Source organism: Talpa europaea (genome assembly GCF_964194135.1).
Source record: "Talpa europaea genome assembly, chromosome: 6".
NCBI classification, from domain to species: Eukaryota; Metazoa; Chordata; class Mammalia; order Eulipotyphla; family Talpidae; genus Talpa; species Talpa europaea.
Genome location: NC_140072.1, coordinates 36,599,085 through 36,743,263, shown reverse-complemented (window position 1 = coordinate 36,743,263; position 144,179 = coordinate 36,599,085). Strand labels below are relative to the sequence as shown.

General features: G+C 39.5%; 2 protein-coding genes across 2 annotated transcripts; one reads left to right on the top strand and one right to left on the bottom strand.

Moving 5' to 3' along the window:
- Positions 1-53,161: 53,161 nt before the first annotated feature.
- Positions 53,162-132,503, top strand: SLC9A2 (solute carrier family 9 member A2; the record flags this gene model as incomplete). The annotated part of the gene is made up of 12 exons (XM_084234676.1): positions 53,162-53,459; positions 80,721-81,184; positions 87,953-88,203; positions 103,375-103,592; positions 104,076-104,278; positions 117,531-117,620; positions 118,137-118,207; positions 123,868-124,029; positions 126,033-126,129; positions 128,265-128,396; positions 130,714-130,804; positions 132,133-132,503. 12 exons carry the CDS (start codon positions 53,162-53,164, stop codon positions 132,501-132,503), a joined length of 2,448 nt encoding a protein of 815 aa, XP_084090802.1.
- A 4,374-nt stretch (positions 132,504-136,877) lies between these two features.
- Positions 136,878-140,252, bottom strand: LOC311171458 (chymotrypsinogen 2-like; the record flags this gene model as incomplete). The annotated part of the gene is made up of 7 exons (XM_084234318.1): positions 136,878-137,102; positions 137,725-137,858; positions 137,947-138,127; positions 138,453-138,531; positions 138,868-138,972; positions 139,081-139,171; positions 140,189-140,252. The coding sequence occupies 7 exons, from the start codon at positions 140,250-140,252 to the stop codon at positions 136,941-136,943; spliced, it is 816 nt and encodes a 271-aa protein (XP_084090444.1). The 3' UTR covers positions 136,878-136,940.
- Between the last annotated feature and the right edge of the window lie 3,927 nt (positions 140,253-144,179).

The following is a 144,179-nucleotide window of genomic DNA, read 5'->3' as shown; positions in this document are numbered from 1 at the left end:
CCCGGCTGCTCCCCGGCCACCAGAGGAGGGTCCCACATGGCGTGCAGACCTCTCCTGCCGCCTGCTGCTCTCCTCAGCAGTGTACTTCGGTCCTTCTGCCTGCTCTGCTCCCCGCTCTGGCTCTGGTGAATTCTCTCACCCTCCCGCACTTCTGACTGTACCCAGTGCATGTATAAACAAAACAAGCAAACAAATAAATAAAGCATCCCTCTATTTAAAAAAAAAAAAAATGGTTTGTTTAAAAAAAAAAAAAAAAACAAAATCAACAACAACAAAAACATTCCACAAACGAATAAGCCCCTCCCAAAGAGAAGAAAACTGTATCAGTGCAATTTCTGCTCTGGTAAGGGACGGCAGTTCTGCCCACTTGTGACTATGCAGGTGCTTCTTTTCACCAACTTTTTCTCTTTGTAGAGCAGGAGCAGCAGCCCTTTTGCCCACCTGTGACCTGTAACCAAGTAGGTGCTTCTCTTCACTGACCTTCCTTTGCTAAGCAGCAGAGGCAGCTCTCCTCCCAATGATGCAGGCCTCTCTGTTAGCAAATCTGTCTCTTTTGGGGCAGCCCTTTCTGCCCACCTGTGTCTCTGTAAGTGTCCTTTATCCTTCTCTCTTCTTTTCATAATAAACCTGCAGTTTTGGATAACTAAGTTCTCTGTCTTGTGGAGAAACTCTCCTGAGAAACTCGCCAATGCCACTGAAAACTCTGGTGAAACTTTTCCCAGAGTGAACCCAAGGACCCCGCTGTCCATACCCAACATCTCCAAAGTGACTTCATAAGAACTGGAGTGTCATGGTGAATTCATCAAGGTAATCAAAGCTAAATCTTTTAAAGAGCACAATATTTCAGTGTATAATAGTAGGTGGAATCAATATTCGAACAGTTGAGGATCTAATGTTTTTGGTGGTTTCTTTTTTTTTGTGTAGAAGAACTAGGGTATAGCCAGATGTGGGGCGGGTGTGTGTGTGTGTGTGTGTGTGTGTGTGTAAGAGAATTCACCAGATACAGAGAGGATTTTTGAAATATACTGCTGAGATGAATGGTGAGTGAGACCGGCGGGGTCTGCTGTGCCAAATGAGGGTGAGCTCCCTGGCTCGGGATTGAACTCAGGCAGTAATGATGATAGCACTGAGACTTAACCCCCTAGGCCCTAGGCCTCCAGGGAGGCCCCCGAGAATCTACTCTTGAAGCTTGGGTACATATCAAAAATTATTGACTTCTGACTCATTTTGGAATAGAAAAGCATGTTATTAAAATTTACCACTGATGAGGCCCAGGAATGCTGAGGGGCCCCGAGGTTCTTTACCTCTACACAGGAAAGAATTTATGAGTGAGTCAGGATAGGTGAGTTAGAAAAGAAACTTTATTGTAGGTGAAAGTACATACTCAAGAGTGAGTGCAGGCAGGTTCAGAGGAGAATCAGGCCTTGGGTCTTAGGGCTACTGATATAAATATGCTTCGATTTAGGGGACAGGGGCTCACATGGAATCCTGAATGGCTTTTGACAACTTCTGCTTAACAAAAGGGGCAGGAATTCACTACAATTATACAATCAAAAAAATGTAATAAGAATCACATGGGGGCCTCCCCGGTGGCTCAGTGGGTTGAGCGCAGCACTGTAAAGCTTTCCACAGCCTCTGCAGTGCAGGTTTGATCCCGGCCAGCCTGCGAGAATGCCACATGGCGCGGCAGACCTCTCCTGTGTCGCCCGCTGCTCCCTTCAGCAGTGTATTTCGGTCTGTCTGCCTGTTCTGCTCCCCACTCTGTCTCAGGTGAATCCCCTCACCCTCCCGTGCCTCTGGCCTGTACCCCAGCTCTTGTATAAAAATAAATCTTTAAAAAAAAAAGAATCACAAAGCTCAGACATTGGGTAACACATCCCAAGAAAACAAAGCGTCAATGAGTTTGCTTTGAGGATGTCGATATACATTAATGTTAAGAGTGTGACTTCTGGAGCCCAACATCCTGGGTTTTCACCAGTTTTTTATCTGATCAGTTTTATGATGTTGGGCAAAATAGTGTACTGTCATCTCAGAAATGGGGGTGATGTTCATGGGAGTTGTTGGGAAATTAAAAGATGTAGTTCTGGGAACAGAGCAAGATGATGGTGGAGTGAAGACACTAGGCCCACATCCTCTGTACACTCACAACTAGAATACAGAAAAAAGCCAAAAACCCTGAAGAAAAAATGAACAACCACAGCATACACTAGGAGCAATGGTGTGGCAAAAGGGGATGGAAAAACTTTAAGTGTCTCATGACACCATGAGACAAAGTTGCAGGACCACATACAACTGTTGACTCAGAGGCACAAGCCAAAATAAGGGACTCTGGAGACTTGGCATGGCCTTAATCAGGGGCTGGCAGACTTTGCAGCTAGCACATAGGATAGAGTTAGAGAGCTATAGTGAACAGCTGGAGCTGAAATGGGGGCATCACCTGTATCTCCTCAAAAGAGGCCACCACTAAGAAGCTGAAGCTGGGATATTCAAAATACCTTCAATTACCTCAGGGCTAAAACAAATACAGTACAACAATTGTATACTTCATAAACCAGAGTTTATGTATCCATAAATAACAGGAGAAAATGCCCCAGGATAAGCCTCTGTGCTGGAAAAGAAAAGAGAAAAATTCTCGCTATGACTCAGTATCAATTACAATTATTGCCCAGTGTTGCATTTAGTGCTCAAAATAGCCTGGAGATAGAAGCTGATATAAGACTATAAGAGACATTAGCAGAGTAGCTGAACTAGTGGAGGGTAACAACATGCATCCCCCCACAGAACTCTGATACCCACAGCACAGTAGGAAATTTGAGTCTCTGACACTGGAGAAAATCCATTGGCATCCTACTGCCTAGGCCCAATTTACCTAATACCCATTTGCCAGTGCCAGTGTAAGTAGAAAGGCAACAGTCTGAAAATCTATCCCTATTACAACACACAAAGCCTAAAAATGAAGAGACAGAAGAATATACTAAAAAGAAAAATGCTGAGAACTGTCTCAATCCCACAAAATGTCAAAACATTACTGAAGAGGAGTTCAAGGAAACAGCTACACCACCACAGAGCTTCTACTTCTGTGCTAAAGGAAATATTTATATTTAACCCCATGTTTACAATTCCCTGTACTCATCTTATTTTTTTTTTAATGTAGATCCAAGTTTCCATCTGGCATCAGTATCTTGCAGTCCAAAAAAGTTTATTTAGTATTTTTTATAGTTAGGATTCAAATTTTCTCATTTAATTTTACTAGGGAAAAACCCCCTATGCCTCTATTTCATGCAGACATTTTCACTTAACATAGAATTCTAGGTTGACAATGATTCTTCTCAGTACTTTAAATTCATAATACAGTTGTTTCCCAGACTCTCTTCTTTCTGATGAGAAGTAAGCCATCATTTTATTGCCTCTCCTCTCTTTTTTTCTATAGTTTTTTGTTAGAATTTCTCTTTATCTTGGATTCTAAAATTTTATTACAATATGTCTATTTTGTATGGTTTTTTTTTCAGTTTAGCTTTCATTGAGATTCTCAGATTTGTTTGCTATATTGTTTTTACCCAAATTTAAGAACTTTATCTACTATAAAGTTCTATTATCTATTATTCCTGCTGAAAATTTCCTGTACTTCCTCTTCTTTTTCTGGTCTCCAATTTCATGAATGTTAGCTTGTATGATAGTGTCCCACAGATCATTGAGAGTTTGTTCATAGTGATCATAAGAATCTTCCAATATTAAACAAACTTTTCATGTCTCTTACATTTCACCTTTTGAAACTATTTAAATGTTGATAGATTTTGATTGCTAACATTTTATTTAGGATTTCTGCATCTGTGTTCACTATATATTAGGGTATGTTTTATATATATATGTATACATTCATTTTATATATAGTAAGGAACATAAGATTGGGCTATATATGTTTATCACAATTATATTCTACTTCAGGGTCAATTTATAAATTTTCTTCTCCTGTCTCAAGAATTATGACCTAGAATTCTCTCACCCTCCCACACTTCTGACTGTACCCAGTGCTTGTATAAATAAAATAAACAAACAAACAAACAAATAAATAAATAAATCTTTAAAAAGAAAGAATTATGACCTAAATTCAATCTATATCTCAATATTCAATTAAAATATTTTCTCTTTCATGAATTTGGTCTCTAATTCGTCCTTTAAAAATAAATCATTCCGGGCCTCCCTGGTGGTGCAGCAGTTGAGCACTGGGCTGCGATGCTGCCTGAAGCCTCTGCAGCGCCAGTTCGATCCCTGGCTACCAGCGAGGGTCCAACCTGGCGCGCAGACCTCTCCTGCCGCCCGCTGCTCCCCTCAACAGTGTACTTCGTCAGTCAGTCTGCCTGTTCTGCTCCCCGCTCTGGCTCTGGTGAATTCTCTCACCCTCCCACGCTTCTGACTGTACCCAGTGCTTGGATAAATAAATAAATAAATCTTTAAAAAAAAACCATTCCATTTCAATAAACAAATTAATCTTGCTAATAAACAACTTAATCTATGCCTTTTCTTTATTATAACACTTCCTACATCTTATGTCCAAGACATTTGTATATTTCCTCCAAAAAGGGTATGGTCCCCTTGAAAGAGTAATCCTTAAACTTTGCATTTTTTTTATTATTTTGAAAAAACTTAGCATATTTTTATTATTATTTTGGAAAAACTCAGGTGGGCAATACATGTTTGTTGAACTGGTTTGTACTTTGTTCTGGGTCCTTTTCTTTCTTATGTGCTTGTTCTTCATTGCCTGAACTCACTTTCTTTGTTGGCTTAGATTCCATGATAACATTTTGCTTTTCTTTGTGTATTTAAAGTTAAATAATCATGTGGTGAGAATGATAATAATATTATCTGTACAAAGCCAAACTGACCTGCTTTAACTTCAAAATTTGTCCCATCATAGACTTGGAATCAGATGCAATAGTACATCATTAAACAAAGATTTGAAAGTTGTATTCTTTGCTTTTCTCTTGTGAAAAGGCCAAATATAAATAACATTTAAAGATGCCTTAAAACATTTTGTTATTTTTTAAGATTTAATTTAATTTATTTATTTGTGTAGAAGAACTGGGGTGTAGGCCAGAGGTGTGGGGAGTGAGAAGGTTCACCAGAGACAGTGGAAAGCAGAACAAGTGGATCTACTGAATACATTGCTAAGGGACACAATGAGCAAGACAGGAGGGGTCTGCTGCGCTGTTCATGGGTTAACTCCCACAAACTCAGGCCCTTGTGGTGATAGCACAGAGATTTAACCCCAGGCAAGAAGGGAGGTCAGCTCTAAACCACTTCAAAAACTAATTTTTCAAACACAATCACCATGCTTGGTCTAGATATTTTCCATGCTTTCTCTCTCCCTTTGTTTTCCTATATCTAGATTTCCTTTTTGGCAACAGGTCATCTTTTCCCCCTTTTAAGTCACCTCCTCCTTATTCTTCACATATTATGCACAGCATGCTTTAGGAATCATTTGGATTAGGTTGGTGTAGTATAAAATGGCCAAATGCCATAGTTAAGAACAAAATTTTCACCAGCTGGTAGAGGTGGACAGAATTGCTGTAAGGCACTTTTGTTCATTTTTAATTTTTGTGTGCCTCTCATGCTAAAAATTACTAGTCACCTATAAAATTTCCAAACTTTTGGGCCTCTCCTGGTGGCGCAGCGGTTGAGCACTGGGCTTCGAGGCTGCCCGCAGCCTCTGTAGCGCCGGTTCATTCCCCAGCCACCCGCAAGTTTCCCACAAAAATAAATAAATAAATAAATAAATAAAATTTCCAAACTTTTAGTGTTCATACAAATATAAATCTTTTAATAAATCTGGACCTAATCAGATAATTACTTTTAATGGCCGTAGGGGACAAAATATTGTAGTTAGAACAAGATTAATAATTAAGATATATTGATTGCAAAATATGTGTATGAAAAAAGCAGCAGAATTAAGATTTGTTTTCTTTTTTTAAAAAAATAAATTTTATTTTTATATTCCCCATACAATTGCAACCCCCTTATTTTGATCCCGATCCCTCCCTTCCCCGCCCCCAACCCCCCATAGAGTGTCTCTGGTTCATAGTTTTTTGTCGATTTTGATTTTCACTTTCTTATAGTTATTCATTTTCCTGGTCCCTTATTTAAGTTTTCTAGATTCCTGCTATGAGTGAGACCATCCGGTATTTTTCTTTTTCTTTCTGGCTTTTTTCTCTGAGCATGATCCCTTCTAGCTTCTAGCTCCATCCATGTTGTTGCAAATTGCATGTGTTAATCTTTTTTGAATGCTGAGTAATATTCCATGGTGTATATGTACCACATCTTCTTGATCCAGTCATCTATTTTTGGGCATTTGGGTTGTTTCCAAAGCTTAGCTATTATAAACAGTGCTGCTATAAACATAGGGGTGCAGGTGCTCTTTGAATTGATGTTTCTGTGTCCTTTGGGTAAATACCTAGGAGTGGAATTGCTGGATCATATGGACGCTCTATGTTTAGTAGGTCAAGAAATCTCCACATAGCTCTGCATAGTGGTTGGACCAGTTTGCACTCCCACCAACAGTGCAGGAGAGTTCCTTTTTCTCCACATCCTCACCAACATTTGTTGTTACTAGTTTTTTTAATATGTGCCATTCTCACTGGTGTAAGATGGTATCTCATGGTAGTTTTGATTTGCATTTCCCTGATTACAAGTGATGTTGAACATTTTTTCATATGCCTGTTGGCCATTTGCATTTCCTCTTCAGAGAAGTTTCTTTTTAGCTCTTCTGCCCATTTTTTGACTGGATTATTTTCTTTGTTGTTGAGTCTCATCAGCTCTTTGCAGATTTTTGTGATCAGTCCTTTATCATTAGTGTTGTGTGCAAAAATGTTCTCCCAGTTGGTGGGGTTTCTCTCTTTTTCTTTTATTGTTTCTTTTGCTGTGAAGAAGCTCTTTAATTTGATGTAGTCCCAGCTGTTTATCTTTGCCTTCACTATCACTGCTTTGGGTGATGTGTCTGTAAAGATGTCTTTGATGTGCATATCATGTAGTGTTTCACCTATATTTCCTTCTATGTATTTTATGGTTTCAGGTCTTATGTCTAGTTCTTTAATCCATTTTGAGTTGATTTTTGTGTATGGTGTGAGGTAGTGGTCAAGCTTCATTCTTTTGCATGTAGCGACCCAGTTTTCCCAGCACCATTTATTGAACAAACTTTCTTTGCTCCAATGCATAGTCTTTGCTCCTTTGTCAAAGATTAGTTGACCATAAATCTGTGGGTTTATTTCTGGATTTTCTATTCGATTCCATTGGTCTGTGTGTGTGTTCTTGTTTCAATACCATGCAGTTTTGATGATTATGGCTTTGTAGTATAATTTGAAGTCTGGGAGTGTGATGCCTCCATTCCCTTCTTTTTTTTTTTCAGGAGAGCTTTGGCTATTTGGGGTTTTTGGTGATTCCATATGAATTTCATCAATAGTTGTTATATTTCTTTGAAGAATGACATTGAAATTTTGATTGGAATAGCATTGAATCTGTATATTACTTTTGGTAGGGTGGCCATTTTAATAATGTTTATTCTTCCAATCCATGAGCAGGGGATGTCTTTCCATTTCTTTGTGCTTTCTTCTATTTCTTTTAACAGTGTTTTATAGTTTTCTTTGTATAGGTCCTTTACCTCTTTTGTTAGATTTATTCCCAAGTATTTGATTTTTTTTGTTTCAATAATAAAAAGGATGGCTTTTTTATTTCTTCTTCTTCAGATTTGTTGTTTGTGTATAGGAAGGCTACTGACTTTTGTGTGTTGATTTTGTATCCTGCCACTTTACTGAACTGATTGATGAGTTGAATTAGTTTTTCTGTGGAGTTTTTGGGGTTCTCTATGTATATTATTATATCATCTGCCAATAGTGATAGTTTGACTTCTTCTTTTCCTATTTGGATTCCTTGTATGTCTTTCTCTTCTCTTATTGCTCTGGCTAGGACTTCCAGTATTATATTGAAAGGCAGTTGTGAGAGTGGACATCCTTGGTTTGTTCCAGATCTTAATGGAAATACTTTCAGCTTTTCACCACTGAGAATGATACTGGCTGTTGGCTTGTCATATACGGCCTTTATGATGTTGAGGTATGTTCCTTGTATCCCAAGAATTTCAAGGGCTTTTATCATGAATGGGTGTTGCACTTTGTGGAAAGCTTTCTCAGCATCTATTGATATTATCATATGGTTTTTATATTTCTTTTTGTTGATGTGTTGGATAACGCTGATTGATTTTTGGATGTTGAACCATCCTTGTGTCGCTGGAATTCTGGTAACTAAAATTTTATTGAGGATTTTTGCATTAGTGTTCATTAGGGAGATTGGCCTGTAGTTTTCCTTTTTTGTGTTGTCCTTGTTCGGTTTTGGTATTAGTGTAATGTTGGCTTCATAGAATGTGTTTGGTATTGTCCCTTCCTTCTCAATTTTTTGGAAGAGTTTGTGAAGGATAGGCACTAATTCGTCTCTGAATGTTTGGTAGAATTCATTTGTAAATCCATCAGGTCCTGGGCTTTTGTTTTTGGGGAGGTTTTTGATTACCATTTCAATTTCACTGCTTGTAATTGGTCTGTTTAGGTGTTCTAGTTCTTCTTTATCTGGCTTTGGGTGATTGTAGAGTTGTAGGAATTTGTCCATCTCCTCTAGATTGTTGAACTTGTTTCCATATAACTGTTCATAGTAGTTTCTGATTATTCTTTTGATTTCTGCTGTGTCCGTTGTGATTTCTCCTCTTTCATTGATGATCCTGTTTATTTGTGCTTTCTCCCTTTTTTCCTTTGTGAGCCTGGCTAGGGGTTTGTCTATTTTATTGATTTTTTTCAAAGAACCAGCTCTTGGTTTCATTGATCTTTTGGATTGTTTTTTTAGTTTCAATTTCATTTATTTCTGCTTTGGTTTTTATTATTTCTTTTCTTCTACTGGTTTTCTTTTTTTTTTTTTTTTTGTTCTTTTTCTAGATCTCTAAGCTTCGAGATTAGGTTGTTTCTTTGAGTTCTTTTTTGTTTCTTGATGTGATCCTCTATTGCTATATATATTTTCCTCTTATTATTGCTTTTGCTGCATCCCATACATTTAGGAAATTGGTGTCCTCCTTGTCATTCAATTCAAAGAATTTTTTAATTTCTTCTTTCATCTCCTCATTAGTCCAGTGGTATTCCAGTAGTGTGGTTTTCAATCTCCATGAGTTAGGAGAGTTCCTTGCCTTCTTTTTATGGTTTATTTCTAGTTTGATGCCTTCATGGTCAGAAAAGATGGTTGGAATGATTTTGATCTTGGTGTATCTGTTGATGTTTGTCTTGTGTCCCAGTATGTGATCGATCCTGGAGAATGATCCATGTGCTTGAGAAAAATGTGTACTCCATTTTTTTTTTTTTTTGGTTTAGTGTGCTATAGATGTCTGTTAAGCCCAAGCGCTCTAGATCCTTATTTAGAGCTTTAGTGTCTTTACTTATTTTTTGTCTCGTTGATCTATCCATTGTTGATAGTGGTGTGTTGAAATCTCCTACTACGTATGTGTTTTCTCTGATGTCTGTTTTCAGAGATGACAATCGTTGTCTGATATATTTTGGTGCTCCTTCGTTTGGTGAATATGTGTTAATGAGTGTGATTTCTTCTTGAAGTATTGTCCCCTTGATCATAATGTAGTGACCGTTGGGGTCTCTTTTTATCTTTTTGAGTTTGAAATCTGTTTTATCTGATATAAGTATAGCTGTTCCTGCTTTCTTTTTTGGTACATTTGCTTCTAGGATTGTTTTCCATCCTTTAACTTTGAGTCTATTTTTATCTTTTGTAGCTTAATGTGTTTCCTGTAGACGATAAAAGGTTGGGTTTTGTTTCTTAATCCAGCCTGCGACTCTGTGTCTTTTTATTGAGGAGTTTAGTCCATTTACATTTAGAGTTAATATTGATATGTTAACATCTGTATTTGCCATTGTGTTTGTCTTTCCTTTGATTTTATTTATTTATTCTTTTAATAACTTTTTTTTGGCCTTCTTTTGTTGTTATTTGTCCCTCTGAGGTTCTGGCTTTAGGACTCCTTGTAGTATTTTTTGGAGTGGGGGTTTAGTCGTAATGAAATTCCAGAGTTTCTGTTTGTCTGGGAAGGTCCTTATTCTTTCTTCATAGAGGAAGGAGAGCTTTGCGGGATAGAGTATTCTTGGTTGGCATCTGTTTTCTTGGAGTCTGTTGACTATGTCCCTCCACTCTCTCCTTGCCCATAGTGTTTCTTCGGAGCAGTCTGTTGTCAGCCTGATTGGTTTTCCTTTGAATGTTATCTGTTTCTTCCCTCTTGTCAGCTTCATTATTTTTTCCTTGTCCTGGATTCTTGGGAGCTTTACTATTATGTGTCTTGCTGTATTTTTCCTTTAGTCGTGGAAGTTTGGGTTCTTCTTGCTTCTTGTATATCAATTTTCAGCTCCTTCTTCACTTTTGGGAAGTTCTCTTCAATTATCTCCTTGAATATTTTCTCTGTTCCTACATCTCTCTCCTCTCCTTCTGGGATTCCTATAACTCTTATATTTCCTTTCCTCATGGAGTCAGATAGTTCCCGAAGTCTTTCTTTGGTCTTTTTCCTTCTTACTTCTCTTTCCTTTTCTGTTTTGGTTCTTTTTATTTCTTTGTCTTCAAGAGTACTTATTCGTTCTTTCATTTCATCTATTCTGCTTCCATTGCTTTTCCCAGAGTTCTTTAGTGCCTCCATTAATTCTTTGATCTCCTGCATTTCTTTTACTTCCCTCTTTAGGGACTCAATTTCATTCTTCTGATCGTTGATTATTTTTCCCTTATCATTGTTTTCCTTTATGACTTCTGTCAGTTTTTTAATCCTGGCAATATTAAATTCTCTTTCTGGAAGGCTCAGAAGTTCTTCCAAGTTACTGTCATAGCAATCTGGGGGGTGGTTTTCTTTTTGTGGTGTGTTTTTTTCCTGATGAGTTGCTAGGTTGCATGTGGTTCTTCTACTCCCTACTGTCTGTTTCCTAATTTGCTGTATGCATTGGGACACTGTGTTGCTGGGAATGGCTGGCTTCTTGGGTGAACTTCTCCGCTCCCCTCTGGCTCCTCCGGGAGGCATCTGTTGGTTTCAAGCAGTCTTTACTGAAGAAAGTTCCCTATTTTAAAATGCTGATGCAGGTGCATGCTCCCCTGCACGCCTGGTCTGCCCTGGCGGTGGGTTCCCGCTCCCCCTCTGGGCTGGGACTGCAGGCCAGAAGGGGCCTGGTGTGGGCGAACTTCCCAGCTCTCCTCTAGCTCCTCCGGGAGCCTTCTGATGGTTTCAGGCAGTCTTTATTGAAGAAATGTCCCTGTTCTAAAATGGTGATGCAGGACGTACTCCCTGTGCGCCCGGTCTGCCCTGATGGTGGGTTCCCGCTCCCCCTCGGGGCTGGGACTGCAGGCCAGAAGGGGCCTGGCATGGGCGAACTTCCCAGCTCACCTCTGGCTCCTCTGGGCTGTAATTGTTTTAAGACACAAACAGGTACACAAAAAGGAAATATGGCTCTGGGGAAGATCCTTGTGAGTCTAAGATTTGTTTTCTTAATATAACATTGACCACTTTGCTTTTGAAGGCTCAAATATCACATTAACAAAACAAAACTTTATTTTTAATTACTCTTCTTTTTTCTTGTGTCCAAAGCATATGACACATCTCCTCATAAATCTCCCTGGAAGGTAGATTTTGTTTCCATTTCCTAAAGAAGAAGTTATAATTGCATAAAACATATAGTTAATAAATTGCAGAGTAAGGATTAGAGCTATGGTCATTCAGTCATTTGAGATTAAACACTGGTATACTGTGCACTGCTATAGTTTATTTTTTAATTTTTGCCAGTTTTGGCTTGGTTGGCTAGTTAGTGTTGTTCCCTTCTGTTTTATTCTTCAAGTACCTGAAACTTATCTAACCATTGTGTTCTTTGCTGTCTTCAGATATCTCCCAAAATGTACTTTTTTGATATTAAGATAATAAAATATATATATATATATATATATATATTGGTCTCTGTTCCTAATTCCTAGCACAGAGCTCCTCAAATCCTCATAATTTCCTGTAATCAGAGTAATAAGAGCAATAGGAAGTTTGTATTCCATAGTTTTTGGATGGAATATTGTATATTTATCTATTTAGTTTATTTTATCTAATGTGTCATTTAAGGCCAGTGTTTCCTTATTGACTTTCTCTCTGGAACATCTAGTTGCTGCAATTCAGATACTAAAGTCCCCTACTATTTTCTATTCTCCCTTTTAGGTCAGTCAATATTTGCTTTATACATTTGGGTGCTCTTATGTTGGTTGCATAAATACTTACAAGAACTGGGCCTCCCTGGTGGCGCAGTGGTTGAGTGCTGGACTACGAATCTGCCCACAGCCTCTGCAGTGCCGGCGAGGGTGCCACATGGCACGCAGACCTCTCCTGCCGCGAACGCTGCTCCTCCTCCCCACCCCACTTTCCCCTCCCCCTCCCGCATACAAGAACTGGGGTACAGGCCAGAGATGCAGGGGGTGAGAGGATTCACCAGACAGAGTGGCGAACAGAATAGGCGGATTGACTGAAATACACTGCTTAGGGGAGCAGCGGGCAAATCAGGAGAGGTCTGCATCACCATGTGTGTAGCTCCCTGGCCGGGGATCAAACTCGTACTGCATTGACTGCAGATTGCTTCATAGGTTGCATCTTAACCCCTTGCGCCACCGAAGAGGTCCTCTTTTTACTATTTTTATTCTTAACCATTATACTAGACTTATAAGTAACTGCTCCATTACCTGTACTATGTGTTTACTTTATCAGTAAGATTTATACTTTCATATGCTTTTTTTTGTTATACATTAGTGTCCTTTCTTTTCAGATTAAAGAAGTCACTTTAACATTTCTTGTTAGGCTGGTTTAATGATCATGAACCCTTTTCTCTTTTCTTGTTCAGAAAACTCTCCGGCAATTTTGATTTAAAATATTGCCAGATAGAGTATTCTTGGTATCAAGATTATTTTTAGCACTTTGAATATGTCATGTCTCTCTCCATTCTGACCTGCAAAGTTTCTGTTGAAAAATCTGCTGATAGTTTTATAGTGGTTTGCTATACAAAAGATTGCTTTTCTCTTGCTGCTTTTATGATTATTTTGCCTTTAATTTTTGTGATTAATTAAAACATGTCTTGTTTTTTGGGTTAATGGTTCTGTACATGATCGGTAGTTATGTAACCACATTGGTTGATATTTCAAACTGATATTAAATGCTGGTCTCAGTTTCCCTCAGCCAATAAAAGGAAACAGAGTTTGAGTACAAAGGAAGTATTTTCATTTGTCAACAAATTGAGGAGTGCAGAAAACTTGTGTCTGAAAGATCACCGTCCTGCTCTATGGCAGAGGATGGTGTTTATTCTTTTGGCAGAGGAGTGTTTATCCACAGTTACAGGGAAGTAGAAGGGGGGAGTGGGTAAGGGTCAGCATGTCCATCCTTGTGACACAAGTGTCTGGAGGTTTTGGCTGACTCCAGCATGCTTTCGCCATCACCTGGTGGTCAGCAATTCAGATGTTATCTTCCTAGTGATATTCTCCTCCTCAGAATGTAAGAAAACAAAGTTTGTTAAGCCTAAGGGTAAATAAAGCAAATGAGAGAGCTTATCTGGTGCAACAGAGAGAGGAGTCCTTCATTCTTGTTTCAAAACTGATAAAGGCAACTGATTACCATTATAATTCCAGTATAAATGAATACTTAATCAGTTGAAAGGCCCCATAATTTTAAGTGGGTATCCTAGTAAATTTACAAATAGCAATGGAATGATTTTTTTTTAATAATAAATTTTATTTTTATATTCCCCATACAATTGCAACCCCCCCATTCTGACCCCAATCCCTCCCCTCCTGCCACCCACCCCCCAAAAAGTGTCTCTGGTTCATAGTTTTTTGTTGATTTTGATTTTTACTTTCTTATAGTTATTCATTTTCCTGGTCCCTTATTTAAGTTTTCTAGATTCCTGCTATGAGTGAGACCATCCTGTATTTTTCTTTTTCTTTCTGGCTTATTTCGCTGAGCATGATCCCTTCCAGCGCCATCCGTGTTGCTGTAAATTGCATGTGTTTATCTTTTTTGAATGCTGAGTAATATTCCATGGTATATATGTACCACATCTTCTTGATCCAGTCATCTATTTTTGGGCATCTGGGCTGTATGGCCAACAGGCATATGAAAAAATGTTCAACATCACTTGTAATCAGGGAAATGCAAATCAAAACTACCATGAGATACCATCTTACACCAGTGAGAATGGCACATATTAAAAAAACTAGCAACAACAAATGTTGGCGAGGGTGTGGAGAAAAAGGAACTCTCCTGCACTGTTGGTGGGAGTGCAAACTGGTCCAACCACTATGGAGAGCTGTGTGGAGATTTCTGAACCTACTAAACATAGAGCTTCCATATGATCCAGCAATTCCACTCCTAGGTATTTACCCAAAGGACACTGAAACATCAATTCCAAAGAACACCTGCACCCCTATGTTTATAGCAGCACTGTTTACAATAGCTAAGCTTTGGAAACAGCAATGGAATGTTTTAAGAGAATTTAGTTTTTCAATAATTGTAAGTTTGATTCATCAAATGCGGACTGACTTTAAAAGTTTAGTGAGATCACCGAATGTTAAAATGTTATATTTGTAACTTTAACAAATTATCAATTGTTAAAAGCCAACATAAACTCTGAGTAGCTTTTGCCTGTATGGAATGCCCTTCAGGGCACCAAAATACACACATTTAATGTGAACTAATCTCTTGCTAAATTTTCTGCCTATTTGACTTTCCATTTGGCTCATCTTCAAATCCTTTTAGAAAATGCCTTCAGGCTTGGAGATGGATGTGTCTGAATCACTAGGTGATGGTCAAAGACCATGAAAGAGTTGCTGCATGATTTAGCATTGTTAGGCTGTAAGTGAAGAGAGAACCCAAAGAGTCTTTGGTGGGTCTGGTGGGTCATCAGAAAGTTTTCAAGAGACTTCAGATGACCCTTGACTGCAATTTGGAAACCATCAAGCTTTAAATCTAAGTACATGTTGTGCCCTTTACCTTAGTGATCTGGTTCCTTATGTTTGTTCTTGTTATCTTCAGTGATAAGAAATAAGTCTTTCAATGTTTCTGAGTTCTATTGTTTTCTGAGACTATCTTTTGTTAGTCATTAGGTGTTGAGGTTTTGTCTCTCCTTAAGAGTGAATTCCCTGGCACAATGGACCACTCCCTTTTCTATGTGGATGCTTTAGCTGGCAAAAGAACTGAGGTTGTAATTTGAGATTGGTTTTCTGGGTGAGGTTCCTGTTTGTTCAAAGCCACCTCCTACCTTTCCCCTCTGTGGCCACCAAAGAAAACTCTGAAAATCCTGGAGTGACCCTTAATTAAGTTGGCTTTGGGAGGAGTTACAGAATTAGCTAAAATAGAACAGCTTCCTTATTCTGTATAACAAAGATAGTCAGGTTGAAAGACTTTTAGGGACTAATCAGTTTTTCCTGGTTTGATTTATTAAATGGGTAAGGTGAACAGTCTTGCATTTGTTCCTTTTAAGCTACAGGTCAGACTTTGAGCAAGTAGTTTCTTTAGCTTTAGACTACCCCTGTTTCTGGGAGCACTGGCCATCATCTTTAAAGTCTGTTCCTTTCCTTCTTTACCAGAAATGGTAAGAAAGCAAGAATTTGCCCAGTGATGATGCAGGCAAAGTCACCTGCTGCAACCCACACACTTGTTGTACATGACCATCTCCCCCAGGCCTTACCCTACCCCCTTATTTTATCAAAGTACTTCTTAGGAAACTTCGGAATAAAAGCAACTTACTTTTGGTGTGTTAAATTTATCAGAGCCCTAGCATCTGATTCACATTTGAGAAAAATAAAATTCAGGAATCAAAGTGGTGGGAAAGGATTTTTGAGGGAAAGAGGCATTTCTCTCTTACTTGAAGGGCAGCCTTCCAAAAAAGAAATGTTATGTATTCAGAACTGCAAACAAATCCAAAGCAAAACAAAAATTAGTTTGAACCAGCAACTTGAACAAACCTGAAGCAACCACCCTAAGATCAATCTGTTTGACAAAAAAACTAAAATGCATGGGCCTCCCTGGTGGCACAGCCGGTTGAGCGCCATGCTGTGAAGCTGTCCACAGCCTCTGCAGCTCGGGTTTGATTCCTTGCCGGCCAGGGAGAAACCCACATGGCTTGGCAGACCTCTCCTGTCTCGCCTGCTGCTCCCCTCAGCAGTGTCTTTGGTCTGTCTGCCTGTTCTGCTCCCTGCTTTGTCCCTGGTGAATTCTCTCACCCTCCCACACCTTTGGTCTGTACCCCAGTTCTTGTATAAATAAATAAATCTTTAAAAAAAAATAAAAAGAATTTAGGAATAGAAAAAAAATTGAAAGAAGCTTACCTGAAAAGAATACACAGTTGAGCCATCTTGGTTTTGTCACACAATTTTGAATTGCTTTTTTGGAGGTCTTTCAATAGACGCAATTGGACAAGTTTAAAAAGTTATTTTCTGGATGTTTGGACACACTAGATGTTTTCTTAAGAGCAAGGGTAACCACATGTAAAATAGTACTTACTTATTATACCAACATTTCCTTTAATGCTTCTCAGCTTTATTGTGTATTAGAATCACCGGGAGGACATTTTCAAAACAGTTTGGTACACCCATCTTCTTTCCTCCCTCCATGGTAGGTCTGTTGGGATGCAAAACTCTGCATTTTGACTTTGCATCTCCACTTACATGGATATTATTGGTAAATAAGAAGAGAAAGAATAAAGCAAAAACAAAAGAGAGGCAAGGAAAATAAAAAAAAAAACCTCTGCATTTTGAGAAATACCTGATTTTTAGGTAAATCTGTGAGTTTAATTTAATGTGCAGGATGATTTAACTAATTCTTTTTTAAAAAAGATTTATTTATTTATGCATACAAGAACTGGGGTGTAGGCCAGAGGTGTGTGTGTGGGGGGCGGTGAGAGGATTTGCCAGAGACAGAGTGGGGAACTTAACAGGCAGACTGAATGAAATAAACTGCTGAGGGGAGCAGTGGGCAAGACAGGAGAGGTCTGCTGCACCATGTGGGTTGCTCCCTGGCTGGCTCCCTGGCTAGCTGGTTGCTCCCTGTGCTGTAGAGGCTGTGGACAGCTTCATAGGTTGTGTCTTAACCCCTTGCGCCACCTGGGAGGCCCTGATTTAACTAATTCTGATTTGAACACTCAGTTTCCTTTATGACCTTGCCTCTGTTGGACTCCCCTAGTGCTTTCTTCTTCTGTTCCTATTCTGCTGCTTCTTTTTTGGAAAGTTCTGGCATATCATGCACTGAGTCCCTGCTGATGACTTAGATCTCTTTTTTTGGTGGATATTGCTCATATGAGAAAGAAATTCACACTTGCTATAGTTTCATTTCTCCCAGAATAAGCTTTATTTCTCCAAGAATAAGTTTTTTATCCTTGAAATTACCCACCCAGAAAGAAGTTTGTCATGTGGATCTAGTTAACATGCTTTAAGAAAAACATAGCACATCTGTAAAAGAAACAGTATGGTTAAAATGGCACAGGAGCTTTCATATGAGACAGAATAAATAAGGTAGAGTCTGCACATCTAGACAGTTAAAAAGCCCCAGTGGTAAGACCATGCACTCAGATGATAGAACCAGTTGGTGCCATGAAGTGCTAGCCCCTCACTTTGGAATCACTAAAAAATATGTGAGTAAAGGAAACTTACTTGGCCTTAGCTCATAAATGAAAAACAAAACAAAACAAAACAAAACTATCACAGCTTGACCAAGTCAGTCTTAGGAAAAGAAAAGAAATATATTACCAAACATATTATGGATTAAATAGAGGCAACATATTACTAGCAAATAAATTATATAAAAGATTTAGATGTTTAAATACATTTATGTGTTGGACTTATGAAGAAATAAATAAGGAAAATTAAGTATGTTCAAATTAAGCTGTAATATTTAAGAGACCAATGTCAAGTTTCCTAAAGGGATTTTTTTCTTTGCTTGTTTTAAATCACTAATTTACTAAAACTAGACATTCCCTCAGTAGCCATCAGGTGAAAAGAAGCCTCAGTATATCTCTAAATAATGTGTATGCTTAATTAGAAGTATATATGCAGCTTTCTGGCATTTTCTATATTGTTGGAAGAATTAGTTATCAATGAGCAGATAATAACTGAGCATAGCACAGTCAATAGAATGTGCTGTAGCTGGGGAGAAAAGATGTCACATATATTGATATTGTAGAGAAAATGATCCTGACTAGTTAGGATGGGGACATATGAGATAGAGCAACTGTGAATTATCAGTTAAAAAGTAACCCTTTACTTACAAGACATGGATGGATATGTAGTCATACAAAAGGCAAGAATAGATAGAACTTGACTGTGCTAGAATTAACAGGTGATCCTCATACTATGCTTCTGAAAAGTGGTATAAATAGGCACCAAATTTAAGCCAATTTGTAATTTGTATGATCTTCATGCACATGGTCCTGAAGACTTCTTCAGGTTTTGGTGAGAGCCAGCGGGAACTTCTGCTCTGAGAAGTGGCCCTCCCATCCCTGCGGACCAACAGCTACAGGAACTCTCTGGGCATGGCCCTGTCTATCTTACATTGCCACTTTCCCCAGCTTGTCATGAAGTTCATAACTTCACCCTTTTTACTACTAATTAAACACTGTGCTTATATTATTGTAATGTGGATTCTCTCCCTCCCCAATAAATTGACACTGTGGTTATATAAATTTGACTTGGATTATAACCCAGTAAATAAGGAAATGTCTCAGGAAATGTCTGGTTTTAGCAAATTAATGATTTAAAACAAGCAAAGAAAAAGTCCCTTTAGGAGACTTGATATTGGTGTCTCAAATATTAGAGCTCTGGTAGAAGTTAAGCACTTTTGAGATCTAGACCTGATCCAACAAGGGCCCAATATCATGAGAGGGAGAATAATCAAGGGTCACTAGTGATAAAAATCAGGGTCTAGAACCACACCTCTTAATAGCTTTGTGCCCTGGTGTCTTCATTTATAACACATAGGTGATGGTCACAGTGGTAATATCTGTTTTCTAAGGTTATGTTAATTAAGATTTGATTAATGCATTTAGATGTGTGTCATGTGGTACAAGAGCCTAATAGACAATAAGATCTTAATGATATTTTTTTGAATGATTTTTACCATTCTGTACTTCTATTTTCACCCCTCAAAACCCTGTCCAAATGACAGTTCCCTCAGGATACCAAAAAGGCTTTGGAGTATTACTGTCAGCCTGGGTCACTCAGTACTTGGTCCTCTCCTCTGGACTGGTTCTTTGAGGACAGAGACCAAGAATTATTTGACTGTGTCCTCAAGACCTAACAATGTGCTCAACATATATTAGGTGTCAAGCAAGTATTTCTCAATGAAATGAAATGTGTTTCTTAAATAGGGAAAGTGGGATTTTTATGCTGAATCTCAAAGTCTAGGTAAGATCCTAAAAGTAATTCAGCTTTATACTCTGAGCTTTGAATCAGCTCATTCTAGAGCATATGTGTAGCATGAGCTTTTCTGTGTCATTTCACAGGTAATGTTTAAATTATAAAACTAACAGTTCTAATATGGTCCACATAGATTTATAATACCTTATTTGTGATATAATTACTTATGTAATGTATGTTGGACATTTAGATTCAATTCTTTTCCAAATATTTTTATTTGTGGATATTTATTAATACACACATTAATTCCCTTATTTTATTTTTCCAATCTCAATTTTAAGAAAAGTTATAATGCTTTGGAATTTCTTCTGTACTTACAAATGGTCCTGAAATTTTTAATACAATGTAGGTTACATATGTTGGTTTTTAAAGATGCATGCCTGAAACTAACATAATGTTATAAAGCAGTATTACTTTAATAAAAGATAAAGGGAAAAGTTTTTTTTTTCATGGTGTTTAACCATAATATTATAGACATTCTATATTATATCAACATCATTTAGTAGCTGTTACCTAAGATATAATTTTTTTGTAAATTCTTTAAGTATTGTCAAATTATAAAGTTGAACAATTTTTAATTTACTGACAAATTTTTATTTCCTCTTACTTTTCACATACTTTGTCCACAACATAGTGGAAAATATTTTAGCAATTTGTATGCATAAAAATAATCACAGGTTTTAATAAACTAAAATTTTAAAACAATAGTTTTACTGATACCCATTCTTATTGGCAGTTAGTGTTCACATAGCTTATAGTTCACATCCATGGAAAGAGTAGTCATAAAAAATCAACTAATATACCTGTGCCTGTGATGAGAATGAATGGATGTGTCTGAGTATTAAGGTCTTTTTAATAATCAGTATCTGCAATAAATTACAAACTAGGAGCAGGAGACTGTTTCTGTTCTAGACCCAGCCTAAGAGAAAGGGAGGCCAGTTATCTGGTGAACACAAAGCTAATCAAAGATTTGCTCTTTTCCTTTTCCACCTTTGTTTGCATATTTAACCAAGCAAAAGTACTTAACCACACAGAAAAAACAGCTTCTACTATGTTGACATAAAACTCATTTCACATGACCCACAGATAATGTTGGCAGCTTTCAAAAGGAACCAACTCACAACTGAAACCTAACTGCAGCAGCTCTCTCCATTCAGTTCCTGCCTCTTATGTAGAACCAAATGACTCTCTATTGCTTCAGCAGTTTCCATAAAATATATTTTAAGAAAAAACACAACATTTCATTTTCAACATTGGACAACAGCCCAATTTCATGACCACAGCTGAAGAGCAGTGACTTTCCATCTTGGCTGCACATTGTACCCCTCTGGGAGCTTTAAAAGATGGTTTTATCTCCCCAACCCAGGATTCCTACCCCAGGATTCCCTACCCCAAGATAAATGGCTTGGGATGAGGTATAGGCATAAGAATTTTTATTTATTTATTTATTTATTTTTGGATGTTAATAAAGTAGTTTTTTTTTTTTTCCCCTAGGAAAAAGTGTAAAGTAATACACTTAAAACCAAACTTCTCAACTGAAGGATGCCCTGGGGGTAAATGTCAGGGATGTTAAAGTTATGATAGGGCCAGAAGCCCAGCGGAAGGGTTTGCTTCTGCTGCTCAACCCTGTCACAAAGCCCACCTGCTGGTGCCTTGATTTCTCAGTCAGTCATGGGACCACAAGGGGCTGGATGGCTGTTGTGTTGGGTACTCGTGATGCCATCAGCTTTTCCAGACCACATTCAGAGTCCAAAATTGAGACTGAGCGAGTTAAAGGCTTTTCATAAACTGTCAATTCCACAGCAGATTTCATCGATACCATATTTACATGGGGGTTTCACGACATGCTCTTGAAAACAAAACCATAGGCAGCAGTCTGCAAGAAAGGGTTAGCTGAGCATCTGGCCAGCACTTCTTGTGACCTCGCCATGAGCTTAAAATTTTTTTTGATCAATTTGCATGAGGTGTTATTATAGGAAATAATGTTTGGCCTTAGGGCAAATACAACAGTCATGTTCAGCCCTTTGGCACATGGCTGTAACTCAAAAGGGCCTTTAGCTGTGCTGGAATCTAGGGAGGAATTGTTTCAAGACTGCAATGGCCTCTGCTTGTTCTCGGCGAGGCCTGCCATGGCAGCTTCTGAAAGCACTGGGTCCACTGGAGAGCAGTTACCTCAGGGCTGGGATTTTGTTGGTGGTCTGAGGGCTCTGAAACCCAATCCTACGACCTGGAAACCCAAAGTCACTCTCAGAGCTGGCCTGACCGCTGTGAGCTGGCGGAGAACCAAAATGGGGGACCAGGCATAAGAATTTTTAAAAGAACCTCAACTACGGCTGAGAATCCCTCAAGGCTCGAGGGGAGTATAATGGATAAGGTTTACACACTGTAGGGTCTTCCATTCATAAAAGATAGGTAATAACACATATTAGTTTATTTCTTAAAAACGAGGTGTGTGAAGTAATTGTGGAGGGTTTATTTACTCATTTTAAGAAATCCCTCAAGGTATTTTGAAATACACAAGGGCTGAAACAAGGCAAGTTAACAGAAAAATTGTAAATAGTTTTTCACATTTGAGACTTTGCATAAGTGCTGTCCAACAGTGCCTACCAACATAGGACATTGGTCTTTTTGCCAATGATCAGGCCCATATTAATTGTTTTAGAGTGATTAACCATATTCTCTTTTTCTTACTCCCCTACTTTCCAGTGCTATCTATACACCTCCTTTCTATACCTCTTTTTCTTTTGCCCGGCAGTAGAGTCTAATACTATACAATAAATGGTTGTTGACTGACGGCATTTTTTTATTGTTTTGCTGTTTAGACTGTTATTAGTAGCAGTGCCACAGTGACCTCTCTTGATGAAACCAGAAAGTGCAGTGAGAAAAACTCCCCAAAAACAGTTCCTTTAATAACAGCCAGGTTGAGGCTGAAATATAGGCTCATGCTTGTTACAGGTGGAAGTGAAGAGGAAGTGACATCAGTGGTGAATGAATTCAGCACACAATGAAAGAATAGAATAGTTGATCTCTCCTTGTATGTAGCCCAGCCCAGCATGTTTTAACAGCTTGTCAGCATCTTTCTTTCCATGGTCATATTCCAGAGGCACAAATTAAATTCATTATATTATTTTACTAATTATTCATCAGTCAAAGAATTAAAAATATACATACCATACACTGATTTTTCACAAGCTACCCCACATATTTTAATTAAGGCAGTTTAAGAAAAAGATACAATGCTTTAGAGAAGCTTTTAAAAACTTGTTCTTCTGGACCCTCCCTGGTGGCACAAGGGGTTAAGACCCAACCTATGAATCTTGCCGCAGCCACTGGAGCATGAGTTTGATCCCTGGCCAGGGAGCAACCCACATGGCGCAGCAGACCTCTCCTGACTTGCCCGCTGCTCGCCTCAGCAGTGTATTTCAGTTAGTTTGCCTGTTCTGTCCCCACTCTGTCTCTGGTGAATCCTCTCACCCCTTGCCCCTCTGGCCTGCACCCCTGTTCTTGCATGCATAAATAAATAAAATAAAAAAAACTTGTTCTTCTATTTTTTATTTGTTCTTATTGTTTGTGCACTGATGCATGGAATCATTGATCAAGCACCCACTTCTCCAATCAACCATACCACCCACAAACTCCTATAGATTGGTGTGAACTTAGAGGGAATAGAGAAGTGAAAGTGATCAACTTTGATGACATGGTCAAGGTAAAAATTATTGAAGAAATTAAATGCAAGAAAATGTAATCCTATGAAAGAAGTAAAAATAGCAGTATTGTCAACAAGTCATAAATGCATATTATTGGAGATCAGCCAGTTAAGAGTTAACTTGGAGACTCCATCTCTAAACTAAGTGTTCCAGTTTCAACCTTTGCACTGGCTAAATCAGTTAACTTTCTGCCTAATTAACTCGACTTTCACATGGGACTACACAGAAAGCATCCCATATGGACAGTGTCCTATTTCCCCATCAAACAAGGAGATATAGAATTGCTTATCTGTATACTGATAACTTAGAGGTTAAAGTAAAAAAAAAAAAAAAAAGCAAACAGGAGGTAGGATGTTTATTTGAATAGAAAAATGATGTTAATACAAATATTATTTGAACAAGTGATGCTTTTAGAGGAGGCAACAAAGCAAAGAATATACAAAAAGTCAAGTGAAGAATTAAAACATTAGCTTCCTTGAATGAAGAATGAAAACGCACTGGACTCCCACTCTGTTGCCATTTGAGGGACTTCAGGCCTGGGGGCCCTGTTTTAAGTGGGTTTATGTTGTAGAGGTCCTAATAGTGATCAATCAACCTTTAGTGAAAAAACCACTTTGGTGGAATTCAAAGCAAAGAACACCCTATCAAATTATCAAACTATTTTTGTAAGACTGCAAGTTCAGCCTGTTTATTTTCCTTTACACACCCTGTCCCTGAGTCTTGAAGAGTGCTAAAAATGATAAAAATCCCAAGAAGATAACAATAATAAAATAAAATAAAAGCTACAGCAGAACAGAAACTGAAGATAGATCCAAAATACAGAGCTAGAAGAGGCTAAAAATATACATAATCAGGCTCCTGTGTGTTTACGTGTATATGGGCCTCATATGGCTCTAAACCTTCTAGCAGTCAAGGAGAAAAGAGTAAGCTATAGAAGAAACAGGATCACATACAGACTATCTAAAAAAGAAAACAACCAAATCTTCAAGCTAATACTATTGGAAAAACCCCTTAAGGTTTGTCTCTTTGTGAAAAAGAAACTATGTGATAGAATAGACAACATCCTTGACAATATCTTAATGCAAAGTTTTATGACTTTTCTTTATATTAGTCCCCTGGGCAGACTGCCCAGTTGAATTTAAATTTCAAATAACAAGCAAGACATACTGCCATTAAACAATTATTCATTGTTTACTGTAATTCAAATTTAACTGGGCCCTGTGTGTGTGTGTGTGTGTGTGTGTGTGTGTGTGTGTGTGTGTGTGTGAGACTTACAACTATGGGTTAAGATCTCATATAGAAATGCATATCCTTATATCTGTGCATGTTTATAGGACTGATCAAAATCTAAGAGAGCGTGAAGGAGCCAGGCAAAAGCAGATCAGTACTATCTATAGTTTACTGATCTTGAGTGTAGAAGGGAAAAATATTTACTCAGACCTGAAAACTGAAACACTTGATGGGAAAGCACTTTTGGGGTATTAAAGGACTAGAAAAGGTTCTATTTTAAAATGCATTTAAATTTACTGCTCATCTACCATTTGTGGAATACCAGTGTTTTTCCTTGTTTATTTTTCTGTTTTGGATGTCTTATAAAATTTAGGACACTGACACTGACATAGTTTAATATCTTAAAATAGAACTTACAACTTCTAATCAATATGTGAAAACCTGGTAAGATATTCCAAATGCATTTAAAGCATTAATTATTAATAAAAAGGCACTTGACAAAAATGTCACTGTACAATATTTTAAGAGTTTTTACTTTGAATACTTTAGATCTGGCTACATAATAGTTAATATTTTAAAATAAAGTTCATAAATATTTCTAAGCACTATTAAACTATTTATTATCAGATTTTGAACTAAATTTAGATGCTTGAGAAGAAAATGTTGTTAGAGAAGCCGTTTGATTTCCCCCCCCTTTTTATCCTGTATGAATTGATCCTATCATGGTTATTGGTATCAGGAAGAATAAATATAACTAATCATTCAATAACTTATTCTATTTGTTTTGGTATGCAATAATTAAACATTGAATTTTTTTAAGATTTATTTATTTATTTATTTATACAAGAACGGGGTACAGGCCAGATGCACAGGAAGGGGAGAGAATTCACCAGAGACAGAGTGGGGAATAGAACAGGCAGACTGACGAAATACACTGCTGAGGGGAGCAGCGGGTGAGACTGGAGAGGTCTGCAGCGCCATGTGGGACCCTTGCAGGCCTGCATTGAACCGTTGCTGCAGAGGCTGCGGACAGCTTCACAGCGCTGCGCTCAACCACCTATACCACAGGGGGAGGCCCTAAACGTTGAATTTTATCGATGTAACTACTTAAGCTCCTAAGATGGGAGACTAATTTTCTCAATCAATTCAACTTAATATTCTCTAAGAGAGTTTTAAAATTTGGGGCTTCTAAAATTTTACATCTATAATAATAAAATTGGCTCCCAATATCTTCAAATTAAAAATTAAGCTCTGATTTGACATCCAAGATTTTTTATAGAATTCTTGACAAAAAAATGAAAACAAAGTTTCCTTGGTATTTATTGCTCTGCTAACCAAGTGGGCAATGGAAGGAATAGATCCTTTCAGGTAAAACATTGCCAAATTTCATTACAGAGCTAATTGAAAATCGATTCATCATAATTGAGGGAGAAAACACAATTTATTCTAATTAAGCTTCTGTTGGCTCTTAGGTAGAAAAAGAGTTGATGACCCAGATCATTAGTACTGATGACAAAAAGGGTGTGAGTCTGAGTAGCCATATGCAAAGCCCAAGACAAATTTTGACCTGCCCTGAATGGTTCCCATGTCTCAATCACTTAATTTTTCTGACTCCTTTCTAAAATGTAGTTTCCTCTTAGTAAATACCATGTGTGTATAAAATTGAGTTCAAATAGCTCTTATTGAGTTATATGATTAAATTGACTTTGCAATACTCTAAATTTGCTTAACATTTTTGATTATTTACCTACAGGTTATTGCAAGTATTTCCTTCAGTAAATGATAATGTATTGGGTATTCAGGTCAAAGAAAATGCAATGTAAAATTCCTTTATTTTATTTAATTGCAAAAGTAATATGCCTTCATGTGTTTAAAACAGCAAATAGAATTTACAGTGAAAGATCTCTTTCCTACTTCAAACCCTCAGTTCCAGCTCTAGGAAAAAAAACTGTCTTCTGAGTCATTTAAGAAAATGTCTATCTCTGCATATAAGTGTAAGTGTTATATATGTCTCCCTTTTATGCAATTGTTTTTTTTAAAGATTTATTTATTTGTGCATACAAGAGCTGGGGTACAGGCCAGAGGTGTGGGGGTGGGGTGGGGTTGTGAGAGGATTCACCAGAGACAGAGTGGGGAACAGAACTGGTGATTGACTAAGGTACACTGCTGAGGGGAGCAGCTGGCAAATCAGGAGAGGTCTGCTGTGCCATATGGGTTGCTCCCTGGCTGGCTGGGAATCAAACTCATGTGGCAGTGGCTGTGGATAGCTTCATAGGTTGTGTCTTAACCCTTGCGTCACCAGGGAGGCCCCTTTTATCCAATCTTTTATAACATTTTTACTTCAACAAATGTGTACAAGCTGTTTTACAACTTGTTTTTTAACACAAGAAATTCTTCTGGTATATTTTTACCTACAATTAAAAGCTATATTATTTCCTTGTTTGAAGGCACCATAATTTACTTGATGTTTCCATTGGTGAATACAGTTCAAACTGTTAACTCATGCCTTCAGCTTAGTAAACAGTATGGCAGAGATCACACTTCCAAGTCCATTTTAGGATTATCTGTGTAGGATAGCTATAGGCAGAATCCTAGAAAGTCAATTGTGGGTTCAAAGACTACAGTTTTAATTTTAATTGAAATTGCCAGATTATCCCTTAAATAAAACAAATTAAATTGTTTTATATGCCAATCCATAGGAGGCCACTGCTCTCCAGGACTGTGAGTGACAATACTCACTATGGAAGTTTTCATCTTTGCCAGTCTTACAGTTTTATCTTTCTACATTTGCAGCCCCTGGAAACCTCTGGAATCTTTCTCCTCTGTCTTTTCACGTCCCAACAAATTTATTGTTGTTTTTTAAGATTCTATGCAAACCCAGTACTAACCAACCCCTTTGAGTTATTCATCCCTGAGTCTCTCCCACAGGTATGCCCATTACATGTGTTAATCAACTTTGTTTTCCTCTGGTTACTCTCCCCTTTGTCAGTCTAATATTCAAATTCCAACTGGAGAACCTAAGAGGCAGGATAGAACAGTTATTTATTTCCTCATTTGCTCTAACTAGCAAATGAGCAAAGACTATACCAAATAAAATATCTGCAGCTGAGTGAAGAGATCAGCTGCCCTTGGTCTGATGTTCTACCAAGGCGGGAAGCCACACAATTCGAAGGAAGCTGAGTCCTCAGAGCTCTGTGCCTAGACTGTCTGGAGGAATCATCCCATGAGTCCCAAGGGTCAACCTACTGAACGCAACCTTGAGTAGTAAGGTCCTGGGCCCAAATTGTGATCTGTGGTCTTTGTGTGTGTCAGTGTTCTAAGTACATCATTTACTACACAGATCTCCTGTGGTAACTGAGGACTATTTACTTCATTCACTTCACATATACCATGTTTTCTCTCTAAAGTATTCTTTTTGTTATTAAATTTTGTGCAGGGAAGCACCTTCCCTTATAAGCATATGATTGCAAAACAGAACAATTACCCCCTTGAAATACAATTTTGAATCTCTCTCCCATCTTTTTATTTTTAAAGATTAATTTATTTATACATACAAGAGCTGGGGTACAGGCCAGAGGTGTGGGGGGGTGAGAAGATTCACCAGAGACAGAGTGGGGAACAGAATAGGCAGATTGACTGAAGTATACTGCTGAGGGGAGCAGTGGGCTAGTCAGGAGAGATCTGCTGCACCATGTGGGTTGCTCCCAGACTGGCTGAAGGGTTAAACTTGTGTTGCAGAGGCTGCGGACAGCTTCACAGGTTGCATCTTAACCCCTTGCGCCACCAGGGAGGTCCTCTCTTCCATCTTTTATAGCTTCTTCATTCCTTTTCAACAGAACAATCTTTTACTGATGTAGACATATGATTTACATAAAATGAAATCATGCTTTTTGAAGTTTTGTTCATTGAACTTCACATAAATTAAATCATAAAATGTGTGCTTTGTTTTGCTTGATGTAATTAAGTTAATCAAAATGCTTATATATGTCAGTAGTTCCTTTCTTTTTACTAAAAATTCCACTCTATGAGTATATCACAATTTATCCATTCTCCTATTGATGGACATTTAGGTTGTTTCCAGTTTGAGGCAATTATGAATAATGCCACTCTAAATATTCTTCTTTAAGTCTTTTTGTGGACACAGTTTTTACTTTTGTTGAGTGGTACTTAAGGGTGAAGTTTCTGGGTCATGTGGAAAGTTCGATTTTATGAAAGATTGCAATGGAATTCTCCAGGACAGTTGAACATTGTTATACTCCTACCAGCAATTGCTTCAGATACTAACATTTGTTTTTTCAGGTTTTTGGCTAATACTAATGAGTAAGATATGATATATCATTGTGGTTTTAATTTGAATTTCCTTGATGTTAATGAAATATTTTCCCAAAACTTTATTACTTTTTAAATAACCAATAGCAAATAAATATTATAACCATTTCTAGAACAGGTATGCCCAAACATTCAAATGATGGACATATACACCAGTCATTCATTGCCACAAAAATTTGGTCTAAAAAATTACCCCAGAACTCAATGGTTTAAAACATTAAGCATGTACTTAGCTAGTAGGAAATGAGTCATTTGGGATCAGCTGACCTTGACTGGGTTCAGCCAAAGTATCTTGGCAGGAGTAGTTTGGCACCCTGGGTCTTTCATTCCCCTCCTAGAATCTGTGAGTTAGCACAGCCATATCTGTCTCATGGTAATGGCTGAAGCACAAGAGGACCAAAAGAGGGAATTAAAACTATTTGATTCTTGGAATCAAGAATCAGAATAAGAGTGTTACTTCAACCAATATATTGGTCAAAGTATATCTCAAGGTGAAACCAGAATTAAGAAGAGTTAGAAAAACAAGTCCTGCCCACAGTTAGAGAACTTTACAAAATCAATTGACAAATGGAATAGATATAGAGAGGAGTGAGAAATGGAGGAATTAATGAAATCTATCACAGACAAAAAATTTTGTAAGTACAAGTATACATTTATAAATCTGTTTTAAAAATAATTATGATGGAAAACAGACATTATGAATAATTTATAGACTGTTTTACCCATATTTACTATCTTACTGTGTGCTTGATTTCCCTCCTTCAACCCAATTTCTGCTTTCTATTTAGTCTTTAACCAGTCCTAAAACAATTCTCTATTTAAAAATTTGTCAGCTCATTTAACAGCTTTTTAGAATATTTCTTACCTGCCAGGTACTATGCTAGATTCTAGAACCACACCAATTTCTAAAATTCAAAAATGGATGCTGACAAGTAGGAGAGAGATTTCAAGTCAATTGCAGGCTATAGGTGCCCACTGGAAAGGGAGTTTGCCAGGTTCATATTGTGAAGGAAGGTTTTACAAAGAAAATGGTCTCACTAAAAGTCTAACCAATAAGTATGAGTTAAGCAGGCAAAAGCAGAGAAATGGTGCATTAGCATGAGCAAAGAGATGAATGAAGGAGGGCATGATGTCTTAGAAATTAATATAGGGCCTCCCTGGTGGTGCAGCGGGTTGAGTGCAGCGCTGTGAAGCTATCCGCAGCCTCTGCAGTGCGGGTTTGATTCCCAGCTGGCCAGGGAGATACCCACATGGTGTGGCATACCTCTCCTGTCTCACCTGCTGCTCCCCTCAGCAGTATTTTCAGTCCATCTGCCTATTCTGTCTCTGGTTAATTCTCTCACCCTCCCGTGCTTCTGGCCTGTACCCCAGTTCTTGTATAAATAAAATGAATCTTTTTTTAAAAAAGAAGTTAATATAGTTACATGTAGCATAGAACTTTATGGAAAGACTACCAGGGCCGCAGAATAGACAATGGATTACAGAAGTGGATCTGTAAGAGGCAGCAAAAGTTATTGCAGATCTAGGATAGAAGTGATGGCAGAAAAAACATAGATAGATGCAGTAGAGATAGACAGATGTGAATTTATTCTACTGGTATTCTGTTGGGAGTAAGATGTTGTGGAGTTTGATTTTATGTAGGATTAAGGGAGCATGAGAAATCAAACAGAATGGCAGTGTCTTGAGCAATGAAATATATGCTCTTTCATTTAGTGAAATAAAGATTATAAAAATCACATTAAATTGATAAGAGGAATAGATATTAATTTTATTCTAAAAAATATTGAGACACTGTCTTGCAGTTGATAGTAAATAGGAATCTGAATTTTGGTAGAGATTTCAGTAGGGCTGGTGGTAGGTTAACACGTCGCAAATATTGTCAGATTTGAACACCAGGAGAGAAGGTAAAAATGCTCATGGAGAACACAAGAAGTGATGAGAAATATCAATTAATATCTCAATAATTAAAGAATGGACAGATTCCTGGGGGGAATCTTGCCAGGGAGTTGAAGAAAGTACAGACAAAGCCAAAGGAGAAAGGCTTGTATGATATGGGAGATTGAGAAACAAAGAGTAAAGGGAGTAATCAGTCCAGTGATGTTCTTAAGATCCAAGAGAATTAGATCAGATGGGCAAACAAAAATTAGCTAGGAATTGGAGCCCCTTTCAGTAGGGAGAGTGACAGAGATTAGTATGTAAGTAAATACATGGTTAATCTGGTGCATATGAGAGTTCCTATTGTTAGTTTCTCTTTTCTTTTTGTAAAAAAGGAGGATAGAGTAGTTTTAAGGGGAGAATATAAAGTATTACGCTTAAGGAAAGTAGAGAAGTCTTTAAAAAAATTAAGAAAATTTGGAGAGAAAATTAAAAAAACAAGGTGTTGTCCTGGCAGCACTAAGGAACTAGAGTTGTGGAATATTGTAACTTTATCATGCTCCAAATCTTCATAGTTGTGCTGTTTTCTAGTTCTTTGGTATATGTGCAGAGAAGGCAGGCAGTTGGTTTCATCCCAGTTTGTGTTTTGCAAAGTAAAATGCTGGCAGAAAGACAATGGAGCAAGATATTTGAGGCTACTGGATTTAATTTGCTCAAAACCAACTCTTTATTTTGTTAATTCCAAAATTTTCCCAGAACTGATTGAAAAATTCAGAATTTTACTTATGATTTATGATTCTCAAAAATAATCAACTCCTAGTCAATGCTAAAGAAACAAAAATGGGTTTTCCCTAACAATGCATGCTCAATCTCTTACTGATGTTCTAGCTTACTTTGAGGTATCTTCAGTGGATACAATGAATTTATTTTTTTTTCTGTTCTCTATATCCAAATAATTGGGGACAGATCCTATATAGTGATATGCTATTTGCCATGACACTTTTAAATTTTTTGAAAAAAAATTCCTGCAAATAATATTTTATATGTCAATACTAGTTTTACTAGAAAATACATCTTTAAACATCATACACATAGCCTTTTGTTTCAAGGTACAACCATGTGTGATTAGCAGTTTCCCAGAGGATAAACATATCTCTGGATGAATCATACCACAGTGTTGGTGGAAAACATGATGCCATTAAGTTCATAAATATAATGAAGCGTCTGTGACCAATCAGTCATGAGTTGTTTAAATGGGAGCAACTGAATTATAAATGGTAGAATCCAAGAATTAGTAGAAGAATGTAGATCTGCTTACAGACAATTACATAAGTTAATAAAAAAGGTTTATAGAAGTAGTCTCTTGTCTTCTTCCAGCCTAATAGAGGAACTGGTTTTACAGCTTTGTTTGATGTCTGTGAATTAAACAACAGGTCTGAAGAACAGGTTTATATGAAAAGGTTTTTAAATAGTAAGACTGGATTGCACTGTAGCATGTTTTTCAGGTAAACAGAGTCTTTCTTACCTAGAGTTGAATATACACAATTAGAGCGAGTCAAAACATTTCTGTATTTTTGTTGTCTTCAGACTCAATCTAATTATGACTTAGTCAGTGAGCCATATATCAGTTGTTAAAAATGATCCAAATTTAAGTTAAATCATTTGTTCTCATGAATACAGCTTAACTAACATTTTTAGATAAATAAATATATCCTTTTTCTCCTGTGGTCTCATTTTTTTTTTAAAGATTTATTTATTTATGAATAAAAGAGCTGGGGCACAGGCCAGAGATGCCGGGGGTGAGCTGATCCACCAGAGACAGAGTGGGGAACAGAACAGGCAGATTGACGGAAGTACACTGCTGAGGGGAGCAGCGGGCGAGACAGGAGAGGTCTGCTGCGCCATGTGGGTTGCTCCCTGGCCAGCCAGGGATCGAACTCGTGCTGCAGAGGCTGAGGATTGCTTCACAGTGTGGTGCTTAACCCCTTACGCCACCAGGGAGACCCTCCTGTGGTCTCATTTTCAGGTCTTCCTTGTCATTTTTAAAGCCTAAATGGTTTAATATCTCTTCTCTGGGTCCAGATCTGATAATGTCAATGATATTAGGAAGCTAAGAGTAATCTGAGAGTGCTCTTTGGCCAGCTGAAAACTCTGGAGCAGATTAGATTTGGATTAGATTATAAAGAAAAGGAAGTATATCTCCTTTTATATTAGATTATAAAGAAAAGGAAGTATATGTGTAGAAAAATGGGGTTGAAGATAAAATGGATAGGTGATAGATAGAATGATGATAGATAGACAGATGATTGGTAGAGCAAGCTAGTTATAGATCAGATGGAAGTATTTTATTCTCTATGTGTGGCTTCTAACTGGGGCATGTGTGTATGTATGTGGCTACGCACATGTGTATGTATGCCTGTGTGTGTGTGAAAGGGGGAAGAAAGACAGGGAAAGAGAAAGGAGGAAGGAGGAAAAGGAGTAGGAAATAGGAGGCATGGGGTACACACAGACCAGGACAAAAACTCAAGAGCACATGGTAAACTCTGCTTCTGTACCACCCTAAGAATAATTTTCATTTTCACATCCTCTTTTACTAAAATGGAAGGGGAAGACAAAATATAAACACGTAGAACTGATGAGGAGAGAAGTAAATTTAAGGTTGCATATTATGTAAGTAAATATAATTCATAAAATGGACCTTACATAGAACTAGAGAGTCATATAGGAATGGGAGAGTAGGCTTTAGGTTACACTGGAGGTCAGTCCTCTGTCGGGAAAGTGAGTTAGTTATACAGGTAATTTAGACAAAAGCATGCTAATTGACATGATTCTTTTCCTTTTATTTCATTCAAGTAATCTTAAATTGTACCACTTGTCAGTGAATAGGTGCATGTAGTCTGAAGAGTAAGGGCATTATTAACGAGTGATTATAGAACAGTGGGGAAATGTACTGAGATTTCTATCCTAATTTTGTTTCCTCCTTATCAACAACCATAGAGATTCTTATCACAGCTGACCTCTGTTCCTAAGCTGTGCCACATGGGGATTTTTATGCTTAGTCATTGAAGCCTCTTTTCTGCAGCTGTCTTCCTTCAGAGGGGTTGGCAAGATTGTGAGAGTTTAGAAAATAGGTGTTGGTGTCAGTATATCCCTGCATGACTTCCCTGCTGAGAATCCAGGCAAGACTGAACTAGGGTGTGTGTGTGTGTGTGTGTGTAAGCTAGGTTATGTATATTTATATGTGAATGTGGTGTCTATATATATGTATACTGTTTTTGTGTGGATGTAACAAGTAAAGTTTCTTGGGTTTAGTTAGGTTTGATTTCAGCTTCTGAAAAAGCCTCTGTTGCATACAAAATTAACAAGAACTTCTTTTTACATGTTTTTCAATCAGTAGGGTAGACCAGACTATTCCTGCATTATTTGGAATCAGAAAAAATATATGAATTTCTCTTATGCCCTTAAACTAACTCCTCCTAAATCTCACTTGCTTTGATAAAAATGTACTATTTCATGAGAGTCCTGTCATGTTGCATCTCAGGGCTCAACGACATCAGCAATTGTGTTTATTCAGGTAGTTAGTATCTTTAGTAAAGTCACTTATTTATGTGGAAAATTTCCCAGCCAATCCAAAATAGGTATCTGGAAATACCCAGCCCACTCAGTTTCACTGATTCCTTTGGCTCCAGTTTATAAATCTGGATTATCTGGTTCATTCCTGTGATGTAACTACTAAACATCAACATCTGTGAAAACATGTCTCAGGTCAGTGTAACTTCTAGGCTGCCCTTTTGATGGCTAGTGCATGTGTCCCTAATAAATTGTGGTTGGAAGTCCTTTCTGCTGACCTCTAACTTCAAGGACTGCCCAGGGGTCTTGACTAATTGAATCATTAGCTCCTTAGCTTAGTAACTGTGTCAAAGTTCTTCAGCAGTTAGAAGTAAATCTGAGTAGAGGTCTCGAAAAGGGGCGGAGCAACATGGCGGCGAGGAGACGCTGCGAGTAAGATCTCCCATTAAAAAAAGTTAATAGGGAGGAAAAGCGGCAGGTCCCAGTGAGAAATGGGACACGGAAGATAAACGGACGACTCCAGCAAACTGCCCGAAGAAGAAAGTTGCCATAAAAGAGGACGAGAAGGGAGGGAAGCGCAGAACCCTGCTCCCCTCCCCCGCCCACAGAGACGGCACTCTCCGACCGGCAGAGACAAGGGAAACAACAAACCAAAACGCCCAACAAGAAAAACGGATGCAGCAAGTGGGACTGTGAGTGGAAAGGAACTATTTCAGCCACCACACCCCGTGAACGGGAGCTGAGGCAAACCCTGCAGGATCCGCCGCGGAGGTGAGCTCCAGGCGCCATTAAAGAGAGCCCCGCCCACCAGGAGGAGACCAGCACCAGCACACAGCCCCGCCACCCGGTAAGCTTGCGCGAAAGCGGCGCTCGGATTGCAGCTGCCCAGGGCCCTGCGCCTGCGACCTAGGCTTGCGGGGAGACAGCTGAGGCCCTCCCTGAGTGAGCAGGAACAAGGCGCCCAGGCAGGGGAGCAGGATTCAAAAGGCGCCATTCCCGCGCCACTGATCTGGGCTACAGCCCGCGTCCTGGAACTGAGGGCTTTGGAACTGAGACCCGGGGCACGAAATTAGGGGCGTGGGTTCCCCACGACGGTGGGGCACAAGGCAGACACAGCACCCCAAAGCCGTTGAGGTGTACCCTACCATCCCCGCTCTGCTCCCTGGCCCACGGGGTGGAAAATCAGCTCCCCAAGGGCTCTAGGAGAGATCTCTGGTGCCACCTAGCGACTTGACCCCAGCACAGGCTACTGAAGGAGCTAGTGGCCAGCTGGGGAGTTAGCCCACACCGGGCCCCTTCTGAACAAGTAGTCTGAGCCCACAGGGAGAGCGAGCACCCACAGCCGGGGCAGACCAGGCGCGCAGAAGAGTGTGCCTGAGACCAGAAGCGCAGGGAGTGTGTCCCAAATCACCATTTTAGAACAGGGACATTTCTTCAGTAAAGACTACCTGCAGAAGGCTTCCCCAGGAGCCAGAGGTGAGCGGGGGAAGTTCGCCCACGCCAGACCCCCTCTGGCCTGCAGTCCAAGCCCAGAGGGGAGCAGGAACCCACCGCCGGGGCAGACCAGGCGCACAGGGGAGTGTGTCCCCACATCGGCATTTTAGAACAGGGACCTTTCTCCAGTAAAGGCTGCTTGAAACTGACAGATGACTCCTGGAAGAACCAGAGGGGAACAGAGAAGCCCACCCAAGATGCCGGCAAGTCCCAACAACACAGTGTCCCAACGCATACGGCAAATTAGAAAACAGACAGTAGGGAGGAGAAGAACCACACGCAACCTAGCAACTCTCCAGAGAAAAAGCACACCACAAAAAGAAAGCCAGCCCCCAGATTGCAACGACAATAACTTGGAAGAATTTCTGAGCCTTCCAGAAAGAGAATTTAAAATTGCCGTGATTAAAAAACTGACAGAAGTCATAAAGGAAAACAATGATAAGGCAAAAATAATCAACGATCAGAAGAATGCAATTGAGTCCCTAGAGAGGGAAAACAATGGTCAGAAGAAAGAAATTGAGTCCCTAAAGAGGGAAGTAAAAGAAATGCAGGAGATCAAAGAATTAATGGAAGAACTAAAGAATTCTGGGAAAAGCAATGAAAGCAGAATAGATGAAATGGAAGAACGAATAAGTAATCTTGAAGACACAGAAATAAAAAGAACCAAAACAGAAAAGGAAAGAGAAGTACGAAGGAAAAAGAACGAAGAAAGACTTCGGGAACTATCTGACTCCATGAGGAAAGGAAATATAAGAGTTATAGGAATACCAGAAGGAGAGGAGAGAGATGTAGGAACAGAGAAAATATTCAAAGAGATAATTGAAGAGAACTTCCCAAATGTGAAGAAGGAGCTGAAAATTGATATACAAGAAGCAAGAAGAACACCAAACTTCCACGACGAAAGGAAAAATACAGCAAGACACATAATAGTAAAGCTCCCAAGAATCCAGGACAAGGAAAAAATAATGAAGCTGGCAAGAGGGAAGAAACAGATAACATTCAAAGGAAAACCAATCAGGCTGACATCAGACTTCTCCGAAGAAACACTACGGGCAAGGAGAGAGTGGAGGGACATAGTCAACAGACTCCAAGAAAACAGATGCCAACCAAGAATACTCTATCCCGCAAAGCTCTCCTTCCTCTTTGAAGAAAGAATATGGACCTTCCCAGACAAACAGAAACTCCGGAATTTCATTGCAACTAAACCCCCACTCCAAAAAATACTACAAGGAGTCCTAAAGCCAGAACCTCAGAGCGACGAATAACAATGAAAGAAGGCCAAAAAAAAAAAAAAGTTATTAAAAGAATAAATAAATAAAATCAAAGGAAAGACAAACACAATGGCAAATACAGATGTTAACATATCAATATTAACTCTAAATGTAAATGGACTAAACTCTTCAATAAAAAGACACAGAGTTGCAGCCTGGATTAAGAAACAAAACCCAACCTTTTGCTGTCTCCAGGAAACACATTTAGCTACAAAAGATAAAAATAGGCTCAAAGTTAAAGGATGGAAAACAATCCTACAAGCAAATGGACCAAAAAAGAAAGCAGGAACAGCTATACTTATATCAGATAAAACAGATTTCAAACTCAAAAAGATAAAAAGAGACCCCAATGGTCACTACATTATGATCAAGGGGACAATACTTCAAGAAGAAATAACACTCATTAACATATACTCACCAAACGAAGGAGCACCAAAATATATCAGACAACTGTTGTCCTCTCTGAAAACAGACATCAGAGAAAACACATACGTAGTGGGAGACTTCAACACACCACTATCAACAATGGATAGATCAACAAGACAAAAAATAAGTAAAGAAACCAAAGCTCTAAATAAAGACCTAGAGCAATTGGGCTTAACAGACATCTATAGAACACTAAACCCCAAAAAAACGGAGTACACATTTTTCTCAAGTGCACACGGATCATTCTCCAGGATCGATCACATACTGGGGCACAAGACAAACATCAACAGATACACCAAGATTGAAATCATATCAACCATCTTTTCTGACCATGAAGGCATCAAACTAGAAATAAACCATAAAAAGAAGGCAAGGAACTTTCCTACCTCATGGAGATTAAAAACCACACTACTGGAAGACCATTGGACTAATGAGGAGATCAAAGAAGAAATTAAAAAATTTTTTGAATTGAACGACAAGGAGGACACCAATATCCTAAATGTATGGGATGCAGCAAAAGCAGTAATAAGAGGAAAATATATAGCAATAGAAGCTCACATCAAGAAACAAGAAAGAACGCAAAGAAACAACCTAATCTCGAAGCTCAAAGATCTAGAAAAAGAACAACAAAAAAACCCCAAAACCAGTAGAAGAAAAGAAATAATAAAAACCAAAGCAGAAATAAATGAAATTGAAACTAAAAAAACAATCCAAAAGATCAATGAAACCAAGAGCTGGTTCTTTGAAAAAATCAATAAAATAGACAAACCCCTAGCCAGGCTCACAAAGGAAAAAAGGGAGAAAGCACAAATAAACAGGATCATCAATGAAAGAGGAGAAATCACAACGGACACAGCAGAAATCAAAAGAATAATCAGTAACTACTATGAACAGTTATATGGAAACAAGTTTAACAATCTAGAGGAGATGGACAAATTCCTACAACTCTACAATCACCCAAAGCTAGATAAAGAAGAAATAGAACACCTAAACAGACCAATTACAATTAGCGAAATTGAAATGGTAATCAAAAACCTCCCCAAAAACAAAAGCCCAGGACCTGATGGATTTACAAATGAATTCTACCAAACATTCAGAGACGAATTAGTGCCTATCCTTCACAAACTCTTCCAAAAAATTGAGAAGGAAGGGACAATACCAAACACGTTCTATGAAGCCAACATTACACTAATACCAAAACCGAACAAGGACAACACAAAAAAGGAAAACTACAGGCCAATCTCCCTAATGAACACTGATGCAAAAATCCTCAATAAAATTTTAGCTATCAGAATCCAACAATGTATCCATAAGATAATTCTCCACGACCAAGTTGGATTCATTCCAGGGGCACAAGGATGGTTTAACATCCGAAAATCAATCAACGTTATCCAACACATCAACAAAAAGAAATATAAAAACCATATGATAATATCAATAGATGCTGAGAAAGCTTTCGACAAAGTGCAACACCCATTCATGATAAAAGCCCTTGAAATTCTTGGGATACAAGGAACATACCTCAACATCATAAAGGCCATCTATGACAAGCCAACAGCCAGTATCATTCTCAATGGTGAAAAGCTGAAAGCAATTCCATTAAGATCTGGAACAAGACAAGGATGTCCACTCTCACCATTGCTTTTCAATATAATACTGGAAGTCCTAGCCAGGGCAATAAGACAAGAGAAAGACATCCAAGGAATCCAAATAGGAAAAGAAGAAGTCAAACTATCACTATTTGCAGACGATATGATATTATACATAGAGAACCCCAAAAACTCCACAGAAAAGCTAATTCAACTCATCAATCAGTTCAGTAAAGTGGCAGGATACAAAATCAACACGCAAAAGTCAGTAGCCTTCCTATACACAAACAATAAATCTGAAGAAGAAGAAATCAAAAAGACCATCCCTTTTGTTATTGAAACAAAAAAAATCAAATATTTGGGAATAAATCTAACAAAAGAGGTAAAGGACCTATACAAAGAAAACTATAAAACACTGTTAAAAGAAATAGAAGAAGACACAAAGAAATGGAGAGACATCCCCTGCTCATGGATTGGAAGAATAAACATTATTAAAATGGCCATCCTTCCAAAAGCAATATACAGATTCAATGCTATTCCAATCAAAATTTCAATGTCATTCTTCAAAGAAATAGAACAATTATTGATGAAATTCATATGGAATCACAAAAAACCCCGAATAGCCAAAGCTCTCCTGAAAAAAAAAGAAGGGAATGGAGGCATCAGACTCCCAGACTTCAAACTATACTACAAAGCCATAATCATCAAAACTGCATGGTATTGGAACAAGAACAGACATACAGACCAATGGAATCGAATAGAAAATCCAGAAATAAACCCACAGATTTATGGTCAACTAATCTTTGACAAAGGAGCAAAGACTATGCATTGGAGCAAAGAAAGTTTGTTCAATAAATGGTGCTGGGAAAACTGGGTCGCTACATGCAAAAGAATGAAGCTTGACCACCACCTCACACCATACACAAAAATCAACTCAAAATGGATTAAAGAACTAGACATAAGACCTGAAACCATAAAATATATAGAAGGAAATATAGGCGAAACACTACGTGATTTGCACATCAAAGACATCTTTACAGACACATCACCCAAAGCAGTGATAGTGAAGGCAAAGATAAACAGCTGGGACTATATCAAATTAAAGAGCTTTTGCACAGCAAAAGAGACAATAACAAAAACAAAGAGAAACCCCACCAACTGGGAGAACATTTTTGCACCCAACACTAATGATAAAGGACTGATCACAAAAATCTGCAAAGAGCTGATGAGACTCAACAACAACAAAGAAAATAATCCAGTCAAAAAATGGGCAGAAGAGCTTAAAAGAAACTTCTCTGAAGAGGAAATGCAAATGGCCAACAGGCATATGAAAAAATGTTCAACATCACTTGTCATCAGGGAAATGCAAATCAAAACTACCATGAGATACCATCTTACACCAGTGAGAATGGCACATATTAAAAAACTAGCAACAACAAATGTTGGCGAGGGTGTGGAGAAAAAGGAACTCTTCTGCACTGTTGGTGGGAGTGCAAACTGGTCCAACCACTGTGGAAAGCTGTGTGGAGATTTCTGGACCTACTAAACATAGAGCTTCCATGTGACCCAGCAATTCCACTCCTAGGTATTTACCCAAAGGACACAGAAACATCAATTCCAAAGAACACCTGCACCCCTATGTTTATAGCAGCACTGTTTACAATAGCTAAGCTTTGGAAACAACCCAAATGCCCAAAAATAGATGACTGGATCAAGAAGATGTGGTACATATATACCATGGAATATTACTCAGCATTCAAAAAAGATAAACACATGCAATTTGCTGCAACATGGATGGCGCTGGAAGGGATCATGCTCAGCGAAATAAGCCAAAAAGAAAAAGAAAAATACCGGATGGTCTCACTCATAGCAGGAATCTAGAAAACTTAAATAAGGGACCAGGAAAATGAGTAACTATAAGAAAGTGAAAATCAAAATCAACAAAAAACTATGAACCAGAGACACTCTATGGGGGGTGGGGATCGGGAAGGGGAGGAATTGGGGTCAAAATAAGGTGGTCGCAATTGTATGGGGAATATAAAAATAAAATTTATAAAAAAAAAAAAAAAAAAGTAAATCTGAGTAGACATGAATTTAATTTAGAATTCAAATCTAAATTCAAACCTAAAAGACCTGAAATTGAGTCTAGTAGAACTGAAATTAGTTTCTTTTGTGCATACCTAGTATCATGTAGCCATTCTTGATATCACATATACCTACACTTTCTAAGGGAATTGGCGGCTTAGGTATTAGGTATAGACTGGTGCTTTGGCCAATCAAACATTCTCAATCCCATCCCCATTATTTTGGTATACTGCAAATTTTTGCAATGCAATAGAGGACATCATTGTTTTTATTACAATTATTTCTAATGTAAAAAGCTATAGCTGTTAGTTGACCTAAGTTATTTAGAGCTATTTTAGTACTTCTCATAAATTTAAATCTGTATTCTAAGTAGGAAGAACATTAAAAATATTAAATGCATATTACAAAATATACAACTAAAATTAGTTTTAAGGAGTAAAACTTTCCTGAAGTCAGAAACATAATTTGTTGGGAGTCATGTCAGGAATTTTTGCAAACAATGTGTTTGAATTATCTCAATTCTCTAAATCTGGAATGAGCAAAATGTTCTCTCCCTGAGATAGTGACATAAACAGGAACTATATACTGTTATTTAAAAATGTGAAATATTGAAAATGTAAATAGCAAATAGAAGTAATAGTGTGGTTCTGCATTAATTTCAATTTCTATTCTCAACGGTAACAAGTGAAGCACTTAGGTGAGGTGGGAGGAAATTTTGAGGTGGTGGTTTCCTGTGGTTCTACTTTTATGCCTATCCATTTGTATTTCCCATTGGAGAGAAGTGTAAAACAATTGAATTTTCCAGGTGCTAAATGAAAAAAAAACCGAGGTATGAACACTTTTCACAAATTAATCATAGTAGCCTTTCCCAGCAACCAAAGTATACATTAAACCAGCAAATTAGTGAATTGAATCTTCAAACTTTCTGTTCTCTATTTCCCCTTCTTATTTTTCCAGTTCACTCCCCTAAGACCCCAGCTACGTCAACCTTTGCCTCCATTGGCGTCTTCAATATATTGATCCTGCTGAATTAGATGCCCTAGTCCATCATTACACCACTCCCTGCACAAGCACCTGACCCGCTTGCTCCTTCCTTTATGCCTGGTGAGACCACAAGAAACTAAGTTAATCCAATCTCTGCCCACTGTGCCCCAGCACCTGTACCAGAAAGTGGTAGTGCAGAAAACTAACAATTGAGCTGACTGGTACCCTTTTACATACATTGTCATTAACCTCAAGTACACTGTAGTTCTTTATGGAATTCATAATTTATATGCCTACTCATTATCTTTTCCATTCTACTTGACAAATATTTCATGTTTTCATTTTTTTTCTCCTGAAATATTTGGTGCCCTATGCCCTATCCTGTCACTGAAAAATTGAAGCAATAACAACACAACTTTATTAAGCTGCTCTCATCACAGACACTCACAGAACCACATCGGTGCCCCTACTTCCTGTTGCTGTGGATAAACTGTTCTTGTTCTTAGCCAAGCAATCCCTCCACCAGCACATCTGATACCATCTCGCCTGTCTATCCAGAACAGCGTTTCAGCAAGATCTCTTTTTCTCTTTGAAGTTATTATCTTTTTCCTTTCCATTGGATACTTCCTGTCATTGTGCAATGTACTTATTTCTCCATTTTTTACATATTTTTCTTTTTTTCACCCCATGTTTCCCTGTGACACTGTCCTATTTATGCCTTTCCCAAACAGTAAAATCCCTTGAAATAGATGTTGATGCTCATTGTCCTATTTCTTGAATCCACTCTCATCACGATTTTTATTTCTACTTCTCTAAAAAGATGATTCTTTTCAACATGCCCAAACTTCCATGTTTCTAAATCAAGTCCCTACTCCTTCTTCATCTTATTTAACCCAATAGCAGCCTTCAATGCTATTGTTCACTCCCAGGTCCATGAAAAACTTTGTTTGGCTTCCAGATCACAGCACTCATCTGAGTTTCCTTCTTTGTTCTCAGTGTACATTCTCAATGTTTTAAAACTCTATTTTTTAAAATATTTATTTATTTACATAAGAACTAGGGTACAGCCAAGATGTGCGGGAGGGTGAGAAGATTCACCAGAGACAGAGTGGGAAACAGAACAGGCAGAATGACTGAAGTACACTGCTGAGGGGAGCAGCGGGCGAGACAGGAAAGGTCTGCCACGCCATGTGGGTATCTCCACGGCTGGTCAGGATTGAACCCTCACTGCAGAGGCTGCAGACAGCTTCACAGTGCTGTGCTCAACTGCCTGCACCACCAGGGAGGCCCAGTTTTTAAAAACTCTTCATCAGCTATCCAACCTCCCAGGTGTTAGCATGTCCAATGTCTCAGTCCTTGAACCTCTTCTTTTCTTCTTCTATGCTCCCTCTGTGGGTGATCTCAGTGCTCCCCAAGGAAGAGTTGTCTAGCTAAATGCCAAAGACTAATGTTTCTCCTCCTTAGTGTAGAGGTATTGTTTGGGGAAAACTGCCAGGCCAGAGATTACATTTCCAGTTCCTTCTCACATCTAATTGTGACTTAGTCTATTTCCTGCCAATGGAATCTGAGTAGAAATAATCTATACTCTTCAAAAATTTCCAGGGATATCATTTCTTTTTCTTCATACCAATGTGGTGATGAAACAAATTCCCAAGACTCTACTAGTCTAAGTTCCTGAATGGCTGTGGGAACACCTTATAGCGTATCCCCATTCCTCACTGTGGATTGGACTTTAAAGAAATGACAAATTTCTATTATTGTAAGAAAGTAGGGGCTTGGGGGCCTCCCTGGTGGTGCAAGGGGTTGAGTGCAGCACTCTGAAGCTGTCTGCAGCCTCCACAGCACGAGTTCAATCCCCAGGATGCCAGGGAGCAACCCACATGGCGCAGCAGACCTCTCCTGACTCTCCCACTGCTCCCCTCAGCAGTGTATTTCAGTCAGTTTGCATGTTCTGTTCCCTACTCTGTCTCTAGTGAATCCTCTCACCTCCCATACCTCTAGCCTGTACTCTAGTTCTTGTAATCATAAATAAATAAATCTTTCAAAAAAAAAAAAAGAAAGTAGGGGTTTGGGTTTGAATTTAAGCTCTGTCACTTAACAGCTGTCTTTGTCTGTAATAGCAGTCAGTATTACCTACCATAATTGGTACACCAATCTATTGGTTGATGACTCACAAATACATATATTCAATTGAGCCTCTCCCCTAAACTTCAAGTGTCTAACATTCCCACTTGGGAATTTACTATGCACCTTAAACTTGCCATCTGCAAAGTTCCTGATAAATATCTCAATAAAACTACTTCCCCTGTATCTTTCCCTATTTTTGTCAAAGAAACAGAACATTCTTAAGACAACTCCATTCTTCTAGTGGCTCAAAGGAAAAAAATCTTAGGTTAACCTAGATTCTTCTTTTCCTCCCACCTTCCAAAGCCAGTGTTTTAGGTAATAATGTTAGCTCTACCTTTAATATCTATCCAGAATTTTAATATCTTCAGAATCCAACTACTTTTTATCACCCTTGCTATTCCATATTCAGTTAAACTAATATCGTCTCTTGTCTGCATTGTTATAAATCTCCCTAACTTGCCACTTTGCTTTTGTCCTTGCTCTCCTAAAGTCCATTTTCAAGGCAAGAACTAGAGGAATCCGTCGAAGTGAAAGAAATACTACCTCGTTTGTTACTTCTCAAAACTTTCAAAGATTTTCCATCTTAGTGTAAATGCTAATGTCCTTGTCAGCACCTCCAGAATTCTCTCCCTCATTCCCATTTCTGAATTTCCACAAACTTTGATATTTATGTCTCTATAGCTTCTAGTATATTTCAGGCACCTTCATGCCTCTATATACACAGTCTGGAAGAGTAGAAAGAGTCTTTTGCTCTAGGTTCAGCTATGCAATAAGAGATTGAATAGCTTTAGATCAACTGTGTTCACTTTTCTGAGTCTCACATTTTTCCAAATCTAAACAGGGTAACACTATTCATCACACAATGTTGGTTACTTGTGAGTTAATAAAACATACTGAAAACTCTAAATTCAAGTTGACATAATAAATTTTCCTTATCCCTACCACCACCATTCATTTTCCTCATCACCATCATCATCCATCATGATTATCACCAGCATCAAAATCATTACCAATTATTTTCATTACCAATATCACTGTCATTATCACCATTGTTTTATAGGATAGTGTTTAATGCTGTGACTTTAGGTGTCAAATTACCTGTGTTCAAATCTTGACTAGCTGTTATACCTTGAGTGAGTCACATAACTTCTCCATTTAGCATCTTCATTTGTGATGTGGATCTATAACCTGAAATTATTATGAGTATTGAATGAGATACAGTGATAGGTTGTGGGTATGCAGGGAATATTTGCTATTGTTACTTTTTTTTGATATTTTCTGTTATGTTGTATAGTTCATAAGGACAAGATTCATAGGTTCTTTTCTGTATCTTATACTGGAATAAATGTTTACAACAAAAAAGATTCTTAAAAGAGGTAAATAAATACTTGATATTTGGTTGTATGATTAAACAAGTGAATGATTCCATGGGTGAAAACATAGACAGACGAGGTATAATGTAGCACACACTACATTTTAAACTGTCTCTAAAATGTTTTTAAGTTTTAAGACCAATAATAAGAACAGCAGTAGTTCAGGGACTAGGAAGCATGAGGATTCAGAGATACATAGATTTTGCTTCTCCCCATTCGGGACATAGTAGGAAACCATAGAAACAGTCCTTTGTGAACAATCTGGGTCAGATGTTTCTGGAAACATCTTTGTTATGATCCTAAAGATTAGCAGTATATGACCCCCCAAAACCTGCTGCTTTGCCATATTGATTGTTTTGAGTTATAGGTATTTGAGAAACATCAAATTCAGGGAGAGGCTTTCACTGAACTTCCTTTATCTTCATAAAGAAAGAGTCCCCAAAAGAAACAATTGTCATAGATCTCCCTGGGGTATGTAATCAACCAGGGAAGATTGACTCTTGTCACAGGAGAAGAGACAAGTGGACACCAGACAAATTTAAACCTACTATCTACTCTTCTAAGGACTCATCCGTCTTTTCATAAGGTGTCCATCCCACCTTCTTATTAAAAAGATGATATTAATTTTTTTATTCTCAAATCAAGTTGTTTTCCTTCTTATTTTCAAAGTTTTTTTTTCTTCATTATCTATTTTAAAATTCATTTAAAATTATTTATTTATGAATTGCCATTTTTTTACAGCCTTGTTAATATTTTGACAACATAGGGTTTGTCCTCTCAGGTGTGGTCACTGTAGCTCTCCCACCACCAAAGCACCCATAGTCCTCTGCAAAAGTCTGAGGTGCTCTCTCCCACACCATGTCCTTACCTGTCACCCTCTCCCAGGCCACCCCTGCCCCCTCAGATCTGTGGCCAGTTTTCAAGTGTTGGTTTTAAAATTTGTCTTTGTCTGACCCTTTGTTTGGTATCTCTGTATTCCTCATTTAAGTGACACAGTTCGGCATTTTATCTTTCTTCTTCTAATTTTGCTTAACATAATGCCTTCCAGCTCCATCCATGTTGCCTCAGCTAGTGTGAGTTTATGTTTTTTGATCACTGAGTAGTATTCCATTCTGTATATACACCACATTTTCTTGATCTACTTGCCTATATTTGGGCATTTAGGTTGTTTCCATATCCTGGTTACTGTAAATGGTACTGCAATAAACATCAAAGTTCAGGTTTCCTTTTGAATTAGTGTTACTGTATTCTTTGCGTAGGTACTTAGGAGTGGAATTATTGGATTGTATGGCAGATCTAATTTTAATCTTTTGAGAAAGTTTCATAGTGCTTTCCACAGAGGTTAGACCAATCTAATTTCCACCAGCAGTGTAAAGGTGTTCCTGTTTCTCCACACCCTCAACAGCACATGTCGTTTCTTGTTTTTTAAATATGGGTTATTCTCACTGGTGTACGGTGGTATTCACTGTGGGTTTTGGTTTTCATTTCCCTAATGGTGAGTGACAATAAATATTTTTTCATGTGCCTGTTGAGTTATATGAGCTCTTTGTAGATCTTCAATATCAGCCCCTTGTCAGATGTATGGTGTGAAAATATTTTCTCCCATTCATTCAGGTGTCTCTCTATTTTGTTACTATCACTTTGCTTACAATACAGAATCTTCTCAGTTTTATGTAATCTCAGTTGTTTATGTTCTCCTTTGTTTTCTTTGCTTCTGGAGATGAACCTGCAAAGATATTTCTAAAGCTCATGTCATGGAGTTTTTTGTCTATGTTTTCTTCCATGTATTTTATAGTTTTAGGTCTTATGTCTTTTATCCATTTTTATTTTATTTTCATGTATGGTATGAGATTGTGATCTAGTTTCATTCTTTGTATGTGGCAGTCCAGTTTTCCCAGTACCATATATTGAACAGATTTTCCTTGTTCCAGTGTATATTCTTTGCTTCTTTGTCATAGATTTGTTGTCCATATATGTGTGGTTTTATTTCTGGACTCTCAATTCTATCCCTTTTTGGTCTAGTTTTAATTATTATGGCCTTATAGTATTGTTTAAAATCCTGGAAGTTTAACACCTCCATTTTTTTCCTTTTTAGTCAGGAGAGCTTTGACTATTTGGGGTCTTCTGTGTTTCCATATGAATTTCAGTAATATTTGTTTGATTTCTTTGAAGAATGCCATTGGGATTTTTATTGGAGTTGCAATAAAATTCAATTTTATTGAATCTATAAATTGCTTTGGGTAAGATGGCCATTTTGACAATATTGATTCTTCCAATCTATGAGACAGCAATATTTTTCAACATCTTTGTGTATTTTATTTCTTTTAACAATGCCTTATAGTTTTCCTTGTATAGGTCCTTCACTTCCTTTGTTAGATTTATTCCCGAGTATTTTTTTTTTGTGTGAGATTGTAAATGGGTTGCTTTCTTTATTTCTTTTTTTTTAGCTTATTATTTGCATATAGGAAGGCAACTGATTTTTGTGACTTGAATGTATAACCTACTATTTTTGCTGAAGTGTTTATTTTAATTAGTTTTTCAATGGAGTCATTAGGGTTCCATATATATTTTCACATCATAAAAATGGTATTTAATCCTGAAATCTGAACCACCTTGGAGAGTTACTCATTTTCCCTGGGCACCTTCCATGCACACATGAGATATACATGTTAATAAATTCCTATTTTTTTCTCTTGTTAACCTAAGTTTTATTATAGGGATTTCTGCTAAAAACTTATAAGGGTAGAGGAAAAATTAGTTTTACTTCCTTACAATCCTTAGAAACACTGTCATTTATTGGGTTCCCAAAGGTGCAAAGATACTTTGAGAATCTGTAAGTATTGGTTGAATTGATGAATGAGTGTGCCTTATGTGAAATACTAGCATGCTAGTCAACAGTTCCTATGGGTTGTTTTGCTTTCTGATCTCACTGAACATCAGAACTCAGCCATAATGAGACAGTTTACAGGATAGGTAGTCTTCCTCCAACACATGTTATCACAGTGCCTGGAGGAAGGTTAGTAGGGTAGAAGTATATGTCCCTCTTATGTGGATCTATTTGTGTCAAATCCCAGATTTGTAAAGTCTTTTATAAATAAATATATACATTTCTTATTGTAATTCCTTTATTTTATGGGGGAAAACTGATGCTTTGAAAAACTATGTGGTTAGATATCTGAAGATAAATCTTATTTTAATGTATTAGAAGCATTCAGTGTTAAAATGCAATTCATTTATAACTCGGATCTTGCTGAATGCAACTTTTCAGAAAGCAAATACATTTCTCTGTTGAAATGTGCAAATGCCTCTGCAAAAAAGAAAGAGACAAAAACATTTCATCTTATGCTTGTCAATAAAACATTCATGCCACTGCCTAATTCTTAATAGGGCTGCCCTTTAAGAAGATATCTCCAGATTTTTACTGAGATCTGTCTTTTTTTCTTAAATGAATCCAGGTTGAACTTGAAGAACTTTCAAATATGTAAAAATAAAATCATAAAGTCAACAACACTATGAGTACTGACTTTTTGTAGGCAATTATTTTTAATTGAATTATCACAAAACTAAGGATTTGGGGTTGTAAAAGCAGAATTCAAAGGTGAACATAAAATACTAACAGTGTAAAAATATGTAAAAAAAAACCCCAAAAGGCATGTAATATCAGTTTTAATTATTATCTTACTAGTACTAGGTTCTCTTGTGGATATTTTACTGATACCCAATGATAGAGCCATTTGCGGGTCCCCACTGGTCATCAAGTGCTTCTAGTGAACTAGATAATAGGGTTTCTGCTGACCTTGAGAGAGTGCTGGCGCCCCATTGTGGTGCAGAGGAGACGCTGCATGAATGCATAGTCCCTCAGTCAATCTCCATTCTTCGCTTGAGAAATAGAAATACAGGTTCACATAACTTTAGAGATGTATGTTTTCACACCACAGCCACCACCAAAGCAACCATAATCCTCCACCATGGTCACTACACCATAGTCAATAAATCATATACTGCATTATAAACCATTGTTACATTAATAAAATGAAACAATTAAAATGAATAGAAATATAGATGGATAACACATGAAAACTTCTCTGTGCTAGCTTGTGGAGATCTCTGCCTGTTCCTTCACACAAAATTTCCTGGAAATTCAACTTTCAACAACTTCACTAAGGTCCAAGCTCTGTGTGACAAGAGACAGAAAGTTAAATCTCAAGTCCTCCAGAGCCTTCCACGGCAGGAAGGGGGATTTCAGACCAACTGTGTGCTAGGAGACAATCCTAATTTCCTCTGTAGAACTCAAATTTTTATTTTTTTAAGGTGTATTTCTCTTTAAACTACATTCTAAATCCTCAGTGATTTTTAGCTCAAGTCCTGCTTGATAACTGTTTGATTCAGGACAGTTCCTAGTAAACATTTATATGCTACATAAGGTCAATCTCAAATCATAGCATTTTTATATATGAAAATGAAATTATGTACAAAAATCTTAAAATCTTGTCATGATTGGATTTTATATATATTCTCGGTATGAGGGTACAAAAGAAATGTGAAATCCCAAAATATGAACCAGAGATTATTGAAAGAAAACATCTCATGCAGAACTGTTGATGCTGAGTCTGCAACAAATGCAAAAAGCCCTACAGCCTGGATCCCTAATGCAGAGAAGCTCTCAATTCCCAGCCAAATCACCCATTCTAGGAAGTAAGGACAAAAGAATGAATCAAACAACTTTCTGTCTAGCAGGAGAAAAGTAAAATGATTAGTGTTCAGAAAGAAAGCTATAGGGAAATATCAAAAGGAATAAAAGGAGGCTCTAGTCCCTTAGGCAAATGTCAGGTAGCTGGTTGCATTTGTGCTGAGACCCTAGGTGTATTACTCAAAATGAAGGGCAGAAAGGAAAAAGAACAGAACATACAAAGGCCCTGCATTGAGAGGGAGCCTGGTCAGGAGTTCAGAGCATTGGGGCAGAGAGGAAAGTAGTAGGAGGGAAAAGCAGGGGTCATATCAGGGAAGTCACTGTAGGATTCTAGTTTTTCCAATGGCACTGAGAGCCTCTAAAGGATTATAACTTGGTAGAGATATGATGTTACCTCTTGTCATTCCATGGATACAATAGTGGAATGGTGAGCCATAAAGGAAATGACTCAGACCAGTCTACGTCAGCATGCAGGTGTAATTAACTCTCACCTGTTTTAGGAGAAAGGTGAAAAACAATAGTTTTTAAAATTGAATACTATGTTTTCCAATACAAGAATAACTAAGAGCTTCCCCCGACCCCAAATATAGGAAAAATTTGATAACCTTTAACTACAATAGCATAGAGAAATAAAGTTCCAGCAATACTAGAATCAATTTTTTACAGTTTCTATAGGCTGTAAGATCCCAGAAACTTTATTTATATTCTTATTTATGATGCACCATCATTCTTAAAGGCCTTAGAAATTACTGTCTCATTGTGCTCTTGTCCTGATATTGTTTCACTAACCTTGTAGAACTGGGCCTGATTTGCTTACTGTAAATAAAACTTTATTTTGCTGTGTTTTTTTTTTTTGACAACTCCTAAAATATCCTACATTCTTATATTTAAAAGCATTTCAGAAATAACCTACTACTTATGGGCAAGCAGGCAGGTAGAGTGTGGAATAAAACCAGCATGACCAGACCTGGACTTGAATTCCTTCCAGATCCCTATTAATTTGTAAACTTAAGTTTGTTTGTTTGTTTTTAAACATTGATTCATCTATAATTCTTAAATGGGTACAAGAATAACTGTCTATTTTTCTGGAGGGAGGGGGCTATGGTGATTGGGAAAAAAAATCAAGTAAAATGCCTTGCGCAGAACTTCCCATGTACATATATATATATATATATATATATTTAAAGGAGACACTGCTGTTTTCTTAAAAGGGAATGTTATACACATGACTTTAATGAAAATTTCCAGTGACCATAGAAAGAAAATCTGACCATAGGCAGATTTTTTGGATGGCTCAATGATTTTTTATAAAATAAATTAAAAAGACACTTTATAAAACTCTAAGTGCTCTGTCATTAGAATCCTCCTGTTCTATGCTGGACTTATCCCTGCATTACGTTCAAGAACCCAAAATGATTGTTCCTTACATGCTTCTATTCAGGTGGAGGCTTTTTTCCTTGTACCTTCTGATATTTCATGGATTCCCTATGTTAGAACTTTGAACAACAACAAAAACAAAACTGATTTGAATGTTGAAGGGTGGGGGTGGGGGGTCGTTTAATAATAGTAGGAGTCACGTTTGGACACACGCACAAAATAATTGGGAAAAGAGGATTTTAATTCTTACATATCGACGGGAAAAATCGTTTCAGTTAATTGAATGCTAACTGCTCTGCTTCGTTTAGGTTTCTGGAGATAAAGATACTGGGACAGTAAGATTGCAACCAGGAAAGTATAAAACGCCTCTGTAAGAAGGCTGCGCACCAGGGAGAAACGAGGAGGACGCTTGGCGCAGGCAGATAAAGCTCTTTTAGATCCTTTCCTGACCACATTTTGTCCTGTAATTAGCTGAGCAAGGCTATCTGAGCTAGGCAAATCACTGGTTTTCCACGAAATAATTATATTTCTGTTGCTCTCGGACATGTACACCTCTAAGCCTGAAAACAGAGAAAGATGTTTTTCTTTTTCGCGAGCGGGGGCAGGGACAAGAGTGGAAACGACAGTGTTACAATGAGTGACAACAGCACTCGGTGCAGCAGAAAAGGTCCGTGGGAGCTTGGGAACACTGAGTTCTGCAGAGGGAGTTGCAGCCCGCAGAGGGAATGCAGTGTGATAACTCTCCGAACCGGAACCAAGATGAGCCTTTTCCAAACTTTCTGTGCCACCCAGAGGGCTCCGTAGCCCATGCCAGCTTGACGGCGCCTCCCCTGAGCCAGTGGATCCCCGACCCTACGGGGCTGGCTTTCCCTGCAGATCCCGATCCTATAGCGCCTCCCTGCGCGCCCAGAACCCCCGGGGTGTCCCCTGGTCGGAGCCTGCGGAGAACAGGGCGCGACGCGTGGGTCGCGCCGGCCCGTTCGCTGGATGGACGCCCGACGCGGCCTCCGGGGCGGGGACAGCTCCGGCCACCTTGCGCCCGGCGAGGCAATTCCACCCCGAGCTCGGTGGCGCCGGGGGAGGCGGGTCTCTGTGCGCGGTTGGCTAGAGGAGAGCGCAGCCGCGGCCCCGCGGGACGCCGGGGGACCCCGCGCCGCCCTCCGGCTTCGGCAGGTGCGCGGCGAGCCGCGGGGTACGGGTGCCCCTCCCCGCTCCCCCTGCTGCGAGCTGCTCCCGCCCCGCCCCGCCCCCGCCCCCTCGCCGCCCAGGGCAGGGCCTGTAGCTGCCGCCGGAAAACCGCGGACCCGGCATGGGCCGGCGGTCGGCGGCGGAGGGTGGCTGAGGGCAGCCAAGGGTCCGCTGGGTGCGCTCGCGCCGTAGGGCGCGCTCGCCGAGCCCACAGGCTGCAGAGCCGGTCCTGCGGCGGCGGTGGCCGGTGGCAGCTCCCCCTGCTCTGTCCTGTGCGGGGCCGACCGGGTGGCGCTCTCCCGGCGCGATGCTCTGAGCGCTTCGGGGGCCGATTACGGGACTCGTCCGGGCGCAGCGCACCGACCCCATGGAACCCGCGGGCACCTGGCGGAGCCTGCGGGCCCCGCCACAAGCGCTGTTGCTGTTGCTGCTGCTGCTGCTCCTGCAGGTGGCAGGGCCCTCGGGCGCTCTAGCCGAGACTCTGCTGGATGCGCCCAGAGCCTTGGGCAGCAGCTCCAGCCCGCCCAGCCCCGCGAGCGTGGTGGCTCCGGGAACCACGCCGTTCGAGGAGAGTCGGTTGCCAGTGTTCACCCTGGACTACCCCCACGTGCAGATCCCCTTCGAGATCACCCTCTGGATTCTGCTGGCCTCCTTGGCCAAAATTGGTAAGAGCTGGACCTGCGGGGTGGGGGGTGGAGCGGGGGCGGTCTGAAAGGGAAGCCCTGGAGGGGGTTGTCAGGGGTAAGCGAGTTGACCTCTGAGTTGCGTGGCCGCCTCCCAGTGAACCAGAGCAAACACGACAGAGCAGTTTCTTCTGCTAGAAGGAGGCTCGGGAGAAGGTGCGCGTTTTAGTTCTTAAGTGAACGCTGGCCTTGAAATAGCCCCAAAGTATTAGCCAATACGAACGTAGCCTAAGTGTTGCTGCTTGCTTCTGCCGCAGAAAGCCAAGTGTGACAGCTCTCTGCCAAAGTAGATACCTGTTTAATAAGGCGAGAGGCAAGTGGGCTGGACTTTCATGTGCCCCCCCCCCCTACTGAGAGTGAGGCTCAGAGGGGCACCAAGCCTAAAAAATGGCTAAGACCCTGGATGCTCCAGCAAAGCTCATTGGCAGCCAGCCAGACTGCCATGTGCCTGACTGATGAGATGCATGGAAGGGACACCTGAGTGCCTGCAGCCTTCACAGGACAGGAATGCCCAGACTCCTCCCTCCTGTAGCTAGAGACTGTCACACTCCAGGAAGCATTTCTTGAGTAACTGAAGCCAGCAAAGTGAAATGTACATTTAAAAATAATTAACCTACTTTTCAAACTGCCCTTAGTGCTTACAGGGAAAGCTGAAGCCTCAGAATGTGTTTTCTCATCTCCATCACCCCCAACTCCACATTAACTTTTCATGATTGTGCTTCAGTTATTTTCACTTTATATTTAATATCCTTTCTACGTCTTAAAATGTCATTACGATTGTGATGGTTCAAAACATGTTCGCTTGAAAGACTGTGCATTTGCCTTGTGAAAGGTCCTGTGCTCTAAGGTGAGGCAGGTTTCCATAAAAGCTGAGAAGACACATGGTCTGCCACCCCCAAGCAGCATGTTGGTGACACACACTCCAGTGAGCATAATACAGCACAAGTGCAAAGTGGAGGGAGAATTTCAGAAAATATTAGATGGTGGTAGGTAGAGGGAGCCAGGGATCACTTCTTCATGCCAGGGAAATGTTTCATTTGTGTTTTTAAAGATTACCAGTTGGAGAGGAGAGGAAACAACATTTCAGGGAAGAATAAACAAAGGCATAAATTGGGAGGAGACTGCAAAGCAGGTAGAACGGATGGTTCACAGGAGGGTGGAAGTTGTGGGAGGTGAGCCTGTAGGGCACCTTCCTTGTCAGATTAAACGACTTTGATTCTATTAGTGGTGACCGAAGGAGGCACATGCAATTTCATGACTTTGCAGTCTGTAATTGCATGCCATTGCTCTAGTAGTTAAGCATTTTCATTCCACCTGAGAAATGGGATAAGGGCAATGGACGTCCCCTTCTATCCAGTAGATGTGCACATTTACATACAATCATCGCCTGTAATAGTAAAGTCACATGCCCTCCTCTCTTAGGGTCCTTACACTCACCCTGCCACATAGGGAGGGCAGATGATCACCACTCACACTTGCCAGGGTTGGAAACTGAAACTCAGAGAGTTTACCTGAGCTGCCCACCAATACAACGTGGGGAGCCAGATGCAGGCTGTATTCTCTTTCCCTCTGAGGCCCCAGCTTCCAACTCTGGAAGGCTGCTTCTGTGCCGATTGCTATTCCAGTAGGACTATTTCTTCTGTTCTTCTCTCCTGATTATCCTAATATGATTAATTACACTAATAACAGCCGCTAGTAGGCACTTAAGTTCATTATCTCTAATTTTCACAACCACCATTCCAGGTAGTTTTGATTATCCTGTTTGTTATAGAAGGAAACTGAGAGATGGGGAAGTGAGCTTGCTGGTGGGAGGCTGTCCAGATATCACCCAGGTCTGTGTGATGTCTCATCTTTGTGTCTGTCCTGGGGGCTTGTTCTGTTGTAAGGATTATTCTTTTGTAAGGCTTAAGGCTTGACTACTGTAAGGTATAACGTTTTTGGAATGCTGGGCTTGTAGTGAGCACTAAGTAATTGCCATCACTGAGTAGAAGTGGCAGCAGTGACAGTGGTCACCACGTAACTTTCTGGCACTGTAGCTCCTTTTCCACTGTGCTGGGCTGCCTCCCAGGATTCTCCACTGCTGTTTCAGGCTAAGCCTTTTCTTATTCTACGGGCTGCCTTTTTGTCCTTGTTCTTTTTCTGTGTTGACCTGTTAAGATTATTTGACCTTATTGTAATTGTGAGGTTTTTTAAAAAGGCACTTAAGCTTGTATAAGAGTTCATAGGTGTATTGATTGCCCATTGGCACTTTTCTTATCTATATGTATTTATATTCCCTGGCACTTACTGTTTTCTCTATTTTTCTCCCCCCAAATCTGACCTTCTCTCCTACTCTTTCCTCTTTACTTCCTGCACCTGGAGTGGTGTAGAGATGAAAACACAGATGTTCATGTCTCTGGCCAGAAGGGGGCTTGGAGTGAAGACTGCCATGGGCGGGGTGAGTATAGTTGTCAGAGCAGAAAGTGTAGTTGTAGACTTTGGGTCTTTCTCTAGGTTCTTCGGGGCTTAATTCAGCCCTGTCCTTCTGCAGGTCTTTCCCTATAGGAGCTGAAGTACCCAGAGACCTCTCCCAGGCCCCTAAACTTTCTGCTTGGCTTTGGGAAGACAGTCTTCATATTGTTGGACACTTTTATAGCCCTTTGGGATTATTTATTCAAATTCTATTTTCACTTTTGCACTGAAAGAACTATTGCACAGGAGTGACTTATCTGACCTTATTTGCTCACCTTTGGGTAAGACGATGAATTGAACAGAGTAGGGCAATGTGGAACCATGAGGTCAATGGAGTGTTAATTTCTATAGAATTGCCACAGTTTCTGTTTCGGGTGTTTTTTTGTCATGTACCTAGTGGACCTGAATTTAGCTGCCTCAGAGAACCTGTAGAAGGGTAGCTAGTGATTAATTTAAATAAGGATAACAGGTTGCCTCAAGTGGAGGATCCTAATAACATTTGTAGGAATCTTAAGTAATGCCTGGTGATGAACTCAGAATAGTTTTCTAGATTGCAGCCCAGTATAATCTCAGACATATTACAGTCAGAAGTGAGAAAGTGATTTTTGGCAAATTGTTGAATGATTTAACTTAACTTCATTATTTTACCTGATTACCAGGGAAAATCAACTTCCTAACTAGCTAGTCAAAAGGAAAGGTCTTTAGTTATAGTTTTTTAAAGTGATGATGATGATGATGATAATTAGAATGATGTTGTACATATATAAAGTAAGTTAAATAAATACAATAACAGCAAGTTTATTACACCTTTGAAAGTTCAGCAATTTTGGCAACAAACAATTCCCCATTTGATTTTTCTTAGATTAGAAGCCACACATCTGTACAAGTACTGTCTTTTTTTTTTTTTGAATATTTATATTTTGAGTAAATGTTGTTTTTTTTTTTTACAGTTATAAAAACATACTCTGACTATTAAATTCACACAGGGATGGAGTTCTATAGCATGAAATAATAGGTAGCCAAGGAATTAAGAAGAGAAAAATTTCCTGGAGTGTTTTAAGATCGTCTCCTCTGATTTCCATGCCCATGAAGTGGGTCTGTGTTATTTCTCCTAAGCTGGGTAAAGCTGGGTATGTGTTCTACCTTTGTTCAAGGTTCAAGGACAGAGCACTGGTTTTAAGTTACAGAGTCCTTTCCTTTGTCCTGAGTGTCTCCCCAGTTCCCCCTTAACTTACCTTGCAGTTTTATGGAACTAACCCATGTGCCTCTCCTTCAGGTGTCCACCCATACCTTGCCCTTTGCATTTCCTTTGCCCGTAAACTTGGGGTTAGGATGCAGAATTTTCCATTATTTCCATCGCGTTGTCTTGAAATTAAATCACTTATATTACTATTTTAAGGGAAAGACAGAAATCAATTTGATCCATGAAAATTTCTCCTCTGGCTCCAGCCTGCCCTAAATTTGAAATGTGAGACCAAAGAGTTTTTTGGTTAATATTTGCCTGAATTAACAAGACTTGATTTCTGGAAAAAACATACTCTTTGACCTTGATCTGTGTCTTTTTGTCATTTCTTGGTTTTCCTGAAGCATATATTCATCTTCTGGTTGGCCATGAAACACACGATCTTCACGTATTATTTAAACCACATCTCAGTTTGAACACACTTGTAAATCCAGGTCTTCCCAATCACCTTTGTCCCTAACAAGGCTACAAGAGTCCCGTTTCTTTTCTGTCTCTTCCCATTGGGCTAACTATACATTTCCAGTTTGCTATCTGAAGGATGACTTCAACAGGTTTCCTAAGTTCTTTCTAAAGACCATCTTACATACATTCTAGAATTTTATGATTATACTCTACTGCTGAAATGTTTTTGTACCTTTTAAAATAATAGGTAATTTTCCACCAAAAATGTTAGTCTCTGTACTGACTTTAACCATCACTATACAATTTATTACTAGTGGTATGTTTAATTTTTTTTATAGAATTCATTCACATGTCTTGAAGTGTAAGAAATATGCGAAGACCTTTGTGTAGACTTGTTTGTTCCTTTGTAGGGCTGTAAAGATAAACCTGTAAAATCAAGCAAATTCAATGGTTTGCATATGGATAGATCTTTACCAATGATTCAGCTGTTTACGTTTTATAGTTCTATTTGACTTATCTATGTTTTGGGATCATTTTTGGTAATACTAGTTTTTTCTAGAAAATCATTGTTACTTGAGTTTTTAAATTGATGGGAAGAAAGTTATTTTTATGATTTAAAAAATTCCCTACTTTATCTATATTTATGTTCTATTTTTTAATTCCAAGTACTGTTATTTTCATCTTTCTTTACCTGGATCAAAATTCTCTGAAAGCTATTTTGTACTTGTTAAAATAATTAGATTTTGGTCACTTTCTAATTTATAAGTATGTCAATTATTTACTTATTCTTATTTTATTTGGATGAATTTCATTATTTTTTTAAATTCTTGAATTGAAAACTTACCTCATTAATTATTGAAATTACTTGTTTTCTAATATGTTACCTTCCACCCTGCAGGAGTAATTAATCCTGGGGGAGAGGGGAATCTTATAGTTGAGAAATAATGAGTATAACTTTCAATAACTTCAGTGGTAAATATTTGAATTCTTGAGCTCCAAAAATGGCATGCTTTATATTAAGATGATATTAATCTAATTAAAATGGACAAAATTATTTTAATAGTTTAGTTGTTATAGCTGCTAATAAGCCTTTACCCCTTCATCTGTTTCTCCAGAGTGTGGCTATTCTCATTAAATTCAAAGCTGTAATGCCCTGGTAATTAAAGCTGTCACAACCAATTCACATTCCTGATATTCTTAAGTTTATCTTTATTGCAAATTATAGTAATAGCAATTAAAAGAATGGTAAAAACAAAATAATTCAGAAAGATGATGCAAATGAAATTACACTTTCTCAATAAATTGCTTCAGATCATTACTACTTTTTTTTTTTAAGATTTATGTATTTATGCATACAAGAGCTGGGTATAAGCCAGAGGTGCAGGGTAGGGGAGTGAGAGATTCACCAGAAACAGAGTACAGAGCAGAACATGCAGAGCCACTGAAATACACTGCAGAGAGGAGCAGCGGGTAAGGCAGGAGAGGTCTGCTGTGCCATGTGGGTTATTTCCCTGTCCGGGGATTGAATTCGTGCTACAGTGGCTGGTGATAGCTTGACAGTGCTGTCTTTAAACCCTGTGCCACCAGGGAGGCCCCAATCATTACTACTGTTAACTAGAAAGCCATACATATCCTACGAGGAGAACTTAACATAAATATCTGTGATATTTCTGGGAAGATGAGATGGAAGAAGTAGCTGATCTCAGGAAGCTCAGCCATCAGTCTGCCAAGCTGGTCCTTATGAAGTCAAAATCCTTTGTGAGCTGAAATAGGATTATTAATTGAAATACTTCTCAGAAATGAATTCTCATGATGCAAATGAGTTTCTCAGAGGCATGGCAGTATTAAGGCTAGAAATTAAGGCTAGAAATATATTTTTTCCCCTGCTTCAATTGCATAGCATAGTTTTGACATGTAGAGTTTTCATTGTTCTTCAGTTCAATATTAAATTTCCTATTGATTTTTTAATTCTAGCACAATAATTATTTAGAATTGTGGTTTGTAGTTAATAAGTAAGTGGAGAGTTGTGGTTATTTTTTATTTTATTCCATTTTGGCCAGAAAAACCTAATATTGATATTCATTAAGATAGCCTCTATGAGAATACTTGATAGTTATTAAGATAGCTTGTGATTTAATATGTAGTCACTTAAACTATATACCAAGATGAAAATGCTTACATTGTACAGAAATGAAGAATGATGCAAAAATATATAAAATAAAAAATAAATAAATAAAATAAACTACATTTTCCATGCTTGCTAGTAAAAGATTGTGTATTCTGTATTTACCAGGTGCAAGATTTTATATAGGCATATATACATATACAAGATACACACACACTGACTAATTCGCTTTTCTAATTACACTTTTAGTCTTGTCAATTGTGGCAGTTGTGGGGGGCTACTTTTTCAGTTTCTGGAGTATATTAGAATTAACATCTAAGATTCCCATATTATTGCTATCAAATAAGCTGAATCTGAGAAACAAATGAGATGTAGCTCATAAAGCCACATCAAGCTGGATTTTGTATCTTTAAATTTTCAAATATATGTAGTTTAAAAAGAAGTAAAATTGCACTTATTATGAGTAATGACATTTAAATTTATTCTATTTTTTGCTTGCTGGGCTACAGCTTGGTGTTTTTAGGTTTATTTCTTGACATATTTGGGTTTAGTTAATTATTTCTTTTTATATATATTATTTTGCATTCTATTTCTCTTCCTTGTGTGGTTATTCTACAATTTTAATATGATTACCCGATTTAACAGGAGCCAGACCAGATTGCCTTGGCTCACATCCCAGACACATTTTTTTTTTAAACATATTTTATGGTTGTGTACATTTTGGTATGTAGCTTAGATTCTCTGGACAGTTGCCCTAGTAGTAAAATAGGGATAATAAGAGTGCCAATAACATAGGTTGTTGTGAAAATCAAATTACTTAATATACATTAAGTGTTAAAATAGTAAACATAGTTTTGCTATTTTTATTACTGTTATTATCTTCTTACTGACTAATGCTTAGACCTTAAAAATATTGAACAGCTATCTGCTGTTTCAGAATTCTACTTTTTGTCTAGTAATTTCGACCTAGTTTAAATGTAGTTTCCTCCAAATTAGTTCTTAATTTTTCCACGGAATATTAGTATAGATCCAACAACATGCTTAGGAATTTTTCCTCATTGTTACTTTGTCTCTTCTTTTGTGCTAATTTTTTTTCTTTTTACTGAAATGTGTTCTTTAATGGAGGGTCTTTGAATGATCAATTTTCTTGGCTTTGTCTGAAAAAGTCTTTATTTTGCTTATTCCCTTGAATAATAATATAATAGATAATAGAGTTTGGGTTATTATCACTTATCAGTTGGAAAGTATTATTTCATTTCTTTTTACCCTCTTTTGTTGCTAAGGAAAATAATGTTGTTACTCTCCTTGCCCCTTGGAATTACTCTGACTTTCTCTCTACTTACATTGAAGATATTTCCTTTGCTGTTTCTGATATTCTGCTGTTTCTTCAATGTGGCTAGATATGGATTTGCTTTATTTTTCTTCCTTGAAACTTGTGTTTCCAAGTTTCATGGTTTTCTTCTCTTTTCTACTTCTTAGTGACTTTATCAGATCCTTTCCCAACCTATTAAATTACTCTCAGTGTGTTTTTCCTCTGTGGTTAACCTACTCATTGGATTTTTCATGTTAATTATATTTTCATTTAAGCTTTCTTAGTTCTTTTTCAAGGTCATCCACATATTGTTCCTCTTGTTCTACTATTTCATTATAACTTTTCTTTCTCCTTTTATTCTTTCACTTACTTAATGTTATATTCATTATATATAGTTAGGAGTAGTTGTTGGGTTGCTAATTCTTAAGCTTATATCATAAACTACCTTTCTCTTTTTGATACTTCTTTTCTTACCTAATTTATAGTTTGTATTGTGAGCTTAGCTTCAGCAGAGGATACTTTGTCCAAGTCTGTTTTCCTACATTGTGAAAGGTTCTTATAAAATTATTTTCAGTGTCCTTCTTGCTGATACCGAGGCTTTAGTGATTGGTTTCTTAACTCTTAGTTTTTTAGCTTGATTTTCCTACATGATGCAGGTACTGTAAGTATGGACATTATGCCTAACCTATATATAGTGTGATCCTCGAGTTTTCTACATCACAAGTGAATTTTCTTCTGCCCATAGCTATAGAGTTGATATTTTTCCTTTGTTTTTTCCCCAGCCATAAGCATCTTTTCCTACTTAGGACAAAATAGCTCTTTGAAATTCAGAAACTTGCACATAAATCCTTTCCTTTCTGCTCTGAAGTTAGATTTCTTATTCATGTTGGTGTTCAAATGCCAAATGCTAGCACATAGGTAAGCATCTGTGTCTAGGATTCCCGTGGCTCACTGTGACTTGAAATCCTACTGACATCACTCACTTTTGAGTCTCTTCTTACTTCTGGCCTCCTGTACATTCTTGTGTATTTTGAAATTGGCTAGATATTGATATTATTATTTTTTAAAGATTTATTTATTTAGTAGAAGAACAGGGGTATAGGTCAGAGGTGCAGGGGTGAGGGGATTGTCAGAGACAGAGTGGGGAAGAGAACAGGCAGAATTACTGAAATACACTGCTAAGGGGAGCAGCAACTGAGACAGGAGAGGCCTGTTGAGCCATATGTGGGTCAGCTCCCTGGATGGAGATCGAACTAGGCCATAGCAGTGATAGCACTGAGACTTAACCTCTAGGTATTGATATTATATGTTCGTAATGAGAGAAGACCTTATCTATGTCCACACTGATGAGTTGCCATAGTGACAGTTGGGAATTTTAGAAGAAATGCTTTCAGCTTAATGTTTAAAAATTTGTGGATATGTTCTGCTCATAAGATATAATAATGGTTTCTCTTTAATGTAAAGTGAAAATGATATATATTTTTTCTAGTTTTTTTATCTTCAGAATGTGGGGTTGTGACTATCCATCCTGCCTTTGTTTTGTATTCTGTATTTATACACTTGGCTGCAAGAGCAATAGCTCAGCTGTTGAAGAGGTGTTGGGCCTCAATTTGGGAAAAGATATCCCCAGAGTAAAAGTAGGAAGACGGTGTTGCAAAACCAGTTCTACTATTAACTTGGTTTCATGAACCTGGCAAATCTTCACCTGCTTGGTTCTTCCATTGACTTAGTAGATGTAGGTATATATATCTGCTCCATCTGTTTATTATTGTCATCAGGATATTATCAGCAGCTCTGTAGGGGAAGGAAAGCTCTTACTTTTCTAGCAAAAGAAACAAGCCAAGAGAAGCATGTATTTATTATATTAAAGTGATGTGTAGACATGGGCGTATTGTGATTATAAATGATACATGCACAATTATAGGTTACTCTCTTGCAATTACATCTTTAAAATGTAATGAATCATAATTGAGTTACTTCCTGTAACAATCCTGCACATTGTTCATCACTGCACAAGGCCATTCTAATCTTGATTTTGAAAGTTCATCTCTTGTTTGAAGATATGTGTGTACCCCTCCCTCTTCAGTAATTCCAGGGAAGGGCATGGACATTCCTTTGTGAGATCTCCATGTGACTGTGACACAATCATATTTTAAAGGTGAATTTCATATTAGTACTGAATCTTGGCATCCAGAGGCTTACTTGTGAAAGACAGAAAAGAAAAATCAAATTCAAAAACATATTTATAAAGTCCAAATGAAAATGATTCAGATTACCCTAATCATCCTGAAGGTGAAATCCTTCTAAAGAGGTGAAAGGTTTTACTAGCCATAGAAATGTTCTCGTGGGGTGATGGGACAGAGGAATAGTTTTGTTGCTATATTTCTGTGACTCCAAAACAGGCAGTTTTGTGACTCCTTTTTCCTGAGTTTGTTTCCTAGGGATCCACATGCTGGGAAATCTGAGCTGTGTAATGTAGCCAAGCTTCGTATTTTTTTGTGGTATTGGAGGGTTAAGGGAGTGATACTGGGTAATCCCTGCATCAAGGTTTCTCCAGCAAAATATTAGCTAACAAGGATGAAGCATCATACATGCCAGACACTTGGGCCAAGTGCTTTATACCTATTATCTTATTTAATCCTCACAGTAACTCTGGGAGGTAGGAACCATTATTATACCCAGTTCTAAAAAATACATGAGGAAACAGATTTAGACAGCTTAGGTAACTCAGAACCTGTTGTCCAAGGTATCATAGCTCTTAAGCGATGGGGCCCATGACTGGTATGTTTCACCACTCCATTGTGTCTCGCCCTGCCACCTGCCTCTTATGGAGAAGAATGTTAAGTTCTAGACATCACTCTGTGATCCTGAGCACTTTGTTGTGTTTTATCTCACCCACTCTTTTTTTTTTTTTAAGATTTATTTATTTTTGCATGAAAGAGGTGGGGTGTAGGCCAGAGGTGTGGAGGTGACAGGATTCACCAGAGACAGAGTGGGGAGCAGAACAGGCTGATTGACTGAAATACGCTGCTGAGGGGAGCAGCGGGTGAGAAAGGAGATGTCTGCTGTGCCATGTGGGTCACCACCTGGCCTGGGATTGAAGTCATGCTGCAGTGGCTGGAGATAGCTTCATAGTGCTGAGACTTAACCCCTTGTGCTGCCAGGAGGCCCTTATCTCACCCATTCTTAACCTGAAGCAGAGGTCTGTACCTGAGTCTCATGTTTGACCATTACTACCTCTTTTAGACTGTCTCAGATTTTCATTGCAAACTCAGATGATAATGCAAATGCCAACATGCCAGCTCCATCTGAATTTTGTGTGGCACAACTGAAATAATATATGGAAGTAAACTGCAACTCTAACTTTTAGGATGTATGGCATCACAGTATTCTGTGATCTGGGTTGGACAGAGGAGCTCATGATGATGCAAAGTGGCATATCTTGCAAGTCATATCAGAGCTAGGAGTTAGGTCTAGAGTTTCTGAATTTTTTTTAAAGATTTTTTTAATTTATTTATACAAGAACTGGGGTACAGGCCAGAGATGTGGGGGGTGAGAGGATTCACCAGAGACAGAGTGGGGAGCAGAACAGGCAGACTGACTGAAATACACTGCTGAGGGGAGCAGCAGGTGAGGCAGGAGAGGTCTGCCGCACCATGTGGGTTTCTCCCCAGTCGGCCAGGATTGAACACGTGCCTGATGCAGAGGCTGCAGACAGCTTCACAGTGCGGCACTCAACCACCTGCACCACCAGGGAGTCCCGAGTTTCTGAATCTTGATCTCCCTTCTTCATCACCCATAATATAGAATTTTAATGCTTTTGAAATAACTAATATGTCAAAGATTCAACCATACAAATTTGCTACCATGCAAATTTTACTCATTCATAGTTCAATCGCAATGTATTTATGGGAGAGAACATACAAAAACTGTTCCATTGTTGCACACACATACACACAGAATTGTGCACACACATGCACATATAGACACATAAGTGACATCCATGAGGATACAAGCTCCACCAGGGTAGGGGTTCTGTCTGTTCGGGTCACTGTCTAGACTGCTTCGCACTTGTCTGGTGATCAAAAACCACTGAGTAGATTAATTAATACTACTTAGAGATCCTTTTTGTTTCACCTCAGTTTAATAGCGTGATAATTAAGACAACCTAATTTGTCCACTATTTCCACATTTTTCCTCAGTTGTCCTAGATTGTTCCCTCGCCTATATGCTAGTTTGGATGATAATTTATTGATCACTCTACTTGTAATATACCTGCTGATACTTTGAGTTGTAAATTTAGGTTCTGTTGTCCAAAGTCTCAACTCTGCTGTTTACTAGCTATGGGTCTGTAACCTCGCTTATTTCATCTATAAACTGGGGTAATAATAGACGCTTTCCCATTAGGTTGTTGTGAGAATAAAGTTAATCCAATTAGAAAACTTGGAAATTTGGTTTCCTTGAATGAGAACAGATATCTTCCCTTCTTTCTCCAAAGTATAATAGCATCATATCCTGAAAGTCTGTTTTGTTCAGTTATTCTCTTTAAATCATACATGTTTCAAGTACATATCTCAAGCAAGTTTACAATGTTATTTAACTTCTAAAAAATCATCTTTTTGCTTTTGTAAAGTTAGTTTGCAATGGAAAAGAAAGGCTGTGCACACCCTTTATTTTATACCAGGTTCTTGTTTTAGAAACTGAAGGGGAAGCAGCCACGCCTCATAGTTGGAGGCCAAAGAGAGGGTCAGTTCACAGGGGCCCCCAGTCAGGGCCAGGCTCTCTTCTAGGTGTTCCTGCTCACACCCTCTGAGCTGCTGGGTCAGCTCAGTGTCATCAGGGTTCCCAGACTTGTCACCTCACACAGGCAAGGGAAATGAATTTTTTAACAGATCATTTCCAAGGCACCTTGTACAAATAGAAAACTTTAAGGAACTTAAGTAGGAAACAGTTTTTTTTTTAAAGATTTATTTTTATTTATTTATACAAGCACTGGGTACAGTCAGAAGCACGGGAGGGTGAGAGAATGAGCTAGAGCCACAGCAGGGAGCAGAGCAGACAGACTGAAGTACACTGCTGAGGGGAGCAGCGGGCGGCAGGAGAGGTCTGCGTGCCATGTGGGACCCTCCTCCGGTGGTCGGAGAGCAGCTGGGGATTGAACCAATGCTGCAGAGGCTGCGGGCAGCTTCGCAACCCAGCGCTCAACCACTGAGCCACCGGGGAGGTCCAGTAGGAAACAGTTTTAAAGCAAAATGCTGCCAAAGCAATTATTGCTGTTTTAAAGCTGTCTATCAGAATTCATCACCAGAGTTGTAAGGCAGAATTACGCTTTGGATGAATGCACCTTTTTCTCTAGCAAAACAATAGAACGATGAAGAGAAATGATGATGAGAAATTGCAGACTCTTATGTTCCCATCTGATTGGACTTTCTGGTCTTGTGGGTTGATGAGGATATGGTGTTCCTGTCCATTTGTCTTCTGAGAGCATCTGGAAGGATGTGAAGATGCTGTCTCTAGTCAGAGGTGCTCACATTTCTGTATATAGAAAATACATATACCTTGTGGGCTACCTCCTGCCCCAGTCTCTCTGCTCCTGTTCCCCAGGCTTACTTTCTTCAGTGATTTTTATCACTGTACGTACGGCATGTAATCACTTATTAGTCTGCTGTGTACGCACTGTCCCTCTCTCCTCAAGTGGAGGCTCTGGGGGTGGAGGCCTTGTGTTATTTCTTTGGTCTAACTCTGTGGAGATTAGAATGCACATAGTTAAAACTAATAATATCTACATTCTCAATGAATTTTTTTTACTTTCAGTTGTTTCACATCTGCAATCTGTTTTGATTCTCACAAGGGCCTGTGTTTTGTTTTACTGCTGGCATTCATTTATGTGTTCACTTTCTAAACTCAGCTTATGAGTGCTAATGAATGGTTTTCCTAAAGGGATTTGGCCAATAAAATAGCTAATTTATGTATTTAATGATTTTACTCCCTCTGCAGTGATTTTATTTTCTTTTCATTTGGTCATGATGTTTTAATTCTGTGTTTTGAAATCACTGATACCAGGGGGGTTGCTACAGTTCCAAAATCTCTGAACAACATGTATAATCGGCAGGACTCCAGTCTTCTATTTTTCCATAAAATATGTTACTAAGCTGATAATTATTTTGATGAAACATCATGATTATGATGAAGGTGGAACCTTGTGAATTCTTAACATATACACATCCTGATACCCATTGAGGCCTCTTTGGTCTTCGGAACACTAGGCAAAGGGGAGGTATATGGGTGGGGGGAAGAAGAAATTGGTTATCAGAAGCCAGAGAGGAGGCCATGTGAATGAAAATATTGTGATTCTAGGGCCTCCCCTGGTGGCGCAGGCGGTTGAGCGCAGCGCTATGAAGCTGTCCGCAGCCTCTGCAGCGCCGTTCCATCCCGGCTGGCCAGCGAGGGTCCCACATGATGTGGCAGACCTCTCCTGTCATGCCCGCTGCTCCTCTCAGCGGTGTACTTCAGTCAATTTGCCTGTTCTGGTCCCTGTTCTGTCTCTGGTGAATCCTCTCACCCTCCCACTCATCTGGCCTGTACCCTGGTTCTTGTATAAATAAATAAATAAATCTTAAAAAAATAAAAAAGAGAGCAAGAGCCTCACCTTTCAAAAAAAAAAAAAAGAAAATATTGTGATTCTAGAAAAATGTTGCACTCGTCTAGAAAATAGTGTAACTTACCGAAGAGGATAGTTTCTTTATTTAACCCAGAACACAAGTAGTTCCCCTCCATGTAAACAGCCAGGGACTATAGTTGAGTGTTAGCAACCACTTAATTGAAAAATGAAATTAGGGGGCCTCCCTGGTGGCTCAAGCGATTGAGCGCCGCACTGTGAAGCTGTCCGCAATCTCTTCCGCGCGGGTTTGATCCATGCTGCCTGGGGAGAAACCCACATGCCGCAGAAGACCTCTCCTGTCTCACCCGCTGTTCCCCTCAGCAGTGTATTTCAGTCAGTCTGCCTGTTCTGTTCCCCACTCTGTCTCTGGTGAATCCTCTCACCCTCCTGCACATCTGGTCTGGACCCCGGTTCTTGTATAAATAAATAAATCTTTTAAAAAAAGTCTCTAAAAAATGAAATTAGGTAGCAATTACTGGCAATTGTGGGTTCCCTAACTATACTCTTACTTAATTTTGGCAAGTGGCAAATTGTTTAAAAGGCAGACTCTTAAGGGAATAAAGCCAACCAAAAAACAAGATCAACCTAAGGTGGTTGGGTAGGTGGTGTAGGCTTGCTGGATAACCTTGTGCAAATTAATGATAGGAGCAGGCAAACAACAAAATCAAAATTGGCATAAATAATTTACTAACATGTAGGCTGAAAGAATGACAAATCTTAGGATTTAACATCTAGCCTAGACAATAGAAAAAAAATTACTTTCAACTGTCCACCTGAATGGAAAATTTGAATCCAAGTTCCAATATACCAGAGTCTTTATCACCACTCCCCAGTATATGCTCCTGCAAAGGGTCTATTCAGAAGTAGTCATCAGGATTAACTACTCTCTGGATTCTGGAATTCTCTCCCCAAGTGTCTACCCACTGCGAAGTTTTATTGATTATCAGACATTGAAAGAAATTGGTTATCTGAAGTCAGAGAGGAGGCCATGTGAATGAAAATAATCTCTTGAAATATAATCCTTTCTTGGACAAACTCCTTCATCAAATGGTGTGAAAATGAAGAAAGAAGAAAAAGAAAAGAGAAAGAAGAAGGGGGAGCCTAGAGTCACAGGAGATGGAAACCAGTCAAACGAAAGACACTTAGAATCACAGGAAGGCCGTGGGATCTGCTTCAAGCCAGGAAACCCAAACCTGCCATCCCCACAGATTCAGAATGAGTTACATGACAACTTCATGCTGTATTTAGCAGAAAACAGGGTCAAAGGCTTTTCTAAATAAGAGCGTTCCATGAGTCCAAGTCCATGCTCAGCACTTTAACAGCTTGAACCTTGCTTCCCACCTGATTATATTAGGAATTCCCCTGACATCTATGCATTACCTTTAATCCGTCTGGAGAAGCATGTATTTCAATCCAGGACATACTGTAAGCAGAAATACTGCCTAAACCATCCTGCTGCCATTGTTACTTTCTTTGACAGAGTTGCCCTGATGGTGGGCAGCAAAGGTGCAATGAAGCAGTTAAATTCCAGGGGAGTCTAGAAGGTGCAGTATATGGAGTCCATCTTGGTTTCATGATGCTCATGGAGAATTTTGCAAACTTGACATGACACAATCCTCACCTCTTGTATTGGCTGCTGTAGAATCTGAATGTACTGATGGCAAGACCCACACATCTTTGGAATCCATCCCCAGGCCTATGCCACCTATAGCTTCAAAAAAAGGAGAATGTGCCCATTAACAAGGTAATTTAAGATCATTTGCTTTGTCAGGAAGTAGGCAAGATGGTAGAGTAGATAAATTGGTTTTGGTTTTATGAAAGTTGGAGTGGCCAATAATCTAATGTGAAATTCAAAAACATAAATAACTCAAATGAAAAGTGAGGAATGTTATTTACAGAAAGGTACAGTGTTTCTTACTGTTTCTGACTTTTGTACAAATCATAAGCATAATTTTTTGCTTATCTTATAAAGAAAGAAATTAATCTGCTGTTTATAAGACCACTATGCAAAATAATTATGATACTTATACTTTATAGGTACTAATTAGCCAGTCACTTGCATATCGAACTAGAAAAATTCCTGGAAAAAGTAGTGAGCTTTTGTAGCACAGAAATAGCCATCTAGCAGCAGGGCTGGTGAGTGTCACTTCACTGCAATAGATTTTGTAGAACCCCAGAGGGCTATAGCAGTGCTAGAAGGCACAAGATAGCTGTATTGAAGTAGTTGTTCATTTTATAATGTGCTTCATGTGCTTTCTGCCTTAACAGCCAAGATAACTTCATTCCTGGTGGGTCTGCTCAAAACTGATTGGATAGCAGGAGGTTGGGGACACTCTGGGGCTTGTGTGCATCCCCTCTTAGACCCTTGGGCCAGGAGATTCAGTGCTTGGAGGATGCTTCAGGCCTCCCTGTTCCTGCTCAGAGTGCAGTTCCTCCAGAACATCTCTGTGAATGGGGCCGAAGAATTTTCTGTCATTTGAAGGGATGCCTTGCTCTTTTTTTGAAATGTGATTTTCCTGGAAAATCTTTTATTTTACATATCAAATTTTTGAGTATTATCTTCAGTCTTTGACCTCTACCCCCTGTCCTTTTGTGTAATAGGAAAGCTCTGTCAGCATTGATGCACTCTTTCTAAGGAAGAAACATGAATCCAAAAGGCTTAATAATGACTCTGTATGTGTGTGTGTGTGCTATGAATAATACCAAACACTCACAACTTTTAAATCTTCATGAGTAATTATGGGATTGCCAATTAAAAACTAGACATGAAATTTCTGGTTATGGATGTTTACAGTTTACCTAGCAAACAAACTTCTTCAACTCATTAGATTCAGGAAAATTCTGTGTGTGTGTGTGTGTGTGTGTGTGTATAGAAAGACTGGGGGTGTATGCCAGAGGTGTAAGGTGGGGTGAGAGGATTCACCAAAGTAGGGAGCAGAGCAGGTGGATTTACTGAACTACACTGCTGAGGGGAGCAGTGGGCTACACAGGAGAGGTCTGCTGCACCATATGTGGGCTGGGGATTGAACTCAGGCCATAGCAATGATAGTTCAAAAACTGAGACTTAACCCCTAGTCTATCAGGAAGGCTCCAATACAGGCTAATTCTTCAAGCCCAGCTTCTTGTGGAGAGGAAAATCCATTGGACTTACACTGCTGATAGCCTGGGCTTGGAAATAATGAGTCTGAGATTGAAGGCAAGGGCACAAGTCAAATTCTTTGTCTAGTCCTGGTCCATGGGTCAGATTAGAATTCAGCTGCCTCCAATGGAAAGAAAACTCCCAGACTGGCTGTGGACCCCAGAAGTTCTCTCAACCTGTGGAAGTGAACTTCACCAATTCATTGTGCTGCTCAGACAGAAGCTGTCAGAGAACTTACCCCATTGACAGAAATCTACAAACATTCAGCCCTGTCCCCTGAGGAGCTGAGCCACACCCTTGTTAGGAGATGGACAGCTTGTCCTATAATTCAAGGAGTATTGGGGCCCAAGTTGTGTTCTCATTGCTGTGGTTGAGATTTCAAGTTAGAAGGCTAAAAAGAATGGTGAAGAGAATCGAATGGAAGGTTCCACCAGCCCAGTTTCCATTGAAGTCTAAAGAATGGCTTTTGGGTTTTTGGTCTAGACAGGTAGCCTCCCTCGTGGGTTTAGAGGTATGTCACATGATCCATGAGATGGGTGGAGGGGAAGAAGCTGGCAGGCAAGCTGGAGAACCAACACATGTCTTGACTCTAGAAGGCTCCTGCCAGGGTCAGCTGATTCCCACAAACCAGGTGGATGGGTGACAAAGGGCCTAGTTCTGCTGATTTTTCTTTTGAACTTTTGACACTATTCTCTTTTGTCAATTAAAATATGAATTTCTAGTCTTAGTAGTCTTTTTAAAAGGCACTAACCTTTAAAAATATACCCATGGATAAAATCAATGAATTTAGAAGTTGGAAATATAATAAAACAATCGTGCATCTATTCTTGTGCTCATGCTCACTGAACATTGTTTTGAATAGATCTATGGAAATATTGATATAATAAACATACATACTGTGGTAGATTGTTAATTTGTTTTTTAAAGATTTATTTATGCATATAAGAATGGAGTACAGGCCAGAGGTGTGGGGGGAGAGAGAACTCACCAGAGACAGAGTGGGGAACAGAACAGGCAGAATGACCAAAATACACTGCTGAGGGGAGCAGCAGGTGAGACAGGAGGGGTCTGCTATGCCATGTGGGTAGCTCCCTGGCCAGAGATCGAATTTGTGCTGCAGAGGCTCCGGATAGCTTCATAGGTTGTATCTTAACCTCTTGTGCCACCAGGGAGGCCCTATATTGTTAATTATTGACTCAAATATTCTTCTTTGACATTTTTCTTGGAACATTTTTGTAAAATTTACTTATATTGTTCTTTGAACTGTTTAAAAATTCTGAGTTTTTGCTCTTTATTTTAAACAGCCCATGCTTTGCACATTTTCTGTCACTACTCCCTGAATTGCTTTTCAAAGACTCAGTCCAGAGGTTTTGGGGCAGATGATTAATGAATGTTTTAGGTTATATACATGGGCCTGCCTGTCAGTGGAGACCAATTTAACAACATTATCTTTTCAAGCTTGTTTAGCAGTATGTCATTTTGCTTTGTCAGAATTATAAGGATGAATAGGAAAGTGGAAAATGAGAGTGAAGATTTTTCCAGTTGTGGTAAAATACATATATAAAATTTATCATTTTAATCGTTGAGATTGTACGACTCAGTGACATTAAGCACATTCACCATCTTATATAACCATCACCCCTATTAAATTTCTAGAACTTTAAAATCTTCCCAAACAGAAACTCTGCCCATTTAACATAACTGTCCTTCCCATTTCCCCCCAATCCCTGCTAAGCTTTATTCTACTTTCTGTCTCTCTGACTCTGCTTGAGGTACCTCATTAAATGGGGTCATACACTATTTGCACTTCCTAGTCCACTTCTCAGGTGCCCCTCCTCTACAGGAAGACAAGATTGGGGACCCTTTACTATGGTTCCATCCTGACTTATATTTCCCTTTTATAGCAAGCTTAGTGTTTGTAGGGACTTCTTTGATTTTCTTTGTTTGCTTAACTGCTAACTCCAAGAGAAAGCAGAGTGATGTCTGTCTTCACTACTGTGGTGGCTTCAGTGCTTTGCACACTTCATGGTAATGAGTGCTTGGAAGTGCTTGTACGTCAGTGAGTGGGAGAATAAATAATCACAGTCATTTATCAGTTTCTATGAAGCATATTTTTCTTTGTCATGATTTTCCTATAATATACATGATTTCTACCTAACAATTTGAGGGCTGCTGAATCATTTCTCTTGCATGTATGTCTTCAGCACCAATTTAGGGATATAAAAGTGAACAGGTCACCTGTTTTCCATCTGGACACTATTTTATATGGTAGTTAAAACTTGGCATTTGAAATCAGTTGTATCTTTGTAGATTATCAAGTTCAGGAAGTCTTCTCCTCCTAGTTCACAGAAAGTTTTCATCATGGATGTTGAACTTTTGCCAAATGCTTTTTCTGATTGACTGGTATAATCATGTAATTGTTCTTATTTGGACTATTGATATGATGGATTATGTCGATTAGTTTTTGAATATTGAACTAGTCCTGTATCCCTGGAATAAGCTTCATTTGGTCTTGGTGTTTAAATTCTTTTTATAAGTTTCTGAATTCTTTGCTTATATTTTGATAAGAAATTTTGCATCTGTGCTATAATGCTGCACCCAATTTCTATATGTGCTTTGCTCTCTACACACACTTCCACACAATTCTTGGATACCACATGGGTGTCCTACAATGCAATTAAATTCTGACACTATCTATCAGAGCATCAGATTATTGCAGGTTAAGGGCTCAATCCCACAAGAATGCCTGTAGGCCACCTTGAGATGCCAGTCACAAGTCTGTGTTGTCACATTGTTGTGCCCCTTACTGGTGTAGATTGAATGTCCCCCCTTCTCCTTGGGTTTGATTAATTTGATAGGGATATTCACCGAATTAAGAGAAATGTTCTACTTACTAGATCATCTGTTTATTATAAGAGGATATAACTCAGAAACAGGCAGATGGAAGAGATGCATAGGGAAAAGCCTGGGGAAAGAGCTGAGCACACGCTTTCCCTAAATGTCCAAGTGTTCACCGCCCTGGAAGTTCTCCATGCCCACGGGTTTCATTTGTTGCATGTTTGACCATTGACTACTGATTCAACCTTAAGCTCTTCTTACATATTGGGATGGTAAGACTCAAAATTTCAACCCACCCATCACATGGCTGGTTTTATGGCAACAACGCCCTTTTTTAGGTGATGAACAAAGAGCTTTCCACAAGTACCTCATTAACATAACTAGACACCTGTGTGTCTCTCATTGTTTAGAAAATATTTTAGGAAGTCTGTGCCAGGACTGAGGTCTGAGATCAAAAATATTTTCTTTTTTTTTTATAAATCAAATACCACAATACTCATAAAGAATATTGATCTGATGCTTTCTTTGTTATACTGTCTTGGCTTTAGATGTCAGGGTCATACTAACTTCATAAAATGAACTGGGAAGTATTGCCTCCTCATCTATATTTTAGAAGTGATATTGTAGAATTGTTGCTGCTTTGTAGAATTTTATGAGAGACCTTTGGGTCTAAGGCTTTCTCCTTTTAGTTTTTTTGGGAAGTTTTAAATTATAAATTCATCTTTTAAAACACTTATTATGCTATTCAAGTTATTAGTACATTATTAGTGCATGGAGGTGGGGATTCTGGATTCTTCCCTGTTTCCACTCACACCTCCTTGGCTGAGGAGGGATATCAGGGCTTCTCACTGCTCCCTCTGTGACCTACCGACGCCACAGAGACTGGTCACTTCATCAGTGTTAAGTGGAAATTAAATTTCCGATTCTCCACTATGCTTCCTCTGACCCACCTCGGTGACAAAGATGTGGGGGCCTCATTGCTAGGTGGTGGAAGTCTGTGTTCCTCCACTTAGCCTTCAGGGGTGCTGATTACCATTCAGCAGTGGAAAAAGCATCACCTCCCTATGTTTTCTTTTCTCACAGCAGCTCAGCATAAAGTTTGGGTGTTCCTTACAATCTAATGAGTGTGGAATCTAGACTTAGACGTAGCTGAGGGTAGATCCTCAGTTTCTTCTGTGGTATTGGCTAGAGAAAAGCAGTTATTATCTAAGTTTCCTATCTTGCTAAGCTGCCATTTTCCCTGTCCATTGTCTGGAGACAGTTTGGGCCTTTTGTTGCAAGTTGCTATCAACATCTCCAGATTATTGGCTTCTTAAGCCTCAGTCTGAAGCATTGTGGCAAAAAGCATACTCATGTGCACACTGCTGTGTTGTTCCCAGGACTGCAGGTCCCTAGCTGATCTCTCCAGCTTCAGAGTTTCTTTATCTCTCTTATACATAGTGTCTTAACTTTTCAGGTGTATTTATTGGTCTAATGTAGAAAAACACTCCAACTTCCAAGAAACAGAAGTTGGGTTATTTTATTTTAAACTTTGACAGGTGACTTCAGGCATTACAATCTTCTATCTTAATATCATTTACTTTTTTTTAATCATTCTATCATTTCTTTGTATGTGCGAAAGTTATAGTATCAAATTTCCTTTGTTTTTATAGGTTCTTTTTAATTTTGGGCTCTTTGAACTATGTGGACTTTTCCATTGTTACAGAAGTAAAAGGAAACTTATGTGTGTCTGTATATGTGCGTTATTTCTCTTTATCTACCTCTTCCAGTATCACTGATTAAATTACATTTTCCCCTGGTGCTATAAATTTTCTTACCTGGTAGACATTGTTATGCCATTACATGCCATTATCTGAATTTCCTATTTCATCCATATGAACCTGAAGAAAACATATGGCATTATTTTGGGCAGTGGTGTAGTGCAAGTCTGATATAACACTTAAGAAGTGAAAGCTCTTCTAGAGGATCTATAGAAATTATCATTTTATCTGGCTAAATCTTGTCATTAGTTTTGTTAAATTCCCTGATATTTTTTAAGGAGATTCTGGTTGGCATTTCTGATCTTAATTTTCTCACCTGAAATCTCTCTTCTTTTCTCCATCTCAGTATATCACCCCACTCAACACTCACTTGTTTGAGAAAAAAGCTTTGGATTGATCTGATTCATCTATTTCATTGAAAGAATAAAATTCACTCTTTTTTGTCTTTAAAGTCTTGCAATAATTCTGACCAGGAAATTTGTATTTTTTAATACCTTGTAAGTGGACAATTTAAAAAAACTCTATATTTATAGTTGTGCTATTTTTAGTAGGGAGAAATTAAATGTATCTTTCAATTCCAGCATATGATTAAATGCTTTAACAGGTGCATTTGCATGTTGGTACATTATTGATATAGATCATTTAATTCTGATTTATTTATTGGAATCCATTTATTTTATATAATTAAATTATATAATTATTTGTTTTCTAATTTTTATTTTTTACTATTTATATTTATTATATAGGCACATATTTATCTACTAAGTTCAGTTTTATATTATTCAGAATTAAATTCTATTTTTGCACACCAGATTAATAATGCAGTGATAGCAGTTTGTTGATATATCTAATCAAAATGGTGTTCCTTATATTTCTCTATATTGCTAATTGCAATTCCATTTGTTATAATGTGTAGCTGGTTGCTATGTCAATTGGGATGAGTAAATAAGCATTATTAGGCTTGAACAAACTTGTTTATTTCTTTTAGTACATAAAGGCAAGTTTAATATGTTCCATAAATATTTACATCTGTTCACTTTCTTTGCTTATGTTCACAAAACAGCACTGAAATAAAAACTCTTGTGGCCGCCATTTATTTAATCCCTTCTTGCTTGTTGAACAACTGGGCAGATCTCATAGCTGCTGTCCAAATGCAGACAATGGCCACTCTGACCGATTCTGAATGACCTAAGCATGTAAAGATAGGAGGGCAACTTTTCCAAAACATAAACATAGGATTTCTTAAACAAATGATCTTGATTTCTTGCTGTTCTTTTCTGATACTTGCTACTATCAGATTTTCCCCGCTTCGCTTTCTGCACACCTCCTTTAGGCTTCTGTGCTGGAGATTCTTCTTCCTGACCGTTCCTTGCATTGATGCTGCTGCATTTCACTGGCTTCTGCTTCTCCTTGGTCACTTGCTGAACACCTGGGTTTCTGGCTGGCCTCTCATGAGCATATGAAATGATACACTGAAATGTGTGTATTCCTTCTTTTCTCCCATCTACCTGGTTTCCCACCCTCCTTTATTGGAATAAGGACCTTCTTTGCTAAAAAATCATCCAAAAAAAAAAAAAAAGTGAGCCAGAGCTTTTACTCCACGTGGAAAAAAAAAAGCTTTACTTGGGGTGTTTAGGAGAATTGGAATCCAAGAGTCATAAACTAAGCCAAGCTGTGTGAGTGCTCCCGAGTGTGGGAAAAATACAGAGCTTATACAGCAGAACTGCTTATAACATTTCTCAAAGCTGAGAAGAAAAGCATGCAGACAGAAAGGCACCTACATGTCAGTGCAGTGACAGAGTCTTCTCTTGGGAGCTAGGGCCTGGTGGCATTTTCCAAATCCTGTGAGAAGTCTGGTACAGTTGCTTCAAACTCTACAAATTCCTTGGTTCGGGATTATGGCTTAATGGAGGTGATGTCTGCAGTTGAAAATACAGCTTGCTAAGCATTCAGCATGGAGGACCTGTCAGTTCCAATGCCCACATGGCCTCCTATTCCACTTGGGATATTTCCTTATCAATTTTGATTTTCTGGTTTCTCAGTCATCTTTACACCTTTCAACACTGAGTGGAGTTGGCACTCCCTCACAAGACCATTGGGCCCTTGAGGCCAGGTGGCAGAGCAAGGAAAGAAAATGTCAAGGAAAGGAAGTGGGATTCCCAAACTAGACCTTACCCATTTTCCAGTTTCCTGCAATAGGTCCTATTTTTTGCTTCTGTGCCTTTCTTTGTAATTATTTTCTCTTGCTTTTTCATATAGAAAAGGGGAAGGAACCCAAAATTTGGGGGCATGTGTGATGTGAGCACAGTGGTTATTTTTATGAAATGGACAACTCAGTTATTGTTACAGAACTTCATGTGGTATGTGTATTTATCCCCATTTTACAGATGAGCAAACTGAGCTGACTACTAAGCTATCCAAAGCCACAGGCAGAGAGTGGGGAGCTGGAGTCAAAGCTAGGGGGCTGTCTTCAGAGGTCTAGGACACTCATAGGGCCTTCAGGTTAGTCCTTCTTATTCTGCATTTCAGAAAGGAGCTGATTGTACTTGGACCTAGGGACCCAGTGAGGCGGTTAGTGGCATGTCCAGTAACATCCCACAGGGACAACTGTGTACAGAAGCAGGACTCAGTGTGAGGAGAGGATGCAAAGATATGGTTTTCAGTAGACATTTTTATAACTTCTCTGTTTACAGGTCAGCATGGGTAATGAGCAGCTGAACCAGTTAAATACATTATTTCCTGAAAATGATTGCAACCTCCTTTGACATTAATAATAGGATAGTCAATGCTGAGAAATGATGTGACTGTCCAACATAAAAATACTCACTGTAGTATTTAGAAATCAGCATTTTAAATCTCTTCAAATTATTATGATCACCCCCCCTTTTTTGGGGTCACAAACTATTTCATGGTATGACCTTAGTATGGTTTGCAGAAATTATTAAAACTTCTATCATGCAAGTTTCTAAGAACGTGTTCTGTCTTTTTAATAGTCCTATAATTCAGATAATTTCCCTATATTACTTTAATCCTAAAATGAATGAAATGCCTTTTGGGATGATTTACTATTGCTTTGCAAATAAAGTTTCCCTTCACACAAGCTCCATCAGGATACCTTTCTGACTCTTCCCACATTGCCCTACATGTGGGTAGAACCCACATCTCCCTCCTCTTTTCCTGCTACAGGTACCTCCCTCTGATTTTTCTGGGCTCTACCATGAGTTAGAGATAGGATTTTCATCTATTTCTTCATTCCTGTAAGACTCTGCAGTCTTATTACTTGTCTGCCCTGCCAGATGCTGCCTTCTCCATGGTGCCCTCAGCAGAGCCCCTCCTCTGTTCCCATAGCACTTGGCCATCAGCCTGGTTCATGTGGTGGGTGCAGGGCCCCTGCAACTGAGTAGGTCATCCCCCTCCATACCCAGCTACTGAGGGGACTCAGTAGGGCTGGGCATGGCCTGCTGTACTCAGTTACTAAGGGCACCCCCCAAGCAGAAGTCAGTCATGCTCTGCTGTACCCCAATCCAGGAGCCTCCTAAGTGTGGGGGTTGGGGGTTGGAGGGGTTAAAACAGACACTCCTCTTACATTTTGTCCCTTTAACATTCTACTTCTGTGGAGGTATCACACTCCCAGACTTCAAACTATACTACAAAGCCATAATAATCAAATCTGCATGGTATTGGAACAAGAACAGACACATAGACCAATGGAACTGAATACAAAATCCAGAAATAAACCCACAGATTTACAGTCAACTAATCTTTGACACAGGAGCAAAGAATATGCAGTGGAGCAAAGAAAGTTTGTTCAATAAATGGTGCTGGGAAAACTGGGTCACTACATGCAAAAGAATGAAGCTTGACTACTCACACCATGCACAAAACCAATTCAAAATGGATTGAAGAATTAGACATAAGACCTGAAACCATAAAATATAAGAAGGAAATATAGGCAAAACACTACATGACATACACCTCAGTAACATCTTTAAAGACACATCACCCAAACAGTGATAGTGAAGACAAAGATAAACAGCTAGGACTGCATCACATTAAAGAGCTTCTGTATAGCAAAAGAGACAGTAACCAAAACAAAGAGACACCCTATCAATTGGGAGAAAATTTTTGCACACAATATGAATGATGGGAGACTGATCACAAAAGTCTACAAAGGGTTGATGAGACTCAACAAAGACAAAGTAAATAACATAGTCAAAAAATGGGCAGAAGAGCTAAAAAGAAACTTCTCCAAAGAGGAATTGCAAATGGCCAACAGACGTATGAAAAAATGTTCAACATCACTTGTAATGAGGGAGATGCAAATCAAAACTACAGTGTGATACCATCTTACACCAGTGAGAATGCACATATTAAAAAAAACTAGCAACAACAAATGTTGGAGAGCATGTGGAGAAAAAGGAACTCTCCTACACTGCTGGTGGGAGTGCAAACTGGTGTAACCACTATGGAGAGCTGTGTGGGAGTCCTCGATCTGCTAAACATGAAGCATCCATATGATCCAGCAATTCCACTCCTAGGTATTTACCAAAAGGACACAGAAACATTAATTCAAAAGGGCACCTGCATCCCTATGTTTATAGTAACACTATTTACAATAGCTAAGCTATGGAAACAACCCAAATGCCCCAAAATAGATGATTGGATCAAGATGTGGGACATATACACAATGGAATATTACTCAGCAATCAAGAAAGATAAACTCATGCAACTTGCAGCAACATGGATGGAGCTGGAAGGGATCATGCTCAGTGAAATGAGCCAGAAACAAAAAGAAAAATACCAGGTGGTCTCACTCAAAGCAGGAATTTTTCAAAGGGACCAGGAAAATGACTAATTATAATAACATAAAAATCAAAATCAACAAGCAACTATAAACAAGATGCACACTATGGGGGTCGTGGGGGGAGAGGGGAGTAGGATCAAAACAAGGGGGTGGGAATTGTATGGGGACTGTAAACAAGATGAAAATGCGTGCATTGCACAAAAATGAAACATGATGTAAAAATGTATAAAATAAAATAAAATAATAAAAATAAAAAACATTCTACTTTGAATGTTAAGTATGTGTCTGAATAGACTGTGCATAGTTATAAGGGAATCATCTGATTTCTATATCATAATATGTAAAGTCAGTCTATAATTAATTATACTGAACTGGGAAGTTTTGAATTGTACCTATGGGTTCTGTCAAAGAGAATCAATTCCCCTCTCCATAAGAAGATCAATGTACCTTCTCTTACTCCTTTCCTTGCATAACACCGGTTTTGTGTCTTTATTTGTTTCCTTAACAGGCTTCCATCTCTATCACAAGTTGCCCACAATAGTGCCCGAGAGCTGCCTTCTTATAATGGTTGGACTTCTACTAGGAGGGATTATTTTTGGAGTCGATGAAAAATCTCCCCCTGCAATGAAGACTGATGTGTTTTTCTTGTACCTCCTACCTCCCATTGTGCTTGACGCGGGCTATTTCATGCCCACACGTCCATTTTTTGAGAACATTGGCACCATCTTCTGGTATGCGGTGGTAGGGACACTTTGGAACTCCATTGGCATTGGGGTATCTTTGTTTGGCATTTGCCAGATTGAAGCCTTCGGTCTGAGTGACATCACTTTGCTCCAGAATCTGCTCTTTGGCAGCTTAATCTCAGCGGTGGATCCCGTGGCTGTTCTTGCAGTCTTTGAGAACATTCATGTCAATGAGCAACTCTACATCCTGGTCTTTGGAGAGTCCCTGCTCAATGATGCAGTGACGGTGGTGAGTAACAAGTCTCTGCCTTGCATTTCTCCAACATGTACGGCCGCCCATCAGCATCTGTCTACATTCTGACAGTGACAGCTGAGGTGTAACCCTGAAAGTGGGGTGAGCCTCACCTGTGTGGTCCTACAGAACAGCACTGGGAAGGGCCCCACACTTGGTGTAATGCTCTGTTGTTTCCACTTTGACATTCTCAGTACATTCTTAGATTTATTATTATTAGAAAGTTAGTATTATACCCTAGGTCCCTCATTTTCCTTTTGTACTGGGCCCTGAAACTATTAGCTGGTCCCTGCTTTCAAGGCCCTACTAAATGCCAAAGGATCATGAAAGTTATGGATCTTTGTATCTCTGAGGAGTTTTTATTTGGGCGTGATTTCTTATACAAAAACAATGATGTAAAATATATATAATGTATAAATTTAAATAAATTTAAAAAGAGTGATAGCCTTTGGTCAGAATTTAAGGACATCAGGTCCCAGAATTCCTTGTGGGGAGTTATGGTGTTAGTATGAAATGTGTACAACACAAATGAAATGAATACTACTAGTGCCATTCTCTGTCTGGGGGTACTTTATTATTTCATGATTTTGAACAAAATTTTAATCTCATTCTCTGTTACTGCTCAGCTAGCAAATTTCTGTTCCTCATCATTTCTCCTTAGGCGAGTATTTATTCATAAAATGCAGATTGTGAATCTCACTCATTGACCCATGATTAGAGTCAGAGTCTGTTATGAATGTGCTAATAGCAGAATTTACTTCCACCCTGCCTTTCAGCTCAGACAAGGTGTGGACAGAGGGATGACAAATCCTATCCTTTCCCCCACAGTCCTACAAAAAGCTTCTTGACCAGTGAAAGTCTTGCAAGTGACCCTGGCTCTGTAAACCCTTTATATTGCATTGCTAATGGCTTGTGCTCTCTCTCAGAAATGGTGGAGGTTGTGACAGCCACTCACTTTTTGTGAATTCTCACCATGTTGTAGTCTTACATTGATTGTCTTATTGACAACCTGTGAAGTAGGTATTCTCATTTTTCAGGTAAGAACATTGAGGCAGAGAAAGATTAAGGAAAGTGTGTTTAAGTAACTTTTATTCCTTTATTAACTTCTATCATTAAAAATGTTACTCCTGATTCTTCTAAAGTTAACATAGAAACCAAAATTATTCCTTGTTGGCCAATATTCAGACCCCTAAACTGAATAAAATATCAGCTTTGAGTGTGTCCGTTAACTCCATGTGTACATTTTTAATGTAGTGAATGGCCTATTGTTAAGTGTACTCTGATTTTTTTTTTTTAGAATAGCAATGGAGACAGCTATTTTAAAGCAGCTAAGCCACCTTGCTCAAGTAACAAAATCCACTCTTTTATTCCATCATTCATTAACAATGATTAGTCATTAACTTGACAATATTAAATTTTACCTGGGAAACTTGCATAAAATTGAAGACATTTTATAACATTTTAATTACAGGAAGCATCAAATTTCCCATGGTGACTTATGTTTGATACTTTACCATTGTTGGAGAGTGTGGAAATTTCACCATGGAATTCTGCATTCATTTAGTATAAAGGAAAGTTTACAAAAAATGGTGAGACCTTATACTCTATCTAAAATTGGGTAGCAAAATCAGACCAGTGGTAGAGAGATATGCCTTTACACTGTTACCTCGTCTTGTAAAATTTCTCAATAAAACACCTCAGTGGTTCTTTCTTGGAGTTTGTCAAGAATCGAATCTCAGGCAGGGATGTAGCTGAACTACTATTTAAAGTGTGCAAAGGCCCCAGGCTTTCCAGACGCATCCTGTGCTTCCTGCCAAGAGGCACAAAGCCATCAAATGTGGTTTTATGTTCAGAGAGAGCGGGCTGACCCAGAAGGGCAGTGGGCCAAAGAGAGGGCTGCCATTCCAATACAGGAAGGAGGCAAGGGCAGAGAAAGGGCATAGCTGGTCTTTGGATGTGGAAGTCCTTGTCTCAGGGCCAAAGTCTGTAGGTCAGAACTGCAGTGGTTTCACATGAATGAGCCTTCGTCAGAAGGTTCATGCACTGGACTGAAAGCCTGTGACCCTGAAAGCCAGATCCGCAAGATACCACGCTATGCCCAGGGTTTTGCCTACTCAAAGCTATAGAACAAATTACTCAATGTGTCTTTCATTGAATGGCTGTAAATTTAGTGAACTAAATTTACCAGGCTTAGGACTCATGAGAACAATGGTATAAAAAGTTAAAATTTTGCCTCATGGTTGGGTACCCTTAAAGAATATAGCTAGAGATGAACCATGGAAGATTCTAGGTTTCATTGCTCTCTAGTCTTATCTTTAGGAAAAGTTTTTAGGGACCTATGGAATAGCAAAGGTATGAAAAATATGGACTATACAGTACACAGTAAAAATGATGTTCCATTAGGAGTTATAACTAGAAAGGTAGAGGTTCAGCAGAGAGAATTAATGTGGAAAATATAGCCTGAAGCTGGGTGAAATTTTAGGTCACTGCAATGAATTCCTTCCCCAAATCATGGTAAATTCAATATTGATCAGGAAGTGTTACAATCAAGAAAATGTCTTAAAGAAAAAAGAAGTTGATAATACATAAATTGAAATCAACCTCTTTGACTTCAATTGTTGTCTTGGTCTATAGAAATTTAGAAGTACTAAAGAAATGACAAACATACCAAAAAATGAAGGTTTGATTTTTAAATAGGATTTTTACGCTTTTCCTTATAATAAACATTTTAAGAAAACTTTTCAAGATTTCTCTTATTTAAAAGATTATTTATGTTCTCTGAGAAGTCCTGTTATTTCCACAGTAATCTGTAATCAGATGACTAATGCTCACAGGGGAACTTCTAACACTTCTGGAACATGCTAATGCAACCATTAAATATTCAAATAAATTTTCCAAGAATGCTTAAATTGTTTTGTCAAGCTCTCCTAATGAGGCTGGGTTAAGGAGAGCTGGCTCTATGGAAAAGGGCTATGGACGTACCCCCATGGCTCAGTCCTGGTGTGTTATGCTGTGGAATTTAACTTCAGGAAGATGGGGGTGAATAGTGACTATTGATACTTCAGTTTGCATTTGCAAATCGCAGAATAGGTTTGCAATTCTTTTTTTTTTTTTAAAGACTTATTTATACAAGAACCAGGGTACAGGCCAGATGTGTGGGAGGGTGAGAGGATTCACTAGAGACAGAGCAGGAACAGGACAGGCAGACTGACTGAAATACACTGCTGAGGGGAGCAGCAGGTGAGGCAGGAGAGGTCTGCCATGCCTTGTGGGATTCTTGCCAGGTGGCCTGGATCAAACCCGCGCTGCAGACCCTGCGGACACCTTCACAGTGTGGTGCTCAACCATTTGAGCCACCAGAGAGGCCTGGTTTGCAATTCTTTATGCAAAAGTAATTATACTTTGCATCTCATATGAAAAAGTGATCTGAAAACTATTTATTAGGAAAAGAGCTATTCTGATAAAGAACTCTTATTGTGAACACTTTGCTTTATATAATTTCTTTGAATTATTGCAACTTTTAAATCAAAGTTCAAAATAGAGCATTGCTATTTTAATATATTTAATATATGTATATGAATTTAAAAATAATAATGAGTATAAAAATTTGAAAGTACTCAGCCATCGAATTAGCAAACTAAAGTATTTAGCAAGTGGGCATCGCCGGCCTTTCAGTCTTCTAAAAATACATTTTGTCAAGTTGAGGTCAGCTTTGCATAGACCAACTGGAGACATAATTATACCCTGCATACGTAATGCATATACATAAATATATATATGCATATACATGTATATATGTGTTATATATAATACGTATAAATAAGAATTCCAGGTTCCCTTCAGGTTAAATTAAAGAATTTAACTGGTATGAACTTCCTATGAGTTTTGGCCACTGGCAACTAAAATAATTTTATCTCATGCTGGTCACTAGGTATCAGGTTAAATGTTAAGCAGGTTGGAGGTTATGGAAAGCTTTGTAGTCGTTAGGGTAATGTCTCTACCCAAGACATTTCCTCTTCACATTGCCCTGGCATCTGAGGCAATGCACGATCATACCCGAGCTTCCAACCGTTACACTAAAAGTGAAATATCAATGACTCAGCTTCACTCTTAGCAAAACCAAAAGAGATATTTAAGACAGAATGTACCTTTGATAGATTTGATGGATCGAGTTGCCAGGAAAAGGCTTTTGAAAGATAACTGTACAGTGCATCTGCTCATGCCAATTGTTCCTTAGGAGTGAGCCCATGGGCTTGCTTTGGAGACCTCATCCATGTGCTAGTTGGCATTGAAGGAGGTAGGGGAGAAAGAGGGGCATCCAAAGGAGATGGCAGTTTCTGCACAAGGATTCTAATTTTCCTGGGAAATGAGGAAGGCTCTCAAGGGTTAGCAACAACACCACAAGATGGCCTATCACCAAACACTGATGGTTTTGATCTTCTTTTGTGTGTGGCAAGGAGATTTTACTACTGGAATTAAGCAAGGAGGCATGAGGATTGCTCTTGAAGCACTGTCTCCCTGTCCTAAAGGGAGTGAGGAATTCTGTAGGACTACTGGTGTTTGGACCAGGCAGGAGCAGGGTGTTTGGAAGCTCAGTTGCACAAATCATACCTCTACATGGATCATATGTTCAGGAAATGGTAGCTAAGCAGTGCCCCAGATGGGGATTTTAGTATGCAAATGGATGTCGAAGACCCTAAGGTAACTTCAGGGTCCTTCAGGGTCCTGGGCATATTGCTTTAGGGCTTAACCAGATAGGGCTGGAGTGTATATTTGATCCCTAAGTAACTGGCTTTAAATAGCTTGAAGGGTTTTCCTGATAATGCCATCTGCCTGATCAATCTTCTGCCTCCTGGGTAACAAAATCTGAGGGAGATTGTCTTGTGCAGGAAAGCAAAGGGAAAGGTGAATCACAAAGGTTGTGAGAGTCCAGGAGTATTCTTGGGAGACGCAGCAGCCTCAGCTGAACACGGGAAGACAAAATTTCTAGTTTTGGGGCCTGGTTTCTGTCCAGAAAACCCCAGGGAGGAAACCAGGGTGGGGAGGAAATAATATGGAGTGTATTATGGAGCACTGATGAGACCCTCTCTCAGTCTGAAAGGTACTTGAAAGCAGCTAAAAGAAAAAAAAAAGTGGTATGCTAGGTATACTGAGCCTCCCAGGCAGGCAGTAAAAGATCATAAACTGGAGAATGAAAGCTGGACTAGCAGTTTTTAAAGGAAGTCATAAGCCTTTCAGTGGCTGTGGGGGCTTTTGAGCAAGGGAAAGGCAAGGTTTGCTGGTGTGGTCAGGAGCAGAGAGAGTCTAAGCTGTGGGACCTGGGGACAGAACTGCTCCTTGGTCCCAGAAAGCTGTCCTGGCACATTGGCAGCCAGGGCATCTGTCTCCGATGGGTGCCCATCACCTTTTGGCACTGGCTATTTGAAGGTATTAAAAATCTCTGATCCTCTCTCAGGAAGCAATTGTGTCATTCTGAGGCTGATGAAATCTGATGTGTGCTCTGTTGAAAGTAGGAATTGGCTGCTACTTGAAGCCAGTGTCTTTTCTGGCAAATGATGCTGTCAAGATATTTCAAGATAATCTGCAAGGGAGTGAGTTGGTCTTTCTTTCTTATTCAAGTCATTTTTTGGTGGTACACTATCAAATGCTCCTGAGTGTCACACCAATAAGGAGAGAGGAAAAGCTCGTTGCTTTCTAAGTAACAATACATGGTTTTCTTTTCAAAACCTCCTGACATTTGCTGTCACCCACTAAGCAACATGGAAGAAGGAAATCATAAGGTGTGATTTTGGACAATAAGGAATTCTGGATTCCATAGAAAGCAGGAAAAAAATCACACACAACCTGTAATGGGGAAGGCTGCAAGGACTGTATGTGAGGTAGAAAAGAGTGAAATGTGTTTTGCCAGGATACGTGGCTTTGCGGGGAGAATCTGACTCATTCCCTCATAGTTGGTCCTTGAAAAACTTAACCAGGAGGCCAGGAGACCTGGATTCTGGTATCGATTTTGACATTTGATGTGACCCTGGACAAATAGATTCAATTTTGAGTAGCTCAGAATGAAATAAGTGCATAGCACAGTCTGTATTATGAAAGGCGTTTGACCTCTGTGTTCTGTCAGCCATGTTCCTCAAGAATCAGCTGCTCCCAAAGTTGAAGATATCACAATGAAAAGAGCAGGACATCTGTGTATCTGCCATTTTAGAAACATACATACAACACAGATTACTGCCTCTTTGTTCACGAAAATTCCTTTGGGTCCTTTGGTGGGGCTAGTGGGAGAGATATCTCAGTCACCCGAGAGAAAGAAATCTTCAGGTGAGATACCTGTACTGATGGTGGGTCCCTTCTCTGGTGTAACCCCACAACAGGGTAAATAAATTCACAGCCACCCTGATAAACTTTCTCTGTGACCTATAGCTTCGCAAGCATCAGCAATACAAACAGGTTGTGTTGGATGTCAACAAAGTCTTTAAAAATAATCTTTTAGATGATATCTGAAAAAAAATCATGTTTTAGGTGTAAGTTGGATAACTATTTTGAAATCTCCTCTCCACTTTTCTTGATAACACACTTTTATCAAAGCTTTTTGTTTAGCAATATTAAGTATAATATTAAAGTATGAAGTAAATAAGTCACAGTTATTGCCACTCACCATCTACGTTGCACACAGAAGGAATGTCCTTGTGAAAGGCCAGGTAGACATCTGACGACAATGACAATGGCAGTTAAGGACCTTGACAGTGTGCTGTCTGTCTCCTGCAGGTCCTGTACAACTTGTTCAAGTCTTTCTGCCAGATGAAAACCATCGAGACCATTGATGTGTTTGCCGGAATTGCCAACTTCTTTGTTGTTGGAATCGGTGGTGTGTTGATTGGCATCTTCCTGGGATTTATAGCGGCATTTACGACTCGGTTCACACACAACATCCGAGTGATTGAGCCACTCTTTGTCTTCCTGTATAGCTACTTATCCTACATAACAGCTGAAATGTTTCACCTGTCAGGTATCATGGCGTAAGTATTGCACTCTTGGTTAAAATCACTTAATAAGTGACGTTTCATTGAATTCATGCATTCTAATTTGAGATGTTAATGTTGAGTAAGTTACATATAAGGAAACAGATTTTACTATTTCTTTTAATAACAATTAAAAATAGATTTTTCTTACTCATCGAAGAAATGAAAATATTTTTCAGCTAATTGTATGTTGAAATCATCTGGTGCAAAAGTGGTAAAGTGCTTAAGTCATCTCTTGGGTCTCATATGAAACATGGCACTAAACTGTTGGGGCTGTTTGTCAGGCACTAAGGATTTTCTGAGTTTGATGCCCAGATGGTGTTGTCCATGTGGGAAGCTGTAAACTTACTTCAACCACATCGTGCCACCCAAACTGCATTTGGAGTTCTGGAATTACTTATGTATAGTCATTTGAATGATCTTGGAGTAGCAAACCTTCATTTTGTATGATAGATTTCCCTTAAATAATAGCTTACTTTCATTCATAGCAAAATTCAATGACTAAGGCAATCATGTAACTTCACATACAATCATGTAATATTAGTTTAGCTTGTCAAATAAAGAGATATGATTATAAAGCAAGAAATGTATAAAGATATAATTATTTCTTTATTTAAAATAGTACTTATTTCTCTAACTTATTCAGAAGGATGTTCTCGAAGAGTTCTTCCAGTGAGGTATGAAGTATTTGGATTCAAGTTTAGCCTTTGAGGAGTTACATTGAAGGAGACTACTCATTGGTTATGGAAGATTTTGTAGTTTCTGAAATCAATTCAAGCCTATTATCTTATGGTGCTGCCATGTATTGGGTCAGTGAGAAGAAACATTTTATAATGAAATGCCTTTAAAATTTTTATTTGGGCAAATATTTATTTGCAGCATGATATATGTTAACTTCTATGCTAGGGCCTGCTATATACATAGTCAGTTTTGCTGTTATAATAGGTCTATTTCCTCTTGAAGTTTTCTCTTGTTACCTGATTTAGGTCAAGTTTTGATTAAGGATTTTTTTTTGCCTTATGTCACCACTTTTTTTTTTTTTTTTATCAGAAGCAGATTTGGTTTGTGGTGTAGGAAGTCAATCACCTGCCTGCAAGCAGAGTGGAATCCACTGTAATGAAAGCCAGAGTTAAAAGGTTGTGTGGTTTTCCATTTCACAGTGAGCCTATAAAAAGCAACATATTAATCCACTTTGACTGAGTAATGGTATCTTCTGAATCTTCCTGGTTGCTATTCATATCATTTGTATGACTTCCAGTTTCCTCACTGTTCTTTGACCAATGTCATTGAAAGTGTATGAGCAGCTACTCACAAGGTGTGTAGAGGGGATAGGAGTGGGACTTTATCTGGTTTCCAGCAGGGTTCTGTTGGTATAAGAATCATGAATTTATTCTGACCATGTGCATATGTAAAAGTTCTGTTACACATATATTTATGTTTGTCATTTGCCTGGTATTCAAGAATTGGAATTGGGAGGGGGGATGATCCAGAATATGGGGGGATAGTCGAAGTGTTGAACGGGGTCCAGGTACATCTCTGCTCAGTAATCTGCATCACAACTCCTTAGCAGTGTCACTGAGTCTACAGGGCTTGGGAGGTTGTACTGCATCAAGTCACCAACCCTGTGAAGATGGGATCATGGCTTTATTTGTTCTCAGAATTAGAAAATCAGGTACAAATAGGGCTACATAGTCCAGTAACTAGCACTATAATTCTTTGCTGTAGATTTTTGATGCATGAAAAACATCACCTTCATTTACAACTTCAAAGTGAACATTTATTTTGCAGCTCAGTGAACAGAAAAGTCCTTTATCACATTTAAAGTAATACTGTCATAAAATGCAGTACATTAAATTAGTAAATTAGCCATTAAATAAGACATTACAGGAGATTTAATCATTTTTACATATCTAGACTTTACCATGTACAACCATTATCCTATGATAGCAATGAAGGGACAGTTTCTGTTGGATTGTGTTTGTTCTCAGAGGTAACATCCTGTTTGTTAATGCAGGGTAATTAGTATGCTATTCAAAACCTGACCACGTGTGATGTTTCTGTATCGTGCATGAATCCCCCTCTGAAAGGGCAATGAGTGAACTTCCATGTTGTAATTACTGTACTTACCTTGGGAGGCTGGTCCAGGCGATACAGTATAATGATGCAATTAAAATCGCACGTTCCTGTGCACCTCTTTATAGGACTAGTCATTTTATTTCTGCATATAAATCATACTGAGATTAGAAATTCCTATCACACGTCATGCTAATTACACTTTCTTTTGCCATTTAAAAACAAATTTTAAGGTTAATGGGAGTGAAGGTATGTGATATGTTGAACATGCTGTCATTTTCCTGTTGGTTTAAGAGAAATAGACAGCCACACAGAAAGGAAAATAGGCAGAGAGGTTCAGCAGCTCTCGAGCTGACAAAAAGGTGAAAGCACCTGTCTCAGAAATTGTAAAAGCATAGAGCAGTGAAACTTGGTATCCCTGAGGTTTGCCTGCTGGTCCTCTTCCTTCCCCTGCCTTCTTCTCTCCATTTTTCCTTCTCCCAACCTCTTGCAGATCCTGTAACCTCCTGTGCTTTAGCTTTGTCTTGAATGGATTCTTGGACATCCTGTCCTAGAATGAGATCAGTTAGTGAGCAGGTAGTTAATTAAAAAAAGTCTCATTAAAAACACACACACACACACCTGCCATATAACTGAAGGCCTGGGTTTGGGTATAAAATGCTGTCAGAATTTTAGGGAGGAAAGCACTGGGCAAGATTTCAGCATCTTGACTTCTTTGGAAGATAGCAGAAATGGAGGATGTCAGACACAACCTACCTTGCACATTCATAAAGCCTAAAGTTTAGTCTTAAAGACGCATTCATAAAGCACTTTCATAAAGCCATAATGGTGATGTTACTTATTTTTTTGTCATGAAATTATGGGTTGATATGATTTTCATTGACATTAAGTAACAAATAATATGAGATGGAGTCATGTCTGTCTTCTCTCTTTTGTAAACTCTTGGAAAGCTGACTTCTAGGCATTCTTAGATTCCATTTCCCCTTTGTGGTCTCTCCTAATACTTCAAAACCTAGTTTATTATTAAAAAATTATTTATATTCAAGTCTTTGTGTATGTTCAGGAAGGCCTTAGCTGCAAATGCAAAGAGGGTAAATAAAATTCTCAGTTTCCTAATATTCTTCTGTCCATCTATGTTGGAATAAGTTGTTATAACAGAAAGTGTGTGTGTGTGTGTGTGTATGTGTGCATGCGCACACACACTACATGTGGTTTCAGAGTGAATTTCCACTGCCATGAGAGCTAAGGGAAAATTTATATAATTACCTGAACTAGAAAGTTCACATATCAATAGCGATACTCACCTTTTGGTATCAAAACACTATAACAAGGGATATAATAGTGGCTAAATAATTACTGATTTTAGAAATGCATATCTTGGCTCTTTATTTGGGGACTCATGTTCACAGAAATGCTCACTTATTAGCCACTAAGGATTCCCTATTGTTGTTCCTGTTCCTTGCCCAAGGACACTACCAATGTCAGGAGGTCTCTAAAATCACATCCACAAAGAAGTGAAGTGGGATCTTATTCCCTCGTGTGGACATCAGGCACCTTTCTGGTCCTCACCTTGCACCTCACAGATTCCCCTGTGCGCCAAATGGACCTTGAAACAACACTGTTCTGAAGAGGGGGTGCTTGGTTTCCTCTGTAGTTTGCAACCTGCTGCAAATTTTTTTTTTTGATGTGCTCTGGGAATTTTAAAAATTAGTCAATTTTTCCAACAAATAGTAGAGTAGGCACCTAACATTTCTTAGGTTTGTTTTCACAGATTAATTATCCCTAGTTCTTCTTCCCTAAAGGGTACTTGAAAGATTTTCTGTTTGCTGCTTCAATTAATCTAGCAGTATTACTGCAAACAAAATAGGGAATGGTGATTATTAGTTTCATCTTATGAATGAGAAATTGAGGCCCAGGTATACAAAAATCATGACTGGGGGTGACTCTGTGGAAAGTGGAGCTGGACCCTGGGTCTCCAGTTGTCAGGCTCTTCCAGTATCTATTCAAAAATAAAAACAAGAACATTTCAACATAATTTATAACATGACTGTCACAGAAATTTCCTGGATGATAGACTCAGAATCAAGTCTAGGAGCTGCTGAGCAGTTGGATGGAAGCAGTTGCTGTTGAAGATGCTAAGATCATATTCTCTTTCTTCCTTTTTTCTTTGTCTGAGTTGGTGACTGTCATCTATTTGAACTTTGGCGAAAAATAGGAAGGTGTGCTTTTGTTCACCATCTTGTAGCTTCTATCTGGTTCTCCTTGGTTTGCTCACATTTGCATAAAGCATATAAGAGACCATCTCTTCAAGATGTAATTTTTCCTAAATGCGTCCCAAGTTGACTGAATATTTTTCTCGGTGTAAGAACATGACCTGAAGGTTTAACAAAACAATCTGTATAATGCAAGCTGGATAAATAGTTGTCTGCTCACAAGTCACCTATTATCACATATTCTGACCTGGACTGCATGGAAATCCAGTTGGTTCCTAAAACCTCCTGTTTTAATCAAAGAGTAGGCAAACCACATCATCTTATTTCTAGTTTAAACTTTAAACTTCACATTCAACCCATCCCAAAATCTGTACCCTCCCCTGTATATATACAAATATTTTTGTAACTTTTTAAAATTGCGGTAACATTGGTTTATAACTCTGTATGTGATTTAGAGGCATAAATCACAGCTCCTTAGATGTATGTTACCACACACCACACCCACCACCAAGGCACTAATAATCCTCCACCACAGACCGCTGGGCCCCAAAGAATTGGCCAATCCTGAATGGACAAGGGATACTCTATTATAGGGTCAAGTCCTGAGCCACAGGACTGTTTATACACCAACATACCTGTACTTCCTTGTTCTTCCTCTCCAAACAATGTCATAACTCTTAATTTTTTTAGTGTAGAGATAGATGTACAGAAACTTAACTGAAATATGTAAGGCACAGTTTTATTTCTAATCACATAGGTCAAAACATCCATCATCTCATGATAGTGACCTCTCTCTCTCTCTGTGTGTGTGTGTGTGTGTGTGTGTGTGTGTATAAGATGAGCACTTTTAGCATCTACTCTCCTAGCAACTTTCAAGTATTCTATATGTTTTGTTAATTGTAGTCACCATGCTGTGCATTAGATCCCAGAACTTATTTATCTTATAATTGGAAGTTTGTATCTTTGGCCACCTTTATCCATTTTCCTCACCTCCACTCCCTGCTCCTAGTAACCAGTCTATTCCATTTCATGAGTTCAGGTTTTTTTTAAGATCCCATATATAAGTAGAACCATATGGGACTTGTCCAGAGTAGTTAAAGAATTTGTGAAATTATTTGCATTTATATTTTTTGTTTTAAAATGTTTAATTAAATAGAACTGACAAACTCCAGCATTTGCTTGGGTTTATGAAAGAGAAGCAAAGTCATGGGATTTTACTATTTTCCTGGGTGTTGTCCAATATGGTGGTCATCAGCTGCAAGTAGCTTGTGAACACTTAAAATGCGGTTAGTCTAAACTAAGATGTGATCTCCATTAAGATTTCTAAGCCTTAGTAGGGAAAGATTGTAGAGTATTTCATTAATGATTTTTATATTGATTGCATGTTATAATGACAATATACTAGATATATTAGGCTAAATAAATGTTATGAAAATTAACTTTGCCAGTTTCTTTTTACATTTTAACCATGACTACCAGGAAATTTAAAATTACATTTATAACTTTTATTCTATTTCTAGTAACATGTTGTCGTGATCATCAGTTTTTTCTACTTGAATATCTGAACAATTATTGAAATATGTTTCGTTCTGTTTGATAAAGCAGAAGAAAAATATTATGCCATGAAGAGATAGGAAGCATAGAACTGAAATGCACTCCCTAATCAGTGGTGATCATAAACTTTATAAAAAGCATTTTTTTTTTTTAGAGTAGGATGGTCAGAAAGGTAGAAAGGAGTAAATGAAGGGAAGATGATTCTTTTGTGATGACTTGTGATTATTAAGAGCTCAAAACTACCAGGAGAAAAAGAAAAATGTTACCCCAAATTCACATTTGGGGTTTTGATATAAACATTTTCAAAACCTGACTGAGGAGTGGAATGCCCGAGGAAGAAAAGTTGTCTCTCCTCCAGGAATGAGCAAAGTCCTTTCAAACAGATTTCCTGAGTTTGGAATTTTATATCTTTCACAAACTGAAATTGCACACTTATATAATGATCTGTATTCAAAATTATATTTGCTTTGCTATTTTAGAGGTAAAGTAACTTAGGAGATGGATAGAATCTATATATTGTGTTAGTTATGGGAAATATAATTTCTACAGCCCATGAATTCTGAATTCTATGAGTCAATATGATTGACTCATAGAATTTATAATTAGGTATTTTAAGCTATGTTAAGAATGCAGAAACCAGCATATGGGATATTTTGTAGTGTTTCTTAAAATCATAGTATAAAATTAAATATAGCTGTCATAACATGCTACCACACTTTATTTTATGAAATGCACTTTGTGAATTTATTTATGAGTAAATGAATAAAATGATGTGATTTATGTCCATCCTTATGAAAAGTTTGTGGTGGCTTTTTAGATCTGTGATTTCCAAGCAGCTCTATTCTAAATATTCTCAAAAGATACTTGATTTTTAAATGAAGCAAAACAAAATAAAACAAAACACCCTAGGTAAAGACACAGTTAAAACCCTAAGTAAATAAAGTAAATAATGAAATAGTACATTATTGAAGATTGTCAAGATTAGATTTTTAAAGCTACTCAATCTTTCCCCATCTCCTAATATATTTCTGAGTAACTTCTTGTGTTTTTTAGTTTGTACTGAAGTAATAATAATTTTATTTTCAGTGAAACACAAACAGAAAAATTAATTTTCTAGGAAGAATTTTTACAATGTATACTAAATCCAGTAATGGTATATTTGACAAACTTATGAAAACCAATTCATTACATTTTCAGAATTCCATTAGCTGAAAGATAAATTAGCAATACATTTTTTCTTATTCTTGAGGACTAATTACACAGTGTCTCTTTTTTGTTACTATAAAAAAAATGGAGTAGAATTTAGAGGTGTGTTAGAATTTCTAGACAGAAAAATAGTTGGTGTTTGCCTGCTAAATTTAAATTACATACAACTAACAATTCATTCCTGAGTTAAGAACTGATTCCCTAAGATTTAATTTGAAGACTAGAGATTTCTTTCATAACTGGATTATACTAGTTCTGTCTTCACTATGTTTTTTAATTGTCATTTGTGATTATAAATAATTATTATATCACTGTTGACTTTTTCAAGTATATTGTAGAAAATAATTTGATTATCGAATCATCACTAGTTTACTTTGATCCAAAATTTATTATTTAAAGTGGCAATTTCCTCTTTCTCAGGTATATATGAAGTCCAGTGGTAAGATACAATTTTGTCCTAGTGATATGTAGTTGTAAATATGTTATATGTAAATGAACATATAATAGATTATAAATCAGGATTATAAATATTACATACTTGCTGAGGAATAATTAGCTTTTTGATTTAAGGAAATTGATCTCAGAAAACTGATACTGAAAAGAAATGTATAGTTACCAACTACCTAGTGCTCCTGCACTTGACATTTTTGGACATGGAGCTAAAATCAATGTTCCATTCCTTGCCTGAGGACCTCAGCGCAGGGAATTCAGCTATGGGGGGGGGGGGTCTTAGAAGGTTTGTTCTTCAAAGAACAAAGAAAACCCTACTTACTACTCCTCCTCAATTTAACAAACCTTAAAGTGCATACTCCTTACCAGTTCTCTGTGTAGGGGAGGAAGCTAACCTGGTATGAACCCAGAGACTTCCTTTATTGATTACCTTGTAAGGAGACACTGTAAGTAGTTCTTTTGATGCTGTAACATTTCTCTTAGTCTACTCTCTCTCTGCTGCCACTTTTCCCTTCCTTCAGTCAAATATGAGGTCTGACTTTTTCCATGTGTTCAGGGGAGCTGGACAAGTGGCCAAGATTCATTCTTCCCACATGTGTCCTCACAGTTAATCTCTAGCTATTTGAGGTAACCTGAGTCACCTGGGGGTCCTTGTAACTGGGAGCCTAGAACAAACTGTAGAATGGACTCTGTTAGCAGGGGAAACTGAAATCAAACCAGATTGTCGGTGAGTAACTCAAATAAAACCAAATTTATTGCCTCATAAAAATAAATGCTGTACTGGGGGAGGTGTAGATTTGGCCTTGGGGTGATGGAATCAGAGACTCCCATGTCATTACAACACACATTTTCTCTCAATTCTGCCTTCCTATGTGTGATGGCTTCTTTCTCTTAGCCTAGCTGCTTCTAGAACATCATACATAGGCTTCTAATTGGGCTTTATATTTCTGCAACGCTGACACTGTGGAATGAAGAGAAAAATATTCTGCTTGCTTTTGTTAGAAGAAATTTCAGAGTAAGGACTGTGACTAGCCCAGACATTTGGAGAACTGGAATTGGAGCAGACTGTTAGGTTACCAGCCCTGTGGCATGAGAGGTGGGGCTTATTACCTAAAATAATTAATTTATTACCTAAATTAAACTCATTTTGCATGAGACTGCCAAGGGAAAAAAGATGGAAATAGAGACCCAAAATCTTATAATGAAAGTTGAAAGAAGGGAAAAGAAAACCGATGGCCAAGTGTAATTAAGTCAGCAGTAGTTTTCAAATCTCATATTAGCCCTTATTTTCACTCATTCATTCGTTCTCTGAAACCTCTACCTATACTTTCAATCACTTTTCTCAGATCTTGATGTATTTAGGAATCACCTGGAAAGGTGGTTTCACATGTAGAATCCCAGTCCCCGGTCAGAGTCTCTGATTCCATAGCTCTTGGGTCGACCCAGGCATTTTTGTTTTTCAGAGGAGTTCCCAGGATTTCTAGTAATTATGTGTTCCACACAACAGACTTTTAGTAATACTGCTGTATTACACATGCTGATGTATAGTAAGAGCTTCCAGAAAACAGTGACTTTGGCTGGTGTTCTCATGTTCAATCATGTGGATTCCTGGAAATATTCTGCATGTCTGGCTGGTGCAGGGGGTTGCATGGATAGTTGTCATTGCAGCTCCCATATGTAGTCTCTCCCCAGTGCATGCCACAGTTCTCCAGCTGTGAAACTTGAACTCCACTGTTGACATCTTTTTTTTTTAAGATTTATTTATTTATGCATACAAGAACTGGGGTGTAAGCCAGAGGTGTGTGGGCGGCGGGGGCGGTGAGAGAATTCACCAGAGACAGAGTGGGGAGCAGAACAGGCAGATCAACTGAAATACACTGCTGAGGGGAGCAGTGGGCGAGTCAGGAGAGGTCTGCTGCACCATGTGGGTCAGCTCCCTGGCTGGGGTCGAACTCGTGCTGCAGTGGCTGCTGATAGCTTCTTAGTGCTGCATCTTAACCCCTTGTGCCACCAGGGAGGCCCCATCCATCATCAACATCTTGGTTCAGTCTTCCTGCTCTCAGGTTTGTTAGTATTGCCCAACCAGAGTCAGCGGATTTTGTGGACCCCTTGATGCCTTGCATTTCATTGGACTTTTGATAATGAATTTTTTTGAAAGGTTCATTTATTTATGCATACAAAAACTGGGGTACAGGCCAGAGATGCGGGGTGTGGGGGTTGAGAGGATTCACCAGAGACAGAGTGGGGAACAGAACAGGCAGATGGACTGAAATACACTGCTGAGGGGAGCAGCGGGTGAGACAGGAGAGGTCTGCCTTGCCATGTGGGTTGCTCCCTGGCCCGTCGGGGATCGAACTTGTGCTGAGGCTGCAGATTGCTTCATAGTGTGGTGCTTAACCCCTTGCGCCACCAGGGAGGCCCCTTTTGACAATGAATTATGATTCTTTAGTGTTCTCTCCATAAAACTATTTGTCCTTTAGATATTGGTAAGTCATCTATAAACTTTAGTAGACTTGAATTCAAAGTATATAAAGGGGAAAAGACAAAAGATGGTGAAAATGCATGAAATGGGCAAGACTAGCTGAATAATCAAGCATTATTTATAATAGTTTTAATTCACTTTATTTCATTTGTGATATTTTAAGAAAGGCTGTTCAGTTTTTATGCTTGGATCCACCTTTAAAACACAATTTCTGTTTGTATTTTCTCATATGTCAAACTTGCTCTCTCTTGGTTATTTGGTTACCTGGAAAAGATAATCCATTATACAGAAAATTCATTTCCTGGAATAATTAATTTCTCTCCCATGAGTGAGTACTTTATTTTGAGAGCATACAGTATACCCTAAGTCACTACAAAACCTGACTTTAGTCAATACAGTGAAAGCCTTTTAATTGTTCTTTGTCATCAAATGCTTGGCATGGATTAGTAGAATATGTTTTCATATTTGACAGTCTTTATTGAGAATATACAGCTGTTATTTGGGTTGTATTTTCTGCAACTGCATACATATTTTTTAAGATTACACACAAATATGGAATAGGAACAAAAGACTTTTGCAACATTCTTTCTATCTCATTGACTCTAATTCAGTTCTAGGCAGTTCAGATTACAGGAAAAAGTCTAATGTGGGAATAGAAATTGGAGAATTTGACCACTCCTTAAAAAAATTAAAGTACTTTTATTTCTAAACTGAATCCACTGTGGCTTGGCTTTCCCATATGTATACAAACATAGACAGGACATTTTTTTCTTTTTTATCTTTCATCAGAAATCTTCCTTCACTGCCCACCTTTGGTATCAATGTCTGGGTCCATAGGCTCTACAGATCATGACTATTTAGATGAGGGGGTCTGGATCTTCATTAAACTAGACTCAGGCAGCATTAATTGAGCATGTGCTTTGTGCCGCTCTAGGCAGGAAACCATGCTATGATGCTAAGCCCCTGTTTTCTTAAAGCTTACATCCTGGTAGGTAACAAATGAACATCCAGATGGGCTTCATTGGCTGCTGGCATAAAGTCATGGAGTACCATAGGGAAAAAGTATTTGTTGGAAATTTCTATTCAGAAAATCATCAAATGACAGATCAACTAAATATAAAGTCTGTTTTTCTCCCTAAAGACTCTGTTGAGATAGTATTATCTTGCCTGAATTTTTTCTATGCTGTATTTAGAATGCTCAATTGCTGGTGAATGTAAAAACCACTAATTATAGTTCTTTAGCTTCTCCATCTCTAAATTGGTGACAATCACCATACATTTATGTTAAAATGTAATGTGAGGCAAGATAATAACAAGGCAGACTGCACCAGTGAATTCTATACATACTTACTTACCTCCATGTGGTCCCACAGAATGAAGCCTAACACCTGTCAAAACATGAACATGTTTTGGGATGTTATATGTGTCAGGTGCTGCAATAGATTTTTTTTTTGTTAGTTTTTTTTATAGAGGCATGCTTTATTTATTTGTTTTTATTTGTTTGCTGGTTTGTTTGTTTGTTTTGTTTATACATGCACTGCGTACAGTCAGAAGCGCAGGAGGGTGAGAGAATTCACCAGAGCCAGAGCGGGGAGCAGAGCAGGCAGAAGGACCGAAGTACACTGCTGAGGGGAGCAGCGGGCGGCAGGAGAGGTCTACGCGCCATGTGGGACCCTCCTCCGGAGCCGGGGAGCAGCCGGGGATCGAACCGGCACCGCAGAGGCCGCGGGCAGCTTCGCAACCCAGCGCTCAACCTCTGCGCCACCAGGGAGGCCCGCTGCAATAGATTTTGAAAACAAAATGACAAACCTTTGTAGGAAACAAATGAACCCCAACCTCTGGGTTTGTGCCCTTCCAAATCTGTCTTCCATGTGTCTTCAGATTTCTCTTTCAGAAATGCTAATCTGATCACGTCACACAACCGTCCTATGAACAGTTTATCCATGTAATTATTGATCCAAAACATATTAATGAAACACCATGCTAAATATTGATGACACCTTTTTTTTCTTCATAAAGCTTCCAGTTGGGTTGAGGAGAAAAGCATTCATTATACGATGATAGATATAATCTTTCATTTCCCCTCTAGCCTGCAGTATAAAGTTTAAACTCCTAAGCACAACAGTTCAATTTTTCATGATCTGGCACCTAACTTATTTCACCCCCATCTCTTAACATTTTCCTCCCTTGTCCTCTTCTCCTCCGCTAAGAACCATTCTGCAGTTTCCTGAATATGCTAGTCTGTGCACTTCTTTCATGCCTTTGCAAATGCCATCTTCTTTCCTTTGAAATACTTCCCTCTTCCTCCAGCTTGGTGAACTCTCAGCCTTGAACACTTAGCTCAGATGACTCCTCTTTTATGGCACAAGCAGAAGTTTCCTTTCCAGCACTCCAATTCCCTCTTTATAGCCCTGGCAGCAGGGTGTTCCAGTCACCTGACCCTGGCTGCCTCTGCTCTCACAATGACAACTCTTGAAGATAGAAATTGCATCTTCTTTGCTTTTATCTTCCTAGACTTCAGCACAGAACTTGACCCAGAGTAGATGCTAAGGAAATGCTGGGTGATATTATATTGTTATTCATTATCATTAACTAAATATAATGATCAGGAAAGATATCCTTGTGTGGAAGGTAGGAAAAGATGATTCAATGACATGAGCTAATCCAAGCCAAGGTCATATTGGGAATACTAAAGGCCAGTAGTTTTATGATGAAAGGAGCTTGGAGTTCAGAAATTTATCTAGAATTTTCTAAAATGCAATGAAACTATTTTGGTTATTATTAGGTTACTACTTAGGTTATTATTTTGGTGTGGATTTAATCCCATCGATGTCTAGCCCACACCACTCCCCAGCTCTAAATGACAAAAGGCACTTTGTCAATGCAGATAGGTTTGGGTCTTGAGATGGTGAGATGACACTGGATTAGTTGGGTGGGACTGATGTAATCACAGGTATTCTAGGAAAGATAAGCAGGAGGGTCAGCCTTAGAAAAGGAGATATGACCAGGGAGGACAGGTCAGATGATGCAACCACAAGCCAACACATGCAGACAGCCTCTAAAACTAGAAAAAAGTAAGAGACAGATTTCCCCTGTAGCCTCCAGCAGGAACCCAACCCTGCCAACACCTTCATTTCAGCTCAGTGAAAGTGATTTTTACGTTTTGTCCTCTGGAAGTGTCAGGTGACACATTTGTGCTGTTATAGGCCTCCACATTCTTGGTAATTTCTTACAGTAACCATAAGTAATTAAAGGATGAGCAAGGGCTTGTCAGTGAGGAAGACCTCTCTCTCTGCCATCAGAGAAAATAGACTCTCTGAGAGCTTGGAAAGAATGAAGGGTAAGTTTAACAGTGCTGGCTGTGAGTCAGACTACCTGGGTAAAAATCCTGGCAACAACATTTATTAGCAATGTATCTTAAGTCAGGGGACTTCTGTTTGCCTTTGTTCTCTCATCTGTAAAATAAGAAAGATAATAGTACTTGCCTCAGAGGCTTATTATGAGATTTAACTGACATAATCTATATAAAGTGTTTGCAAATACCTGATGCAGAGTAGGGGTGTTATAAACTCCAACTATTATTGTGTAAGCCCTCAGCTATTCAAAGGCTGTGCTATGTATTTGTAGCTGCTGCATTTTATTAGCTCGTTTAATAAGGCACTCCCATGTGAAACCACATGAATTAAGCAAGTGCAAATTAAAAGAAAATACCCACTCATTCTGTGAACAGTGACACTGACTAAATTGATGTCTTGGTCTTGGTGGGGTCCTTGTTATGTTCTAATAGGAGGCATAAAAGTAAATGTACATGTTTTCGGTATAACAAGCAGGTCTGTTACTTACAATGACATATGTTCATGGTCTCCTGTTGGGGTTTTAACTTGGATGGACCTTGGCTTGCATTCTCCTAACTATGCCTGTGATCCCCAAGGAGGGTTTCCATAAGAAATAACTTTATGTGTAGAGGTGGAGTGCTTGGAGAGTCCTTTTAGCCAGAGAGTTGTGAGAATGTGGAGAATTTCATATATCAACCAGCAGTTGGTTCATGGCATGACTGTCATTCTTTGAAAGATGGGTGACTCCTTCCAATTTTCTCAATCTGTTTCATTTTCCAGTGTCTTTTGGTAATGAAGTCCTTTATAAGAACTGTGTCTCTTTAGATGGAATCTAGTGTGAGCTATCACCAGCTCAGACTAGATTTCCCTTGTGGGTGACATTTGAGTTGGTCAGGAGGAGTGTTCCAGTTGGAGATGAATGGGTATGTACAGTGAAGAAAGAAGATCGCAAAAAGCAGACACTTCAGGAAATTATAGACAGTGGATTATGGTGTGTGCCTGATAGAGAGAAGGAGAGAGGTGACACTGGAATTGTCCCCTGAGGGAAGAGTGTGGAGAGTTGGACATGTGGCTTAGGATGTGGACTTGATCCTAGAGCCTTCTTACCAGAGTATGCTGAGGTGCTGTGGTAAATGAATATGTGGGGAGGGAAAATAAAGAGCTCTGTGGTCCCAGAATCTTGGAAATGCTGAGAAAAATAAACAAGAATGTCTTTCCTTTGTCAATAGTCAGAGCCTGTAACTAATTATAACTTTCTCACAAGTGCATACAGCAAAAAGGTAGAAGTGAGAAACAGATCCAAGGTATTGGGATGAGAAAGGATAAATGGATCCAAAAGATATATTCAGCATGAGGGATCAGAAACAACAGGTGGCCAATTTTAGGGTGAAGCAGGGTACCGAAGTGGTGTGGCAGAGAAATCCAATGTGACCACAGTTTCAACTTGAGTATCTTAGGCAATGACCTTGCATTTTAGGCAATAGAGGAATAGAGAAGGTGGAGCTGGTTTTATAGGAAGATAATAGGTTTTGAATTTATTATGGACTGGTTTTATTTGTGCAGCTGGCAGGACAGCTGATGATGCCAATGTTCACAGACCTTTGAGAATGTAGATGTGGGGTAAGAAGAGCATGGGGTTGAAAAAGCTGGATGGAGCTGCATCGTTCAAACCCTGGGTATCGATGAAGAACTTCAGAGATAGCAGGGTTGTCAAGGATACAAATCACATCCACATAAAAGTCAATCAATAATCTCATGGGCAGAGAAAGAGTCATAATTTAGCTCTTAAGTGCTGACTCATGTTCTGATAAGGATCATTCTCGAATTTAAACAGAAGCTCTGTCTCTTCTTGCAGAATCACTGCTTGTGCGATGACAATGAATAAGTATGTGGAGGAAAATGTGTCCCAGAAATCCTACACAACCATCAAGTACTTCATGAAGATGCTGAGCAGTGTCAGTGAGACCCTGATCTTCATCTTCATGGGTGTGTCCACTGTTGGGAAGAACCACGAGTGGAACTGGGCCTTCGTCTGCTTCACACTGGCCTTCTGTCTGATCTGGAGAGCACTGGGTAATGAGTGCTTGTTTCCTAAATGAACACTCAGGGCACACTCAAAGAATGAGGCTTTTTTTTTTTTTTGCCTCTGCCCTTTGCTTTTGCTGCCACTTCATCTTGGTTTTCTTCATCTTCCTCACCTCCTCCCTCTTCTTCTTCCTCTGCCTGCTTCTCCATCTCTTCCTTTTTCCCTCATCTTCTTCCTCTTTTTCTCTCTTCTCTTCCTGCTTCCTTATATATTTCCCCCAAGTAACTTCATGCTTTTGCTATGATCAAGCTAACCTCCCTTAGCCTCACAAATTCCACATTTTCACCCACTGTCCTGGAACAAGGACCCACGGGCCTGCTAGCATTGATGAGGCAGAGAATAAAAGGACAAAGTCACAGGGCACCATCTGTAAATGCCACACCCTGTCACGGAAACATAGAACAAGGCTTCGTATTTTCACGTTCTGGCCTCACACAGTGTGTTTCCTTTGGTTTTATTTTTCTTCTCAGGTGTCTTTGTCCTGACTCAAGTTATTAACTGGTTCCGGACCATTCCCCTGACCTTTAAGGATCAATTCATCATTGCTTATGGAGGGCTCCGAGGTGCCATCTGCTTTGCACTAGTGTTTTTACTTCCTGCTGCTGTGTTCCCTCGGAAAAAGCTGTTCATTACAGCTGCAATCGTTGTTATATTCTTTACTGTCTTCATCCTGGTGAGTAGAGTTCTTTCTCCTAGCAGAGTCTCTCCCTTTACCAAGAGAAATAAGATCTTTCAGACGATCTTAGTAAACTCGTTTTATAGGATGCAAAGTGGCAGAGGTGTTGGAACTCAGGTACTCATAATACTAGGGAAAATGACATTTCCTCATGTCCCTGGATTGTTCAAAGGATGAAGAGAGTCCAATTTAGTCACTTGACCTACGCAGAGGATTTATTATTTAAGGAAACTCAGCTAAGGAATCTAAGCTTACTACTGGAAACTTATGAACTGTGCTTGCTAATCCTTGGTATTTGTCTTACTCTCCGACAATGTGCCCAGTAAATGCTAGTTGTGTGATGACCTTCCAACACCTATTTGACATGAGTCAACTGCTTAGCAGTGTGCACCTTGAAACAGTGGGGTGGATGAATATGTATTTGATATCAGGAGGCAGAGGTAGAGTAGGAAGAACATGGGTCACTGTCAAGATCCTAACTTTGCATGTTAATCAATCTCGTCAAGTTAACAAGTCACCCTTTAGGAGACTAGATTTTGTGGATATTCATTTAGTAGTAGGTACCGAGTACCTGCTGTGTGGCAGACAGTAGTCTAGGGTACTTAGTAGTCTGTGAGTGAACAAAATACACAGAAATATCCCTGTCCCTTGATCCTTACATTGCAAGGGGTGATGACAGACACTAGACAGTAAACATAATAAGTAAGTAAACTATAGGATGTATTAGAAGGAGAAAGATGCTATAAAATAAGACATAGGGGTCAGGCATGGTGATAGTGGAGCCGTGAGGGGATGACTATAACTCTAATAGAATTGTCATGGAAGACAACTACAGGTCTTGAGCAAAGGCATGCAGGAGGTGAAGGAATTAGCTAAGCCTAAGAATATTCCAGGTAAATGGAAGTAAAAGGCAAAGATCTGAGGGCTGTGGGCATTTGGCCATTGTGGCTGGAGGCGGGTGGAGTGTGCGACAGAGAAGGAGAATGAGGTGTGAGAGATTTTGGAGTGCTGGGTTATGTAAGGCCAGGCAACAGTGCCAGGATGTTGGCTCCTCTCCCAGCGAAATGGAAACCATCGGAAGGTTTTGTGCAGAAGCATGGTTTGTTTTGACTTACTTTGTAAAAGAATCCCCCTGGTCACTGTGAGAATAGACTGTTAGGAGGAAAGGTTAGTGATGGGAAATGCAGTGTGAGACAGATGCAGCCCTTGGACAGGGCCAGGGTGGTGAGTGTGGACTGTAGCAGGGGTGCAATCCCAGAATACATTCTGAAGGTGGGTCCTGCAGGATTCTCTGTGGGGTGTAGAGGAAAGATGAGCCATGAAGCTCCAGTGCTTTGGGTCTGAGAGTCTAGAAGGATGGAATTGCCTTCTACTGAGAAGGGGAAAGCTATGGAGACTGGTAGCCTAGCCATTAGCATGCTGAGTTAGGAATGGCTGGTAGATCTGCACATGCAGATGATGAAAAGGCAGTGTGGTGAGACTGGAGTTCATTCTGTGGCAGGTGCTATTACTTGAAGCTTTGAAACTGGAAGTGGGATGTGATTACCAAGGGATTGAAAATATATACTTAGGAGTCCAAAGAAGAGGACCAGGAACTGGGCTCTGGGGTGGCCCAATTTGAACTCAACGTGGAGCCAAGGAAGGCAGCCAAAGGAGACTGAGGACAAGTGATAAATGACAAAGGAAGAAAACCAGACGTTCTGCTTTATTTAGTTAAATTTTTTTTAACAGCTAGTCATAGAACGCTTTCATAGTATCTGACTCAGGTCTAAGCACCCTTCATATTAACTCATTTAATTCTCACATCAATTCCATTTCATGAAACTCTAGAAGGAGTCATTGCTCTTGTTCCCATTTCATAGATTAGAAAGTAGAGGCACTAAGACAGGTTGATTCTTTTCCCCAAGTTCATGCAGTGAGTAAAGGTGAAGCAGGAATCACCACCAGTTCGGTCTTAATTCTAAATAATTTGCAGGCAGCTTGCCTGCTGTGTAGTAAGTGCTCAGTATTGTAATTCATTGTCATTCTCCCCCTTTATCTGGTCCTTTCTCAAAAAGCAGGTCATGCTTCATTCATTAACATTTCCCTACTCTGGGGGCAGTGGGCTGAGCTGTCCGGGCAGTCCTGAAGAAGGGTGTTTACTTGGAAGGCCCTATGCAAATTCAGAGATGACCCCTTTATGATATTGCCTTTGTCATCAGCACTTTATAAAGCCAGTGCCTTTCAGTGATGGTGCATGGTGTCATGCACTACATACTGTCTCCTTTCATCCTCAAAACAAATGCAGGAAAGAGACAAATGCTCAAAGAGAAGAAAGTAGACCAAGCAGGGTCACACATTGGTAAATGACAAGTGCTGGAGTTGAGCCAGGGTCTCTCTGACTCACAGATGAGTTCAGAACTATTGAGTTTAATTGACTTCTCTACAGGAAGACATTATTAGCCTGTTCATTGGAAGGGTTTGTTATTTCATTTTGAGCCAGAATGGAGGCATTGAAAGTAGGCTAGCTTTGAATTTGTACTAGATTGGGAAGGTAATAGAGTTGCACAAATATGTGTGCCTTGTTAAAAATATCAATTGTCTTTAAGTCTACTTATAACAGTTTCAAAAAAAAAATTGTCTCGAAAAGGCAAGCTAATTTTATTTGCCTGAATGTTATGATTGGTGTGCTTACTAATGCTACTTGATAATCATAAAGAACCTTAGAACATTAACATACAAACACACACACAAAACTAGAGCAGTACTCATAATTACAGTTATACGTCTTTAAAATTTGAGGAAAAACTATATTTTTAAAAGTTTTTTAATAGTTTCAGTTATAGTTGTACATACCAGTTTGGTTTAAATATGCCATGTTGGTTTGAGCCCTCTTGTATTTCAGGAGACACCTAGATGAAGAGGAGAAACAATTACCTGTCATCAAATTTTCACTGTGGTGTTTACACCATCCTTATAGCAAATCATCCAATGTGCTATTCTCACATTTTGCCTGAGGTGAAAGTCTGAAGTCAATGCATTTTGCTGGAACATTTGCATCTCTCAGGAGCATCCTTGGGGGGCAAACTGCTTGAGGGGAACAGTCAGGCAAGGGGTGAGGGACTCACTCCCTCTTCCCAGGCCTGCTGCTCTGTCTTCACTACCCATAGCCAGTTCTGCCAAGGCATAGCCAATGTCTGAACTCTCCTCCAAGCTCTCAGAACTTTCATTTGAGTATCAAATACAAAAATAGAACCATGTCAGTCGAGTACAGCTAGGAACTAGGTCATTTGAAGATGAAGATGTCAGCACATTATCTACACAAGTGCTTCTCAAATATCCAGAGAGCAAAGCCAGCCCTGCTCTCATCATGGAAGCACACATTTGTAAAATACAATGTAAATGACTTAGTAAAAAGAAATACAAATGCAAGTTCAAATATTTTAGTTATTAGAGTCAACAAACAAAATTACATTTCTGTAATCAAAACAAGCATAATATAAGAAAAAAGGAAAGAACTCTAAGAATGTATACTATTACTCATTAACTGTGTGTGTGTAGGTAATTAATATAGAGCATCATTGTTATAAACAATATTTTGGCATTTTGGAATCATAACTAAAAGATTTAAGTGAATTTTTGATTCCCCATACTCAAAGTCTATGCATCCACTTTTGAGTGGATACCATGTACATCAATTGTAAATCTTGATTAACAAAGTTTTTAATGTAAAAAATTTAAAACAACAGAGACGACAAACAAAATACATATAGCAGCTCTGTTTGGTATTATAAACACACCAAATTGATCTTTCAATGATGGAGGTAATTAGGGGTCCAGTATTTGGAGTCTTTGAGTATACCCCATGGACAGCCTTCTCTTCTGATTAGCTTTAAGGATAGACTAGGCAAGCTCATTGGGATGCTGTGGGAGAAAGAAATTGCTGAAGTTGGAACCTACAACTGACTGCCTTGTTGCTGCCCCACTGTAGGGTGCAGATGGGTGACCCCAAGTGACAGTTTGGTGCCTTGATTCTGGCCCCTTTCTCTCTGTCCTGCTTGCTGGGCCACCCTGGCTCTTAGAAACTATGAACACACACCACACACACGTACACCTGGAAATATGTACACACTCCCTTCGGAAAGGATCTTTTTCTAGAATACATCAATAATTATGGAACTTGGAGAAAGAAGCCTGGCAGAAGATACTTTAATGGGTTATAATCACAGGAGATGTAATTAATTAAAACCTACAGAAACCATTTTGCCTTCTGAATAAGAGCTATGCATTCCTCTTCAAATGACCACTTTTATGTGGATGGATGTATCATTAAACTTTAAAATGCCTTACCCCTTATGTTAATTTTTTTATGATGAGCTTTTCCATCCTGGATCTGCTGAATAAGCACTATCTTCTAAAATAAAGTTCATGTGACATATGATATTATTTGATACCAAGATTTATAATGAGAATTTTAACATTTGGATTGTGTTGATAATTAGACAAAGTAACCTCCTTATGAGGTTCATTAACATGTAACAATACAGTCCTCCTTGTGGACAATCGAATGAGTAAACAATTCTGATTTAATGGCTGAATAAATTTGTTTTCTTTAAATAAGATTGGTAATGTTATATAAAACCTAAGCTGTCTCTTGTTTTAAAATTTTATTCAAGAGTGGTGGGGAGGTGAAGTCACATCATAGAGAGCACAGCTGTCTGGGTTGCTACGCTGGCCCTGCTCCTGCAGCCATGGTGAACCCAGTTTACTAACAGATACAGATCATGATACTTTCCTGCCAGGCAATCAAGAGGAGATATTTATGTAAGCACAAAACCTCATACAAGGTGCTAGCATGGTGATTTACTATATATATTTTTTAAGATTTATTTTTATTTATGCATACAAAATTGGGATGAAGGCCAGAGGTGTGGGGGTTTAGAGGATTCACCAGAGACAAAGCTGGGAGCAGAACAGGTGGATCCCTACATTGCTGAGGGGAGCAGCAGGAGAAACAGGAGAGGTCTGCTGCGCCATATGAGTCAGTTCCTCACCGAGGATTGAACTCAGTCCCCAGTGGCTGGAGATAGTTTCACAGCGCTGAGACGTTAGCCCCTGTGCCACCAGGGAGGCCTGATTTGCTGTATTTTAATCATAATGTTAATTAAGAATATAATATAAGAAAGAAAAACATTTTTCATATACTTTGAAAGGCAAAATGATTAGAGTACAATAATTACTTAATTGATTCCTGTAATCAGATAGCAGATTCTTAGAATTCTGGAAATTCATTCAACAGTCATCTGGAAGTCCATCAAGTCCATCATAAAGTAAAATGGACTGGAATTCAGGAGATGGCAATCTCTTTTTGCCTCCCTTGCAGATTAGTGTTGGATTCTACTGTGAGTTATGAACTATGAATTCTGGGATTTTACCTTACTCTCAAGTTAGTGAGTGAGCCTGTTAAGTTTTCAGATACTGGCAGAAGATACCTGGTTCCTGGGTCATAGACAAAGGACTTTATTATTCTTGGGAAAAGTGGTGGCCAAAGACTCTTGTTGGGTTTGTGTAGTGTTCCAAATCCCAAGTCCCCTGGGGCTGGCATGTTCACACCTGTAGTGGGCTGCATTACAGGAGAGAGACACTGAGCATGAGGGTCTATCACTCTTTGTCTGGAAGTGACATTACCTCATCTCTCAAGGTTCCTCATTGAGAACACAGCCCTGAGAAATAACCTGGGTAAAAGTGGTCAAAGTCTTGCATTTTTATTCCCCCTGGAAGACTGTGCAGGGACACTTGAAATCTGTGGGGGGTGATCTTTCCCAATAATCAAATACACCTCTACTGACTTAGCCCTTCAATCTGAAATGATGCTACTGACTATTTTAGTCATTATTCTTATCATTTTTTAAAGATTTATTTATCCATGCATACAAGAGCTGGGGTACAGGCCAGAGGTGCAGGGTGGGGGGGCGAAGGGGGGGTGAGAGGATTCACCGAAGGCAGAGCGGGGAACAGAACAGGCAGACAGACTGAAGAATACTGCTGAGGGGAGCAGCAGGCGAGACAGGAGAGGTCTGCTGGGCCATGTGGGTTGCTCTCTGGCTGGCTGGGGATTGAACTCATGCAGCAGAGGCCGTGGACAGCCTCATAGTTTGCGTCCCAACCCCCTGTGCCTCCTGGGAGACCCTATTCTCATCATTCTGAGGACCCTTGAATGTGTTTTAATTTGTTAAATAAATGGTCATATATAGGGCCTCCTGGGTGGCACAAGGGGTTAAGGCTCAGCACTATGAAGCTTTCTCCAGGCACTGCAGCACAAGTGCGATCCCTGGCCAGGGAGCTAACCTATATGGCACAGCAGACCTCTTCAGTCTCACCTGCTGCTCCCCTGTGCAGTGTATTTCAGTCCATCTGCCTGTTCTGCTCCCCACTCTGTCTCTGGTGAGACCTCTCACACCTCCCCCACCTCCGGCCTACACCCCAGTTCTTGTATGCATAAATAAATAAAAATAAATCTTAAAAATGTGGTTGTGTGTTATATACATGTATATATGCACACATAGTGGATATATGTATATATATAAATATACACCCACAGATACAGTGCAATACTGATAAATTCCTGTATTTGATTAGTATATACCATTCATCTGTAGAGTTTTATGGAATTAAGAAAAATTAATTTTGCTCCTACAATGGAAAGAGCTCAATGGTCAGGATTTTTTCAATATGGAAAAATGTAAGTGAATTAAGTTAAGAGATACGCAAAAAGTCAGTAGACAGTAATTCTAAGGATTTTTGACTAAGCACCTCTTCAAAGGGAGATACTATTTAATTCAATAGCTAGGCAAAGGTGAAGTATTTGTAGGGTAGGAAATTAGGTGTTTGGTTTGGGACAGTTACATTTGCCTGTTGGACATTCAAGTGGAGATGTTAGATTAGCAGTTACAAATGTACACACACAAACACACACATATCAGGAATTTATGGCAGAAGCCAGAGCTGGAGATATAATGAAATTTAGGACTCATCAGTATGGAGACGGTTTTTAAAGCAGAGCCTGGAAGACACTCTTCAGGCAGTGGCTGCAGTTAAAGTATATGTAAGCAAGCATCTGGGAAAGGAATTCTGAAGCTTTCCAACATCTGGAAGTTCAGAAAATGTCAAGGAATCAGCCTAGGGGACTGAAAATAGGAGCAAGTGAGAGACTCTCAGGAGGCGCTTATCCACAAATCTAGTGAAGAGTGAATTCAGGAAAGAGAGGGTGCTCTCAACTGTGACACAGGTGACTGTCAGATCAGGTGAGGTGGGAGAGAGAAGGGACTGCTGGCTGCAGGCATTTCGTGCAGAGTTGTCCTCCTCACTGGAGCTCTTGAGGTCAGAGGGTAAGGAGGAAACCCAGCTGGTTGAATTCCAGAGAGAAGGATAAGAGAGAAATTGAAGTCAGGAGATACAGGCACCTCTGCTGAGATCTAGTGAGAAAAAGGGGCCATAGCCAGAGAAGCTTGTGCCAAAGAAGGGCTTGTGTTTCTGCTTTTCAAAGCTGGGGGCCATAGCTGTGTCTCTGAATCCTGGGGGTGCGGTAGAGAGAGAAACGTCGATGAGGTGATGGAGAGAAAGACAGGGCTAAGGGAAGAAACAGACGCGGGACAACTGATCACTGTGCATCTGACAAGTCCCAAGAGACAGATAAACTGAAGGTAGGAAGACTGGAGTGAAGAGCACGAACTCCCCTGTGGAAGCTCATGGGTCTCGTCCCATTCACCCAATTCTGAAAGAAAAACCAAGGTACCACTGGCACTTAGGACCTAGTTTTTCACATGAGAAAGGTCTGTTATTGAATAACATAACAATGATAGTGATGTTTTTAATAAATGAGAAAAGACTTTCTTCAAGCTCTTCTGGAATTTGATAAATCTGCAAAGAAATGTAAAACTGGTTCCCCATCCCCTCCCTCTTTATTTTTTTTCCAAATGGATTTAAAAAATCAAATGAAGAAATCATTATCTCCAAAGAACAAAACAAAAAAGTGCTCATTATTTAATCTGAGAGCAGTGACTTTTTCTCCCTCACATTACTGGGAGCGGAAGGGTGAACAGGAAGCTCAAGACGGAGCAACCTCACCTGGTTGTCATTCCACCTGGACTGGCAGTTCAGTGATTCCCTTCCAGTAAACCGGCTCGGAGGTGTTATTTATTTTGGCAGTGCCAAATGAATGGGTGAGAATTTAACTTCTACTTTGCAAGTATGTTTTTCAGTGGTTTGATGGAAAACTAGGGACTTCTTTATTCTTTTAACCTATGTGGAGAACAAGCTGTTTTCCTTTAAATATTTATCAGGTTGCTCCCTAAGTGATCTAAATTAGGAATTTTCCAATGTAGTCAAATGAGGTACCTTCTCTAAGGCATTTTTTTCCCCTCCTCTCTCTGCCGCTGTTCTTTCTGTCCCTGTCTCTCTCTCTCTCTCTCTCTCTCTCTTTTATTTTTAAGATTTATTTATTTAGGGCCTCCCCAGTGGCACAGTGGTTGAGCGCTGGGTTGCGAAGCTGCCCGCAGCCTCTGTGGCGCCGGTTCGATCCCCAGCTGCTCCCCGGAGGAGGATCCCACATGGGCGCAGATCTCTCCTGCCGCCCGCTGCTCCCCTCAGCAGTGTACTTGGGTCTTACTGCCTGCTCTGCTCCCTGCTCTGGCTCTGGTGAGTTCTCTCACCCTCCTGTGCTTTTGACTGTACCACTGCTTGTATAAGTAAAATAAATAAATAAATATTTTTTTTAAAAAAAAATTATTTATTTATTTGTACAAGCACTGGGTACAGTCAGAAGCGCTGGAGTGTGAGAGAATTCACCAGAGCCAGAGGGGGAGCAGAACAGGCAGACTGACGAAGTACACTGCTGAGGGGAGCAGCAGGCGCGGCAGGAGGAGTGTGCGCGCCATGTGGGACCCTCACCAGTGGCCGGGGAACAGCCGGGGATGGAACCGGCACTGCAGAGGCTGCGGGCAGCTTCTCAGCTCAGCGCTCAACCACTGCGCCACCGGGGAGGCCCTGTCCCTGTCTCTCTTTATGTCTCTCTCTGGCTCTCATTTCTCTTTCCCTCTTCCCTAACCAAGACACAGGCTTCTAGACTATAACATCCAGTTTAGGGAACTTAATATGACATATACAAATCCCATTTATTCTACCTCCAAAACAGATGGATTGAGGAAAGAAAGATGGGAGGCAGAAGAAATAAGGCAGAATCTATAAAATAATTCCTATTGAACATGATATGAAAAGTGCAAATAATTTATTTTTTTAAAGATTTATTTATGAATACAGGAGCTGGGGTACAGGCCAGAGATGAGGGGGGTGGGGCGAGAGGATTCAGCAGAGACAGAGTGGGGAACGGAACAGGCAGACTAACTGAAATACACTGCTGAAGAGAGCAGCGGGTAAGACAGGAGAGGTCTGCTGCACCATGTGAGTTGCTCCCTGGCCCACTGCGGATCAAACTTGTGCTGCAGAGGCGGAGGATTGATTCATACTGCGGTGCTTAACCCCTTGCGCCACCAGGGGGCCCAAAAGTGCAAATAATTTAAAAGAGAGGTAATTATTATAAGGAATGGTTTAAACAAATACATATTTTAAAACAATGGTATTAGTGACCCACTACACATAATCAATATATTTTACTAATTATAAACTTAAATATGTTGTATTTTTAGAAACTTGGGCTAATCAGTTCTGGTTTTTCTTGTGACATTGCATTTACTTCTAGATTATCCATCTAGTGAAAGGAATCCACATAGGGATTGGGACATGCTGTGTCCTATCTTTATTTTGTGTTCTAAATTTACAAATAATACAAATAGTATTCAATAAATGAATACTGATAGGAAAAGAGCATGCCAAACAAGTGTCCTTGAATGCTTATATGATGGATTTTTAAAATACTTTGATTTTGTTGATTTGTTTTTTTCTGGAGCTGTTATTAAAATAGTGGCTTCATAGAGTCTAGAACTCAGTGAACTTACCCATCGCCATAAAGCACATTTCTACCTATTTTCATTTACATTATAGTTAAAAATTAGAGAATGTGTTCATTGGAAAACTCTTATTACCACCTATGTTATTTCAAAGTGACAGACTGAACTGCAAATAAAACACAAGGTATGTCTTTTACTAAATTTGGTCAAAAATCAGTTCACACTTAAGAAAGTTAAATCAAAAAATGCCCAAAGCTAGGTTGATGTAGCAAAGCAATTGGCCTTCTTTAAAAAAAAAAAAAAAGTGTATGTGTGTATCACACTTAGCTTATATTATCAAAAGCATTCTTAAAGATTTACAGACTTGCAGAGAGGTGAGATTAAATCAAATACATGGCAGAAAACATAATAAACATATCTGCCCCCTCCCCTCTGAGCCCCAGTATTCCTTGTATTCATGTATTCTTCATGCTGAGCAATGATGGTCATCTATCAACCCAGAAAAAAACTTGGAGTTTTTCCTTGACCCACCTTCATCCCCTCCTCCTCTGGCCTATTCTAGTGCCAGCATCACATAATCTTAATATGTTAGTTGTTTGTTTTATTGTCTATAAATTCCCCATCATTATTCTTTTCCTAAAATTTTCTGATTGCAGGCCTCCCCTGGTAGTGCAGTGGTTGAGCGCTGGGCTGCGAAGCTGCCCGCAGCCTCTGTAGCGCCGGTTCTATCCCCGGCTGCCAGGCAAGGGTCCCACATGGCATGGCAGGCCTCTCCTGCTGTGCCCACTGCTCCCCTCAGCAGTGTATTGCGTCAGTCTGCCTGTTCTGTTCCCCGCTCTGGCTCTGGTGAATTCTCTCACCCTCCCATGCTTCTGACTGTACCCAGTGCTTGTATAAATAAATAAATACATCTTTAAAAATAAAATAAAATAAAATAAAGTAAAATAAAATTTTCTGATTACATTTACTCTTCCAGAATAATTTAGAAGTACTCAAGTTCTGTTAAAAATTCTTTGGAATGTTATTGGAATTATATTGCATATACATTGAGATAAAATTGTCATCATAATATTGTTATGTAATCCCATCTAAAAACTGTATGTGTCCTTTCGAATGCAGATATTTTAAAGATTTTTATAGTTTTCTTTGTGAAAGTTCTGTGCATTTTATGATAGGACTATATAATATAGTGTATAGACATATAGAGTATATAACTGTATATTCTATATGTTATGTTAGTATATATATAATGTATATACATTATATATCTTATACTAGTACACAGTAGTATTATATATATTCTCTATGAATATATGGATAGTTTTCATTGCTATTGTGTAGATGTTTATTGTTTCTTTTAAAAATTAATATATGTGATTTGTGTATGTTGATTTTATATCTAGTTATTTTATTATTATCAAATGAAAAAGGATTATCTTAGATTTTTTTAAGATTTATTTATTTATGCATACAAGAGCTGGGGTGCAGGCCAGAGATGCAGGGGTTGAGAGGATTCACCAGAGACAGAGTGGGAACTCTGATTCCCCCTCTGCAAAGCTATCCCAAGCCCTATGCATATTACCCTCTTCCCCCTTTGCCTACTTTGTTGCTGTTTTTGTATAGAGAGTATAAGACTTCTCTGTATAAGTCACTCTACAGAACAGGCAGAATGACTGAAATACACTGCTGAGGGGAGCAGCGGGTGAGACAGGAGAGGTTTGCCTCACCATGTGGGTTTCTTCCTGGCCGGCCAGGGATCGAACTCGTGCTGCAGAGGCTGTGGATTGCTTCATAGTGTGGTGCTTTAACCCCTGGCGCCACCAGGGAGGTCCTATCTTAGATATTGAGGACAAAAAAGTAGAGCAACAAAAATCTTGTCGTTTCATTTTCATTATATATACTCTGACTTCTTTGTCTCCTATTACTGAGTAGAACATGCAAAACTGTGTCACTCAGCAAATTCAGAGTATCCTTGTGCTATTCCTGGTTCAAATTGAAATACTTTGAATATTTCATGATTAAGTCAGAGGTTCACTATAGATTTCTGGAAAATATTCTTTATCTTGTTAAGGAAAGTTTTTTCTCTTGCTAACTTTCTAAAAAGCTTATGGTTCCCTCCATTTCCCAAGTTTGCACTGAACATGCCCAAACCATCTCTGTGCCTTTTTTTTCCCTGTTGGTCTTTTGCTCAAATTTGATCTCTACTGAGATTTGCTTCCAAAATCTTTTTGTTTGTGGATTGGTTTGGTATTGTTTGTTAGCATGTTCTATCCACCAGATTTATATCTGCCAATGTTTTCGGGTTTTTTTGTTTTTTTACTGAGATGACATTGGTTTACAACACTATCTATGATTAGGGGAATAGGATCATTCTTCCTCACAGGCATGTTATCACGCCATACCCACCACTAGAGCACTCATAGTCCTCCACTAGGAACTCTGATTCCCCCTCTGCAAAGTTATCCCAAGCCCTATGCATATCACCCCCTTCCCCTTTTGCCTACTTTGTTGCTGTTTTTGTATAGAGAGTATAAAACTTCTCTGTGTAAGACTACAAAGTCCTAGAGCACAGGGGCCTCCCTGGTGGCACAAGGGGTTAAGCACCACACTGTGAAGCAATCCACAGCCTCTGCAGCATGAGCTCGATTCCTGGCCGGCCAGAGAGAGCAACCCACATGGCGCAGCAGACCTCTCCTGTCTCGCCTGCTGCTCCCCTCAGCAGTGTATTTCAGTCAATCTGCCTGTTCTGTTCCCCACTCTGTCTCTGGTAAATCCTTTCAACCCCTGTATCTCTGGCCTATACCCCAGTTCTTGTATGCATAAACAAATAAATCTTTAAAAGAAAGTCCTAGAGCTCAGGTTAACTCACCTTTGTGTCACTAATGCCCAAATCTCTGACATGTATGCCATACACGCAATTTAAATTGCTTTACTAAATGAACGAATGAAAGAATCATTGAAAAATTTTCTGTGGATAATACCATAAGTAAGTGGTTCTTCTGAAATTGTTAGTATTTTATCATGTCGTAAAATTGCGATCATTCTTTTTATATTTCTCAGGGTAACTTTGATTTCTTGTTGCTCATCCGTTTTGTTTCTGATGATAGGTATTAGGACACTGGCCTTTGAAAATATGCCAGCTATTGAAAAGGAAGGAAAAAAATAACAAAATGTTACATACAGTGCGTTAGGTCTTGGGAGGAGGAGATCTTTTGTTGACTATTAAACGTAGAAGAATAAGAGTTATTCTTGAATTTTTAATTTTATAATATAAGTGGGTTCATTATTTTTTTTTTCCTGTTCAGGGAATAACTATTCGACCACTGGTGGAGTTTCTTGATGTCAAGAGGTCCAATAAGAAGCAGCAAGCTGTCAGTGAAGAAATCCATTGTCGGGTAGGTGGTAATGTAGTGTAACAACTGAAGTGATGAAAGAAAAAAATGTTGGATTATAGTAAACAATTTGGCACCAACTTGCACATTTTCTGAAGACAAGGGAAGTGACAGAGGTGAAAGGGAGGGAGGGCTGAGAAAGGCATGAGTTGCGGATTTAAAAGGGACATGGCCCCTCAGTGGCTTCTCCAATTTATCCTGCTAAACTCTCACAGGATAAGAGGGACAGCGAATCCCTGCTAGTTAATTTTCTTCAAACTGAAAATGTTTTAACTTGAAAGTTGTTACTACATTTCATATTTTCCAAAATTATGAACAGATTTATGGAAAAAAAATAATCGGGGTTGCCCAGTGTGTATGTGACAAGTAGCATAAATTTGAAAATAAATTGTTGTATTTTTTTTTCAGTGAGATAAAGGCAAAAATATCAGAGGCTTTGAAATTTTGGCATGATATAAATAGTGTGGAAATTACTAATTTCAGGTACAAATTAATTTGCAGTCTGCTTTTTTCTCTTAGTTTTTTGATCATGTGAAGACTGGGATTGAAGATGTCTGTGGACATTGGGGTCACAACTTTTGGAGAGACAAGTAAGAAGCTCTGATGCCTTTAAATTCTGAAGTGGTTCTGGGATTTCTGGAAGCAGGGCATATTGACTTGTGTAACTTTTTGCAGTTGTAAATTGTTTCTGTGTTGTGCCAAAGTATGTCCTTAAAGATAAAGTTCAGCTATCACTGAAACCTGATATATTAGCATCTTTGATAATATAGAAGCTTACTTTTCTCTAAGGTACATAGCCAGAGATGGGCAATGTAAGTTCAATAGAAGTGTTCTGCTCCATTGCTTCCTTATGATGCAAGGACCCATCTGCCTTGTTAATTCCACTAAGAACATCCACTGTCAAAGTTGCCTCTCAGTGAAAAATGGCTGCTTCAGTATTAGCCATCACACACACATTCCAAGTTCCATGTTAGGAAGAAAGATAATGAAGACATAAAGGTGTGTACTAGCTTCCTCATAACCAAAGTTTCAGAAGCTTCTATACAATTCTTCCACATCCATGCCATGGCCTGGCCTGATATTGCCAGCGCTCAGTCACATGGGCATTTCTCACCATAAGGGAGGCAGAGGGAATGCAGTCTGTTTGGTTCAAAACTGAGAATTCTATTGCTATTTGTTTTATCACACATGCTGAAAGACTTTGTCAAATTCAGAGCTTCAAAACACCTGAAGAGGTAAATAGACTAAAAGAAATAAATTTGTTTAAAGATATACTGTTTTTAAAGAAAATATGAACTTTTAGAAATGCATATATCCATATTTACCTATTTTTACCCTTAAAGGCCCTATGGGAGATAATAAGATTTAGTACCTCTTTTCAAGAATCTTAGAGTAGTAGTGGAAGAAGCCAAGAAGCCAGGCAGAACTAGTCCATTATTTAATAGAAACTGAAAAACCGACTTATGAAACCATAAATAATATTAATTTTGACAGCAGGTTTGGGAATTGTGGGACGCAGGAGCCAGCTCACACTGCCTAATGGGAGCTGATCATCTGCTTCTCCTCCCAGACTCCACAGCCAGAGCCATCCACACTGGTGGCTTGAATCAGCCATAGTGGGAATGTGTCATGGAACTGACAATCCTACAAGCCCAGTGCAAACCTTTCCCAGCACATAATTGGTTAGGGAAGACTTTGGAAAGAAGCAGCATTTACTCTGGTCCCTGAAAACAGATGGGCAGGTTCTAGGCCAGTTTGGTAGATCCTGCTTGCCTTCTTGTGGCTTCTTTCCTAACTCACTAACAGATGCCCTCCCCTGACTGCTAATTTTCATGAAGTTGACCTCCTGCCAGCCTTATGTAGTTTAACATAAGGAAATTTTTAAGCACTTACTTTTGGCTCACATGTTCTGATGTGATATTGGACTACAAAAGGAATATAAGGCATAGACATGGGCTTTTAAAATTTTGCAATATAATAAAGGCAACAAAAGAGTTACATAGCATACCAACATGTGTGTGTGTGTGATATAATTAAGTAATAAAATGAATTAGAGATTTAAAGTGGAGAAAACCTTTACAAGTCTGGCCATACTGTTTATTTCTAGGAGTTCACCTTATTTTATAACTAAGGGCAAAATATTTTATTTGTATGAGAGAATAATTAATAAGCCACATGGGAGGCACAAAGTGATAAAAGAAAGCAAACCAAATCTTCATTGTAAAAATATGAAAAAAATGACCATTTAATGTGTCTACTTTTTTGGAGGCAGATCTAGCTTTGTGCTTTCATTACAGTGCTCCCTGATTTACATCCCTAGGACTTTCTAACAAAGACAGATACATGTCTATACCAAGGCAGTGATACAGAGTTTTCTCCCTCTTGTTCCCTTTTATTTATAACCACTTATAGCTATTTTCTACCCACTTTCTTCCTTTCAGCTCAACCACTTTTCTCCATCTTTCTAGAATCCTGTCAGCAGTCCCCGAAATGATGACTAAGAGAATAACACGGAACAGTTTGTTCTCTTTCAAAAGTAAATTTGAGCTAAAGCGTTATACCTTTTTCCTACCTCCCTAAAAGGGGAAAAAAATGGATCTGTGTAGATATGAAAATGAGGTCAGTAGGCCACAGGGCAATGTCAGATGAAAGAAAAATGGACCCTGTAATCTTGTGGATTTGGTCTGAACTCAGCAGAAGAAATGTCAGAAAAATCTGGCTAGATCCTTTCTTTCAAACAGACGCTATCTCTGGGGTACATGTGTCTGTTCCAGGGAAATAAGGCTGCCAGGCCAGTTGACTATAAATAATAAAAATGGCAGAACCAATGTTGATCCACCTAAAAGATAATATTGTTACACGCCCAGCATTTCTCTATGCAGTGCACTTAGTGTACACTTAATAATTTCACAGGCATTTGTATATTTCTGCACATGATGTTTACCAGGTAAATTTTAAATAATTTTCTAGATTGTCAAGTATACTATATGGTCCAAGTAGAACAGGAGAGTAGTTTTGGAGAGATTTGGTGCTAATACCAGCCAATTTTAAAATCACTTCTGCTGAAATCCCATCTCTGGTATGTACGAAATTGTTGATGTTACTAAAAATGACCTGAGAGTGAAGTGATTGTTTTAGTATGTTGGGTGTCTTTCTCTTGCCTCTGAAATCCTTATGCTGTAAACTTCTAGTCACCCTTCAGAGGCTTCTTGAGGTATTTGATCCTTTGACAATGAAATGAGAGGGTAATGTAGTAGGGAAGTCTTTCAAACTTGGCAAAAGGAGTATGTTGATGGTGAAAGAAACTACCTAAGTGCAGCTTGGTAGAGAAATAAGAGGTGTGGAAAGAAAGCAAAGAAAGAAAGTACACAATCCCTATGCTCAGTGGGCCCGATGTCATTGTCCTTAATGTTTATTTTTCCTTTTGCTGATTTCTAATGAAAAGCTAAAACAATAATAATAAAAGAAGTTTAAAAAATTTAAATAGGTGTTGTGTTAATGTTAGGAGTACTGCTTCAGTGACCCTAACATGAACAAAATAAACTTAGAAAAAAGTAGGTGCAGTCCTTAGTGTAGTGCACATCCAATAAAAAAGTACTTAAAGGATGACTCTTTAGTTGTCCATAGCCCCTTTGGCATTTAACACAAAGGACTAGCACCAAGGATGTGGGTTAACATTGTTTACTTTCATAGCACAGGTGCGCTTATAAACTACCTTAGGTTTATAGTGATCCCTGTAACACATTTCTCTCTCAACAAATATTTATTGCATGCACCTCAACAAATATTGTTGACATAATAATGTTGCATAATAAACCACCCCAATGCTTAGCTGCTCAAAATAGGACTTATTATTCAGATACATGAATCAAGAGGCTGAGGGTCAACTGTTCCAGACTGGTCTTGCTCATGCTTCAGTGGGTTGGCTGGTGGTCAGCTGATCCCAACTGATGGTGTTTGGTGTAACTGGGGGACTTCCCTCTGCTTCATGTGACAATCACCTTTGACCTGGGACTCATCAGTGAATTCTAATGGATCTTGTGGAAATACAAGAGGCAAGCTTCTGCTCCCATTATCATGTCTGCTTATATTCCATTGATCAAAGCAAGTAACATTGAGCCCAGTTTCAGGAAGGAAGTGACAACAGGTCACAAAGGCCTTGGTAGAAGGACATTGCCACGTAATATGGCAGAGAGTGTGGATGCACAGAGAAATCAGGACCAAATAATCCATTCTGCCATACATACTAAATAATGTACCAGGAAATGTTCTAGGTGCTGAGGATACAGAAAAATAAATTGTCTTCCAATATAGATCTTTCTAGTGCTAGGAGACAGAAAAGAAGATAAATCAGTAAGTTATTGAACACATTAGAAAATAAGGGCTATGAAGAAAAATATATAGAGAAAGTAAAATAAGAAGTGCTGGGAATGGCACACAACTAATGGGATGGATAGGAAAGTCTCTTTTGAGAAATTCTTCTCAAGGAAATACTTAAAGGAGGTCTGCAGACAAGCCATATAGGTATTTGGGGGAGCATTAAGTTTATAGCCTAGTGGTAGGAGCACAGCTAGAGCATTTCCAGGACAGGAAACATACAGGTTAGATGTGACCTGTGTAAAAGGAGCAAGTTGCTAAGGAGTGTAACACCAAGTTGGGTAGGGCCTGTAGGTCATTGTACTTTTCCCCAATTGAGATGCAGAGGGCTGTATAGTTTGAGAGATATTGAACAGGATCCTTTGCCTTCTGCATTGTGGATAAGTTGTAAGAATGCAGTGGTGGAAGCGGGGGAACAAATAGATGCCTGTGGCAAGATTCCATTAAGATGATCATGTTTTAGATGTGGGTGATAGCATTAGAAATGGTGAAAATGGTTGAATTTTGTATGTATTCTCATGGTGGAACATAACCAAAATTGCTAATAGAGAGAGTGGGGAGTATTAATTTGCTTCAGTTGCTATAACAGATTAGGGGTTTCAATAATATAAATTTATTTTCTCACAATTCTGGGAGCTAGAAGTCCAAGATCATTGTGTTGGTAGATCTGGTCACTTCTGAAAGTCATGAGGGAAAACTCTGTTCCAGGCCTCTCTGTTTGATTTGTAGAGGGCCTTCTTCCTGCCTTTTTGTATCCTCTTTCTTCCATACATGTATTTGTTCAAATTTCCTCTTGTTATATAGATACCAATCAGGCTGGATTTGTACTCACCCTGATAACCTCATTTTTACCTAATCACCTCTTGTAAAGGCCCCGTCTGTGGTCTGTTACATTCTGAGGTACTGGGGGCTAGGACTTCAACTTATGAATTTTTAGGGGGCTGCAGTTCAGTCTATAACTCCAAATATGAGAGGAGAAGAAACAAAGATAATACCATGATTTTTGGCCTGGTGGTGTTGTCTTTAACTACAGTGGAGAGAAGATCAGTTGAACTTGAGGTTCCTTTTAAACACCCAAGTGGAGATGTTGAGTAGGCAGCTAAAAATTCATTTCTGGGATTTGGCAGAGTATTTGGAGTATTTGTATCCTGGAGATACAAATTTTGGAGTTATTGGCATAGAAACATTATTTTAATTCACGAGATTCAGCAAGATAACCAAGGAGTGAGTGAAGGTGAAGAAGGAAAGACAAAAGACTGAGCCCTCAGGCATTCCTACACCAAGACATCAGAAAGAAGGGAAAGAACTGACAAAGAGGCTGAGAAGGAGAGAAACGGCATCTAGGTGGGTTGTGGTATCTTAGAAGAAAATGTTTTCAGCAGGAAGGTTCAGGAAGGGGAAGAAAAATAATTGGTGAGTAGATTTATATGTGGGGGGCATCATTGATGACCTTAATGAGAGTAATTTTTTGTTGGAAGCAGTAACCTGATTTGTCACTGTTCAAGAAAGAATCAGAGGAGAGGAATTGAAGACAGAGGATCATTAACAACACTTTCAAGTCATTTTGCTGGAAGGGGAATGAGAGAAATAGAAACTATAGAAATATATACATATATATTTTATAATTAGTGAGTATGAGCTGAATGTATGCCATGGTCTTATACAAATATATACCAATAAATGCCATGTATGTGTACCTTATATACACAAATATTCAGGGATGCAGATATAAAAGTATATGTAATGATCAGACTAGCTAAACACTTAGTCCATATTCCCTGAGAGTAGTCAAAATGAATTTATTGGTAAAAACCAGATTTTCTCTTAGTCAGTGTTGCTTTAATTAATTGAAGCTTTGCTTTTTCACTTCCAGGTTTAAGAAGTTTGATGACAAATACCTGCGGAAGCTTCTGATTCGGGAAAACCAACCCAAGTCAAGCATTGTGTCCTTATATAAAAAACTTGAAATAAAACATGCCATTGAGATGGCAGAGACTGGGCTGATAAGCACTGTCCCTTCTTTTGCATCTCTAAAGTAAGTACTGTTTTGCAAATAAAAGTTAACAATATTAAATCTGTCTTTATAATACTTTGAAATCAGCAATCATAACAAATTTGACCTCTGCCCTAGAGATATTCCTTGACATCTCACAACCGAAAAAGATCTTAGTTAATATGAAAATCTAGAGAGCTGCACGTTTTGTTACATTGTCATGTCATATGTCCCGTCATATCATGTCATACTATGTTAGAATTGATGAGTCAGAAAATATTTTGTTCCGTGTAAGAGGATTATGCCTATATTATGTTTGCTTTGGGCAATTCAGTGCTTATTGAAAGTAAATTAAAGTCTCTAGCAAGCATTTTGAAATCGAATAGTTTGGGGCATTTTAAATTTGCTCTTGCAAAAATGCATGCAATTACATAGCTGTTTTCCTTGTAGATTATTCAGAGTCATACCTTAAGGACTGGAAAGAAAATCAGTGATCATATAGTGCAGTGCTTTACACCATGGGAATATTTAAATATAATCAATTCCTGGGATCCATCCAGACCGGTAAAATGAAAATCTCTGTTCTTAGGCCCAGGGATAGGTGTCTTTATAAGTTTTTCAGATGTTTTTAATATACGGCTAGGATTGAGATCCACCAATCTAGTCTCTCTCCCTAGTTTTAAAAGTGACAACATGAAGAACTATAATGATGAAGCGACCTAAACAAAATCTTACAACAAAATCAGTAGCAGAACAGTTAAATATTCAATTAGCAAGTGAGGTCATTCATTATGCAGTCATCATTGCACCTCTAGCACAAAAATGACTGAAATTACAGCTTTCACCAGTTTCTTCTTGCACTGATGAGCTTGAAACTCATTTAAACTAAATGTCACCTAATTAAAATGTTGCCAAGGGGTGTATTAAAATGAGAGGGGAAGCTCCAAATCACACCCAACTATGAAAACTAATATTTTACTAGGAATTGAAGTCCCCTATAAAAATTATGGGAGTTCACACCATCCAGAGTAAAAAGAAGTGATCAGGAAGGCTTGGAAGGAAAGACATTCTATTGCATTAGAAACAATATTTTAAGAGAGAATGACTGAGAATCTTCCAAACTAGATGAAAGATGTAGAGTATGAGAAACCTCAAATAAATGGAATAAAAAGAAAACCAAATATAGATATAGGCTAAATAAAACTGCTAAAAATCAGAAAAGAGAAAAATTTTAAATGTGCACATGGGGAGAAGGGGAGCAAGCTTTTTAAAGGAGAAAAAACTGAAAAGTGACTCCTTATGCTTAAAACTAGACAGCATTTCAGACAATGCTTGGAGGACAGTTTAAGCAGTAAAATCATCAACCAAAATGTGAAACTGTATTACTAAGTGCCCTGTGAAAATGACACTTGTGTAGAATACCAGATTCAAAGTAGAAGGCAGGTACCACCAAGCTCCCCCTCTTTAGGAACCTGTGTGTCAGGCAGCTCTCCTTTCCCCCCACTTTCCACATATCTATGAATAATGAGGAAAATGCCATTCATGTTGATATTGTGTTTAGAAATAAATTTTATCAAATGGACAAATTTGCAAATACAGAATTCCTGAATAATGAGGATCAGCTGTATCGTGCTTATGTATGGTAGGTGTTGTCTTTGCAAATATTTCTAATGAGGTATTTAAAAGACCAGGCCGTAAAAGCAAAATGTAGCTAATCAAGTTTCTGTTGGAAAAACTCCTCTTTTGCTTTATTTATGGAGTACTAGAAATAATCAAATGATAGCATTACAAGCTACTGTAGTTTTTCTCTATAAAAAAATAACTGTATGGACAGATTCTAAAATCTTGTGCATGATTAAACTTATGAAGAATGGTTAGACACCCAAAATCAGAAGTTCAGAATTGTGAATTATTTGAAAATATCAGGTAATTTCCAAGTGTTCAAAGTAACATTCTTAAATAATAATGTAATATTTTCTGGAAAGAAAATTGATGATTTTAATATTGATTGAATAGTAAAATAGTCTTATTTTAAACTTTCACAGTGACTGTCGTGAAGAAAAAATAAGGAAGCTCACACCTGGTGAAATGGATGAAATTCGAGAAATATTATCGAGAAATCTCTATCAAATCCGCCAACGAGTGAGGATAATTTATTTAGCAAAATATTTGTTTGCCCTTGGCTAAAAATTTGTGTTTTGATTTTATGCTATCCAGCTATAAAGGACAGCACCTCACCTTTGTGTCAGCCTCTGTAGGTCCCACACCCAGCACTGCTTCACCCTGTCTTGTGTTGGGGTGTCACTCTCCTTCTGGATACCATGGGTAAAACCTTGTAGTCCCCTTGGGAGTTCTGCTCTTATGAGTTTGGAAGTTAAGTTAAATTTTTTAAAGAAGATAGCTTTATAGCTTAGAAGTCTTTAAAAAATATAATCTTCATTATTTAGAAAGTGCTTTAATGCATGTTCTGAGTCACTTCTTTCACTATTTTTCCCATGGTTAGCAACTCTTTTTAATTATTTACTTACAGTATCACTAACACTTAGAGAATACATACAGTTTTCCATGCCCACATTTCAGGGCACTGCATGTGTGAACTCACTTGTTTCTCCAACAAGAGGTAAATACTACTGTTGTCTCCATTTTGCAGATGGAGAAACTGAAGAGCAGTCAGATGAAGTGGCATGTTAGGAGTTCTTTTTTTATTTTATATATATTTTTTACATCATTTTTCATTTTTGTACAATGTATGCATTTTCATCTTGGTTATAGTCCCCATAAAATTCCCACCACCCTTGTTTTTATCCTATTTCCCTTCTCCACCCTGTAGTATGTCTCTGGTTTATAGTTGCCAGTTGATTTTGATTTTTGATTATTATAATTAGTTTTTTTTTGTGATTCCTTATTTGGGTCTTCTACATTCCTGCTATGAGTGAGACCATCCGGTATTTTTCTTTTTCTTTCTGGCTTATTTCACTGAGCATGATCCCTTCCAGCTCCATCCATGTTGCTGCAAATGGCATGAGTTTATCTTTTTAGATTGCTGAGTGATATTCCATTGTGTATATGTACCACATCTTCTTGATCCAGTCATTTATTTTTAGGTATTTGGGTTGTTTCCATAGCTTACCTATTGTAACAATGTCAGGAGTTCTTATTCATTTAGCATCTAAGCCTCTCCCTAAAGGCTGTTCCCATTCGAGCCTGCATTGCTGGTGTTCCACCCTTTCCCCTTAAGCACCTTGTAATGGCAGCATTCTACTATCTAAAATGAAACAAAATCATAATTGTGTCTTTCAGATTAAACTATTCTTTCAGAATTTGGGATTTCTATTTCCAAGCTCTACTTTATCCATTCTTATTCCACATTTCCCAAGAGCCCTCATAGTGACAAGTTCTGTTGTTGTTCCTTGACTGATGTTGACCTTTTAGACTCTGCTCAGAATGTTCCACTGCTTCCTGTCAGCTGATCAATATCCACCAATTTGTGTGTTTCCCCAACAGTCTCCACTCCAGCCCTACCTTTAAAATGGAACCATACCACATAATGTCAGCACATAATTTCATGGTTTTGTATTATTTTGTTGGTCTTAGATGCCCAACTAGATAGTAAATTCAAGTCAGGGATTGAGCCTCACTTTATAGACTTTTGCCTATCTTTATTCGAACTAGTATAGTTCTAGATACAGGGCTATTCCCAAGTAAGCTCCATTAGTTTTACCAGAAAATGAACATAGTTACCAATTCCAGTCTTCAGAAATAGATTTCTATGGAACTTATAAAACTAAAAAAGTGTGCCAGATATAGCCCTAGTTTAGAAAATTACTGTTTCAAATACTAGGACATGATCATTAACAGTAATGGCAACTGCTTTTTCAATTTGACAACTCAATTGAAAAGAAATTTTCCTTAAACAAAAGGACAGGGCACCACCAAGTGGCTCAAAGTGGTTTGTTTTAACACTAGTAATTCCTGTTCAATAGGTGAATGAAGATAATTTGTATTCCCCACTCTCCCGTCAGCTGCTAATACAAGGTGCTTCAGAATGGATAATAGCATGTGATGAATGTAAAGATTTTTCTTACTTACAAAGATCACACTTAAAAAACATATTCACTAACTTATATTAGAAGACAAATGCTTTTAAAATTTGAAAGAATGTTAACTTTTTTCTTACTTATAGTTAGTTCTTAAGTGTCTAGCTTAATGGTCAAATTTTGGAATTTCTGGGCAATGAGCAGATATTTTATAAAATGTTGCTTGTGTTTTCCTTTCAGACTTTGTCATACAACAGACACAACCTAACTACTGACACAAGTGAGAGACAAGCAAAGGAAATTCTGATCCGCCGAAGGCACAGTTTGCGAGAAAGCATTAGGAAAGACAACAGCTTGAACCGGGAGCGCAGGGTAACTGAGTTCATGCTTCTGGGAGGTAGAGGGTCCAGGGGCAGGACCAGCAGTTGTTCTAGAGGCTCGGCTGATGGAGGACTCTGGGATGGAGCTACTTACAAAGACTTTTCAGATCTTTCTTAAACACCTGTTATATTCCAAACAATGTCTTAGGCACTTGGAATACATTGGTGAACAGAAACACAAACATGGCTACTACGCTTGCAGAATTCATCTTCTAGTAAGAGAAAGGCAATTGGCAATAGATAGAATAAGAAAATTATCTGTGATGTTAGTAGACAATAGTGCTATGAAAAATAACAGAAAAAGCTGAGGAAAGCTGTTGGGAATGCAGGGAAGGGTCAGTTTACAATTTTATTTTTATTTATTTATGCACACAAGAGCTGGGGTACAGGCCAGAGGTGTGGGGGTTGAGAGGATTCCCCAGAGACAGAGTGGGGAACAGAACAGGAAGACTGACCGAAATACACTGCTGAGGGGGTCAGCGGGCGAGTCAGGAGAGGTCTGCCTTGCCATGTGGGTTTTTCCCTGGCCGGGGATCAAACTCGTGCTGCAAAGGCTGCGGGTAGCTTTATAGTGCAGTGCTTAATCCCTTGCGCCACCAGGGAGGCCCTCAGTTTACAATTTTAAACAGAATGACCAGGTCAGGCTTCATTGGGAAAGTAATATTTAACTTTTCCAGGGGAAGGTTGAAGCTCTAAGATGTGCAAGCAGCTGTACTGAAATGTCAGGGCATTACATTAGTGCCTGGGAATGAGAATTCACAGTGCAGTTTGGTCCCACTTCACTTGGTCCAAGGCATTGGCAGTAGATAAGGAAAACCATTTTATTTTATTTTTTTAAAGATTTATTTATTTATGCATAGAAGAACTGGATACAGGCCAGAGGTGTGGGTGGTGAGAGGATTCACTAGAGGCAGAGTGGGAAACAGAACAGGCAAATTGACCGAAATACACTGCTGAGGGGAGCAGCGGGCGAGTCAGGGGAGGTCCTTTGCACCATGTGGGTATCTCCACGGCCAGGGATCAAACTCATGCTGTAGTGGCTGTAGATAGCTTCATAGGTCGCGTCTTAACCCCTTGTGCCACCAGGGTGGCCCAGGAAAACCATTTTAAAACAATTGACTTAGCTTAACAGGAATTGCCTCTTATTTTTTATAATATTCTGTATTGGGTCATCCTAGATTGGAATATTTAGGTGTGTACATTATCTTTTCTTAATGTGTGAAATGTGACACTACTAATTAAAAGTTAAAGAAACTAGAAACTGTGGCTTTGGAAATGGCAGCAAGTTAGCTACAGTAATACATTTTTCCCCTATTATTTCTAAAGCTTACCAAAGTAATTTAAACCTGAATAAGATATATTTTTTCATGTATTTTCCCCCCACATATATAGCTTTTATGTCTTTTTTAATAATACTCTTAAAAAATAGGTATTACTATAGCTTTTTTGAGACAAAATCCAGTGGTTTTTTCACATCGTGTATTTTGATTCCACTTTGTTTCCATTTTCCTTAGCACTTATTTCTATTATATTTTGGAAGAGATTGAATTATTTTATTTTATTTTTTTAAAAAGATTTATTTATTTATGCATACAAGAGCTGGGATACAGGCCAGAGATGTAGGGGAGGGGGTGGTAAGAGGGTTCACCAGAGACAGAGTGGGGAGCAGAACAGGCAGACTGACTGAAATACACTGCTGAGGGGAGCAGCAGGCGAGACAGGAGAGGTCCGCTGCACCATGTGGGTTTCTCTCCAACCGGCCGGGGATCAAACTCATGCTGCAGAGACTGCAGACCACTTCATAGTGCAGTGCTTAACCCCCTGCGCCACCAGGGAGGCCCGAGATTGAATTATTTTAAATAAAAGAATTATTGCTTGGAACTTTATTCCTCATCCTTACAACCTTTTGCAAAGTAGTTTGGAATGAAGTGCTAAAATTTTAATTTTAGCTTGCCATAGAATTTTTAATACCTAATCTAAAATAATAACATCTACATAACCTAAATAGTTTTCTTTTTTTTTAAAGACTTATTTTATTTATTTATACAAGCACTGGGTACAGTCAGAAGAGCGGGAGGGTGAGAGAATTCACCAGAGCCAGAGTGGAGAGCAGAACAGGCAGAAGAACCGAAGTACACTGCTGAGGGGAGCAGCAGGCGGCAGGAGAGGTCTGCGTGCCATGTGGGACCCTCCCCCAGTGGCCGGGGAATGAACCGGTGCAGCAGAGGCTGCGGGCAGTTTTGCAACCCAGCACTCAAACTCTGCGCCACCAGGAAGGCCCTAAATAAAGTTATCTATTTATTTTACAGGCTTCTACTTCCACCTCCCGATATTTATCCTTACCAAAAAATACAAAGCTTCCAGAAAAGCTGCAAAAGAAAAAGAACATCGTTAATGCAGGTAATGGATACACTTGGGCCAGAAAAACTTGAAATTTATTTATAATGTCTATAAAATAGAAAAACATCCCCACTCATCTTCATGAAGGACAGTGAGTTCAATCTAAAATAATAACACATTTTTGAGTGGAGTTTAGGCACATAATAAATAATTTAATTGGTTATTTTCCATAATCATCCTATTTAATATAGTACAGCAAATGTTATCATCATTTGATTAGTGAACAAGTAAAGAGAAGCCTGTAAATCTGCAAAGGATTTAAATTTTTACAATAGTCTAATACATTTGGTGGTCAGAAAAGTAATGACGTATTTTTTCTTTGAAAAACAGAAAAAATACGTCATGACTTTCCATCCTCCCAATATGTTCATAAAGGCAACCACATACTTTACTTCTGGTTATAACTATTAAAACCTTGATATAAAGTCTAATATGGCTTTATTTGGTGGTAATCTTTATGTAAGTCCAAACTATTTTCTGTGAACTTCAGGAGAAATCTATTCGAATATCATTTTATTAAATGTAAGGCATAATAATGATAACCTTCTCTGCCCCTCTTTCTTGCTTATTTATTTGATTAGCCAAGAGGAGGAAAAACTGATGATGGCTGGTGTCAATGGACAGTGAGATGAGATATGAGATGAGAGAAAAATGGGGGAAAAGGCAGGGCTACCTATTTAAGAGTGGACTGTGTTACCAGCTTGGGTCCATCAGCAATGCTCTCACGTCCAGCAGCCTCACCCTGGGAGAGCACCCCACCAGCTGACCTACCGGAAGTGTCCTGGGACCTGAATGTTGACAATCAACTAGTTCTAGCCTTGCTTCCTCCCTTTGGAAAGTGTACATTGATACACTTGTATGAAAATGTAGAAGAATAAGGAAGATTGTATATGAGATTCCGGATCAAGGCAAGAATCTTCCTAATAACTGCTGGTTACTGGTCAGTTTACTCTGTTTCTGACACTGAGCTGAGTCCTCCAGAGTCCTTCCTGTGGGGCAGAGGTCAGCACAGCTGCTTCTGCCAGGTGGACTCTGTTTGAATTCTGGGTATGCCATTACCAGCCTCAGTTACTTCATCTGTAAAATGGATGATTGAGAGGATTAAATGGATGAATGCATTCAAAAATATTCAGGATGGTGTATGGCTCTCAAAAGATTATGCGACAGGCTCAGGTCCTTAGAATTAGTGACCCTCTGACCCCCTTCCCAACCCAGAGAACACAAGGACACAGCAGTTACATGACCCACTAATGTATTACCAAGTCATTTGTGACACCCTTTTTCTAAAATGCTTGCTCATACTCACGTTGTCCTTTGCTCTGTGGTAGGTGGCAATAGCAGTGACTCAGACATAGATGCCGGGACCACAGTCCTCAATTTGCAGCCACGATCAAGACGCTTCTTGCCAGAACAGTTCTCAAAGAAAGCCCCGCAGACATATACAATGGAATGGAAGAATGAGGTAGATGTTGATTCCGGCCAAGGGAAGCCCTGTGCCCCCCAAGTTCCCCACAACAAAGAGGGGGGCACCCAGACTCCAGGTGTGTTAAGACAGCCCCTTCTCTCCAAAGGCCAGTTTAGCCTGAGGCGGGAAGACGGCATGACTGAAGGTGTCCCACCCAAGCCGCCTCCCAGGCTGGTACGAAGAGCATCGGAGCCTGGCAACCGGAAAACCCGATTCGGCAGCGAGAAGCCTTAATGGGAATGGCCAAAGCAGACCTGGGGTGACTGGGCCAGCCCAGATTGGTCCTTTACTTTGAAACCTGACACACAGTGGAATCCATTTAAAGCTCTATGCATCTAAATACTGTCTTTGGGTGGTAGTGTCTTGCCATTAATAAATGGGAGGCAGGCTTATCCCAAGAAGAAAATCAAAGAAAAAAAAAGTCCCATCAAATGTCCTTAATGACTTGTTGCTAGCAGTTGTATTCTTTGCAGGTCTAAAGAAAAAAAAAAAAGCGTGCCTTCATTGAACTTGAATGATAGAACTTTGAAATTTTTAACACATCCTATTGGTGAAATTTTTAATATATACTATGCCTCAAATTTTATTTATGAAGAAATATGTATATCTATTGTCAGTTTTTAAGTGTATGACTCTAAAAATATTCCAACCATCTGTCCAAAAGGTAATGGATGGGAGGCCATCAGCTGTCTCAAGGCAGTCCTTATCCTAGCCTGATGCCCAGTTGGTAAAGAAGATCACAGCATGGAGTAGAGATACCAAAGACTCGATAAGGAAAACCTTCAGATCATCAGCTCTTTTTTAATCTGCTTCTCATTCTATTTGCATTTGGGGGTGACACCTGTAGTCCATGTCTCCTTATCTATATAGTGAAAAGAGAAAGGCTGTGTGGGTGAGACCAGTTTACAGTATGTGACAGACTTGGTGCAGCTTTTGATGAAAGTTCCTTCTAAGTGAGTCTCATAGGCCGTTGGGGAGATAGGGACAGTACCTGCTTACAGCTAGTTGGCAGATTTTATATTGTGCAATACTAGGAGAAGGATGCAGGGGATTTCCTATCATGCCTACCTGCTTTAGAATTTTTCTGTAGAATATTCTAGAACTTTGAATCAAGGTCAGACACTCCCAGGTCACAACGGTGAAACAGTACTCCAATGTTTAAAATGTTGACAGAAATTTCAGGTTTTGAATTTTATTCAGGAAGCACTTTGGAGAATGTGGAATGTGGGAGTTCTATATTTTTGCACTAGCCTATAATTTGTTACCTCTTCCCCTCAATAAAGTAATAACTCAATACTTCATAGTACAATGAATTCCACTTATCTGAGAACTTTTTTAAAAGTACAACAGAAAGAAAAGAACATAATCATTAAAGATTAACATTTGAATCTTGGTCTCTTAAATTGTACATTTTATTGCCCTGTCATTTTGCTTTAAAACTTGTTTGGAGCAAGACTAAATGTCTTGATTTGGATATGAAATCAAGTCACTGACGTCGTCCCCTGGAGATACAGTCCCCTTGGAGATATAGTAAAGGAGACAAGTGAACATATTATTATTGGTGGAAAAACCTGAGTAAATTAAATGGAATGATTCAATACTGAGAAATAGTTAGCAGTGATTCTCTCAACTTTCTTCTAGCCCCAGCAATGTGCAGCAGTAAATCTACCCTCTTTTCGCATGTTGTAAAATTTTAGAATACTGCTAGATTGTTTGGTGTGAGAGAGAGGAAATGGTAAACGCAAAAGGTACAAGTACACGAACAGCACAATTTCTTTCCCAGGCTCTCCCAAGCAGATCAGTGGAAAGCCATGTAGATCCACGACGAAAACTATATACTTAGGACCCTGTGCCAAATGCCTCTTTTAAAAGCAAATATTTATATAAAACTTATATTTTACCTGCTGAAGAGAAATTAAAGCTGATTTTCAATTTCGAAACTTATTATAGGAATATGATTCATAGAGATATGTGATGTGTATTTTTGAGAACACCAAGAGTAAATTTTCAAAAGTTAGAAATTATGAAATCTGACAAGAAAGGCAGAAATGGAAAATGACCTTAAAAGTAAAATTCCTGGTTTTCTATATTAATAAATATTATATGAATATCTCATTATCAGGAGTGTAACTTTCTGGAACTGAAGGAGAAAATGAAAGTTTTACATCACTTCTTTTTAAACAGGGAAACCATATTCGGGTTTCATTCATCAAAAATCACATGAAGAATTTGATGAGTAAATTTCTAAAAAGGAAACTTATGTTATCAGTGTAATTTTGTTCTTATTTGTTAAATGACTAAAATAATGAAAAATAAATTTGAATTCATTTAGCTTTTTCTCTACTTCTTTTTAATAAAATTATTAAATTCTATACCCTGTAGGAGAGAGTATGGAGTTGAAAACCTTTAACTCACTAGCATAACTATTTAAATTTCTATAACATAAAAAGATCCCCAGCCCTTTTAAGTGACTCCTTTATTTCACACAGCACTTGAACCAACCAGAGTTCCAATGGAACATGCCCAGGTCTTCAGTGTTTTTTGTAACAAATTTCATTTGACTTGCCTTTAAGTGAAAAGTCTGAGCTTATTTCTTTATAATGCTCTGGTCCAGTAGCGGCAACAGTTATGCCAGTTAGCAAACTATTAGACACTGATACTTTTAAAAGTGTGTTTGGTGTGTGTGTCCCCAAAATATCTGGGATGAAATTTCCTTCATTTCCTTCATCTTTGAGTAAACTCTGTAAAGAGAGTACAGTTTACTTATATGTATATGTGGCGAGGGTGCATGTTTATGTAAAAAACAAACAAAAAAAGCACAGTTATTCATTATAGGTGGTCTTTGGTAACACTGTTTATTTAATTTTTTTTTAATGTTGATGAGAAAAACAAAATAATTACCACCAGGAACATCTGCGTAGAATTTTCATGTTGGCACCACATTTGTGTGGGTTTTCCCTGGGTAATCTGGTATCTTCCCACATTCCAAAGGTGCACTCTTGAAATTCATTGATGTGTCTGAATTGTCCCAGTGGGAATCAGTGTGATGTGTGCATGAGTGTGACTGCGAAGGAGGGTGTCCTGTCCAGGCTGGGTTCCTACCTTGAACTCTGAGCTACCAGGTAAGGTTCCCACCACCCAAGATCCTGACTTGGAATAAGCAGATGGGAAAATGAGTGAATGAACCAATGATTGTTGCATGCTAGAATTGGTTGGGGGGGGGTCTTTATTTAGAAGGTTGGTGATGATGTTGTGGCCAAAATTATTCTGTAGGACCGTAATTCCTGTTTATATCATTCAGTGATAAAATTGGTCTCCTTATCTTTTCACTCTAAAATCAGTTTCCATGAACCTATCCAGGACTTTAAATGGATTTACGTTACATGACTCAGCATTTTTTGTATTTCTTTCACTGCCCAAATCCTGCTTATGTTAAACGGGGATTTTTGTCTGTAATATCTTTTCTTTGTTCAAAGTGCACACATAAACTTATTCGCAAAGAGTTATGAAAGAGATCTTTTTGGAGCTGTCAGCAGTAGCTGCTGAGGCTTGAACACTATCTGTGGAATCCCTCAACCCAAACAAGAAAGGGTCAGGTGTCAAAACAGTGTGGTAATCTAGACTTTTAGTTGTTAGTTTTTTTCACTTTCAGAGCAAAATATATAGCTTGCTGATATTTTATGTACACATTTTAAGCAGGTTCTTTTTTTACTACACATTTGTGAGGCAAAAGAGAGCATTGTTTAGGTAACAGATGCCGAGCAGTAACCTTAATATTTTGTCTGGGAGAAAAGACATTTCCATTCAGAATTCCTTCCAATAGCATCCACTTCACATGTGGCTGCAACAGTGTTGTGCCAATGGCAGATGTGCAGATGAGATACACACATAATGCATTTCTGAAGAGTTTATTTAATGTTGCACTGTTATCTAGCTTTTCAATCCCTTTTGCTTTGTTTTCTAATTTTTCAAAAAAAAATTCTAACGAGTTTGAGTGCAAGGGGTAGCAGGGTGAGACTCCACTCAGGCAGCTTGAGTCTCATACAATTCAAGCTGCTGCCAAAAATGAGGAAGTGGGGGCCCCCAAGAAAGGCCATGGTGAGGATCAGAGTGTCAGATGGAGTCTGCCCCAAGGACCCCCATTAAATTCGCTCAACCCACCAATCACAGCCTGCCTTTCCATCATCTCCTAATCATAAATCTTCTGCTGTAAATCTTGGGATTCCAGTGTGACCCAGGGAGAAAGGCAGCTCAGGAGACTGGGGGACACTGGGAAGCTTCCCTGGAGGATAGGTTTGTAGGCCGCACAGTGGGCTCAAGTTCCAGGACACTGAATGGGGGTGAAAGGTAAGGACCCACAGAGCGGGTGGTGGGAACTTGGTGGGAGGCTTGGAGGTCAAGTGGACTCTACTACTGTGGGTGGTAGCATCCATCCTTGCATCCCCACTTCAATAGCCTGCTCCCTTCCTGGCCAGTCCTTGGGGAAGGAGACACAAGAGGGGATCCCATAGACTGCTCCTGCCCACTACCCCCAGCACAGTGAACACCAAGTTTATGAGCAGAATGAGGCCTTGGAGACACTACACAGGACACCGACACTGTTGACATATACTCAACCTGTTTATTGAGGTTTTAGAGAAACAGGCTCAGCAGGGGTCAGAGGGACTGTGCTTAGTTGGCAGCCAGGATCTCCCGCACCCAGGGCATGAGCTCAGTGACGCGGGCATACACGCCAGGGCTGGAGGTGGAGCAGGTGCTGCTGCCCCAGGACACGATGCCCACCAGGGTCCAGGCTCCATTCTTCTGGCACACCAGGGGGCCACCAGAGTCACCCTGTGGGAGAGGGAAATGAGGATTCAGACCTGGTGGCCACATGGCCTGGCCCAGGGGCCCCCGGACATTGTCATCACTGCCCAGTCTAGAAGCTGACAGCCTTGCATGCCCAGCACGAGTACACTGGGGAGAGTATGAAAGGAATATCAGCAACTGCTGTGGCCTCTGCCCCTGAAGTCTGGGTCACCCCGAGTGTGGGGTCCTAGAGTGAAGCTTTCATAATGTTGGTTTCCTAGATGAGAAGAAAGCAGGGTGGGAGGTGATGGGGCCAAGGTGAGGGAGTCCTCCTGGACCCGCATGTGCTCCTGCCCAGGATGCACACTGTACAATTCCAGGAGGTGGCCATGTGCTGACATGGCGCTCTCACTGACATTTTGTCATCTGGGGGCTCTGACAGCAGAGGCCCCCACTCTGACACCCGTCTGCTGAGGTCATGGCAGATCCGTCAGGACCCTGTCCACCATGCTGCCCAGGAGGCCTAAGGGGAGAGGTCCAGGGCCTAAAGGAGGCCTCCTGAGACTCCATTTCCTCTCCCTCTACCCAGGACCCCGGCCTGAACTTTTGCCTGAGCCCACGCCTTGCTGGGAGGGCAGGAGCAGCTGGCCGAGCCAAGGGGCCTTACCAGGCAGGAGGAGACGCCGCTGGCTCCAGCACAGACCATGAGGTCGGTGATCTTGCTGCCCCAGTACTTCTGGCACTCAGTGTTGGACAGGAGGGGCAGGGCAGCCTGCTGCAGCTTGTTGGGGGTGTTGGCATCTGGAAGGGCAGGCGAGTGGTCAGCAACCCTGGCCCTGCCTGCCTGGCCCCGCCCACTAGCCACCTGCCCTGCCTGCTGGTCACTCACTGGTGTGCTTGGTCAGGCCCCAGCCAGTGGTGGCGCACAGGGAGCTGGCGAGGAAGTCATCAGCCTCGTTGGGCAGGCACACGGCGGACACAGTCTGGGAGAAGCGGGCGGGGGTGGCCAGCTTCAGCAGGGTGATGTCGTTGTTGATGGTGAACATGCTGAACTTGGGGTTCTTGAAAACCTGGAGGCAGGAGTGACAGCTTCAGTTGAGACTGGGAGGCAGCTGGCAGGGGGCAGGGCCAGGACTCGGGCCTGCCCACCTGCCTCTTTGGACAATGGCTGTTCCCCTCCAAGCTCCTTCCCAGGCTGCAGGAGCTGAGACCCAGCGGCTGAGGTCAGACCTTCCCCTGTGTGGGACCTCATACACCCCCACTTTCTGCTTTGCTCCATCATGGGCGTCCAGCCTGTACTGTGGGTTCTTGGACCTCATGGCCCAGCCCAGTGAGCTGGACACTCCGAAGGGCACCCCTGCAGGAGGGCGCACCTGGACTCTAGGGCCGCCTTACCTGGGCAATCTGCAGCACCTGGATGTTCTCAGCGTTGGAGCCCCGGTCAAACTCTCCGGCCACCACGCCGTGGGAGGTTCTGGAGGCCAGGGGAAGGACAGGTTCCTGCTGTTAGGTGGGGACCATGTGGGGCGCAGGGTGCTTGTATGTACATGTGAGTGTGCAGGCATGCATGTGTGCCTATGCCTGTGCATGCCCGTGAGGTGCTGACTGGGGATGAGCACTGAGGAACCAACACCAGGACAATAGCATCTGTGGGGTGTTTCCTTCCCAAACCACCCTGGGGGAAGGGCAGGACTGGTTGTCTATGCATTTCCCTAACAAGGAAACTGAGGAACAGAAGAGTTAAAGGACTAGTTGTTAGTTCTATGTGTCTCCCCACCCCAAGGGTTTTCCTGGGGTCTCCCTGGCTCACCTGACATTGCAGTGAGCGGCAGTGACCATCCAGTTCTCGCTGATCAGGGAGCCCCCACAGAAGTGGAAGCCAGCGCTGTCCTGCAGGAAGAGGGCAGGGTCAGCACTGGCCAGACACCAGCCACACCCAGCTGGGCAGCAGCCCCTACCTGGGAAGCCTGTAGCCCAGAGTGACCCCACTCAGGTTCTGACTGGCCCTTACCTGCAGGGACACCGCCAGGGCCAGGAGCCGGGGACAGCGTCTTCCCCATTGACGATCCTGGACAGGCTGCTCAGCACTGGGTGGATGGCGGGGGTCCCGCAGCCTGGGGGTGGGAGTATGGGGTAGAAGTATAAATCAAGGCTGACTCTGCTTCCTCCCCTGATCTACTGCCTCAGAAACTGCCCAGGGACACTCATTCTGCCAAATACTTCAGCCCAAACAAGGCAATATGTCAAAGGCAAGGCAGTGTCAGCACCAAAGTGTGGGCTGGAGGCCGGACTCTGTGGATTTGAACCCACCAGTCACTGCCTTACTTAAGTACCCTGAGTCTCAGTCTCCCCAGAGCAAACAGGTATCATAAACTCTCTGACTTCACAGAGTTGCTATAAGGATACAATACCAGGAGCAGCAAAGATGGACCTGCTGGATTCTTCCCACAGTGATTGTTGATGAACCTGATTTAAAACACCTGCCAGGGCCTCCCCAGTGGCGCAGCGGTTGAGCGCTGGGTTGCGAAGCTGCCCGCGGCCTCTGCGGCGCCGGTTCGATCCCCGGCTGCTCCCCGGCCACCGGAGGAGGGTCCCACATGGCGCGCAGACCTCTCCTGCCGCCCGCTGCTCCCCTCAGCAGTGTACTTCGGTCCTTCTGCCTGCTCTGCTCCCCGCTCTGGCTCTGGTGAATTCTCTCACCCTCCCGCGCTTCTGACTGTACCCAGTGCATGTATAAACAAACAAACAAATAAACAAATAAAGAAAGAAAAACATGCCTCTATATAAAAAAAAAAAAAATAAAACACCTGCCAACCGCTCACCATCTGAGCCTACTGGAGAGCCACTGCTTGTGAGAGCATCCGATCCCTTTGGACACTTCTTTCTGTGCCTGGGAGACCTTTGGACAACCCCAGGAAAGTCCAGCTCTTCTTTGGCGGCCTGACTCTGCTGTTCTGGTCCAATCCCCCCAGCCTCTCCATCGAAGAGACAGGCCGTGAGGCTCAGCAGGGACCGAGATTCACTTGGGCTCACTCCACCAAGATGGCTGAACTCTGAGCTAGGACCTCCTGCCGCCCCTGCTGGCCTCGGGACTTGGAAGAGGGGAGCCGGGCTTCCCAGCCTAAGTCCACCCCGGTACTCAACAAAGGCTGAGCCCAGGAGGGCAAAGCAGGAGACGAGCCAGAGGAAGGCCATGGTGCTGCAGTCAGGGAGGTGTAGGGAGCCTGCCTGGGGCTCCCCCTTTATATCCCTGGATAATCTGGAGACCTTGAGGTGACAGTCCCTTTCCTGGGAGTGTGCCCAAGTGGCCAGGTTGTCCAGAAAAGGGCAGGGACAGCAGCATGTGGTCATGACTAAAATGAGGTCAGGTCCAAGGGCAATGTTGGGGGCAAACAATGTGAACCTTGACCCTTAGCAAGAGGAAGGGACTGGGACACTGGGCTTCCTCCTCTAGGCCCTGTGGGCAGCAGCTGGGCCTGAGCAAGGTTTCAGGCACAACCTGGTCTCATAGTTGGAGAACCCTGGATGAGGTCAATTAATGGCTCAAAATCCTGGCAGTGTCATCAAGGAGGGGACAGATGTGGGCCCTGGCCTTTATCTACAGGGACCACGGGCCCTGGGTTTGAACATGAAGTGTCCGTGACAAGACAAGTGTCTTGGCCTGACTTGGAGCCTCCTCCTGCCATCTAGTATCCCTCTTAAGCTCATGGAGGACTAGCTCCTTCCCTTGGGCAGGTAGCACAGCCCCGGGGACCAATTTCTGACACTGGAATACAGCGGAGCCTCTTCCCAGGATGGGGAAACTGAGGAGTGAGACTTTTGAGGTTGAGATTGCTCGATGAGGTGCAAGAGCCCCACAATGCAGGAAGACAATGATAGCCTCTCTCTTTCCATTTCCTCTTAGCCTGATCAGAGTAATTTAGTTATTCCCAGTACAGGTTTTAGTACCAGGAAGCTGTGGGGCCCTTGGAAAATTATTTCTGCTTTCTGTTCCCATTTTGAAGTACATAAAATGGGGCTTCAAATAGTAGGTGACAAGCATGTAGGACCAAGCCTAACACCAGCCTGGTTTTTCCTCAGTCTTATTAGATTGCCTGCTCCTGCCATTAACATATTCTAGAAAACTGTCTAATGACAGGGAGGGATGGCCACAGGCTTTGGTGGGGAAACAGGGCACAATACATGGTGCCAAGTGTGGCCCCAGCTTTCAGAGACCCTACTGTGTACAAGTCCATTTACCCTAACAACCAATGCTTACCAGCCCCCTCATGGGATATAACAGACACTCCAGCCTTGAGCAGCTTTTCATTGGAGAGGTGGTGGGAGGGTTTAAGACATGAGTTGAAATATAAGTAAATGGCATTACCACCAGCTTAGGTTATGTTACTGTCATCAAGAGTAGGAGGACCATGACCACCAAGGCAAAGGACCTCTCCAAAAGGAACACTTAAGCCCAGCCTAATATTTGGAGTAAGTGGGGCCAGCACATCTGGGAGAAAACCATGTCCAGGTTGGGGGGAACAGCAAGAGCAAAGGCCTGAGAGTGTGCCTGGGTGGCATCAAATAAGTGAGGGTCTGGATGGTAGTGTGGAGTCAAGAGCACAGGAATGCCACGTGGAGAAGTCACCTGACCACGTATTAGAGCTGCAGTGAAGAGGAAGGGCTGTGGGAGTGGTTATGGTGACCCTTTGACTCTCAGTGGAGCCATGGTCACAGCCCTGGACTCAGGTGCTGGCTGACCATGCATCGGTGAGGAGAGTGCCTGTTCAGGAGGGGACACAGTGTCCTGTATTCATCCAAGGCCAAGGTCTTGGGAGGCAACCACCGGCCCTGGTCAACTTCTTGGGCACCTGAGGCTGGGAATCCGCATAGCTTCATGTGGGAGCAGAAATGGCGAGTCCTGCTGGGGAGGCACCTGGAGCTGCTGAGACAGGCTGCTGCTCAAGGAACCCCCATCTAACCTAAGTTATATCTGTTTTTGCCTGTGTGGTGTCTTCCCTCCATGAAAGCCCCGGAAGAAAAATGCACAGTGATTTTTATGCTTTTCATTACTATGAAAAAATCCTTGAAGAAACTATGCAATTTTTTCTCATTTTTCTATTTTTGGACCCTCTTGAGTCATAAGTACAGTGATAGCTAAATTTCTCATTAAGTGAAATCCTCTGCCTCCAGTATTGGTAATTCTTACCAAACAGAAGTTTTATGTAAGTACACGAACAGTGGAGAAATTTTCCTGGTTTCTGTGAATTGCCATAAAAAAGTTTAGACAATTGAATCACATTGGAGTATTTGATCGTTTGTGTAGAAATTAAGACATTACATGAAACCAGGTTGATCCCAAATTTGTTTTTTTTAATTTACATATCAAAACCATTCTATTTTATGCTAAATGGGATCATCATAGCTAGAATCATGAAAGAACTGAAAATGTCAATTCTATTAATAAGTTCCAAATTCATATAATATCTCAAACTAGCCTAACACTATCTGTGTTAGAGCACCTGATAAGAGGAATAAAGATTATACTTGGCCCAGTAACATTTATGTGTAAACAGATACTGGTAAAGGTCTCAAAGATAACATGTGCTCAGAAATATTAAGTGCTGCCTTCTAAAGTAAAACCAAACAAAAAATTAGGCAAATACCAATCATTGTCTTAGACAAGTGAGTTTTCAATATATGCAGAGCTGTGCAACAACCCAGAAAGCTTTAGGTTTCCACTAAGAACCCACATTTTGGCACCTGATCAGAATCCTTAACATATTTGCTACCACAATTATCTTGTTAGGTTGCGTATCTTGCTTAAGTCTTTATACCTTTACATAAAAATTTATTTGTTTGGCAGATCCATCTTGGAATACTTAGTGTGCTCATTAATCCAAAGAGAAGGCACAGTGACAGTGACTTTAAGGTGAGAGAAAACATTCATTTTTTTGCAGTGACATAACCGTGCGACACTGCCGGAAGTCAGGCCTCATGCTACCCAAACCTGTGCCTCAATAGAACAAGACAAGTGAAGAAGGCACCCCAATCTGCATGCATGAGAACCCCAAGGGCAAGGACCCCCATCAGCAGCTGAACACATTACATTAGGTTCATTTTAAATGTTCATGTGACTTCTATTTCTTTCAAAAACTCAGGATAGGTCAGGTAGGTAAGCTAGCACACAAAAAATAGTAGTTTTCATAAGAACGCAAATTCCAAGTATTCAAAATGGAATAATCTTTGAAAAGCCTGAAGGAAGATCATCTACCCCATGTTGTACACTGCGACTCTTATTAGGTATTAGAACTTTTTCTCCTTCACAGCACATGCTTTGGAAAAGGGTCTCATTTACCAACCTGTGGTGTAGTTTTTTTATTTTTTTTACTTGTCTAGAACAACTGGGGTGTAGGCCAGAGGTGCGAGGGGTAAGAGGATTCACCAGAGAGATGTTACACTTAACTTCTGTGGGAAGGTTAAGACTTCTAGAATCCCCAAGTCCTCAGGTTTTTCACTGCCAGCTTTGACGGGCATAATGTTGAAAAGGTGCCATTTCTTTTATAAATTTCTCAGGCAAGTTCAGTGCCTTTCAACAATTCAATGTAATATTAAGTTGAACCATATGAAACTGTAACTAATTTTAATTTATTAAAATAGCAATTTCAGGGCCTCCCTGGTGGCGCAGCGGTTGAGCACTGGGTTTGATCCCCAGCCTCTGGGCGAGGGTCCACATGGCGCGTAGACCTCTCCTGCCGCCCGCTGCTCCCCTCAGCAGTGTACCTCAGTCCTTCTGCCTGCTCTGCTCCCCGCTCTGGCTCTGGTGAATTCTCTCACTCTCCCGCGCTTCTGACTGCACCCAGTGCTTGTATGGATAAATAAATAAATCTTTAAAAAAAAAAATGGCAATTTCACGTGGTTCAACATAGTGCCATGGAAAGGATTATTACAGAAGTTACTCAAGAGCATTAAGAAAAAAAAAAAAAACAACAATACTACAACTTTAATTAAGCAGATTTAATTTCCCTGAGATCATATTCCATAAACTGCACAAATAGACCAGTGATTTTTAAACTTTACTGGATATACAAAGTAGCTAGGTAGCTGTGAAAATGGTCCCCATAAGTCTGAGGGGGGGCAAGC